This window comes from Macrotis lagotis, chromosome X (genome assembly GCF_037893015.1).
Source record: "Macrotis lagotis isolate mMagLag1 chromosome X, bilby.v1.9.chrom.fasta, whole genome shotgun sequence".
NCBI lineage: Eukaryota > Metazoa > Chordata > Mammalia > Peramelemorphia > Peramelidae > Macrotis > Macrotis lagotis.
This window is the reverse complement of record NC_133666.1, coordinates 666,280,889-666,425,067: the sequence shown is the minus strand read 5'-3', so window position 1 is coordinate 666,425,067 and position 144,179 is coordinate 666,280,889. Positions and strand designations below refer to the sequence as shown.

The 144,179-nt window shown below is 39.6% G+C and overlaps 1 protein-coding gene and 1 pseudogene across 2 annotated transcripts; both read left to right on the top strand.

Annotated features, from left to right (window-relative positions):
• The first annotated feature begins 15,954 nt into the window (after positions 1-15,954).
• On the top strand, positions 15,955-21,036 carry LOC141499566 (large ribosomal subunit protein eL22 pseudogene; annotated as a pseudogene).
• Positions 21,037-28,471: 7,435 nt separating this feature from the next.
• On the top strand, positions 28,472-116,253 carry AACS (acetoacetyl-CoA synthetase). 2 transcript variants are annotated; one of them, XM_074205374.1, is made up of 18 exons: positions 28,472-28,649; positions 32,410-32,513; positions 33,374-33,494; positions 36,888-37,001; positions 45,114-45,211; positions 57,238-57,352; positions 61,821-61,902; positions 65,318-65,465; positions 68,803-68,883; positions 71,581-71,705; positions 79,581-79,645; positions 80,298-80,420; positions 87,326-87,439; positions 90,387-90,512; positions 100,026-100,095; positions 103,032-103,090; positions 104,611-104,813; positions 109,046-116,253. In XM_074205374.1, the coding sequence occupies exons 1-18, from the start codon at positions 28,517-28,519 to the stop codon at positions 109,181-109,183; spliced, it is 2,019 nt and encodes a 672-aa protein (XP_074061475.1). In that variant the 5' UTR covers positions 28,472-28,516; the 3' UTR covers positions 109,184-116,253. The 2 variants fall into 2 exon arrangements, with proteins under 2 accessions (XP_074061475.1, XP_074061476.1); XM_074205375.1 differs by lacking the exon at positions 28,472-28,649 and adding an exon at positions 29,877-30,023.
• The last annotated feature ends 27,926 nt before the right edge of the window (positions 116,254-144,179 follow it).

The window sequence follows — 144,179 nt, the reverse complement described above, 5'->3', positions numbered from 1 at the left end:
TATGAATAAACCGTAATTTATAGTACCAATTGATAGGTACCCTTTTGTTTATAGTTCTTTGCTAAAAAAAAAAAGAGCTGTTATATTTTTGTAGGTTTTCCTCAGTCTTTGGTCTCTTGTCTTCTTTTATTCTGTAAAAGGTGCTGCCTGTTATCTCAGTTTGCTGAGACTCAGAGAAAGACCTTAATTTAGAAAAACCAAGGTCATTCACTGCAGTCTGGGCTATCACCAGTAGTTTTGACTTTTGTCTTACCACTGGACTCTGATGACTCTGGAAGAAAGAATGAGACTGATGATCTTGCATAGTTCTGTCTCACTTAAATCAAATTGATTTGGAAGCCAAGACAGCACCTTTGTGATGTCATTAGGCTTCTTTGAGAACAAAAGACCAAGGACCAAGAACAATAACAAATATCTACCTACCATAATTTAAAATGATTTTTTAAAAAGGCATATACATATAAATTTACATATACATACAACTTACAAAATGTGTTTTCATACCTTTGCCTGTCTGTGACAAATTACAGAAAATGTTTCATTCACTAGAAAATGATTCTTTTGAAAAGAACAATTGGTTGTGATGGGGCAATAATAAATCTTTTACCCAAGAACTCTTAAATATATAAGACATGAATTTTTATTTAGTTTAAAATTAAGCACAGTCTTTAGTAGAACTAAAACTCTCTTTTTTCTTCTTTGCTGTTCTACCCTAGTAGTCTTTGTTAATGTCCTATTTTAAAATATTGGAGAAAAATATTTTTGCTATAAGCAACCTACCACCAACCCTTCTTCCCCCAATCCTGTTTGAAGGGTAACTGAGGAAAGACAACTTCAGATCTATAAGAACACTAAGCCTTAGAGTTCAACAGAGAAATACATCTAAGAAGACCTTCTTCAGAACTCTGTGAAGGAAGAAAAGGACTTCCACTCATCAGGAGTTATTACCCTTTTGCTATATAAGTTCCTTTCATATACCCCACTACCATTTTATTTTTAATGTGAACCCACTCTCCATTGGGTCTTTCACTCTATGTTTCTCCAACAAATGTCTTTGCTATATCTACTTAGTAAATACATATTTTAAAAACTAGTTTAGTGTGACTGATGATAATCAAAGATGCACACCAGGGGGGGCTCATGAGCAACAGTTCTAGAAATCTCAGCAATTCTTCAGGTTATACCCTAGAAAATCCAGGGAGTAGAAGGCAACTGCCGCTAGGATTTGGCTGCCAAATTGGAGTGTCATTTGGGAAAGTAGCCTTGGAGGGGGTGCAACATTTGGGGTATATTCCTACTTCAACTCAGTCTTAGAATTTTTAACTAATTCAAAAGTACCATCTCTTCTGTTAAATCTTTTTTTTTTTTTGCAAGGCAATGGGGTTAAGTACTTGTCCAAGGTCACATAGCTATGTACTTATTAAGTGTCTGAGGTCATATTTGAACTCCTGACTCCAGGGCTAGCTGTCCCTCTTCTGTTAAATCTTCCTTGATCCTTCGCTATAGTCAAAATTGAACTCATCTGATAAAAAAATGGAGTTTGAACTTCTGGCTCTAATTTTATGATCTTGTGACTACTCTGCCCTTCTGTATCTTCTGTGAAATGAGGAGGTTGGACTATATAGTCTCTAAGGTTAGCTTTAAATCTCTGATTCTGGGCCTCAGTTTACTCTTACATAAAATGAAGAAATTGAACTATAAGGCCTCTTGGTCCTCTTCTAGTTCTAATTTAAATGATAGTGAGATTTTCTAAGGTTTCATTTTCCTTTATAAAATGAAGGGGTTAAATTGGTATGCCTCTGAGGTCCCTTCCAGTTCCAAATTTATGTTCCCAGGGTTCCCCAACTCTCCTCCCTCTGAAAAACTCCTATAGTGTAAGTTTCTTAGGGGAAAGAATTGGTTCCTTTTTGTGTTTGTTATCTCAAGGTACATAGCACACAGCTAAGTGTTTGCTTTGGATGAATGATTAAAAACCTCATCCTAGCTCTAAAGTCACAAATATAAAAGGGGAAGTATGATCAGACAATTCAATCCAATCCATGGTTTATTTATTTATTCATTTATTTATTTTGCAAGGCAAATGGAGCTAAGTGACTTGCCCAAGACCACACAGCTAGGTAATTATTAAGTGTCTGAGATGGGATTTGAACTCAGGTCCTCCTGACTCCAGGGCCGGTGCTTTATCCATTATGCCACCTAGCCGCCCCCAATCCATGGTTTATTAAGGCTCTTGGATGCCAGGTATTCAACTAGTTACAAAAGATAGAAAAAAAGCCTAATTTTTGTCCTCAAGAAACTTTCATTAATGTGAAGTGAGCATTAATGTATCAAGTTATTCAATCATTGGACAAAATTGTGTTTTCCATCTAAGTGACTAGACCTTGATATTTCAAAGAAAAGTTTAAAGCAATCTCTGCTCCAAAGAGCAACATATCCACAGGTAAGTCCAGAGCTTTAGACAGTAATTTTTGATGAAGGGGGCTGGTGTTAACATTTGAGAGGAAAAAAGAATGTCTGATGTGGGAAATAGAATCTTTTTTTTTTTTTTTAAGGATATTTTGCAAGGCAATGGGGTTAAGTGGCTTGCCCAAGGCCACACAGCTAGGTCATTATTTAAGTGTCTGAGGTCGGATTTGAACTCAGGTACTCCTGACTCTAGGGTCGGTGCTCTATCCACTGCGCCACCTAGCCACCCCAGAAGTAGAATCTTAGAAGGGAGGAGATCCAAGAAGTACAGGTGAAGAGAGAGAATATTCTAGGCATAGAGTGAATCCCCTGTAAAAGATGTGGAGATGAAGGGGCGGCTAGGTGGCATAGTGGATAAAGCACCGTCCTTCCAGTCAGGAGTACCTGGGTTCAAATCCGACCTCAGACACTTAATAATGACCTAGCTGTGTGGCCTTGGGCAAGTCACTTAACCCCATTTGCCTTGCAAAAACCTAAAAAAAAATGTGGAGATGGGAGATGAAACAAGGAACAAGGAAGTCAATTTGACTGACTCCTGGAGTGTCCGAAGTAGAGCAATGTTTAACCCACCTGGTAAGGTAGGCTTAGTGCCAGATTATGAAATGCTTTCATTGCCCAATAGATGAGTTTATAGTTAATCCTAGAAGTAACAGGAAATCACCTTATTTTATTTGGCAAAGGATTGAACCACTTAGACCTCTGATTTAAGAATCTAATTTTGGCATCTGTATGGAAGATAGATTGGAAAGGGGAGTTTTACCCTCATAAACTAGAGGGGATGAGGACCAGAACCAGATAGAGGGTCTTGTGAGTAGAGAGGGCGAATCAGATAAAGAGACAGTAAGTGAAGGGGGAAGTGGGGAGAGCCAAGAGGTGAGGATGACTCTGAGGTGGTGGCCTGGAAAGAAGATGGTGCCTTCCCTAGAAAAGCAATTCAGTTTTGGCCATTTGGGGGAAATCACAGAAGTCTTCACAAAAGTGGCACTTTTAGGGAAGCTAAGGATTCTAAGACTGAGAGGAGAAGGGGGAGGAGGGAAAGGTGCTATTTTTCCAGGTGTAACATTTGGGGGTCTCCCTATCCTTCTTTCCCCTCCTTCCCACAACTACTTTTTTTTTTCTTTTTTTAATTAATTTTTATTAAAGATATTATTTGAGTTTTACAATTCCCCCCCAATCTTACCACAACTACTTTTCGAATTTGCCTTTCCCTTCTGTAAGTTAATAACAAATGAACATTTATATAGGGTTCTTCAAATACCATCTCTCTTTTTTTTAAAAATAACAGTGAGGGCTGTTATTTCTTCCATTTTACAGATGAGGAAACTGAGGCGTTTTCTATGTATTATCTCATTTGACCCTCTCTGGGAGGCAGACGCGGCTATCATCCCATTTTACAGATGGGGAAATTGCGGCAGGTGACTCGCCCAGGGTCACAGGGCTAAAAAGCATCTGAGGACGAATGTGAACTCGGCTCTTTCTGGCACAATGTGGGCACTTCATGGAGATGGAATCGGGCTGGGGGCCAGACTCTCCGTCAGTATTTCGGGCAGCTGCCCCGCCCACAGCCCGCCTCCCCTTCCCCCAGCCAATCAGCAGGAGCTAGAGGGCCGCGCCGGCAGCGGGACTAGCTTGGGCGGCTGGGTTGTCAAGGCAACGCACCTCGACTGACTCCGCCCCTCTCCCACACCCGAACTGTTCCCATTGGGCACGCCTCCCTAGATTTCCGCGTCAGGATTGGCTGAGAGGCGCACCCCGGCTTCCCGGCCTCCAGAGTGGCGGGATCTGGGCCGATATGAGGCCAGGCGCCCGGCGGCCAATGGGAGCTCGAGACGAGGGACGGAGAGGACAGGCGCGGATCCCTCCGCCGTCTGGGACTAGACCGCTGGAGCGTGATTGGTCCCCGGAGATGGGCCGGCTCTGCCTGAGGCCCTGAACGGCGCGTGTCCCCGCCCCCTCCGCGCCCCCACGTGTGAAGGGCGCCTCGGGCTCTGCCGCCGCACCTTGCCCCTCCCCCACCCTAACCTTACCCCAACCACGTGTCAGACTTTGCGTCTTGAATTTTCAAAGTGAAATCTGTTTGTAGAAGGTAAATAATTAAATACTTGCTATATACTGAACACACTGCTAGGGAAACCTCAGTGAGTGCGACCTGATTTCAAACAGGGCCGCAGTGATTGTAATGACCTTGGGCAAGTCACTCCCCAGCCTCAGTTTCCCCATTTGTCAAATCACCATGGTAACAGCATCTACTTCCCCAGGGCCGCTGCCAGGATTAGATGAACTAATATTTGTAAACTGCTTAATGTGGTGACATTTTTTTGAAGGGGAAGGCTGCTCAATAGCCAGATGGAGTCAAGAGGGAAGCGGGCAGCCATGGCAGACCTTAGAGCTCTGTATCATTAATGCTGCAGTCAATTAAGTCAAAAAAGCACGTCTCCACTGCGTGTCTATGGGCTAGGGGCTGGGGAAGAATGAAGGGAGAAGGAATGAACGCATTCCTGCTCTTAGATACCTGAGATAACTTTTACATAAAGTTAAATACAAAATATAGCTCTTAGATAACAGCTGGATATGGCCTTTTAAGGTTTGCAAATACGTGCAGTGCATTGTTTTATTAGAGGCTCTCTCAGGAGCAGATTGAGGGTGATGCTACCATTCACCCCATTTTCCAAAGGAAGGCATTGGAGGTGTTTAGAGACTTCTTGGAAAGTTTTTTTTTGTTTTTTTTTTTAGTTTTTGCAAGGGTTAAAGTGGCTTGCCCAAGGCCACACAGCTAGGTCATTATTAAGTGTTTGAGCCTGCATTTGAACTCAGGTCCTCCTGACTCCAGAGCCGGTGCTCTAGCCACTGTGCCACTAGCTGCCCCTCTTGGGAAGTTTAAAGTAAACTGCTTGTCTGCCAGTGTTAGGAGTGAGGGTTAAGAAAAATTATTGACTAGCTAGGGACGGGGAAGGTGTAAATGAGTGATATAAAAATATTTGGGGATTCATTTGAAAGGTACTGATGTCAATCATGTTTGTTAAAATGAGATATTTAATAACTAACCCGTTTATCAGATGTTTAGAGCACAATCTTTTCCAATAACCTTTTCAACAATTTTATATGACCCAAGACAGGATGAATACAATTGATATCTTTACCAAGAGCCAAGGGGAAGGTAAAAGATCATATCAGGTAATTATATAAGTTGATCAATAAACATTAAGGAATCTGTTATGGAATTTGCAACTAGACAGGAAAGGCTCATCATGAATAAATAAAGCTGTACCAGAAATTCTTTTTATCAACCAGTTAATCACCTGGGTTACATTTTTGGAGATCTTGGCTAAATTCCACAAACCCCCCCCAAAAAAACAAAAATAAAAAACCTGGCTGGTTACATGACAGTGCAGTTTTATATTGTTAAACATTTTTGTAGTCTTTGTAGTCTCTGGGCTAAAAATAAAGGGCATTTCAAAAGTCCTAGTGTACTTGCACTATGAAATTAAGTTTATTTTTTAATTGTAACCATTTTTTATTTATGGAATAAAACAAGTATGTCCTTAGCACAGTATAATAAAAATAGATGATTACACCCTGGGTTACAAGTCTAACTTGCTATTCCTTTTAAATATATGATTTTTTTCTTTTCTCTCCTAGAGATGGTTCTCCCACTTAGAGATGGTTACCATTAGATACAAAAATGTATATTTATATATATGTGTGTGTATATAAATATTTATATGTAAAATTATTCTGTACATATGTCTCTTTACTGAAATGAAGTTGAAGCGCAAGACCCAAGACTTAATTCAAAGCTCTCCACATTCTGACTCTTCTTGACAAGTTCCACTTAATCACTTCTAATCACAAAGAAAGCTTAGTTCTGCTACCTTGATCCTGGTTCTGTCCTCCAGGGTTAAGCAGAAGGAGGCCAATCCCTTTTCCAATATCTGAACACAGCTATTGGGAGAGCTCTTTCTTCTCCTCTCCAGGCTGTTGAGCCCCAGCATCTGCAACCTATCCAGCAGATCAGATATTCCACACTTGGTCTCTAAGGGACCATTCCTTATATTGTGTCACCCAGTGCTGTTCTGACTCTCCTAGACTCCTCTCCTGATTCTTCCATCTTGGGAGAGGGTTTCTATCTCTGTAATAATGATAATGATGGTGGTAGTAGTAGAAGTAGTAGTTGTCAGAGAGTAGTGGTAGTAGTAATAGTGATAGGGTTAGGGATGGTGATAGTGGTAGTGGTAGTGGTGGTAGTAGTAGTAGTAGTAGTAGTAGTAGTAGTAGAAGAAGAAGAAGAAAGAGAAGGAGGAGAAGGAGAAGAAGGAAGAGGGAGAAGAAAGAAGAATTTTGAGATTTTTAAAATCACTTTACATTTGATCCTCACAAGTAGGGGGTTGTTATTATTTCCATCTCACAGATGAGGAAATTCAGATTGAGAGAGGTTTAGGGACTTACCCACGGTCATACAGCTAATTAATGTCTGAGACTGGATTTTTTTTTTTTAGTACTTATTCATTTAAAACAAAATTTCAATGAACAAAAATCTCTCCCTTCAACCTATTTCTCCTTCCTCGCTCCCACTGAAAAACAACCCCCTCCACCAAGTCCCCAGTACACAAATTCTGGTGTACAAAATTCTTAGCAGTGTCTCAGTCTTCAGCCTGATCTTGATCAGCAGGTGGATAATATGCTTCATTGCCCGTCCTTTGAAATCAGGGTTAATTATTGTGTTGATCAGAGTTCTTAAGTCTTTCAAAGTTGTTTGTTTTCTCAGTGTTATTGTTATAATATAGACTTCTCCATATTCTCTTCTATTGATTCTGTCTCAGTTCTCAGTTTTCTCTGAAACCATCTTTCTCATCATTTCTTAAACAGCAATATGTTCATTACATTCATATATCAGTCATTTCCAGATTTCTGATTTCAAGTATAGCTTGTAGATTCCTTTAAAAGTTTTTCCTGGGGAGCGGCTAGGTGGTGAAGTAGATAGAGCATGGGCCCTGGAGTCAGGAGTACTTGAGTTCAAATCCAAACACTTAATATTTATTTAGCTGTGTGACCTTGGGCAAAGTTACTTAACCCCATTGCTTAGCAAAAAAAAAAAAAAAAAAATTTCTCCTGTTTTGAAGGGCCAGCTCAGGTACCATTTCCTCTAGGAAGTTTTTCCTGATAGCCTCAAGTAAAAGTGAATTCTCTTCCCAGTTATTGCCATACTATGCTGCCTATACCCTGGCCATTATCCCCATCTTCAAACTCCACCCCCAAACTTGGGTTCAGGCTCTGGGATTTTGTTCTGTGATAGGTGAACTTTTTGTCTTATGCCTAGATCTAGCCCTCTATATCACTTCCTACCAAACTGCACATCATATTTTCTTCGCCTCAATCCATTTTCATTCTCCCTTCTTACGTTGTCCTCGTTCACTAGAAGGGGAAACTTCTTGAGGGCAAAAAACTGTTTTGTTTGCTTGTATTTCGCTATCATCTATCATCTATCTATCTGTCATCTATCTATCTATCTATCTATCTATCTATCTATCTATCTATCTATCTATCTATCTATTATGTCTAATTATTTGTCCATCCATCCATCTCATGCCCCCATTAGATTAGTAGCTACCTAAAGTCAAGAATTTGTATTTCTCAACTATGAATTGCCTGTGTCCTGTTTGTTCATGGTAGGTTTGTTTTTGTTGGATATATTCAAACCTAGGGAGTGGTCAGGACATGGGCACCATTACAAATGTTGAATCATTACCATGTTGATGTAGGAGGTAGAATGGATTTCTAACCCAGCCTGCCACTAAATCACTGAATGACATTGTCAGTTCCTTCCCTTCTCTGGGACTCAGTTTCTACATCTGTAAAATGAAGGGGGCTACATTAGATACTAGCTAAATTCTCTGAGACACTTGGTATCACAGGAGATATCATTCTGGACCTGGAATCCCAAAGACCTGAGCTCACATTTGACCTCAGATGTGTATTAGCTGTGTGATCCTGGGCAAGTCACTTAAACTCTGTTTGTCCCAGTTTCTTCAATTGTGAAATGGAGAAAATAATAGCACCTACCTTCCCAGGGGTTTTGAGAGAATCAAAATATGTGTAAAAACAGCTTCACACAGTGCCTAGAAAATAATAGGTGCTTAAATATTTATTAATTAATTGATTGGTATGCACTTCCTCATCTTAGTTTCTAAGAATTCCTAGTTTCCTGTAAGACACAACTCTAGTTTCACCCCCTTATGTATGTGGAACCTTCCTTGATTTCTCTCTCCCTTCTTATTAGTGCCTTCCCTCAAAATTACAATTTTATTTGTATTATTTTTACTTATGTATCTATATATTATATTTACTCATGTATCATTTCCCTCTAACAGGATATAAGTTCCTTGAAGCAGGAACTGGCTTATTTTTTGTCAACACTTCTAGAGGCTACTTACTGCACTATGCATATTTTTTTTTCTCAGATCAGAGATATGATCTCTTGATGAGAAAACTCCCTCTTCCACATCTAGAACCTTAGTGAGAATTTCTGAGAAGTCTTCTGGACTCTACCCTCTTACTTTTGTGGTCTCTTACCAGATAGGTGTATGTGAGTGTGTGCGTGTGTGTGTGCATGCGTGTGTGTGTGTGTGTGTGTGTGTGTGTGTGTGTGTGCAGTAATTTTCTACTTTTCACGACCCATTGGAGTTTCCTTGGTAAAGATGTAGAGTGGTTAGCCATTTCCTTCTCTGGAGGCACATGTCATGTTTGTTGAATGAATGATATTCATATAGTAAGTTTGCAAAATGCTAACATTCAATGATCTGTCTAGTTCATCACTGAAAAGCTGGCTACTTGATGATGAGTTTTTTTCAGTCACAACAACTCATAAAGAGTCCCCTAAACTCAGGGGTTATTGCTACCTTTATCAAGGGAGAGAGAACCCACATGGAAGGACTCCCGGATCCTTAAAGAATATCTCCTGGTTAAAGTTCAACTACCCTATGAAGAAAAGTTTGAGATATGGCACTAGTAAATTCATATTACGGAGATGAATGTGAAGGCCAGGAGAGGAAGGTGTAGGATTACAGAAGCTGAGGAAGGTCAGAGCTACACAAAGTATGGCCTGGCAGCAGAAACTGGGATGGCTTCTCTGAATTCATTTTGAGAGAAGGATCGTATCTTCTCTGTATCTAAAAATAGCTGCTTTCATTTTTATCTCAAAATGGTTTAGCATCATAATCTCATTCGATCAAATTATAATAGTATAACAATACACAGTACATTTTGCTAGGGTGCAGACCCAGAGAATTGAATTGTTATTTGTTTTTTAATGGTGAATAATTATGGAACACTCATCAAAAAAACTGAGGGTATTAAAATTTAATTAAAATTAACTTTTAAAAATAAGCTGGCAGTTAAACTTTGAAAAATAAAAGCTTTTCAAATGAGTCCCTTGTAGTTAATCCTTCTCTATCCCCTAAAATATAGAACAACCTTATCTTCTTATCTAAAAATATCTTTCCAATTAGACCCTGCTCCCTTCTCTCTGAACTTGACCATGAAAAACTGATGGTTGAATTTAGGAACTAGTGACAATTGGCATGTTCTTTTAAAATTTAAATTTTAACCTTTTTTTTTTTTGCCTTCTTTCCTAGTTCTGTCCAGATCCCTAGAGCTGTGAACTGTGAACCTGGACCATGGAAATCACAGTTGCCAGAGGAGACAAAAAGAGTTTTAGAAGTATAGTAGTTGGGGGGAGGCTAGGTGGTGTAGTGGATAAAGCACCAGCCCTGGAGTCAGGAGTACCTGGGTTCAAATCCGGTCTCAGACACTTAATAATGACCTAGCTGTGTGTCCTTGGGCAAGCCACTTAACCTCATTGCTTTGCAAAAAAAGCCTAAAAAAAAAAATACGGTTGTTTTTTCTCTGGCTGGGCTGCAGAGAGCCATCCTTCACCAAAGGAAAATGGAATCCACCAAGCAGAAATCTCCCAGAGCAGGAAAGGCAGTGCTGATAAGGTAATCTGGAGGAGGATTCTTCAGGGGCCCCATGTTGTAGAGTGATGGAATCACTGACTATGCCTCTTTTTTTTCTCTTTTAGCAAAGAAAGCTCCTTGGGGACAGCAGCACATACTTTCATGAGCAACACATCCCCTATGCATATCTAGTTCTTCAAATCACTCTAAAAAACTTTAAGTTTTTACTGGATACAAGACACTGTTGGGCTTCCAGAATACAGAGACAGGAACATACTTCAAGGAGTTTTCATTCTACTGCCAAACATGGGAGATATTTCATGGTGCAATTAAATATAATACAGAGAAGGGCAAAGGAGACTTCAAAGTGTTCTGGAAATCTTAGAGAAAGGAAAGAAACAACTGGGGCAAGAAAGCATCCAGAGGAGGTGCCCAAGCTGAGCCCTGAAGAGAGATCAAGACTTTCTGAAGGTGGAGATCAGGAAGAAGTTCATTCCAGGTGTAGGCAGAGGCCAAGCCTTGAAGACTGAAACCTTTCTGGTTTCAGTTAATTGTTTATGAGTTTGAAGATCTGTTTCTGGCCATGCATTGGCCCAGTTTGGGGAGAACTTGATGTTTTGGAATGATGCATCAGTGATCCCCTGAGCCTTCCTTTACCCCAGTGGCAAAGGACCGTAGTGTTACAGGATGTAAAGAAAGATACAGCTTTCAGGTCTAGTTTTTATACTTTGATTCTACCAAGTAGAAGACTATCTCGACTCCCCAGGAAAAAGGTTCAGCAGATAGGGGTGATATGTCCCTCTCCAGCATTGCTCCCACAATTAAGCAAGGTTATACCTGGGTAGTTGGCTACCTTTTCTGATTTTTATTTCCTCCCCTGAGTAAGTAAATCAAACATTAATTCTCAGGGAAGGGTGGACAGGTCTAGGCTTGGAGACAAGAGGTTCAGAAATACTGGGTTCCACTTTGTTGGAGAAGGCTGAAAAGGATCAAAGAACCATTGAAGATTGGGGTAATTTCTACATCAGAGAGGTTGTCCGTTGACCAATAGGATTGTCCCAAGCCAGGTCCTTTAACCAGCAGATGTATATAGGGAGCTGTCTAATTATCAGTCTTGTAAACTGCTTTATGTTCTCATGAGATTTTATTATCTGTAGATTGTTTCAGTAACTATAATGTACCAAATCCTATCTAAATTCTTTTGTTAATGTTGTAAATAACATTTTTTTTATAAATCAGTGATTCAAACATGATTCATCTTGTGTTTTGTATACATTTTTCTTTCCTTTTTTAGAAAAACCCTAAACATGATCCACAGCCCAAGCTAGAAATAAAACTTTCCCTGGGGTGCTGGGGTCAGGGTTTATTGAGCCAAAGAACAGGGAGACACGCCTTCCTTCATTAGAGGCGGAGATTCCCAGAACCAGTTATGTCCTAGTACCCCATCCCCTTTGGGACCAATGGGGTCACTCAATGGCAGATGGACACCATAAGTCTAAATTTGAGGAGGCAGGAGATAGAACATCAGATAAAAGAATAGTATAGAGGCAGTGGACAGTTCAGTAGACAGAACCCTGGTTAGTTCAAATTCAGCTTCAGATGTGTGACCCTGGTCAAGTCACTTGACCTCTGTTTGCCTAATCTACTGAAGAAGGAAATGATGAACCATTCCAGTATCTTTACCACGAAAACTTCATGAACATGACTGACTGGACAATAACAGTCTTTAGAATATATGAAGGAGAGTTATGGGCTGAGGTTGGAGAGATTGGTCTTAGCCAGATTGTGGAGAGCTTTAAACAAAAATCAGACTGAGGAACTTGATCTTAGAGTTACATAGTTAGACCCATACTTTAGAAAGATGATCTATGTGGGCAGCTTGGAGAGGGGAACTGGTAGTAGGGGAGCTGAGTTAAAGGTTATTTATTATAAGGGAGAGGTAATGAGTGGACAATGCACCCTGCAGTCAATGGGAATATTAGGGCCTTCCTGGAATAGTATTCTGCTGTTTGCTCTGTCACTGACCTCTTCCTTCTCACCCAGGATGGTTATGGGGGGTAGAAATAAGTACCAACTACGCCAGACATTCTACTAAGTATTTTATAGATATGATCTTACTTGATCCTAACAACAACCCAGGGAGGCAGGTACTGTTGCTATTATCCCCATTTTACAGTTGAGGAAATTGAGGCAGACAGAAATTAAGTGACTTGTCCAGAGTCATAGTGGCCTCAGGCACTTACAAGCTTTGTGACCTTGGGCAAGTCATTTAGCCAAGATTTTCTGGCATCCAGGGCCATCTCCAGACATTCTGAGTGATACCTGACCACTGAACCCAGATGTCTCCTGAGGAGAAAGTGATTTAGCACAACCTCCCCCCCTCATTCAAATGCAATTCACTTTCTTGTCACAGAGTCACTTCCCTGATGTTAGAGGCAAGTTGTCCCACTATGGCCGATCAGATCAATGCAAGTCCAGAATGCTTTACCACAGGTCGGACACAAATAGTCCTTGTGAACATCTAATACCCCGGTGTTCTTAGAGAACAAAGGATAAACACCATCATAGTCTGAAGCTGAATCTGAACTCAGGTTTCTCAGGTTTCCTGACTCCAGATCTGAACCACTTGAAAACAACATTCAATAGTATCAACAATAAACCAAAGATTCTTAACCTGGGATCTGTAAATTTGTCTTAAAAAATTTTTTTTTGATAAGTCTATTTCAATACTTTAGATCCTGCTCTCCAGAGGCTATGGCCAGCCTCCTATCTTGGGGAAGATAATCCATTCAGCTTTGGAATTCCACCCTGGGGTAGAACTAGTGTGAGGGATGTGTGAGTAAAAGAAAATTCACCTTAATCTGGCTGGTGGCAAACAATGTTCTTCACATCCTGAGTCTAGTCATGCACCAAAAAATCAGTGCCTACCTGGTGCCATCTTTCTGCGCCCCTCCCCAGTCAATACTGCCATTGCTACTGGAAGAGTGAGATCAGTTAGCCCTCTGGTTCTTCTTGGTTGGCTGGTTGGTTCCTTCTTGCCATTTGTTATTGAAGAAGAGCAAAATGACATCACTTTGTTGGAGGCAAGACGCAGTGAGTCCCACTGTGGTGGATAAGACCAATACGAGCTCGGAATACCTTATCACAGGTTGGGCACAAATAGTTCATGTAAACATTTGGGGTGGGCATTCTAAATGCTATTTAACATTCTTTTAACTGCTCAGACTAAGACCCCTGGCTGTCACTTATTCTACATATTATATCTCATATTAAAATGCAAGCTTCCTGAGGACAACGATTGTCTTACTTTTGTATTTGTAACCAGGAGAATCTACATCATCTCTTACACATACAGGCTGTGTGACCCTGGGTAAATTACTCATTCTTTCAGTGTCCCAGCCCTCTCTAATAATATAAGTTGCAAAACTGGTGCTCGTTTGTATTGGTAGAGGAATTCCCCAACTCTCTTGGTAACCTCAACGGAGCTAAATTAAGAGAGACTAATATGAAACCAATTAAAAAAACCAAAACAAATCAAACTTTAGCACCTGCCACAGAGCAGGCATTTAATAAATACTGAGCTATTGGAAATAAGGGAATAAATGAGAGTGATGTGATGCAGTTATAATTGATTAGACCTGGTGACTGATGAATGTGTGAGAAGGGAGATGTCCTAGGAGTGGAAGGATTCTGGATAGGAAATCAAAGGAACAGAGCGACAATCTTAGCGCTACTATTTATGAGCTTGAGGAAGTCTTCTTAGGACCTCAAACCATTCACCTATGTGTGTAGCAAAGGACCAGTTCTGAGAGCATGCATGGGATCTATCTGGGAGATGGGTGAACTAAATTTTAAGGCTTTGTTTTTTTTTTTTTTTGTAAGGCAAATGGTGTTAAGTGGCTTGCCCAAGGCCACACAGCTAGGTAATTATTAAGTGTCTGAGATCGGATTTGAACCCAGGTACTCCTGACTCCAGGCCTGGTGCTTTATCCACTACGCCATCTAGCTGCCCCTTAAGGCTTTGTTCGTGACTTGAGAACACACATGGAGTTAGTGACTTTTTCTATTTGGCTTCTGGTTGGCTGTTAATCCAGAATGGAAAGTCAATACATGAGACTCCAATGGAGAAACTTCTTTTTATTTCTTGCTGAACATTAGAGGATCAGTTGTGAGGTGGGGAAGGATCCTTTCCCTCTATTGGACCAGTCTGAGGGATGTGTTTGGAATAGAGCTGTTTCCTATTTATGTCTTCTTTCCTTTGGCACAAAGCTTTATGAGATCTGAAAGAGCCAGAAGAGCCAGTTGGAAGAGATCTTGGATAGAAACCTCCCTGAGGAGTAACCTGTGTGACTCAGCCCAGCAAGGCATCTATCTAGTATCTTGGACATCTACTGATATCTGCTTTGCCACATTTGGGAGTTACCTTGATGGGGCAAATACTTTGTAGCAACCATGTTAAACTTGAACCCCCTTCTCTTTGAAGGAGACACAGAAGGCTATTCTGTGCTTGCTATATCTTCTCAGTAAGCATCCCTTTGCAAAACCTGATGGACAAAATTGATGATAATATGACTATTACATATAAAATATAACAACATAATACAATAAATATAATATAAAATACAATTAATATAATATAACTATTAAATTGTTATTAACAAGGATATAAAAAAGATTTTAGCTTGTACTGGTGATTGATATTGTAAAGAATATACTGGAATGGAGGCTTAAGTTGATATCATTAGAAGGATTACCTCCAACCCTTCAGGGTTACCCATAGGATCCTGAGAAGGATTGCCTACAGCAATCCCCCCCCCCCAAATAGGAATTGGAATAATGACCCTCCAGAGTCTGTATGGGAAACATGTAAAATGAAGGAGTTGGACTAGATGGCCCCTCCATTTCTAAATCTATGATTTTATGAATGGAAAACCAAGTAAGGTCAAGATGGTTTACAATGGGAATGAATCTCTTTATCCTTCTGGGAGAGTAACCTAATATATTTTTAAATAAGAATGGCTTTTCCCAGGCTTGGATCACTTTCAATTATCAAGGACCTTAGTTTGAAGGTGACCTAGGTAGCCACCTGTAGACCAGGTGAAAAAAGATATGATCTCATAATAACTAGGTGGAGTGGGTATTTTTTTTACTCTAAGCCTTGCAATTATCATCTATATTATTTCTTTTACCTGGAAAGACTTATAGGAATTGATACTGATGGAAGTGAGCAAAACCAGGAGAACATCATACACGGTGACAACAACATTGTATGATGATCAACTATGATCGATTTAGTTATCTCAAAATGTAACGTAATGATCTAAGACAATTTCAAAAGACTTGTGATGAAAATGTCATTCACATTCAGAAAAAGAACTATGAAGTATGAATACAGGTTGAAGCACATTATTTTCACTTTTTCTGTTTTCTTCTTGTGTTTTTTTTCCTTTTATTCTCTTCTTTTACAACATAACTAATGTGGAAATATGTTTAACATGATTATGCATGTATATTCTATGTCAGAATCCTTGTAATCATGAGGAGAGAAGGTAAGAGACAAAAATTTGTGACTCAAAATCTTACAAATGTGAATTTTGAAAATTTTACATGTAATTATAAAAAAGGGAAATTATTAAATGCAAAAATAATAAAATGATAAAGAGAAAAATGGGAAAAAGAATAAAAATAAAAATATATTATCTCTTTGAATTCTCCCAATGAAACTGTGAGGTGGGCACTATTCTTATCCCCATTTGACAGATGAGGGAGGCCTAAGGTCACATAGCTAGCAAGGGTCTAAGGCATAATTCAAACTCAGGTATCCTTGATTCCAAGTCATCTATGGACTTCTCTATCATATTACCATGCTCTAGGAGCTTCATCAGTGGAAATTCTCGCCCTCCTGCAGGATCCTACCACCCTTGTTACTCATACCTAATCAATACCCATTGCCCCTTTGGTTTGGAGGGCAGAATTATGAAATCCAAAAACTTTCATTTTGAGAGCAAGTTGGGCACAGTAGTATCTTCATCTCCCACCTGGTTGTGGTCATTTGAATTTCTTTGGAATTTTTCATCATGCCCACACCTTCCTCCCCCCAACTCCCACCCTTTTCAGCTTCCTTTTGTGTAATGTCTCCCCCCAGTAGAAGGTAAGTTTCTTGAGGGCAGGAGCCATCTTTCTTTTTTCTGTATTTGTAATCTTCAACCCTTATCCACCATGTCACCACACATACCCACCCTGTTTTGGCAGAGGTTTTTACATTGAGGTATTCTGAAGACAGGTTGTAAGAGCCAATTGTTAATTTTTTTAGTATGAACATTTACTCCTTAGAAATCAGCATATGCTCCAAAACAGGTCTTGAATTGTTGTTTTGTTGACTGTGACTTAAGAAAGTGATGTAGACAATATTAATTATGCAGATTATATTTAAAACTGGGTTCTGGATAGTTCTTCCCAACATTTCTAGATTGACAAACATTTCATTAATGGATTGCTTAATGAGATAACATGCAAAGCTCTTTGCAAATTCATTTTTTGTCTATTTTTTTTTTACTATATATTTCCCTTCATGCTTCCCTGTTTATATTTCTCTCTATCTCCTTAAAAAGTCTATTTTTTGGAGCCAATTGGGGTTAAATTACTTGCCCAGGGTCACACAGATAGTAAGTGTCTGAGGGTGGATTTGGTCTCAGGTTCTCCTGACTACAGAGCTGGTGCTTTATCCACTGTATCACCTAGGTAGCCCTTTTGTTTCTGGCCACTGGCTTCCTTAATCTGCCTTCCCTTCTTTTTTTGTAATTAAATATTTTATTTATTTATTTTCCCAACTACCTGCAAAGGTAGTTTTCAACAATCAATTTTTGCAAGATTTTAGGTTTTATATTTTTCTTCCTCCCTCCCTCCCTTTTCCCCTCCCTGACAGAAAACAATCTAATATACATGGATACATAGATAACTATTCTGTATTCCTTTCCTTCCCCCACCTTCTCTGAATCTCTTCTCCTCCTACTTCCTTGTAGTTAAATAGATTTTTATATCCAATTGAATGTATTCCCTATTTGAACCAATTGTAATGAGAGTGAGGTTCAAGTGCTGTCTGTCATCTTTCCATCTTTTCCCCTCCAATATAAAATCTCTTCCTTCCATACTTTTTTATGTGAAATAATTTTCCGCCTTCTTTTTCCTTCTCCTAGTATATCTTTTTTTTCTCACTCCTTAAATTTATTTTATTTTTTGAAATTATCTCATTGTGTCAATTCACACCCATGTCATTTGTCTAGGTAAACTCTTCTAACTTCACTAATAATGATAAAGTTCTCAGGAATCACAAGAATTGTCTTCCTATAAAGGAATGTAAACAGTTTATTTTATTTTATTTTTAGGTTTTTGCAAGGCAAATGGGGTTAAGTGGCTTGCCCAAGGCCACACAGCTAGGTAATTATTAAATGTCTGAGACCAGATTTGAACCCAAGTACTACTGACTACAGGGCTGGTGCTTTATCCACTGCACCACCTAGCCACCCCAGAATCCCTTATAATTTTCCTTTCATGTTTATCTTTTTAACTGAGTCTTGAAAGTCAATTTTTTTCTATTCATCTCTGACTTTTTCATCAGTTATATTTGAAAGTTCTCTGTCATTAAATATCCACTTTTCTCTCTGAAAGATTAAACTCAATTTGGAAAGTAGTATTCTTGAATGTAACCCTAGCTCTTAACCCTATCATATTCTAAGCCTTATACACTTTTAATGTGGAAGTTGTTAAATCTTGCACTTTGAAAACTGCATATGACTCCACAATATTTGAATTGTTTCTTAATGGCTACTTGCAATATTTTCTCTTTGCTCTGGGAGCTCTTAGAGGTTTTCATTTTGAGATGCATTTTAGGAGATGATTGGTAGATTCTTTCCATTTCTATTTTATTTCCTAATTCTATGATATCAGAGCAGTTTTCCTTGACTAATTTTTTTTTAGGTTTTTGCAAGGCAAATGGGGTTAAGTGGCTTGCCCAAGGCCACACAGCTAGGTCATTATTAAGTGTCTGAGACTGGATTTGAACCCAGGTACTCCTGACTCTAGGGCCGGTGCTTTATCCACTACGCCACCTAGCCGCTCCTCGATTAATTTTTTAAAAAAATGATGTCTAAACATGTTTATTTCATTTTATTTTCCCCCAGGTACATGCAAAAGCAAGTTTTAACATTCGTTTTTAATAGCCTTCTTTTTTTTTTCAATCAAAGCTTTCAGGCAGTCCAATAATTCATAAATTGTCTCTCCTTGATCTATTTTCCAGGTCAGATATTTTGCCAGTAAGATATTTTACATTTTCTTCTATTTTCTTTTCTATTCTTTTGACTATGATTGTTTCCCAGTGTCTCATAGAGTCATTAGCTTCCATATGTTCAATTTTAATTTTTTTGGTAATTATTTGTGTGATTTAATATGGTTAGGCATACAAGACAGAGCAATGGACTTGGAAGCTGGAAAGATTTGAGTTCAAATTCAGTCAAAGACATTTATAAAACAGTGTGATCCTAAGCAAAGTACAACTTCTCTCATTCTGTTTCCTCATCTGTAAAATGGGCTTAGTACCTGGAGTCTTAGGTGGACCAAATAAAATTATATATACATATATATGTGTATATAAAATATTTTCCCAAATTCAAAGTACTATGTAAATGTTAGCTATTATTATTGTTGTTTTCTTTTAAAAAATTATTATTACTATTATTACAATAGTTTGTTATAAGACTAAATATAACCGCCCCCCCCCCCCCCCCGAAGATAAGAAACCTCAGGAATAGAGAAAGAGAGAAAAAGAAAATGTACTTCAGTCTGTGTTCAGATTCCTATGGCTCTGTCTCTGGGGTGAGTTGCTTTTTTTTTTTTTTTTTTTTTTTTTTTTTTAGATTTTTCAAGGCAATGGGGTTAAGTAGCTTGCCCAAGGCCACACGGCTAGGTAATTATTAAGTGAGCTGCTTTCTTTATCGTAAGTCCACCACAGAAGTTGCTTCAATATTTTCCCTATAGTTTCTATTACTAGCTGTACCTCCATTCTATTCCTCCCCACTCTCATTTATTCTATTCTCTCTCTCTCCTTTCATCCTGGCCCTGTCCAAAAGTGTGTTGTATCAATTCTAATTTTTAAGAAATTATTTTCTTCAGTGAGTTTTTCTACCTCTTTTACCATTTCTATTTTTTAAAGTGTTATTTTCTTTAGTAATTTTTTTGGGCCTCTTTTACCAGGTTGTTGACTCTCTTTTCATAATTCTTTTCCATCAATCTCATTTGTATTTCCATTTTTCAATCTTTTTGTTTATTTTTAAAATCCTTTTTGAGCTCCTCAAAAAATTCTCTTTGGATTTGCTCCAATTTCAGATTTTTCTTTGAGGCTTTTTTTATGGATATGTTCTGACATCATTGTCTTTTGCTGAGTTTGTGGTGATTTTCTCTGTCACTGTAGTAACTTTTTTGGATCAGGTTCTTTTTTTTTGTTGTTTCCTCATTTTTCCAGCCTATTTTTTAATTTTTAACTTGTGTTAAAATTGGGCTTTGTCTCAGGTCTATAGGGGATATTGTTCCAAGGTTCAGGTCTTTAGTGCTGCTATTTTTAGAGCCTGTTCTGAGGAGTCTGTACGTTTTCAGTGCTTCTAAGTGGCATAGTGGCAGAGCACTGGACTGGAGGTAAGAGGACCTGAGATCAGAAAAAGGACTCATTGTACAAAGTAGTTATCAGGTATGAGACAGCTATTTATTTACTCTGTCTCAGTTTCCACAATTGTTAAATGGGGATAATAATACCTGTTTCGGAGTGTTGGTGTGGAGGTCAAATGAGACATTTGCAAAGCACTTAGAAAATCTTAAAGCACTATATCAATTTTAGGTATTTTTATTATTATCTTATTTGAGCCTCAAACCAAAGCCTCCTATTTTAAATGCTAGTTATTGTTATTATTATATTACCTTAGTTGAGTCTTGCAAAATGCCTGTGAAATTTATCCAAGGTTTATAGATGACATTCAGAGAAATTGTGACTGGCCCATGGTCAGTCACACTGATCCTAAATGTCAGAAGCAGTATTAGAACCCAAATTTTCCTAACTCCGGGTTCAACACCGACTCACTCATTCACTTAATAAGAATTAATTGTGGCCCTTTCTGCCTGCTTGATCGCCGTGGCTCCCATGAAGAAATCTGCGGTGAAGGGTGGCAAAAAAAAGAAGCAAGTTCTCAGCTTCACGCTTGATTGTTCCCAGCCTGTGGAAGATGGGATTATGGATGCAGCTAATTTTGAGCAGTTTTTACAAGGACGAATCAAAGTGAATGGAAAGGCTGGCAACCTCGGTGGTGGGGTTGTAACCATTGAGAGAAGCAAGAGTAAGATAACCATGACATCAGAGGTGCCCTTTTCTAAAAAGTATTTGAAGTACCTGACAAAGAAATACTTAAAGAAGAACAATCTATGTGATTGGCTCCGGGTGGTGGCCAATAGCAAGGAGAGTTATGAATTACGGTACTTCCAGATCAACCAGGATGAAGAGGAGGAAGAGGAGGAAGATTAAACCCTTTTGGGTCTGGATACATTTTGTATATGATCTTGAATAAAACTTGAACCAAAAAAAAAAAAAGAATTAGTTGTGGCTACCCAGTAAGCATTGGGAATTCAAAGACAAAAATAAAGCAATGTGTCATGCAGATAAGATTTATCAGACCCCTAAAAGTGGGAGTGGATAGAAAGGAATAATGGACTTAGAAATTTATTTATTTATTTTTTTGGGGGGGCAAGGCAATGGGTGTAAGTGACCTGTCCAAGGTCATACAACTAGGTAATTATTAAGTGTCTGAGGCCATATTTGAACTCAGGTCATCCTGACTCCAGGGCTTGGTGCTCTATCCACTGTGCTACCTAGATGTTCCCCAGAAAATCTATTTTTAAAAAGCTTGGGTATAGCTCATGACTTGGTTCTCCCCCAAAAAGGGTTAACAGGATTTGTTTTAGAAAAGGTATTCATTGCACAAAGTAGATATCAAATATGGGACAGCTATTTATTTTCTTTACTTTGGAAGAACTACTTAAAATGAAAAACCATCCACTGAAAATACCTAAAGCGATAGAACAAAAATTCTCCCAGGAGAAAAATACATTCTTCCAGGAGGCAAAACTAACTTAATGGAATATTTAACCTATAATTTCTAGTGTCCTCAGATCTATTTTGTCTAAATAACTTACAAATCCAGATTCTTCTGGTCGGGCAGGTATGGCTCTCTTATCCATTTGGGTTCAGGATTATCCTATTGGTGGTCATTTCCTCTAAGAAATATCATTTTGAGAAATACTTCCTATTGAGCAACTGATACAGAAACATGAATTCTTGACCTCTTGAGATCACAGGCTAAAAATATAGTCATCTTTCTGAATCACTATTTGATGACTTGTATTCAGAGAAAGAAACATAAAGCAGAAGAAGCCACAAGGATGTTTCAGGATCTTCTAAGTAAATACAGTCATACAGTTGAGATATAGAGAAATCTCCTCCCCCTAACTAGTCCAAAGGAGATCTGGTGCTAGATCTGACCTAAAAGATGGTTATCTAAAGAGAAAGTAGGTACTTAACCTTTCTTCAATTTATAAATTACGAAAGAAAGAGATTCCTTGATAAGAACCTATCCTCTGTGATGTTTGGTGACTAGTTCTTTGTGCAACAACTCCAGTCATGGGGACAATGAAGAAAAGTCAAGAGCTGCTGCTTCATCTTTGAAATTTAGAGAATCTATTCCAAGTGTTCACATGAACTATTTGTGCCCAACTTGCAGTAGAACATTCAGAGTTTGTATGGGTCTGATCAGCCACAATCAGACACACTACAAGACTCTAACATAAGAATTTTAAACATTTTTTGGCCCAGGGAAGCTGCATCCTCTCCATTAAATGATCACTCTTCTTCTGGGATCACTGAGCTCTGTTCTAAGAAACTTTACCTGCAAAGAGATGGATCAGATTCTTTTATCTTCTTGTCTCTTTGACCCTTTAAACCCTTTATTCCAAAAGCTTTGGTGAAATTACTTTGAATTTGATTTTGGTGTATAGTGCTTCCCCGAAAAGCACAATTAAATAGGATTCAGTGTTCAATATGAGTAGAATATAGGACATCTATAAATAAAAGAAATGCTCCACAAGCATGCATTGAAAGAGACTCAAAATAAGATACAGTAATTTATAACGACTGTTATATTCCCAGGAGGTTGATACTGAAGACATCAAGATGTGAAGCAATTTGACATACTGCTTAATAGGCATTTTATATTCCTCTGTCCTAATCTGTTCAAGTCCATATCTTCCTGTTAAGTCAGGACAGAGGATGAGATCTTCCCTCTCTGGGTGGTCAGCCTTCCTGGTACAGTTTCCTGGTACAGAAACTCCAGCTGCCAGTTATCTTGGACCAAAGGACACTGAACTTCTAAAACTCACAAAGCTTTTTCTAAGATTGAATTATGCCTATTTTGGGATTGCTGTTCAGGCATCTAGGTTCCTGGAAGGAAAATGGACAAGACAGCCAGGGACCTAAGGCTCAAGTTTAGGCTTGCCTCTCAACTCACACATGTTCCTCGGCAGTTGTATGATCAAAGTTCACCATTTCTTCAATGGGTGGAGGAAAGGGTAATGCTCTTCCCCATTTTCTCTTTTAAGAGAAAGAGGTACTTGTCACAGGGAAGACTTTAAAAAGTAGCATGAACTGTTTTTCCTTTCAAAAATGACCTACCTATGCTCCTATCAGCACAGGGTTAATAAAACTACCCCATTTTCCAGGATAGCAGATGCTGTCAGTCAAAATCAGACAAGGCAATTCTGCATATGGCCCATGCAGTTATATAAAAATAGTATTGACCAAAATGACTAGGTGTGGCTCCTTGATTCAGCTATCATATGTACATAAAGCTTTAGAGTTTTGAAGACTTTTGTGTACATTATGATAGTAAGTTGTTTAAAAGATGGCATATGATCCTTGAGGCAAACCTCAAGATGGAGAGAATGACAAAGAAGGCTAAATCAGATCTAACTGTTAGGCTAAGAAACTTGCCTAGATCACACTTGTAACAAAGAATGAGCATGTACAGGCTGATAATTAGGTTAGCTATACTGTGTTTTTAGAAAGTTGTTGAGTTGATGGAATTCAATCATATGGGAGGGAAATCTTATTCGTAAGGCCAAGGACTCTCACAGCATCACCAGAAGTCCTATTTCCTGTGAAATGAAACAGTTGTGGAAAAGGCAGTGAGAGGGGTACAATATTCCTCTCACTATGATAAGCATAATGTGCCAGTCATATCATCCTTTTGATGTCATTGTCTTCTTTGATTATGAAGGACAATAACAATAGTACAGAAGGACCACTCATAATTGGGACTATGGGGAGAACTTGATTTTCCTTCCTGTTTTCCAGGTGTAAGGTTTGCTCAGACAAGTTTCCTTGGGCATTATGATAATTTCATGAGAGGTGAGGATGATTTGCTTGTCTTTTGTTCTTGAAGAGGACCATGGCATCAGGAAGATGATGCCATGACAAGCACATGAATTGGATTTCAATGAGGGGGCTGTGCTAAGTCAGCAGCCTCACTTTCTTTTCCAGGGCCATCTGGGTCCAGTGTCTAGATATGAATCAGGATGACTGGAGATAGTCCTGAATGCAAGGCAATCAGGGTGAAGTAACTTGCCCAAGGTCACACAGATAGGAAGTTTCAAGGGTCTGAGGCTGGATTCAAACTCCTATTTTCTAGGCTCCAAGGAGAGTGCTCTATCTATTGTGTCACCTAGCTGCCCTCAGGGGAGATAGCCTTTACCTGTATATACCTATATTGACATAAATAAATATATAGACACCTATATTTAGGTAAATATATACCCATATTTAATTTAAAATACAGGTTATGCAGATATATGCTAAATGAGGGGACTGAGAAACTCCCTCACTCTGTAGATAATCTTCCCCCACCTTTGAGTTGTTGCTGAAGGTGAGGGGAGTAGATATAGGAGAAATGGTGTACATAATGCATTCTTAAAAAGTGTTTTTCTATTTCTATTTTGGGATTTTGATGTAATTCAGGTTAGAAATCTCTCTCTGCTTAGCACCTTGGGCTTTCAAAGGAATACCATAGCAGAGAAGATCTGAGGAAGAAATCATTATTCTGCTGTCATCTATTCTCTACTTGGTTTTGGATTTGTCCTCTGCTTTTCTTTGACTGTTGTTCCTTCCCATCTACCATCACCAAGAAGAATGGTGATCACACAGCAAGGGATAGGCACTGATTTCTTACTATATGGAGTAGGCAATAAACAGGAGGGTGTGTATGTATAACAGAAGATAAGTTATATCAAGTTATCAAGTATTTATTAAGCATGTAGGGTGCTGGGGGGGAAAAATAGCCAAAAAAAGCCTTCCCTTTCCAGAAGTTCAAATGGGGGATGTAACATGAGATTATCTATGTCCAAAGCAGATAATAGGGAGAAAAACTTTGAGATAATCAACATAGGAAAGATACCTACTATTTAGTTGTTGCTGAGTCGTTTCAGTCATGTACAACTCTTTGTGATCTCATTTTGGGATTTTTCTCAGCAAAGACACTATCATGGTTCATCATTTCCTTCTCTGGATCATTTTTGCAGATGAGAAAACTAAGACAAGCAAGGTAAAGTGACTTGCCTAGGATCACACACAGGAAATGTCTGAGACCGGTCTTTTTGTCTCCAAGCCTGACCCTCTATTTACTGTGCCATCTCATTGCTCCTACTATCATTTGGGTGATTGGGAAAGACTTCTGGCAGTTGATACTTGAAGTCAAAGATTCCAGGAGATGGAGATTAAGATAGAGAGGAGAGAGATTTAAGCTTGGGGAACATAGGCGTAAAAGAACAGGAGTGGGGAGATGAGCATCATGTACTTTAAATACCAAGGAGGTCATAAAGACGTAAGATGATGTCGTGGTGGGTGTAAGAGGGTAAAAAGACTGAAAAGGTACGGGGTGTCGTGTGTGTGTGTGTGTGTGTGTGTGTGCACGTGTGCGCTGGCGGTAGGGGAGAATAGGTTATAAGGGTTTTTGATCCAAACAGAGAATTTTATATCTGATCTTGGATGTGACAGGAACCACTGGGTTTTGAATTGGGGGGAGTGATCTGGTCACACTTTCGATTTTGGAAGATCAGCTTTGGAAGACTGTTAAGTTGGGGAGGGGGTGATGGGTTTGAGTGGGGAAAGAGTCTGGAGGCTGGGAAACCAACCAGCTGTTGCAATACTCCAGCTGTGTAATATGAAGTCAGTACTCTCTTCGTCATTGCCCTCCTCTGCCCCTTCTGCTGCCCTTTCTCTGAACAAGTCACTCATCATAAGTATAATTCTAGGCACTGATGACTTACTCTTTCTCCATCTTCCTTCCTCAACCCTCCCCTCCACCCACTTCTGGTTCAGATTAACTCAGTGGGGTTAGAGACTTGGCTTTGCCCCCAGGAGAGTGTTTTGTACACAACAATTTGCCAGGTGTTGGCACAATTGAATTGCTGAAAAAGAAGATAAGCTTGTTTGAACTTCTGCAGTGAAAACGATAGTGATTTTGAGAGAATGATGAAATTTAGACCTGGAAGAAACCCTTTGGCTTCTAACAATTACAGGAAAATGAGAACCTGAGAGGGTGTGCTTTGCCTAAGGTCACACAGGTAGTTTAGGTAACTATGCTCTGGTTCCAACCACTTTGCCTATAATGCATTGGAGGTAGGTGCTTTTGCCTTGTGGGTTTGTTTCCTAATCTGTAAAATGGAAATATAAACTCCATCTGTAAAGTCATTCACAGCAATTTGAGGCTCCTAAACAGAGGGGGAGGGTAGTGATTTTGTAAATTCTAGGGATAGGGTCTGGATTCATAATTTCATTTGCAGAGGGAGTTCTCTTTGCCAAAACACTTTTTCTCAGAGCACAAAGAGGTTATATGAGTAATATTACTAATAGCTAGTGTTGCTAGTTGTTCATTTGGGAGTCTGACTCTTTCCTGATTCCATTTGGGGGATTTCTTGGCAAAGTTACTGAACTAACTTGACATTTCCTTCTCCAGCTCCTTTTACAGATGAGACAAACAGGGTAAAATGACTTGCCCAGAGTCACACAACTACTAAGTGTCTGGGACTGGATTTGAATTCAGGGCTTCCTGATTGCTGGCCTAGCACTCCGCAGACCATCTAACTGCCTCTAGCTAGAATTTTACATCTCTTTAAGGTTTGCAAAATGCTTGCCTTAGTTTCCTCATTTGTAAAAATGATCCAGAGAAGGAAATGATGAGCCATGATAGTGTCTTTGCTGAGAAAAATCCCAAAATGAGATTACAGACAGTTGTACATGAGTGAAACGACTCAGCAACAGTTAAATAGTGGGTATCTTTCCTATGTTGATTATCTCAAAGTTTTTCTCCCTATATCTGGTTTGGACATAGATAATTTCATGTTACATGGGAGGCAAATGGTGCTATTATTACTAGGATTAAACAAAAACCTAGCATTTCTACAGTGCTTTAAAGTATGCTACATTTTTTCCAATTACATGTAAGGACAATTTTTAGCATTTATTTAAAATTTTTTTTGATGACCAAATTTTTCTTCCTTCCTCTTCTTGAAATGGTAAGCAATTTGATTTAGGTTATATCTATATTTATAGACCATGATGCGGACATTTCCATATTAGTCATTGTGAAAGAGACCAAAAGGGGAAAAAAAATGAGAAAAATAAAGTGAAAATTGTATGCTTCCATCTTTATAGAGTCCATCTGCATTCCATCATTTAGAATTGTCTTGGATCATTGTACTGCTGAGAACAGCTAAGTGAATCATAGTTGATCATCCCACAAGGCTGCCTGCCACTGTGCATAATGATCTGGTTTGGCTTATTTCATGATCAGTTCATGAAGTCTTTTTAGGTTTTTCTGAAATCCTCCTGCTCATCATTCCTTATATAGCACAAGAGTATTCCATCACTTATATATCATCTCTTATGTATATTATATATACATGTTATGCATATATAATATATATATGTACATGTTATATATATCTTATATATTAGTCATTTATCAACATTTTTTTTTGGTAAGGCAATGGGAGTAAGTGGCCTGCCTAAGGTCTCTCTCAGCTAGGTATTAAATTATTAAGAAGAGCTCACATTTGAACTCAGGTCCTCCTGCCTCCAGGGCCGGGGCTCTACCACTGTGACCCCTGGCCGCCCCTCCCTCATTTGTGGAGAGGCCCATGACATGGGGGAGGTGAGGCCGTGGCAAGCGCGTGCGCCGGACTGCAGTGGGGGGCCGCGGCCCCCCTTGTCCTCACTCATGGGGGGCGCCCCGGTTTCCAATCCTCGGCCACACGTGGGCGCCATTGCAGCCACGTGGCCGCACCACGCGGGAGCCTGGGGCCGGGGCCCACGTGACCCGCCTGCTCCCCGCGGCCCCCCGGGGGGCTCCCGGCGCTCCCCGCATTCTCTCGCGGCGTCCCCATTTCCGACCCGCGCTCTCCGTTCCGTCAGCTGCGCCTGGCCCGAGACTCGGCCTCGGCCGCCGGGAGGGCGGGCCCCGCGGGCCGCGGAGGGGGCGGCGGGCCTCGGCGGACAGGTGGCGGAAGGTTACGGGCCCCGGGGTCTGAGGGCGGAGCGGCGGAAGGTTACGGGCCCCGGGGTCTGAGGGCGGGGCGGGGCGGGGCGGGGCGGCGGAAGGTTACGGCCCGGGGCGGGGCGGGGCGGGGCCGGGGGCGGGGAGGGGCGGGGCGGCGGAAGGTTACGGGCTCCGGGGCGGGGCCGGGGGCGGGGCGGCGCGGCTCGGAGCGGGGCGGCGGAAGGAGCCGGCTCAGTCCGCCGCGGCCGGCCCCCGCCTCAGCCGCCCGCCGCTGCCGGAGCCGCCGCCGGAGCCGCCGCCGAGACCCAGCCCGCGGGGGGGGGCCCGGCGCCGGCGCGCGCACGTCCCGGCCCCGCGCACGCGCACGCGCGCGCTCCGTCGGCGTGCCCGGGGGGCGTGCGGGAGGCGCCGAGGCGCGCGACCCCGGCCTCCGGGCCCGGCCCCGGCGCCGCAGCCATGTCCAAGGAGGCGCGGGCCGGGCGCGAGGAGATCATGGAGGCGCGGGTGATGTGGGAGCCCGACGGCAAGAGGAACGCGCAGATGGACCGCTTCCGGGCGGCGGTGCGCTGCGGCGGCGGGCCCGCGCTGGGTGAGGGGCCGGGCCGGGCCGGGGAGCGGAGGGGCGGCCCCGGGCCTCACATGGGGGCCCGGGCTGGCACTGCCGGGGGTAGATGGGGGACCCCGGGCTGGCACTGCGGGGGCACATGGGGGCCCGGGCTGTCACTGCTGGGGGTACATGGGGGACCCCGGGCTGTCACTGCTGGGGGTACATGGGGGCCCGGGCTGGCACTGCTGGGGGTAGATGGGGGACCCCGGGCTGGCACTGCGGGGGCACATGGGGGCCCGGGCTGGCACTGCCGGGGCACATGGGGGCCCGGGCTGGCACTGCCGGGGCACATGGGGGCCCGGGCTGGCACTGCCGGGGCACATGGGGGACCCCGGGCTGGCACTGCTGGGGGTACATGGGGGCCCCGGGCTGGCACTGCTGGGGGTAGATGGGGGACCCCGGGCTGTCACTGCTGGGGGTACATGAGGGCCCGGGCTGGCACTGCTGGGGGTACATGGGGGCCCCGGGCTGGCACTGCTGGGGGTACATGGGGGACCCCGGGCTGGCACTGCTGGGGGCAGATGGGGGACCCCGGGCTGGCACTGCTGGGGGTACATGGGGGACCCCGGGCTGGCACTGCGGGGGCACATGGGGGCCCGGGCTGGCACTGCGGGGGCACATGAGGGCCCGGGCTGGCACTGTGGGGGCACATGGGGGCCCCGGGCTGGCACTGCCGGGGCACATGGGGGACCCCGGGCTGGCACTGCTGGGGGTACATGGGGGACCCCGGGCTGGCACTGCTGGGGCCACATGGGGACCCCGGGCTGGCACTGCCGGGGCACATGGGGACCCGGGCTGGCACTGCTGGGGCACATGGGGACCCGGGCTGGCACTGCTGGGGGTAGATGGGGGACCCCGGGCTGGCACTGCTGGGGGCAGATGGGGGCCCCGGGCTGGCACTGCTGGGGGTACATGGGGGACCCCGGGCTGGCACTGCTGGGGCCACATGGGGACCCGGGCTGGCACTGCTGGGAGGTACTTGGGGGACCCCGGGCTGTCACTGCTGGGGGTAGATGGGGGACCCCCGGTCTGGCACTGCTGGGGGGTAGATGGGGGACTCCCGGTCTGGCACTGCTGGGGGGGTAGATGGGAGACCCCGGGCTGTCACTGCTGGGGGGTACATGGGGACCCCCTGGGCTGTCACTGCTGGGGGTACATGGGGGACCCCCTGGCCTCAGTTTACCCTGTTTCAGTGCAGGGAGGGGCTGTGTGTGTACAGATGCCACTCCATGCCCCACTTCACCCCCTGTGAGTGGGCAGGCTGTGCTGGGAAAGCCCCGGCTCCATCCATCACTTTGGTGTGAGCAGGACTGGGAGCCGGGGCAAGTGTGAACAAAGTGAGCTTGGATCTGCTGGGTGAGTGACAGGGTGGGCAGCTTCCCTCCCTCCCTCCTCTGCTCCCCTTCTTTGTCAGCACATTTAACGAAAGGGACCCTGGAAGTTGGGCTGGGGAATGGCTCTGCTTCTCAGCTTTCACCGTGGTTGGTTCCTGCCCTGCCTTATCACCCAGACCAAAATGGCATCACTGTGTTTTGAGACAAATTAGTATGTTAGAGTCTGGCTGAGCAGACCAGTAGGAGCTCGGAATGTTCTACCACAGGGTGGGCACCAGTAGTTCATGTGAACACCTGGGGTGGGTGCTCATTGGTGATGAACCAGTGAAGGAAGGGAAGGAGAAAGCACTCTGGGGATGTCACCCCGTCATGCCATTGGCCTAGTCATTCAGGCTTCCCGCTCTGTCCTGTTCATTTCTCCTTTTCAACTTTACTGTTACTGTCCAGAGCATCCCTGTCCTCCTGGTCAGTGAGCCTTAATCCTCAGTGACATCCTCAGCTCTGCACTTTCCTACCCTCCATATATCCAGTCTGTTAGCAGATCTTTTCAATTTTTCCCTTCACAGCATCTCTTATATTTATTAAGGAGAAAGTGAGACTGGTGACTTAGCCCAGGCCCTCCCTCACTCAAGTCCAATTCTCATGCTTGTCATGGCATCCCCTCCCTGATGTCATGGTCTTCTTTGAAAATGAAAGACAAACATTATTATTATTCACTGAATTCCCCTGGCTTACTGTTACCTCCAAGGATCAAATATAAAAGCCTCATTTGACATTTAAAGCTCTTTGCCTGGCCCTACCTTTCAAGTCTGTTCTTTCCTCCACACCTCTGTGATGCTCATGTACTGACTGCCTTGCTATTGTTTACATGCCCTCTCCTGACTTTGCCTTTTTCCTGGCTGTCCCCATGCCTGAAATGTTCTCCCTCCTCCTCATTGCCTCTTGGCTTCCTCCTGGACACTGTTCAAATCCTATCTTCTGCAACCATCTGAGATTACCCTTCTGTTTGCTTTATCTAGTCTGTATCATTGTAGTTCCTTTAACCCCATTAATTATCATTTTATTTGACTTACCCACTGTTCTGGCCTGTTGAGTTCTTTTAAAATCCAGTGCATTAGCAATGATTCCTAGTTTGATGTCAAAGGCAGATTTAATAAGCAAGTCATTAGAGGGGTTGGCATCTCTGCTGGTGAAGGGAGAATCTATGAAATCAAAGTAGTGAAGCAATAGTTACTTATAAATCATGTACTACTGCTTGTTTCCTAATTATTTCAGGGGTGTTCATTTTTTCCTTCCTAGTTGGATTTAAACTCTCCAGAACAGGGATACACAGTCCTGTGGGGTCCATAGGGACTGTCCAGTCCAGGAACTGAGCACAGGGTTTAGATTCCATTAGTACTGGATTGATTGAATGGACAGAGGCATTGGCCCCAGAGTTGCCCTTTCCACTTTCTCCCTTCCTTTCACTGATTGGAGACATTTTCTGGTTAAGAATGAGATTTTTTAGTGTATATTCCAGTTTGAAGTATATTGTGCTCTAGTTGGACCAAAGACACCTCAGAACTTTTAGAGTGCTTCATTTTGTCCTGAGGTCTTTGAGCTCTTTCTTCATTCTTTAAGGACAGGTCGATCTGGTTCTGTCAGACCTTTTGGCCCCGAGCACCTTGGAAGCAGATGAACTTGTCCTTCAAAGGGAAGGAGGGAGTTGTCCATATGTGTGTGTATGGTACTTTAGAGTCTTGGAAGCCTTTCATTTTTCTCTGTGACAACCTGGGAAGTGAAACAGTTTAATTAATTTTCATGGATGGGGAAACCGAAGCCCAGGGAATGGAAGAGCCTAAATTTTGTAATTGTCAGAGCCGGACCTCACTTCCAAATCTTGGGAATCTTAAGTGAAATTTGCTTTTCACTCTACCATGAACTTGGTACAGTGACTTAGTGTAGTAGCATTACCAATGACTTTCCAAGAAATTACATTGAAGCCAGCAAAAGACTTTTTCTTCCACTGCTGGTGCCTTTCATCTAGTAGACCTTGATTTTTTTGAATGGAACTGGAATTCCATTTATTTTATATTCTATTTTATTATTCCAGTTTTTTTAGTCTTAAGTTCCACCAGTTTCCTTCTCCCTACATGGAGTACTGTTATCCAAGTGCTAATCGTTGATCTCTGAAATAACAGACTACTCTTGTAGTCACTTTTGGTTAGTTTATGAATAGTAACTATACATTATGGATATTTTAATTTGGATTTTCTTCCCCCCCCCAAATTTCTGTCTTACTGAACTAGTACTTACCAAAAGTGAAATTTCATGAACCACCTCCCAATAAAAATGAAACAACTTGTTATTCTGTTGATTATTCTTTCAAAAGCTTACCTGTATAGCGATTCCAATTTCTTTATTTTTAGCCAATTATAATGAAATGTATCAGTGGTCGGTGGAGTCTTACTCAGATTTCTGGGCAGAGTTTTGGAAATTCAGTGGAATTATCTTCTCTCATATGTATGATGAGGTGAGTATATCATTTCCAGTGTAGATAATTGTTTTTTATTTATTTAAGGCAGTGGGATTAAGTGACTTGCCCAAGTTCACACAGCTAGGCCATTATTAAGTGTCTGAGGCTGAATTTGAACTCAGGTCCTCCTGATTCTATGGCCAGTGCTCTATCCACTGCAATACCTAGCTTGCCCCCCAAAGTAGATAATTTGACAAAGTTCTTACCCTGTAGAATATCAAGGGTCTTGAGGCAAGGAAGGCTGTTATATATACAGCTTATTCTGCCTGATCATTGGGCAATATTGTGAATTGGAGCCCAAAAGACCTGAATGTAAGTATTCCTTCTGACATGTATTCCACTGTGTGATGATAGGCAAGTCACTAAACCTCTGAGTCTCCCATACAACTTTCTAAGACTCTTAAGGTGGAGAAAAGTTGCTAATTTGTATCGGTGGAAGGATTTCCCACACTGAGAGTATCCTGCACCAGTAAAAAAAATCTCAGGGTCAGCTCCTGCCTTACTTCCCCATCTATTTTGGTTGGTACAGAGAAGCAATGCTGAATAGAATTTCAGTGAAAAATTGCTGTCTCTGGAATATTGTAGATCTTAACTTTTAAGCCTGTTCTCCTAGATTACCTTTGGTTTTTCACTTGAGAAGTTGGCTTGTTTCTCCAAAAAAGAAATGGAGGCAATCTAGAATGCACAGCATTAATACCTGCTTTTCAATTCAGGGCTATTTTGAAAGCTCTAACAAATTGAACCCCCTTTTAAAGAGTACTTTGGCCTGGTGAGTTGGCTAGTTTTCTAGTTGGATAGCTTAGAAAACCACTGTCATGATTTACCAGTGTCCTGATTTGCTCTGTCATTTTCTCCAGGTTGTTGATACGTCTAAGGGAATAGCTGATGTGCCTGAGTGGTTCAAAGGCAGTCGTCTAAATTATGCTGAAAATCTCCTGAAGCACAAGGAAAATGACAAGATTGCTCTGTATGCTGCAAGTGAGTCTTCACTTTTTTTCTGTGGGTGTTGGAAGTGCCTAAATTGTCAGTTCAGTACCACAAACATTTATTAAATACCCACTGTGTGCTGAGCCCTAGAGGGGACTCAGACCATCCAGGGCTGGTAGAGGTCTTGTTAACTTTTTACTAAGAAGAGGAGAATATATTTAAAATTAATTTAAATTTAAAATTAATTCAATTTTATTTTCAATTCCAAATACAGACTCTCTCTCTCTCTCTCTTCCTTCTCCTCCTCTTGCCTTCCTCTCCTTATTAAGAAGGCAAGAATTACAATACCCATTGTACATATAAAGTCACATAAAATATTTCCACATTAGTCGTGTTCTGAAAAAAAGAAATAGAATAAAAAATATACTTCAATCTAATGCTTTTAGTCCATCAACTCTCTAACTGGATGTGGTTAGTTCATCATGAGTCCTTTGGAATTGTTTTTTTTTTTTTTTTTGGAATTGTTTTTGAGTTATTAAATCTTTCACTGGTTGATCCAGTTCTGTCAGACCTTTTGGCCCCGAGCACCTTCTTACTTCACTTTGCAATTGTTCATATGTCATCCCAGGTTACTGTCCTCTTCATCTTGCCTTTTAGCTTAGTAGTATTCCATCACATTCAAGGGCCAGAGATTTTAATCCATTCCCCCTATTGATGGATCATCTCCTCAATTTCTAATTCTTGGTCATCACCAAAAGAATGCTATAATTATTCTTGTACATATGAATCCTTTTCTTTTTTCTTTGATCTCTTTGGTTTATAGATCTAGTAGTTGTATTGCTGGGATCAAGGGATAGGAACAGTTTGTTAGCCCTTTGGGCATAGTTCCAAATTGTTCTCCAGAATGATTGGACCAGTTTACCACAGTTTACCAACAAAAGGTGCAAATGTAACTATTTTCCCCTATTCCCTCCAGCATGTGTCAATTTCCTTTTCTGTCATGATAGCCTATGTGATAGATGTGAGGTAGCCTCAGGGTTGTTTTAATTTGCATTTCTCTAATTATTAGTGATTCAGAGCCAATTCAGATGACTATAGATAGCTAAGTCCTGTGTGATCCTGACTGCAGCTCCATGATATTTGAATTATGTCCTTCTGGCTGCTTGTAATGTTTTCTCTTTGACTTGGAAGTTCTGGAACTTAGCTATAATATTCCTGGTTTTTTTTTTTTGGATCTCTTTCCAGGGGAGATTAGCAGATTCTCTCTATTCCTATTTTGCCCTCTGCTTCTAGGATATCTGGGCAATTTTCATGTAGGATTTCTTTAAAATTGAAGTCAAGGGGGGTGGCTAGGTGGCCCAGTGGATAAAGCACCGGCCCTGGAGTCAGGTGTACCTGGGTTAAAATCCGGTCTCAGACACTTAATAATTACCTAGCTGTGTGGCCTTGGGCAAGCCACTTAACCCCATTTGCCTTGCAAAAACCTAAAAAAAAAATGAAGTCAAGGCTCTTTTCCTGATCGTGACTTTCAGGTATCCCAATTATCTTTCCTGAATCTGTTTTCCAGATCAGTTTTCTTTCCTTTTTTTTAGTTTTTTTTTTCTCCCAAGGCAAATGGGGCTAAGTGGCTTGCCCAAGGCCACACAGCTAGGTAATTATTTAAGTGTCTGAGGCCGGATTTGAACTCAGGTAACTCCTAACTCCAGAGCCGGTGCTCTATCCACTGCGCCACCTAGCCACCCCAATCAGTTGTTTTTTCAATGAGATGTTTTACATTTTCTTCTAATTTTCCATTCTTTTAGTGTTGAAGTATTCTGTCTTGACTTCTCATAAAGTCATCAGCTCTTTAGCTCCATTCTACATCTGAAGGATTTGTTTTCCTCAGAGAGCTTTCTTACCTCCTTTTCCATCTGGCCAATTTTGCTTTTTAAAGTATTCTTCTCCTCAGTAACTTTTTGAACTGTTTTATCCATTTGACCTAAGCTGGTTTTTAACATGTTATTTTCTTCAGCATTTTTTTGGATCTCCTTGAGTAAGCTGATGACTTCATTTTCATGTTTTTCCTGCATCTCATTTCTTTTCCCAATATTTCCTCTATCTCCCTTACTTGATTTTCAAAATCCTTTTTGAGTTCTATCATTTCCTGAGCCCAACTTCTATGTTTCTTGGAGTCTTTAGATGCAGAAGTTTATACTTTCTCATCTTCAGATTGAGTATTTTGGTCCTCCATGGGACCAAAGTTATTGTCTATGATCAGTTTCCTTTTTTTTTTCCTGTTTACTCATTTCCCCAGCCTGTGCCTGGTTTTGGGGAGCTTCCTGAGCTTCTGAGTATTGGGACCCCCCCCCCCCCCCAAGGACCTCAGTGTGTGAGGCTCTGACTGCTCTCCTGGTCTGTGAATGACCACAAACTCACCCCTCTGCCTTGGGGCGGTGAGTGGGGGGGTCCTTGCTCTATGGGGAGCCTAGACTGCGACCAGGGTCTGAATGTGGTCAAAGCCCCAGAGTCCTGTTCCAGGGACAGAAGATAGACCTCAGCAGTCTCTCTCCACTCCCTTACCTTTGGTGGGCTGAGCACTCAGGGTGCAGCTGCCTGGAGGCTCCTCCTGGGCAGCTCTATGGACCTGCTTCGGTTTCCTGGGATCTAGGCTACTGGGGCTGCCCTGAGTGCCAGGGCCATGCTGAGGGCCTGGGCTTCATGCTGCTCTGGTAGAGGTCTCCCTGCTGATCTTCGGTTATTCTTTTATTAAATTTTTTTTATTTTTGCAAAGTAATGGGGCCAAGTGATTTGCCCAAAGGTTACACAGCTAAGTAAGTATTACGTGTCTGAGGCAGGATTTGAAACCAGGTACTCCAGATTCCAAGGCTGGTGCTCTTTCCACTGCACCACTTTGCTGCCCCATGGTTACTTTTTTTTTTATGAAGTGAGCAATCATTTCCTATTTATTTATTTATTTATTTATTTATTTATTTTTCTTGTAGAGTTGGAGTTTCACATCTATTTAAATTTTATCTAATATTGTCAGGTAATATATGTTAACTGTTGGCTCCATTTTATAGGGCAGAAACTGGTCAGCTGGTCTAATTCAGATAATTCAGTCTTGTTAGGTTGGGGATTTGACTACATTTTAAATTTTCCATTTCTGGAGTAGCACGAATGGCAGTCCTAAAGCATTTATCGCTTGATTTCTCTTAAATAGTGAGCTTCCTAAGTACATATACATCTTTTGATAGATTAGCATTTTCTTGTGACTTATATGATAACAGTTTTTATTTAAAATGAGGTTGTTTTTTTCTTACTCTATTGTAGAAGAACACTGTTAGCCACCTATGAAAAGCTAGAATAGAGTGTGCTTCTCAGTACAAGATGATTATCTATCCTCTCTTTGGCAGATGCAGATTTCTCTCTGATAATTCACAAATGGTTGATCTCTTCTCTTTTCAGGGGAAGGCAAAGAGGAAATTGTGAAGGTGACTTTTGGAGAATTAAGGCAACGTGTAGCTTTGTATGCTGCAGCTATGAGAAAAATTGGAGTGAAAACAGGAGACAGGGTGGTTGGTGAGTATCCCATGTAGTAGTGGTTCAGGAGATGAAATGCACTGGACTCGGAACAAACTCTTACTAAAATGGTTTTCAGACTTTGCAGTAAGTTTATTTTTATGAACAGAGGCAGGAGACAGAAAATCTTGGGTATTGAATAGCGAGGACAGTTTGACAGAACTGTAGACAGCAGGAAGGGAAGTATAATGAGCCTCCAAAGGAAGGCTGAACGAGGTTAGAAGGGATTTTAGGGGGCAGCTAGGTGGCGAAATGGATTAGAGTACTAGCCTTGGAGTCAGGAGCACCTGAGTTCAAATGTGACCTCAGACACTTAATGATTACTTAGCTGTGTGTCCTTGGGCAAGTCACTTAACCCTGTTGCCTTGCAAAAAAACAAAAAAAAAAGGAAAAGGATTTTAAAAGTCAGAAAAATTTTTTTTATCTAATTCTAGTGGCAAGAGTTTAGTAATAAACTATTGTTTATTGAGTAGAGTAAATATGATTAGATTTACCTTTTTTAGCTATATGAAGGAAGATAGTTAAAAACAAGTTAATGTGGTATGGAGAGCATCACCCAAGCTACCTCTTAAAGGATGAGAGGAGTTTGGAGAGGTAGAGGCAAGGTGAATATGCATTGAAGTCATGTGTGGCAACCAGTGGGTAGGCACAGAGAGGGAAAATGGAGAAGAAGAAGAAGAGAGGGAAGATGTGAGGGAGAAAGAAAGCCACTAACATCCTTGAAGAGACAATGACTTAAAATGATATCATTCAGTAATAATCCTCCTTTCCCTCTCTCTTTTCTCCCTGCCTTCCTTTCTTCCTTCTTTCCCTCTCTCTTTTCTCCTCCCTCTCTTTCTTCCTCCATTCTTTCCTTCCTCTCTTCCTTCCTTCCTCCCTTTCTTATATACTTTTAACATTTTATTTATTTCTCAATAAATCTCCTTCCTTCCTCATTCCCTTTCCTTATAACAAAGGTTAAAAAAAATTCTATGTAATGTAATACATTAAGTGTATCTGACAGTATATAAAATTTTCCTTACTCATTTTCCTTCACCTCTGTAGTGAAAGGACAGAGATTTTTTTTTTCCCAACTCTTCTCTAGAGCTAGATTTGGTCATTATAATTTCATAGCATTCAGTTTCATTTTATTGTTCTTACTTATGCTATATAATTGTGTAATGTTATCATTGTATATGCTATTTTCCTCATTTGACTAACTTCAGTATACACATCAGTTCCTTTAAGTCTTCCCATTCTTCTCTAAATTCTTCATGGTTATTGGTTCTTATCAAAAATATTCTAGTTCATGCATACTTTTATAACTCATTTATAAAACTAATCCTAGTTCTATAATTGTGAATAGATAACATTACATGCAGCTACATTTTGTATTTTGATCTGTTTAATGTAATTCATTGCTATGGAAAGGTTTTATTTGTTTACGAACTGTTATATATGTTCATATATATATATATGTATATATATATAAATAAATAAAATATATATATAGTATATATGTGGAAAATATTTTTCATATTATATATATTTGGTATTGACTTGTATTTTTGCCTATAATGATTGTCTTGAATAAGAAAAATTTATTTTAGATTGATCCAATATAAAATTTGTTTATTATATCAAATATTTGATCATTTTGTTTATATGCTCTTTGCACTTCTCCTACCTAGATGACACAGTAGATAGAGTGCTGGGCTTGGAGTCAGCAATATCTGAATTCACTATTACCCTCAGACACTTACTAGCTCTGTGACTCTGGGCAAGTCACTTAACCTCTGTTTACTTGAATTTCCTCATCTGTAAAATGGTAATGATAATTGTACCTACTTTCCAGGGTTGTTGTGAGGTTCAAAGGAGACACTTAAAAAGCGTTTAGCACAGTGTCTAGCGCATTTGTGCTATGACTATAACTATTATTGTTATTATGTATTATTTTTAATTTGTCAAAAACTACAAATATTCATGGTGTGGAGAAAGATTGTAAGATACTGCCCTTGTATGTAAGCAGTTGGGTTCCTGAAAGGGGTAGAAAAATAGCTTTTGTGTAAGGAAAAAGGAAAATAAATTTGTACTCAGGTCCTCCTGACTCCAGGACTGGTACTCTATCCACTATGCCACTTAACTGCCCCCATGAAATAAATTTGTAAAGGAATGTATTTTGTTAGATAAAATGAGGAAGAATATCGAATAGAGAACTCATTGTTAGATGAATGTACAGAGATGACTTGTTTGAGGGCAGAGAAAAGACTGAGGTTCAAGGCCATGGTTTTTCAGATTATTGGCATTTGACTGTTTTTAGAATTTTCAGTGTTAAAACTGAAAAGTTATAAATCACTGTGTGGAAAATAAGATTAATTTAGGATCATTCAGCTCTTATTTAACTCACACAGCTGAATGAAAAATGGATTTCTTTTGCATAAGAGGATGCTGACCATCTTTCTCAGCTCTGCCCCTTTAGTTTTCCTGGTTTTGCTCAAAATTTAGCCAAGATCTACTCACCTCCCCAGTCCCCCCAGCTGCCAATGTCTTCCCCTCTGAGATTACGCATTATTTACCTTATGTATGACATCTACACATGTGACCCATATACATATATATTTTTTAATTTATTTATTTACATGTCTCCCCCAAATTCCTTGAGGGCAGGGACTATTTTTTCCCCTATTTCCTCAGGGCCTGGCATATTGTACTTTATAAATGCTTCTTGCCTACCAGACCACTAGGTCGTTCTGATTTAAAGCCTGGAAAGTGGAAAAACCAGCTGTGAAGAAAATAAGTCTGAAGAGGCCAGAAGGAGAGTATGGTGAAGGGAGAATCTCAGTTGCTGAGATTGGAAGAGAGACTATTGCTTTGTTGATTGGCCAAAAAAAAGGCTAGAGAAGTTGCTTAGATGCTCTTTGGAATAAAATCAGATTCCATGGGGTTTGACTTTATTGGCCTTCAGTACCCTCTGCAGCTATGGAGAGGGGAAGCCTCAGAAACTTCTCTTTCTAGTTTGAAAGGGAGATCCAGAGGGGTAAAGAGCAGATTTTGTTCTGAGAAGCTGAGAGCTGTTTGGGCTGGGCAGAGTCCTTTATGTTGAAGGGCTTGTCTTTTTTTTTTTTTAAGATTTTATTTATTTTGAGTTTTACAAATTTTCCCCCTAATCTTACTTCCCTCCCCCCCCACCCCCTACCGAAGGCAGTTTGTCAGCTGATGGGCATGTCTTGACTGCCCCCCCAGTTTTGCAGTTCTCAGGTTCTGTCATTTCAGTCACATCCAATTCCTTGTGACCTTTTTTCTCAGCAAAGATGTTGAAGTGGTTTGCCATTTCCTTCTCTGGCTCATTTTACAGAGGAGGAAACTGAGGCAAACAAGGTGAAGTGACTTGCCCAGGGTCACACAACTAGTAGGTACCTGAGGCTAAATTTGAACTCTGGCCTTCCTGACTCCAGTCCTGGTGCTCTATACATTGCACCACCTAACTACCCTGGTATAAGGGACTATATTTCTTATATATAGTGTAACTTTTTCTTATATAGCATTTATAGCACCTTACATAGCATATATAGCATAGCCTTAACATTTTTTTTTTATTTAAAGCAATGGGATTAAGTGACTTGCCCAAGGTCACACAACTGGGTAATTAAGTGTCTGAGGTAGGATTTGAACTCAGGTCTTCCTGACTCCAGGGCTGGTGCTCTATCAACTGCAACACCTAGCTGCTCCCTCTGTGCCATCTAGCTGCCCATATAGCATTTTCTCATATATAGCATGACAGTTTTGCAGCACCCTATTAAGAGTAATTGTGAATTAAAAGAACTTGATGCTTCTTAATCAGCTTGAGAGCAGAAGAGAAGTGGCTTTGCCCAGTTGGAGAGAAGTTAGGACCAGAGAGGAAGCAGCTAGTGGAGTTGTAACTGATAAAGGTCTAAATCAAATAGTTATAGGAAAAACATGGGAAGATTAATTTAGGACCATTTGGTTCTTATTTTAACTCATACAGCTAAATGAAAAATGGATTTCTTTAGTTTAATTGTATGAGAGGATGATGACCATCTTTCTCACCTCTGCCTCTTAGTTTTCCTGGTTTTGCCCAAAATTTAGCCAAGGCCCTCCTTCCCTGATAAGGCAAAAAGAAGCATAATCATAACAATGCAGTTACCCAATATAAGGCAAATGAATAATCGGTGCATCAGAATTCACTCACAAACCAGAGTTGTACTTTTCTATCTACTGATGCACCATGAGGGAGAGTGGACACATAATTATAAAACCACATAAGGGGGAAGCATATGATGGGGAAACATAATTCTTGGAGAACCTCACAATCAGACTCCATACTTTGACTTTTTTAATTCCTCCAAGAACAATCCACACAGTTAGTGGAGTGGCTTCATATTTTGGTATGGTTATTCTTCCTTTTACCTTATCATTAAGTTTCTGTTTTATATTTAAGAATTAATGGTGTCATTGGGGACTGAGTTTATGTAAATCACCAGGGAGGCCTTGGGAGCTGTATTACCAAGGAGTAGGAGTGTATTCTTTCTCTTCCCCCCTTTACCTCCACAACAGGAGTACGTCTAGGCTCCCAAGACAGTTTAAGTTGTAGAACCTACTGATATCAGGCAAGTTGGATGAACAAACCAGGCTACAGAAAGTGAGAGTAGATCCTGTGCTATGCCCTGGTACTATAATGTGGGAACTCATTTGTAATTGAAGGGTTATTTACAATGCTAGGGACTGTTTGGAGACTTGGGTATCCAGTCTGGTTTTCTTGGGTACCCACCAGTCGCAGGGATCCACTAATGAAAAATAATTTGAATTTTTTGAATAGATAATTTACAAATCAGAGTATTTTCAATATATAATTTTGATTATTTGGATATTAAATATTAATCTATTGATTTACTGTGCCTGTGACTAAATATAAGTTAATGTGAGCAATCCAGATATAATGTGCCTAGAGCACTGGTGCTTTAGCAGTACCCACCCTAAGAGCTAAAGAAAGATATTGAAGCTATTTTACATGAGGATTTGGAAAATACAAAGAGATGTGATATAACAGGTAATAGCCTATTTGTTTTCTGTAAATTACCTAAAGATAGAGGTGATAAATCATTATAATTAACTTGGAAAAAAAACTATGGAAATGCAAGAAACAGTTTATAGTATACCATAGATTATGATATATACAATATAATATAATATTACAGTGGAGCAACAGGTCGTAGTTAGGACTCTTTCAGGGAAGGAACCATGTGCCCCTGAGCAATGCCATGGGGCACTTGACATCCTATATCATCATCATTTATAAGAATGGTGACAAGTAGATGTGCATGGTTTCCACAGTTAATTGTTTTTCTTCAAGTTCCATTTCCTGCTTAGCTTTTTATAAAGTGGCATTTCTAATGGAATTATTAAATAGGCCCTTCTTGATTTTTCCCTTTCAGTTTTAGACTACAGCTATGCCCTCACAAAATTTGAGGTGGAAGAAATAAATCTTGTTTTATTGATTATTAGTTTCCAGAAGGAAAGTAGAGAATTGGGCCATTTCCCAGAGTATGTCAAATTTCTTTTTCAGGCCAAACCTCATTTTAGTTAATATTTTTTATGCTTCAGACCCTGGTTTTCATAGAGCATTGCTAAGCTAGAAGCATCTTAAAGGTGTCTTTGCACAGTGGCTGTATTTTAATTTTTTGGTGTGTCAGGGTCAGAAAAACTTAGGAAGTAAAGTGAGGAGGATTGAACTGCATGGTCAGAAGACCTTAATTTTTTTTTTTTTTTGGTTTCTGCAAGGCAGTTGGGGAGAGGGTTAAGTGACTTGCCCAAGGTCGCACAGCTAGGTAATTATTAAGTGTCTGAAACTGGATTTTCACATCCTCCTGACTCTAGGACCGGTGTTCTAACTGCTTGGGCCAGCTAGCTGTCTAAGACCTTAGGTTTTTTTTAAAAAAATTATTTATTTATTTTGAATTTTGCAATTCCACCCCCAATCTCACTCCCCCCCCCCCCCCACTCCCCATAGAAGGCAACCTGTCAGTCTCCACATTGTTTCCTTGGTATACCTTGATTTAAGTTGAATGTGATGAGAGAGATTATATCCTTAAGGAAGAAAATAATGTTCAAGAGATAGCAAAATTGCATAATAAGATGTTTTTTTTTTTTTAAATTAAAGGTAATAGTCTTTGGTCTTTTTTTTTCAAACTAAGACCTTAGTTTTAAAGCCACCTAAGCAACTGACTCACTGTGTGCAAGTCACATCACTTCTCTAGGACTCAGTTTACTTTTCCTTAAAGCACAGAAATTAGATTAGGTCATTACCAACTCTGGGATACTATGAGACTGAATTTTCCCTTAAAAAAGTAAAGAAGGAAAAAAAGAAAAATCCCTTCTTAACCTTTTTGTGGGATCTTTCTACCTTATTCATGGAGAACTCTGACATTAAGTGAAGCAGAGCCTAGCTTTACTAAATTGCCTTTGGGTGTGTTATAAATGTGATATATTAGAACTGTATGTTTTGGGGGAGGGGAGAGGTTTACAGGGAATGAATGATTCCTTGTGTTGAGAAATTTGCTTAATTTTACTCCTTCCCCAGAGCAGAGAATCAGATGATTTAACTACAAGATTCAAAGGAAGCTATTTATCATGTTTAAATAGTGATAGTAGGAAACAGTTTGGAAAAACTTGTTCCAGGTAGTGTTCCTTAGGGCAGTCATATAATATACTTTATAAGGAAGAACAGACTTCTCCCATTTTTTAATCACTAAGAAGGTAGCTCTTATAAGACCTTCCTTGGTCTGAATATTAAACAAGTGTCTTTGAATAGTGACTTCCCTCTTATGAACTAAGTAACAGTTTAGTGAACTTTCACATTGGAAAAGTGAATTTGTGGGTTGGTCCTAATTCACTTTCAACCAAAAGGTTCTTTTTTAAGGAGTAAATAGGAAGAATGTTAGCACAGTGCTTTTCCTTAAGGACATATGCAGTGAAATATGGCAAGAAAAGTATGTGCACTCCGTTGATTAGGAAATGACTTAACAAATTTACAATTATGAAGAATTCAGAGAAACATGGGGAAGGTCTATAAGGAGTTGTTAAGTGAAGTAAGCAGAACTTGGAAAATGATATTCATAATGATTACTTAATGTAAATGGAAGAACAATAAGAGAAAACTGAATACTTTATAATGACCAAACTTAGTCTCAAACTTAGTCTTTCGTGTTAGTGTGTGTGTGTGTGTGTGTGTGTGTGTGTGTGTACGTGCTAGAAGGGGCCATTGGGATGTATGTAGAAAAGAATGTTGTATAAAAACAAAAGGCATCGATAACTTTGAAAAATAGGTGATTGAAGTGACATTGGAAAATAGCCACATTTATCTCCAAGTAACACCATCATTTTATTGATTTGTATTCTCTCTGTTTCTGACTTTGGAAATAGCATCTGAAATGATTTCTTAACTCTGTTTGGCCTCAATTCCCCATCTCTGGCCACTTGGCATTCCCTGTACATTCTAAGCAGGTGCTCTTGCCCAGGGTCACACAACTAGTGTCAAGTGTCTGAGGTTGGATTTGAACTCAGGTCCTCCAGACTCCAGGACCTGTGTTCTATCTACTGCACCACCTAGCTGTCATTTAACCCTGACTGCCCTGCATCCAGGGCCATCTCCAGACTGGTGACTTTGCCTAGTACCCCCCTACCCCCTTGCCACTCAAAATTAATTCATGTGCATATCATGGCAATCACTTTTTTGATGCCATGATCTTCTTTGAGAACAAAGGACAAGCAGCACCAACAAGTGAGAATTCTAAAATAAATGTTTGTTATAAACGAGTAAATTCAGTCAAAATTTTCTTTGATGCCTGTATGTGCCTCCTCTCTCCCTTTGTTTTGCTTCTGACCTTTGTTTCCTATAGAAGGAGCAGTCCTTGTGGGTGGCCTAGCCACTTTTTAATCCATGACCCCAGTCACACCTGTGCTTCTGGGTAGATTACTGTGGATAAGAACAATTAGCTCCTTTCACCTCTGACCAGAGGAACACCTCAACCTGGATAGGAAAGCCTGGGAGGGCAGCCAGGGAGTGGTGACTAAAGTCTGTTTTGTAGTCATGTGGCCTGCATTTTTTTGTTTCAGGTTATTTACCGAACAGCGTGTATGCAGTGGAAGCCATGCTGGCTGCTGCCAGCATTGGGGCCATTTGGAGCTCGACCTCCCCGGACTTTGGAGTGAATGTAAGCCCCTCTCTTGGGTCTCTTCTGGCCAGGGCTTTGTGGCACTAGGCAGCCCTGCGTCTGCCCTGACATCTTGTGGCCGTCGAAGGGAAAACACTTAATTCATGCCATTGGGGCCAGGGCTGGGACTGGGGGGGCTCAAACCTGGGTGTAATGACTGGGCTGGGGCTGGTTTCAGAATAGCCAGAGAGAACAAGATAGGAGGATCTTTATTCTTAGTCTCTGTATTATGAGTCCTTCGACATTGTATATCTGAGAAATAAGACCCTCACCCGAAAACTTGTGTCCTACTCCCAGCTGTGTAGTTTCCCTAATGATCCCTTTTCATTGGGTCTGAGTTTGCTTTGCTTTATCTGGGGTTATGAATGCCAGCTCTACCTTTTTTTTAGTTCAGTGAAGCATAGTAGGTTCTGCTCCAGCCCTTTACCTCTGAGAATATGTTTCTGTTTCAAGTGTATCACTTGGAAACCACAAACTGTTGGATTCTGGTTTCTAATCCATTTTGAGCTCTCCTTCTGTTTTATAGGTGAACTCATCCTGTTCACATTCACAGTCATGATTACTAACTCCCTCCCCCAATTTCATTTTCTTCTGTTTTTTCTTCTCTCTCTTTTTATCTTGGTCTGCCTCAAGTCTATTTTTCTTTTAGCCTCTGCCTCCCTTAATCTGTTCTCCATTTTGTCATCCCCTCTTTTTCATTTTTTTCTCCTATTTCCTTACTCAATAAATTATATATTTATGCACAAATGAGTGTGTATTTATATTCTTCCTTCTTTGAACCAATTCTGACAAGAATGAGGTTCAAGCATTGCCCGTCACTGCCCCTTTATCCCTGGCATTGTAAAAACTTCTTCCTTGCATGCCTCTTTGATTTGAGATAATTTCCCCTTTTCTTCCTTTTCCTTCCCTCTTCTTCTGCTGCAACACTCCTTCATTTTTTTGAGATCATTTCAACATAATTTATACCTATTTCTTCTGTCTATATAAACTCCTCTAATCATGATGAAGTTCTTGTTTGTTTGTTTTCCTTCATTCTCAAAAAAGACCACAACATCAGGGAAGTGATGCCATGATGAGCATGTGAATTGGATTTTTTTTTTTTTGAGTGAGGGGCTGCTGTGCTAAGTCACCAGCTTCACTTTTTCCTCCAGAGCCATGTGAGTACAGTTATGAATCAGGATGACTGGAGATGGCCCTGGATGTGAGGCAGTCAGGGTTAAGTGACTTGCCCAAGGTCACACTGCTAGTTAGTGTTGTGTTTGAGAATGGATTTGAACTCCTGCCCTCCTGACTATAAGGCCAGTGCTGTATCCATCTAGCTGCGCCTGATAAAGTTCTTGGGAGTTGTAGCATCTTCCCATATAGGAATGTAAATAGTTTAAACTCTATTGAGATCCATATGATTACACTTTCATCTTTATCTTTTTATGTTTCTCTTGAGTTTGAAAGTAAAAATTTTCTGTTCGGTTCTGGTCTTTTCATCAGGAACGATTGAAACTCTTCTATTTCATTAAATATCCATTTTTACTCTGAAGGATTATACTTGGTTTTTCTGTATAGGTGATTCTTTGCATAATCTTAACTCCTTTGCCTTCTAGAATATCATATTCTAAGCCCTTAGTAACTTTGATGTGGAAGCTGCTAAATCTTGTGTGATCCTGACTGTGCCTTCTGGTGGCTTGCAGTATTTTTCTCCTTGACCAGGAGGTGATTGGTAGATTCTGTTTCTACTTTACCCTCTGGTTCTAGTATGACAGGGCAATATTTCTTGAAAATTGATATTTAGGCTCTTTCTTTTTGATCCTGGCTTTCAGGTATTCTAGTAATTCTTAAATTATCTCTCCTTGATCTATTTTCCAGGTCAGTTTTCTAGTGGGATATTTCACATTTTCTTCTATTTTTTGTTCTTTTGACTTTGATTGTTTCTAAATGTCTCATAGAATCATTAGCTTTCACTTGTTCACTTCTAATTTTTAAGGAATTTCTTTTAGTTTTTTTTTTTTTGCAAGGCAAATGGGGTTAAGTGGCTTGCCCAAGGCCACACAGCTAGGTAATTATTAAGTGTCTGAGACCGAATTTGAACCCAGGTACTCCTGACTCCAAGGCCGGTGCTTTATCCACTACGCCACCTAGCCGCCCCTAGGAATTTTTTTTTCATTGAGCTTTTATACTTTTTTCTTTCAGTGAATTTTTATACCCCCTTTTCATTTGGCCTAATTAGCTTTTTAAGGAGTTCTTTTCTATAATGCATTTTTTTTGCCTCATTTACTATATCAGATCAATTCTGTTTTTTTTTTTGCATAATAGGATAACTTTTTTTTTTAAATTAAAGGTAATAGACCTTGATCTTTGTTCAAACTCCATGATTCTTTCTCTGGATACAGATGGTATTCTCTATCGCAGATATCCCAAAATTGTTCCTGATTGTTGCACTGATGGAATGAGCAAGTCCATTAAGATTGCTCATCACCCCCATGTTGCTGTTAGAATGTACAATGTTTTTCTGGTTCTGCTGATCTCACTTAGCATCAGTTCATGCAAATCCTTTCATGCTTTCCTGAATTCCCATCCCTCCTGGTTTCTTTTTCTTTTTCTTTTTGCAAGGCAGTGGGGTTAAGTGGCTTGCCCAAGGCCACATGGCTAGGTAATTATTAAATGTCTGAGGGCAGATTTGGTACTCCTGACTCCAGGGCTGGTACTCTATCCACTGCACCACCTAGCCACCCCTTCCCTCCTGGTTTCTAATAACACAATAGTGTTCCATGACATACAGTTTTTTAAGCCACAGTTTATTAAGCCATTCCCCAACTGATGGACATTCACACAGTTTCCAATTCTTTGCCACCACAAACAGGGCTGCTATAAATATTTCTGTACAAGTGATGTTTTTACCCTTTTTTATTATCTTTTCAGGGTAGAGACCCAGTAGTGGTATTGCTGGATCAAAGGGTATGCACATTTTTGTTGTCCTTTGAACATATCAGTTCTGTTTTTAAGTGTTATTTTCATCAGTATGTTTTTTTGCCTCCTTTACCAAACTGTTAATTCTCTTTTTAAAATTTTCTTGTATCAGTTTCATTTCTTTTCCCAATTTTTACTCTATCATTCTTATCTCTAATTTTTTCAGGAATTCTTTTTGGGCTTTGGTTCAGTTAGCATTTTTCTTTGAGCTTTTGTGGCTGGTTTCACATTGTTGTCTTCTTCTGAGTTTATAACTTGGTCTTTCCAATCAGATTTTTTTTTGTTTTTTACTCATTTTTCCAAGCTAGATTTTGAATTTGAACTTTATAGTAAAGTTGATCTCCGTTTACTTGAAGTGGGGAGGCACTGCTTTAAGCATCAGGCTTTTTCATGCTGTTTGCATAGCTAGTTTTGGGAATCTGCAAGTTTTTGGTGCTTTCTAGATGGTGTGATCCTGAAAAAGGTATGGTCAGTACTCTCCTAGTCTGCATTTTGTATTTCAAATTCTCTTCTTCCAGCCTTTTCCCAACCCCTTGATGAAAGCAAGCAATATAATATTTATTATTCATTTGAAGCCATAAAATATATTTCTATATTAGCCATGTTACTGAAAAAGAAAAGAAAAAATAAGAAAAAAAAGAACATGAAAAAATATGCTTCATTATGCACTCAGAGTTCCATCAGTTTTCTGTGGAGATAGAACATTTTTCAGCATGAGTCCTTTGGAATTTTCATGGATCATTATATTTATCAGAGTATTTATGTCTTTCACAGTTGATCTTCATTACAGTAGTGCTATTACTGTGTATAAGATCCTCCTGGTTCTGCTCACTTTATTTTACATCAGTTCATGTGAGTCTTTACATGTTTTTCTTAACCCACTCCACTTATTATGTGGCTGAAGTTTATCACAATCATTATCACAACTTTTTCAGCCATTTCCCAATTGAAGAGCATCCCCCAGTTTCCAATTCTTTGCTACCACAAAGAGAAGCTGTAAATATTCCTTTTCCTTTTTCTTTGATCACTTTGGGATCCAGATCAAGTAGTGGGGTTGCATAGCCTTTTGGGCATGGTTCCAGATTGATGTCTGGAATGGGTAGCTCAGTTTACAACTCTGCCAACAGTGCATTAATGGTCCTGTTTTTCTACATCTCCTCCAACATTTGTTATTTTCCTTTTCTGTCATGTTAGTCAATCTTATATGTGTGTATTGATACCTTAGTTTGTTTTAATTTGCATTTCTCTAATTATTAGTGATTTAGAGCATTTTTCATTTGACTTGATAGCTTTGATTTCTTCCTCTTAAACATGACTGCTTATATATTTTTTCCATTTATCAGCAAATGAATGGAATCATGTTATTTTTTTTGTTCCCCCTTAATTTAGCTACTCTGAATCTCAAATTATATAAAAACTGGTTCTTTAAAAACATTTATACAGACCAAGTCTAAAAATGTGTGAACTCATCAAGGTTCCTTCCTGGCCTTCCTACATTATCTTCATTGGCTCTAATCCCTTGGATGTCATAGAACAGCAAGAGCTTTATGGATAGGTATGTTAGATGAGGAAACTGAGGCAAACAAATAAGTCATAGTAAACATTTGAGACCAAATTTGAGCTCAGGAAGATGAGTCTTATTCCAGGCTCAGGGCACTATTTACTCTGATGTCCCTTTCCCCCATTATTTTGTATTTATTTTTGCATGTGTTATTTTTACATAGTTTATTTCCTTTATAGAATTTAAGCTCCTTGAGCTTGTGCCTGGTACAATCAATAACTATTTGCTGTTTGCTTGATTAACAAGACAGTTGAAGCTTGAGTTACTGTGAATTGTTCTGGTCAGGTTTGATATAGGAGAAGATTCTGAGGCCCAGGCATCAACTGTTCCCCCTCAACCCTTTTTCTTGTTTATATAGATATCTACCTAGTCTGCCTATGTAAAAAAATGTTACCTAATTTCCCCCCCTGCCCAACCAAGGTCTTCCTTCTTCCCTCCCCTCTTTTCCTTCTCTTGGGATCCTCATGTCACAGCAGCTTTCCCAGACCTTGTTTGGTTGTGCGCTCTCTCTCTCTCTCTCTCTCTCTCTCTCTCTCTCTCTCTCTGTCTCTCTCGTCTGATGATGATGATAAGGGTTCACAGGGGACAGAACCTATTTCCATAATAAATGTAAACAATTTATTCTTGTTTAGCTCTTTATCATTGTTCATTCCTGTTGACCATTTTGGGTTTCTCTTCACTCCTATCTTTGAACTTCAGAGTTTGTACACCGCTCTCATCTTTTCACAGAAAATGCTGATGAAATGAGAGAGAAGTTCTCTATTTCATTAGTGATTCATTGTTTCCCTTGAAGGATTATACTCAGTTTTGTTGACTTATCTTTGACTGGAAATATATTCTTTGTCCTCTGGAATGTTGTATTCCAGACTTTTCACTACTTTATAGCAGTAGCTGCTAAATCATGAGTGTTCTTGACTACCTGGTACTTTGATATTTTTCTTTCTGGCTGCTTGCAGTATTGCTTTTTTTTCTTTTTTCATTTGAGGTTTCTTTCAGGAGGTTTCTTTTGCTCATTGGTTCTAAGAAATCTGGGCAGTTTCCTTTTAAGATTTCTTGAAATGTGATCTTTTGACCATTGCATCCAGATAATCCAATGATTCTTAATTCTTTTCTTCTTAAGTCTTTTCTTACCAGGTCAGTTATTTTTGATATATGTGAGATTTTTTTTTTGTTTTTTACTCTTTTGTCTTGATTTTAACATTTCTAATTGTCTTATGGACTCATTGACTTCAATTTGGTCCATTCTAATTTTCAGGGAGTTTGTTGCTTGAGCAAGGTTTTTTACTGTTAACTTTTCCAGTTCTTTCTTCCATGGCTCTCATTTTTTCCAATTTTTTTCTTCTAGTGCTTTAATTTTGTTTCAAAAACTGTTTTGACCTTTTTAAAAAACTCTTATTTCATATCTTTCAGGAATGCTAGTAGAATTTGCACCTAAGTTATGGTTTTCTTTGAGGCTTTCCTTGTAGATGATCTGAAGTCACTCTCTTCTGAGCTTGTATCTTTTAGCACCTCTGTCACTGTACTAGTTTGTGTTTTTGTATTGTTTGCTCATTCTCCCAGCCCCTTTCCTGTCTTGAGACTTAATGTCAGGCCAGTTTGTGGATGCAGGTTTTGAATGAAGGTCTGGTTTGATACTGGTGCTGTGGAGGGAAACACCTCCTATGTGCAGCTACAATGCTCAGCACTTTATAAATATGATCTCATTGGATCCTGACAGGAACCAGACAGGGAGGTCTGCTGTGATCGCCATTGTGCAGTTGAGGAAACCGAAGCAGATATAGCTTAAGTGACTCACCCCATCTGAGGTTGGATTTGAACTTAGATCTTTCAGACTTTCTAGGCAGCTGGGTGGTGCAGTGGATAAAGTGCTGGGTCTGAAATCAAGGAGCTCTGGAAGACCAGGGCAAACTCTTGACTGCTGTCCCCTGGCATGAGCTCGCAAATTCCTGACGTGGATGGGGGCAAGAGCAAATGATGCTTGATTCTCACTGTCAGCCAGCTGGCACATTCAGCTGGGTCTGCAGGACAGCACTGGTGGCTCCCTAGGTCTGGGATCACTGCCCTGGTTATGCCTCTGCAGGCTTCAGACCGGACTGGAAACTGGAACTGAGATACAGCTTCTTGCAGCCTTGAGCCAACAGCAGCTGCTTATGTCGGCACGTCCCCTCTAACTCAGATTCCCTTCTCTAGTCTGCCTGGATCTGTGACCTGGACCTGGGGCGTGAGTGAGAGAGCAGCAGTTGGCTTCCATACTCTTCTTGCCCTGGGGTACTGCTTTCCTCTGTTCACTGCATGCACCAACCCCAGTAGCTATAGACCTTACCCGTCTGCCAGTATCAACCTGGGTTGGAAAATGACTCACTGTGACTTTTTCTTGGTTTTCCCATAAGAATTCAATCTGACAGTTTCTAGGTCTGTCTAGAGGGAGGTGTTTTTGGAGAGGGCTGAACTTATACTGCTTCCTGTGACTGCCATCTTGGCTCTGTCCTGCACTCATCTTTAATTTAAACAAGAGCTTTGGGGAGCAGAGGTTACATTTCATAATTGCATTAAATGGCTATGTAGTTACTTTTTTCCACCTCTACTAATTTCCATTCTGTATGAATTTGGAGGACTCCCTCCACTCACTCAGTGGTTGAATATTTCCCTTTGTAGAGTCATGAGTGACAATGACCCCTGGAATTTATAGGATTCTGTCTATTTTGAAGGGAGAACCTCCATTGTGTCTGAAGATGTCAGCAGGTGCGGGCCATCGCTTTATATCGAGTCCTTGTTTGTTTCATCTCCAGTTCTTTCACTTGGCGTTCTCAGATCTTTTGGATGGGGGACTGCTCTGACTTGATGGGGCCCCTCTTTGTAAAGGTTTCTAGGCTGGACTGTTCTGGGTCTTCCTGAAGTGGGCACTAGGTGGCAGCCCAGCAGCACGCAGAGCAGTGGTGTGGACCAAGCCAGCCAGATGAAGATGTTGGAGAGCCTGCAGAGGCCAATTTGTCAAATCAGAATTTTCTCATTAGTCAGAAAATGACAGTGATGAGCACCTTCTTCCCAAGGTGATCTGCTCTTTCATCCAGGAAAAAGAACTTTCATTTTGCTCGTATGAATCTGTGTCTGTCCTTGCTTAATGATCATTATTTTTACTGTCCAGCTCTAATAACTTTTTATTTTTAACTTCTTTCTGAATTAAGTTTTACCACAGATGGTTCTTCTTGACACTCACTTTTCAAAGCCTAGGGAATTTGGGAATTCAAAACAGATTTTTTTTCAAAACAGATTTTGATAGTGTTATAGTTTCCCTTTGATTCTTTTTCTTAACTTCTAAGTCTACTGAATTATTTCAATAAATTGGGAGAAGTCATTCATTTGATTCCACAGAGAAGTGCCTGTAAATAAGGACAGGGCACCTTAAAGGTCCTCTCCATGTTGGGGTACTGAGGGCTGCAGAATGGGGTACTGAGTGCTCCTTCTCTTTCTTCTGTATGGAGGCCAGGGTTGCTCTACAGCTGGTAGGGTCCCTCCAAGCTCACCAGTGACCCCAGGAAAGCAAAGGCTGCTTCCCTTTGTGTGTCTAAGTGGGAAAAGATACACTGAAGGGATCTCTTGGGGACAAAAATGAAGCATTGGCAATTCTTTCTTCCCAGAATAGACCTGCTATACTTTGGGAAGTGGGGGGGGAGCTGTAGAATGGGAAATGGAACTGTCATTGGAGGACTGTTCGCATTCCTTTAGTTATTCGAGCTGCTTGGCACAGACTGCTTGGCATTTATTTAGTATTGACTACTCTGTCCATGTCTTGTTTTCCCCAAGAGGAGGACGAAGCTTCTGGAAGGCAGAGGCTATTTTAATTTTTTTTAATCACCTGACACAATGGCCACCATAGAGGAAGACACTCGAATAAATGTCTATAGCATTGTGTGAGGAGTCATATGTGTGACAGTCATTAGATATATAGCAAGACTGGAAGGAATGACTGGGATGCCTTAACATTAAAGTAGTTAGTGAAACATTTTGATCTGCCTTTCCTGGTTAGAGTCCAAGACAGAGTAGAACCAAGGGGAAAGACATGGAAGCTGGTGAGATGGGGTGAAGATCCTTGCATGAATTGTTGGCCAGGAAAGGGGGATCTTTTTGTTATGCCAGCCTCTTTTGGTACAAAATCTGAGAACTTTGGCGGGATAGAGTTGAGAGGAGTGTGGACTGACTGTAAGGATGAGTTGGGAACAAGAAGCTAACCGGGGTCATTGGGTGAGGAGGGGGGGAGCTGGAAGGAGAGAGGAGCTGCTGACTGCTTGGGATTCCCTCTTGGCTGTTTTCCTGACCACCTGTGCTTGGAAACATCTTATTCCTGTAGCAACTATTTGATGGCAAACTTCTGAATGTTAGGTAACTGAGGAAAAAATGCACATTTCTCTGTCTTCATCTAAAAGCATTTTAAAATAAATGTTGGTATGAGTTTCACTCAAGTCCTGCTGTCAGACCTGCTGTGGAGGGTCCCTAGTTTGAGAGGCCAGGCTTGTGCAATGTAAGGTCTGGCAGGGCCTGGACAGGCTTCCAGTAGGGATGATCTGTGCCATCCTCAAGGCCCAGCCTTCCTAGGGATGGAGGGTCTCATCTCCAGGTTGGCTCTAAGTTGATACATTTATTTTTTCTGGACTCAGCAAATCTAGGAAACTTCCTGAGCTCTGTGTGGTGGGCAGCACTCTTCCCTGATCCTCAGGATCAGGGAGGGTGTGGGCTACCAGGCCAAGTCAGTGAGATTGGATGCATAGGCAGGCACTGTTTAGATACAACCAATTGTACTAGGCACTGTTTCAGGATCTAGGGATGGTCAGCTGAAGACCAAGGGTCCTGGTTCAGGTCAGTCTAAGAAACATTTGTTAGGCCTCCTGGCAAACTGGAGGATGCTAAGTGTATTGTGAGAGGAGCAGCAGTTTGAACACAATTCTAATCATTGAGGAAAAAAGTATAGTAGCGATTTCTCCTTGTTCTGGTCCAGAAGGTTGTCTCTGCTGCTGATGTTTTAATAGCCTCCTTTCTCAGCCTTTTAGCAATGCAGGAGAGTCATTCTGTCTGCTCACATGCGGAACACAGCAAGACTCCATAAAGATGCAATCACTGTGTTGGGGAATACTGGACAAGGGGGGCAGAGAAAAGACCCAGTTTTGCAGTGAATGATGGGAGTGAGTCTTTGACTCACTGACGTGTTGCTTAGTGTTTAAGTAATTAAACTGTGGTATTAAAAGCACACTTTTAATAAACTTTTTGTTTTTCATTGTTGAATGCTTTGCTTGAATAGGACTAGAATGCATTTTGAAGAAATTTATTAAAACACAGAAAAAATTGCTTTTGAAATAGACCATCTCTGGAAACCATATTTCATCTTGTGAAAGCATCTGGCAAATGAACACTAGAGTTTGATCTCCAAAGACCCTTTACTTAGTAGCAACATATTGATTCAGCTCTCACAAAGGGGTTCCGTCTCCGTGTAAAATGAGCTCAGGGTGCAGATGATCTGGCTGTTTTGTGTCATGGTCCCTGCATACACAGTTCTGTGATCAGCATTATAGGGGACACCACCGCATGGGAGGTTGGGCCAGCGCCCTGTGCGGCTTCTCATGGATGATGGAGGAGCTCCTTTATTTCCCAGCGCCTGTGGAGCAGCCCCTGTGTTACAAACATTTACTGTCACTGCAGACCCTGGCCTTGGGCTCAGTCCAGGTCAGCAAACCTGCCACATGCTGGGTGTGCAGAGGCAAAAATGAAATGGTCCCTGCTGTCCAGGCCAGCCCTCAGGCCTTTATTAAGTGCCTGCCCTGGGCTGGACTCTGCTGGGTGCTGGGGGTGCAAGGAGAGTGGACACTAACAGCTGGAACCATTTGCTGCTCTGAGTCTAATGAGGAGCTGATTCTAGTCTGTTGGCCTCCTTCAGGGACTTGTGCCTTCCTTATAGCTCCTCTTTGGGTAGCCCTCCTCCAGAGCCTCTTGTGTGAGAAGGTGACTTCGGGTTCCTGGGGGCCAGGCCCTTGGAAATCCAGCATGGAAGGGGCCTGGAATGGGCTGGGGGCCCTTACCTGGTTCCCCTTCCTTGGCATGCAGCATCAGATGCCACTGCATCCTGCCCTCTGAGAGAAGCAGTGGCTCAGGGGTGAGGGAATTCTGAGCATCTGTGTGTGTGTGTGTGTGTGTGTGTGTGTGTGTGTAGTGTTTGTTCTTGTGAAACACTAGTCTCTGAGTGCTGAACTAATAAGTGGGCCATCCGTTTGAGTGTTGATTTAAAGGGAGCAGAGCCAGGGAGGATCAAGGGGAAATTGAGTTGTTGAGTTAGGTGCTGGAGGGACAAACACTGGGAATGAAATCATCTCTGCTCTCAAGGGGTCACTATTCTAAGGGGAATTACATATATATATATATATATATATATATATATGTGCATGTTTATTTAGTGTGTATGTATGTGTGTATAGAGTATATAATAAAAATGAACACAAATGAGGCAGGGAGACAGAGGGAGCTTAAAGAGGGTGGGCACTGACAGTTGAGGAATTAGTAAAGGTTTTATGTAGCATAGACTGAACTAGCATAGTGCCTCCAAAATAAAAAGAAATGGATGAGGAAAAGCATAGTGTTTAGTCATATCAGTCATGACCAATTCTTCATGACCCCATTTGGAGTTCTCTTGGCAAAGACTGGAATGATTGCTCCAGCTCCTCTGTTAGATGAGGAAACTGAGGCCACAGGGGTAAGTGACTTGCCCCAGGTTACTCAGTAAGTTAGTGTCTAAGACCAGATTTGAACTCAGGATGATGCTCTCTCCATTCTGGCACCTCACTACACTATAAAAGCATAAACAGCATTAAGACTTGAAGATCCCCTCCTATTTGTATTGATTGTATTGTACTGATTACATACTTATACTCTAAGAATCTGTGTAGGTATTAGACTATAAACTCTGGGGCAGCTAGGTGGCACAGTGGATAGAACACTGGTCCTGGAGTCAGGAGAATCGGAGTTCAAATCCAGCCTCAGACACTTATTACTTAGTTGTGTGACCATGGGGAAGTCGCTTAACCCCTTTGCCTTGCAAAAAACCAAACCAAAACAAAACAAAAGAATGTAATCTTTTTCAGGCAGGACTTGAACCCAGGGCTTCCTGATTCTGAGGCCAGTACTTTGTGAGTTTTGTCAATCTATCTTACAACCCGTTTTCATAATAACTCTTTTATGTTGCTCTTTAGCATTTATTTCTTATTAATTTAGTGGTTCATATGTTTTTCATCCTCAAATCTAAATAGTGCTTTGACTATAGTATCTTAGGATATATATTTTTGGTGAAGCCTCATTTCTAGCTTTAGTCATCTTATCCTAGTTCTCTTTGTATTCTGTGAATCTGCAGCCATGCTCATTGTAAGAGACCTAATTTTTCTTCTCTTAAAATCCTAAAATTAGTGACTAAGAATTTTTTTCCCTTTTGAATGATTAATGGTTTCTTTTTTCTTTTCCATCTCAGGGTGTGCTGGACAGATTTTCCCAAATTCAGCCGAAACTTATCTTCTCTGTGGAAGCTGTTGTATATAATGGCAAAGAACACAACCACATGGAAAAGCTACATCGGGTTGTTAAAGGTATCTGCTTTTCTTGGCTGTGAACTAGGAGAGTGAAGTAAATTGTGACTTCCCTCTTGTATACAGTTCACTCATTGGAAACTTGTAGTTCCTCAGAAACTTCAAATCTTTTCCAGACTACTGTTTAGCCTACTCTTTTCAACTGTTCTTATTAAATCCCTTTGTTGAACCCAAGTGTCAGACTTTAGGTTTTTCCCTTTTATAAGCCATCTGACTGGATCTATCCTAGAGTCCTAGCTTGGGATTACCTGTGGGATCCTGACATAACCATCCTTCTCTTATATCCCTTTAAGCTTAGGGTCAACTGTATATTCAGCACAATTGTCAATGACACTTTTGTCTAGGTTATTGATACAAATATTAAATAGCCCAAGTTTGAGCAAGATCCAGGGGACACTTGGAAACTGCCTTCCAAACTGACCCAGAACCATTCATGATGACTCACTAGGTCTAGCCATCCGGCTGGTTCTGAATCCAACTTCTCTTGTCTAGGTTATATCTGGTTTACCATGGAATAGTAGGAGAGACTGTGAAGTCCTGAAGTGTAGGTAAACTACAGAGGCAACATTTTCCTGATCTTTTCTTGGGCTTAGTAACTTTATCAGAAAGGAGATGGGAATGGGTTGTGACCTGTTCTTCATGAAGTCAACTTGGCACTTGGTAATGACTTATCTTTGTAGCTCCTTCCTAACTACCTCTTAGAATGTTTTCTAGAATTTTTCCAGTCTAGCCTATAGTTTGTAACTTCCATTCTCTTTACCATTTAAAAAAATTATATAACTTTGTTCCTTTCCATTCCTTTAGTGTCTTTCTTATTCTTGATTTTTCATGTTACTGCCAGTAGTTCAGCTGTCACACTTGACAGTACTTTCATTATCTGGGGATATGGTTCATCTGAGCAATTGACTTAAATTCAACAATCGTAGTTGGGTAAGCCTTATTTATCTCCTTACTTATATTGTTTATCAGCTTTCTTATTATCCCTTTTTATTCTCTCTGTTCAGGTCTAGAAGTTCATTCCTGTTGATGAAAAAGCAGACTATGAATTTAGCAGTTTTATTTTCTTTCTTGAGTCTTAGTCATCTCAGGCAGTGGTCCTTATTCTTTCTTTGATGCACCTCTTTTCTCCAATATAGCTTTATTTATTGATTTTTAAAATTTTTATTTTATTTTTTCCAATTGCATGTAATAACAATTTTTACATTCATTTAAAAAATTTTGACTTTCAAATTCCCTCCCTTAATTCCCCTCCCGCACCTTTGAGAAGGCAAGCAGTTTGATACGGATTATACATATAAGGTCATGCAAAGCATCTTTGAATATTAACCATGTTGTAAAAGAAAAGAAACCCACAAAACCCCAAGAAAAATAAAGTAAAAGAAATATATTTCAATTTACATTCAGACTCCATCAGTTCTTTCTCTCGAAGTGGATAGCATTTTTCAACATATGTCTTTTGGAATTGTCTTGGATCATTGTATTGCTGAGAATAACTAAGTCATTCACAGTTGATCATCATACAATATCCAATATAGCTTTAAACCCTTTTTCTTTCTCATCAAATGTAGCTTTTGTTCCTGATAGTATTCTTATAGAACTCTGCTATGTTTTTGTTGTTGTTGTCTTTTTTTTTTTTTTTTTTTTTTAGGATTTTGCAAGGCAGTAGGGTTAAGTGGCTTGTGCAAGGCCACACAGCCAGGTAATTATTAAGTGTCTGAGGCCGAATTTGAACTCAGGTACTCCTGACTCCAGAGCTTGTGGGTGCTCTATCCACTGCACCACCTAGCCGCCCCTTGTCTTCTTCTAATACCTGTTCTGGCTTCCATCTTCTTTTAAAAACCTAACTTGGTGAGTAGCTTTCCTGTTACTTTCGACAAATCCCCCTTTTCCTTCACATCAGGGTTTTTTCTCTTTGGGCCTTCAGCATTTCATCTTTTGGTTCCAGTCTTCCCATCCCTCTTGAACTAGATTTTTTTTAAATTAATTTTTATTAAAGATATTATTTGAGTTTTACAATTTTCCCCCCAATCTTACCCCCCCCCCCCCACGGAAAGCAATCTCTCAGTCTTTACTTTGTTTCCATGTTGTACCTTGATCCAGATTGGGTGTGATGAGAGAGAAATCATATCCTTAGAGAGGAGACAAGAAGTCTAAAGAGGTAACAAGATCAGACAATAAGCTATCTGTTTTTTTCTAAATTAAAGGGAATAGTCCTTGAACTTTTTTCAAAGTCCACAGCTCCTTATCTGGATACAGATGGCACTCTCCTTTGCAGACAGCCCAAACTTGTTCCCAGTTGTTGCACTGATGGAATGAGCGAGTTCTTCAAGTTTGAACATCACTCCCATGTTGCTGTTAGGGTGTACAGTGCTTTTCTGGTTCTGCTCATCTCACTCAGCATCAGTTCATGCAAATCCCTCTAGGCTTCCCTGAATTCCCGTCCCTCCTGGTTTCTAATAGAACAATAGTGTTCCATTGAACTAGATTTTCTTGTGTAATTTTAATCTCTGGAATCCTATCAGTCTTTTCTCAGGACCCTTTGAGATCTGTTCTCCCCAAATCTAGGATGTGTGTTACACTATGCTTGACTGTTTTCTTTTACTGGCACAAATTGTAAGAGAAAATTAACTTCTCCCCTCTTTGGAAAGTATAGGTTCTGACCATTTCTACCAGAACTAATTTTTCCAATAGATGAGTCAGATCCAGAATATCATTTTCATTTCTTGGTTCTTTTTTTATAAGGAGGAAATTATGTTAAAACAAATCAGTTAATGATTAGCTAGTCTGCTTTTGGTAGAGCTAGAACTTTAAGAGATAACCAGATCATTTAAATTCCCAACCACTACTCACTCATGTTTGGATGTCTGTGTCTAGAAGGCTTCTGTATCCTCCTTCAGGCTGGTGGTCTCTCTGTACAAGATACCCTGACTATCAGTCCCCTCTTCTTGTCACTGTCTTGATCTTCACCCTAGTGAGCCCTCCTCGATTCTCCTCCTCTAGTGGGGTCTTGGCCTCCTCTTTACCAGCTCTCTCTTTCTGGAGTAAGCCACCCCTTGTGCAGTCACATTCACCTCATGGTTATTGTCCCTAATCTTGGTGGTCTTGGGGGGGGAGGTCCAGCTTTGGTGCTGCCCTTTGTTCCCTCGGGTACCAGATGCCTTTCTTAGACTTGTATCTTGTGGACTTGTGAATGTCTTACCTAATGTTCTTTTATACTCTGTGGTGTTGCACTTGGCCAGTGCACATGTACCTTCTTCTTTTCATTCTCAAGTCTGTTGGAAGTTCTGTTTCATCCTTGTCCTGTTGAGAACATTTTCCAGTCAGGGCTTTTTCATTCCTGAGTTTTAGGCCATGGACCAGAAATCCAGATCCTATCCTCAGGCAACTTAGTCAGCTCTTCATGGGACAGATCTGCTTTTTGCTTCTACATCCCTTGCCTCGCATTGGCAGCAATGAAGAAAACATGGGTGACCCTAAGTGTATTATGTCCCCCCCCCCCCCGATTTTGTAATTCCTGGCACTCTTTTCCCTCTGGTAATATCATTTGGTCTCTTTACTTGACTCACCCAAAGTGGGAAACTGCTACACATTTTGATAAGACATGTGGAATTCTCTGTTGCATTTTGTTTGTTTGTTTTTTTTTTGCAAGGTAATGGGGTTGAGTGACTTGCCCAAGGTCACACAGCTAGATAATTATTAAGTGTCTGAGGTCATATTTGAACTCAGGTCCTCCTGACTCCAGAGCCAGTGCTCTATGTACTGCACCATGTAGCTGCCCTTCTTTGTTGCATTTTGGATGCAGGGTCCAGCAGGAATATTGCCTGCTTTTGTTGATACAGAAGTGCCCCTCACCAGGGAGCTACCATAATCCTTCCTTCTTCCCCAGACTTGATGTCTCACCTACTAACTAGTACTTTTGAGTCTACTTTCCTGCACCTTTGAGGACAGGCAGCTTGACTTCTCTTATAAACATTCACTTTCCTCATCTTTAGAAAGAACCTCAGTTTATGTTTTTTAGTCCTTATTTTTCAAACTACTTGGCCACTTGTCTCATCAGCACCTTGTTAATATGGTTTTGAGAGAATATCTTCAACTTCTTTCAGTAGCAGGACCTCTAAATCCAACATCTTTTTGCTTGTGTCAATAAACTCTTACCCATTCTACCATTTGACATTTCCTTTTTTTTCCTTCTATACCAACTATCTTCTGTTTCTTTGGTTTCTCTTCTTCTTCTTTAGAGACTTCTCTTAGCTTTTTTCTCCTTCAGGTTGAGTAGTTTTCCTTCAACTTGTCATGTTCTCCTCAGTTTTTCCTTCACCAGATTCACACTCTGGTATTCTTTATAATTTCAAAGCTCTCCAAATCGTCTTCAGTTTCCTCTCCAGCCCTTTTCACTGTGCAGTCTTCTTCTGAAACCTGAATCAGAGGAGAACGTATCATATTTTTCTGTTTTTCCCACTTTTCTCAGGGCTTCCTGACTTGAAAAAAGTGGTGGTGATACCATATGTGGGCTCCAGTGAGAAGATTGACATCTCAAAGATTCCTCATAGGTATGTTGATTTAATGCTTTGAACCACCCCATACAGTAGAATATGTATTTGCTCTTATTGGAAAAATAACTCTCTTTGAAAATAGAAGCTGATGAAGCTATGGAAGTCAGGTATAAATGAGACTTTGAGGCCTGGGCTTCTTAACTAGGATCCTTGTGTAGATAGATTTTAGTGAACCCATGACCTGGGAGAGGGAAAAATTATATCTTTTACTAACTTCTCATTGAAATTTGGTGAGTCCTTCAAATATTAAATAAATTCTATTTAAAAACTATTCTGAGAAGGGGTTCACAGGTTTCATAGACTGCTAAAGGGTTCCATGATAAAAAGTCAAGTTATTAGCCATTTATTAAGAGCTAATTTTGTGCCAGAAACTGCCAAGTTATGGCAATACAAATATAAGCAAAAAGAAAGATGGCCTTGTCCTCAAGGAGCTTGCATTCTAATGGAGGAAGACCATTTGTAAAAGAGAGTTGAAAAGGCTCCAGAGGGTAGGACCAAAGAGGAAGGACCACAAGGCTGCCCCTAGAGAGGCAACAGGCTAGGGTGGGAGGGCTGCTGGGGAAAGGGTGGAGTGTGAAGTCCATCCAGCAGGAGTGGGACCAGAGAGGAGGGAGGGAGGGAGAGAGAGAGAGGGAGGCCTAGAGGAGGAAAGCCCATGGTTGGGATGTGGCAGAGCTGGAATTGGAACCCGGGTTCTTTGACCTCAAACCCAATACTCTCTTCTTTGCCCTCTGTAAGCCATCTTGCATAATTATGAATCATTTCAGGGCCCACAGTGAGGGCCCCAGGGGTTATATTGCTTCTGTCACTCAAGCAGGAGGTGGATCATGGTTCAGGAGGGCTCCATGGAGGAGGGAGAGGGCCTAGACAGCGACAGCTGAGTTCTGGTAAGGGTTTGTTGAGAACCTACAAAGGAAGATATCTTGGAGCAGAAGGGAGAAGGGTGGGCATGAGTGATTCCTGTGGTGATGGATGTAGTGAGGGTCAGCAGAAGTGCAGTGGAGAGTCCATGGACAAGTGACCTCACCTGAAAATGGGAGTCAGCTGGAGGGTTCTATTGCTGAGACTTTTTCCTCTTTTTTGTTTTTTTAAATTGGTAGATTGAAGCAGAGACAGTGTTGGTGTCCTGGTAGAATGGGGTGTGAGGATCTTGGGATCCTGGTCTTGGCTCTGTTGCAGATTCATCATATCTGTGAATTGGCTGTGAGGGACTGGAAGTTGGCATGTCAGTGTCGGAAGTCATCTCCTCTCTGGTTCTTCCATAAGTCTGAAGTTTCCTGACTCTGACTTGCTATTCTGAGTAGCTCCAGGCAGGGAATTAGAATGGGTGGTGTGGTTCTACCTTGTAGAAGCCCCTCAGAGGATACAACTTTTGAAAGGTTTGACCCAGAGTTGGGCATCTCTTGCATTCAGAATGTGTTTATCAGTAATGGAGACCATTGGAATAGCTGTATTATCCACTTCATTTAGTTTTGAATAATACAAGTAGCTTCCCTCATTCAACCCTTGCAGTTCACTTGCCAATGCTATTCATCTTTGGGTTTCTGGATGCCTCAGATAAACTAAAAACATATCTGTGTACATATAGACCAACTAGGCCAGGGCAAAAAAATCCTCTGAGCCTTCCAGTTTTAGCAAAGCAACACAAGTTGTGGCAGTTTAGCTTGATTTATCACTCATTTGAAGAAAAGGCTGGATTAATGTGTTTTAGAGCAGTGGAATTCCTGTGGGAGTGGAGGCACAGTCTTTGCTTGGCTATTGATGTCAGCAGTGAATAAGGTGATTGACACTTGTATGTGGTGGGTGGTCAGCCTCCATGTCCTTAAGGACCCCCCCCCCCCCCAGTATCAGAAAGCAAGATACTGCCAAGGCCTAGGGCCTGGCCCAGAGGAAATACTGGAGAAAGGCTTGGTGCTTTTATCCCAATATCCTTTAGGCTGAAATTCTCATTTTCCTTTCCAGTGACAGGTAGAAAATTCCATTTGCTAAACAGAACAATTGATTTGTATGATCAGAAGGTAGGGGCTGGGAGTCAGGCCTTGTGGGAGTTCTTTGGGGGCACCTGAGAGCCTGGAGGCATTGCCTCATGTGATTCGTTTTTTACAGTTTCTTCCAGTTTGAGCCCCTGGCCCCTGATTCCCTACTCCTACTCTCAGGTGGAAAAGGCACTTCTGGGACAATCTGACCTTTCTCCATAATGGCCTGTCAGTGGCCTGAGGCAGAAGGCTTGCCGGGTGGCGCCTGCAAACCTCCAGGAGCTTGTGCCCTCCAGCCTTTCAATTTTGGGAAGCCACAGCACAAGCTCCTCATGGGGTGAAGGTCATTGACAAGTGGCTGTTCAGGCAGGCTGGCCTACTGGCTGCTCAGGCAGACTGGCCTAGAGGATGGGGGAGGAGGGCCGTGACCTTGAGCCTGGCACTGGCTGGGCAGGCCCCTGGGCAAGTCTCTGAACCTGGTGCTGGGGAGAGCGCTTTTCAACTCTTTGAGGGGGAGGAGGAGGAGGAGTTTGAAAATAATACTAACAAAAAATTAGGGTGGTACTCAGTCGGTGACAAGCATCAGGCTAAACTCTTTATGATGATTCTCTCATCTTATCCTCATAACCTGGGGAAGTAGGTGCTGCCTTTTGCCCCAGTTTACCCATAAGGACATTGAGGTGAATGGATTAAGTGACTGGCCAGAGTCACCCAGATAATGAGGGTCAGGGGTCTTGGTTGAACTCAGATCTCCCAGACTCCAGACCCTTTCCTCTATTCACTCTACTACCTATCTGCCCACATCAGATAATTAGTGAAAAAATGGGGGAGGGGTAGCCTTTTTAAGAATGAAAGTTAGCACACTTATTTGAAGAGCCCCATTAAATGTGATGGCCTAAAAATAAATGTGATAATTACAAATTATTTTTATTTGCTGAGTTTATTAAAGCATTTCTAAAATTCTCTAACCTTTCCTGAGGTCCAACTTGAGGCTTTTGGAGCTCTGGGAAGGCCTTCCCTGGCACCAGAAGGTCTTCAGGGGCAAGAGCAGCAGCTGACTTCACCTGGCTAAGTGCAAGAAGACTCTTAACTAGGAAAGTGGTCACCAGGTGATAGATTTGTTGGGTTAGATTAACAACACTATTGAAATAGAGTGAGCTTGGCTAAAGAATCTTGGCCTAATGACTGGTAAAGTGAATGGCTCTGAAATGAAAAGCTGTTATTAATTTAAATAACTTTTCTTAATTAGGATAAAATTAATGATGTTTAACTGCTTTTTTTCCAGTATACAGCACCTAGTGCTGTTTTGTTCTTCTAGAAAGATAGGGTCCCATTGTGAACAAAAACTATTTCTCAGATGCCTTTGGGGTTACAGACCACATTTCAGAAAACCCTGAATGATCTTGAACCACTTTGTTTCCTGTGTTTACCTACAGCGTGTTTCTGGATGACTTCCTTGGAGCTGGGAAAGGAGATCAGGCCCCCCAGCTGGAGTTTGAGCAACTGCCTTTCAGTCACCCCCTCTTTATTATGTTTTCCTCTGGTACCACTGGAGCTCCAAAGTGCATGGTGCATTCTGCTGGGGTAGGTCCTCTTTCCATTAGTCAGAGCAGAGATTGGTCACAGTTTCTATTATTGTCAAAAGTGGTAAAAATGCTCACTTTACAAATGAAGAGCTGAGGATGACAGTTTGGCAGCTGCCAGTGTTACAAACATGAGTCTTGGGCATCATTTGCATCAGGAGAAATAACATTGGTGGAAAAATCAAGTGGTTTTTAGAAACGCAAATTACCCTGCTACCAAAACTCAATTAGAATATGCTACCTGTTCAGTTTATACTTTTAGTGAGCTACACTTTTTTCTTGCATATACATGGACCTAACAGTAGCTTCAGGGGCCCAGAAATAATTTTTACCTAATATAAAGTAGCTCACTCCTCATTGTTTCCCTTTGAAGCGTTGTCTTCCTGAAGAAGTAGGGAAAAAGGCATTTGCCAGTCTTCATCACCATCATGAGAGCTGATATTTCTTTAGTGCCTCACAGTTTTCAAAGTGTTTCATGGACATAAGCTTCCTTAGTCCTTGAGTGGGAGATTATTATCCTTATTTTACAGCTGAGGAACCCAAGAATCATCAAGGTTCAGCGGCTTACCTGTCAGAGATAGGAATCCAGTTGTAGGTCTTTCTTACTCTCACTATTACTATACTGTATTGCTTCTGCATTCTCTAAAATTTAGAACACACATAGGAAATGAAAATTTGGGAGCAAATGGAAATAAATACATTAACGCACTAGCATCGTCTGTGGTTCTCAAGTCATTTTATTAGTTTAGGAGTATGAAACTTATATATATATATATATATATATATATATATATATATGATTGAATTTGATAGTAAAATGACTAGGTCTTGGCATATTTGAACAAAAAATAATCAGGAGTTAATTTTTTAAAAAATAGAAACTTTCAAATTTCTAGGCAAGATGGTACCAGTTGACCCTTTCTAAAGAGTAACCATTTAAATTAGTTGAAAAATCAGCAGCAGAAGTATATTCCATTGGCCAAGTTTTTGGCTTTAATTTCCCCTGGCTTATGGAGTGTAGTGGTTATTGAAGTCTCCCTTGGCATTACTTTATCTCTGAAAGATCCTAGAAATCTACTTTGTTTTTCCTGTTTAAAACCAAATTTGAATATCTGCCTGAAACCCACAAAAACCAAAGATCTTGTGCCACCTCACTGTGACAAGGGCATTTGAATGGAGAGAGAGAGAGAGAGAGAGAGAAATCTTAGTCTTTTATTTGAAATACTAAGTTTAAAACAGAGAAACAGAATCCTCTTGGATTAGCTTGTTTTCTTTACTAGATATCATGACCATTTTGTGATAATGGAGAGAGAGAGCTTGAGTTTACATGTGTATCCTCCTTTAAGCAAATCTGACAGAAGAAAATCCTTACAGAGAAAAGAAATTAAGGGTGATTTTTTTTTTTAGCACATGTTGTGCTACAGTGCTCACTTAAGTAATGCTCTAAAATCAGATTTGTTTTATAAAAGTTAAATTTCTTTAGAAATTTATGTGTATTGTGTTCCACTAATTTCCTATAATTTCCACTTTTCCCCAAATTATAATCTGCCCTCTTTGAATAAAACAGCTCTTATCCTTGGGCTTTGCTCTCTTTTAAAACTTCTTCCCTGGGGCGGCTAGGTGGCGCAGTGGATAGAGCACCGGCCCTGGAGTCAGGAGCACCTGGGTTCAAATCCTGTCTCAAACACTTATAATTACCTAGCTGTGTGGCCTTGGGCAAGCCACTTAACCCCATTTGCCTTACAAAAAAAAAACCAAAAAAACTTCTTCCCTGAACTGAAGCTGTTCAAGTCCAGGGAGTAGGGAAAAGGAAAGAGGGAGGGGATCATCCAGTACTTCATCCTCCCAGACCACTTCTAAACTATTACTTGAATGTTAGTTTTTAATAGCAAGTTAAACAGAGAGAAGGAATGGTTACAGTCATTTTCCTCTTTGCCTGTATTGGTGTTTGGATTATGTTAGTCAGATAACAATGGACTAATCAATGTTTGTTTGATTTTTGTATTTTGTAAAGAAATCTTTCTCTTTATTCTTTTGTCCCTCCCTTCCTCCTTCCCTCTTTGCTGTGAGGTTCCTGAGGCCTTTTGGAGAATTCTGAAGCATTGGATTTAGTAATGAAGGGGAGGGATGAAGCCCCCTGTAGGTAGCTGAGCTTTGGGTCCCGGCCATATTTCTGCAGACCAGACTGACCAAGTTGTTCTGGACAATCTCTGCTCTGCCCTCTCTCTGCTTCTCCTAGGGGAGACCATGGCGCATGGTGGGAGGAACAGAGATCTGGCCTTGGACCTAGCTACTGGCCCACTGACTGTGAGCCAGGCGGTCAACCCCTGGGAGCCTGGTTTTCCTCACTGGTAGAGGGAGGTTGATACACCTTAGGAACAGCTGCCTCCTAGGCAGCCCTTGTGAAGATCTGAGGGGAGCATGGCCCAGGTGCCTGCACTCCTGTTCCTTCTTGTGCGACAGGGGTGGGCGCCATCCACATGCCTCTCCTCAGTCTGTGCCTCCTCTGCAGGGGGCCCCAGAGGACAAAGAGCTCTGGAGAGGCCCCTGGTAGCCCTGCTTGATTACCTAGTTTTATAAAACCTCTGAGCCAAGGAATGAATGTTATTTGTAGAAGAGCAATCCCCGTTAGCCCTTTAGAGTCTCTTCTGCTTGTGTTAATCATGAAGCATTTATTAAGCGCCTCTTGCATGCCAGATGCTGTTCTGGGTGTTGCGTTTACCGAGTCAAAGAGTGAACCAATCCCTGCTCACACATAGTTAGAGTCCCTAGGAAGCAAGATCTCTCTGTTGTAGAAAGGAGAGTTGTGGCCGGCCTTGGCTTATTTGTTTATTTTAGGCTCTTGGCTGGGGGTCCTGCATTCTACCTGCTGCTTGGCTAAGCCTCCAGCTGCCTCATGGGGCACATTGATGGCGTGAGCAGAGCCAGGCCAGCTCCTCTTGTGGGAAAGCTGCACTCACTGTCTGTGTCCACAGCAGAAGCTGTTCACCTTGGGGGCCCATCATTTTTCTTTTTTAGCCTACAGTTGGCAGGTTCCACTGAAGACCATTAGTCTATTCAGCACCAGGAAACATGGAGAATTGTAAAGCACCTTGGCATTTTCCTGTCCAGTTCATTAGCATTTCCCAGGTATCATATTCCCAGGTGGCAGCAGGATGACCTGATGAAATTACTCATCCCTTCACAAGGGCTTGGAAATCAAGTTTCTTAGAATGGGTAAAAGATTTGTATTTTTTGAGAAATGTGCTTGAGTTACATGAATACATTTTGTAGTAAGATGTCTTGTCTTTAAAAGAAAATAGCTCCATTGATTGTGTTTTTATTCCCCATTTCTGTAGGGCACCCTAATCCAACATCTCAAGGAACACATGCTTCATGGAGACACAACCAGCAGTGACATCATTATGTACTATACCACAGTAAGTATTTTGGTTTTAGTTCCAGAGGCTAGATAAGATTGTGTGTGTGCCTAAATAAAACTCTCCCCTCCTTTTTCTCTTCCCTTCATCTGTGACTTGGAAATACTTTCAGTAGTTCAGCATGTTGTTTTCCCTTACTTCTCTTTCTTTTCTCTACAACCGTGCACATTATTAGAATCTCCAGGGTAGTGTATAAAAAAAATCAGACCATTTTGTATCATTAGTCTATGAGGAGGATTCTTCATCTAATCCCAATGTGCTTATGTGTCATTATTGTCATTGGGTCTTTTTTGCAGTTGGCCAAATACCACCCTGTTCTTGCTGCCCTTGTGATTTCAGTATATGCAGATCTTGGGATATGGGAGTCTGAGAAAGGATTGTTTACCTGAGTAATAGAATAGAAAGACTGTCTTGGGAGCATCTGGTAAAGTCTAGGTCTCTCCAGTCTGAAAGGATTAGGATTGATGGGGGTTTGGTTGAGATTTTTAATTTGTGGAGACGGACATATAGAGCAAATGAGATTATTCCCCACTGAATTCCAGACATTAGGACCACCCTGGCCTGCCCTTGTTGAAGCCTGAGAAAAGTAAGCTTAAGGACAAATAAAAGAGAATGCTACTCTGTATTCAGAGTAGTAATCATAAGGAACTTTTTTCCTTGAAGAGTAATACATGATGAAAATATGAATAGATTTAGAAATACAGTCACAAATGTTCTAGCAGAATATAAGACTTTTGAGGGAGTACTGTTTTACTTTTGTATCCCCAGAGAGTGCCATAGACAGAGTCTCTTAATACTTTATTTAATTGAAAGAGAAGAGACTCTAGAAAGCATTTTGTGCAGTTGTCTTGTTTACAAATGGGAAAACTGAGTCTCAGAGACATACTTAGGCCAAGAAGTTAGTTAATGGTGAAGTGAGAACTAAGACACAAAAATCTTGACTTTTTGTCCAGTATCTTTTCCACTCTCACCATATTGTCTCTGGGAGTGAAAAAGATAAATTACTAGATAACAAACCAAAATGATTTATTTGAAATTTCATGTGTGAATGGCATGTCTCCCACTGCTGTCTGACATTGGTCTCTATTAGAGGATAACATTTTGGCTGAAGGATCTGCATGGTTTATTCTGGGCTGGAATGGGGATGGGGGGAGAGAAGTAGTTCTCTCTCAGACTAGGTTTGGGTTATGTGGTGGTAAGAAGGTGGGAGAGTAGAGATAGTAGCTGATATCCACTTGGTAATCTGTGTTGCTCAAACATGTGGATCCAAGGAGTATCTATACCTTTGAGGAGAGCTGACATTTGGCATCTGCCCCTGGACCAGGTTTAGAGTAAGCATTGGATGCCATTATTCATTTAGATTTCTTAAGACTGTATTCAATAAATCAACATTTTATGGCCTTGAGGTTTTGAATTTTAAAAAGCACCCATTCTCTAAAGGGAACAGACAGTTCATCTGTCGTATTTGGGGTTTGATGACTTAAAACAGTAGGACCTTTCATTGTTGATAGATTGTGGATCTGGAATGTTTTTTCAGAGGGTAAATTTAAATTGAGGATATGCTGCCTCTTAGGGTTTGAAATGATTTCATCTTCATGCAGACTATTTGCATCATAACCTGTTTAGCAAATGAGATAATGGATTCCAAAGTGCCTTAAACTCAAAAGGGCTATACACTTGTGAAAGGTGATGACTGTCTGTAGCATCACATAGTAATCATTATCAAGTGGCTACATCTACACGTGCCAAGTGCCAACTGTACTAGGTCAGTGCCGACTCCTCTTTCATGTCCTTTTGCTGTCACGTTGGTTGTGAGTTGAGGGTGAGCAGTGCTCTTTAGGGCTCCTAGATACTGCTCTTTTCTTTGTTGTAGTGTTATCAAGCTGGAGAGTGGGTTGATTTTTTTTTTTTTTTGGTAAAATGAATTTTGTGGTCTTAAAAAAATTAACAGTGTTTAAATGAGAGTTGCAAGCTAAACTTAGTTTTCTTTTGTTCTTTCTGTAATACTGAATGAGAAAGTTTATCTTGGCTTTCTTTGGAAAATTGGGTTTTGTTATTGTTGGCTAATGCCAAAGATGGAGGAATTAAGGGACCTTGCAGTGTGGAATGCTTTGGTGATTTGTGGTTTTGTGATTTTCATAGTGCTCACCTATGTAGTGAATTATCTAGGCAAACAGTTTAATAGATTTATAGCTTGAATTTCTTCTATTCTTTTTTCCTTTGCATTTTTCAGGTATGATTACATCAGGGCACTGATTTTCCTTGTTAAACTTTATCATTTTACCCTTAATTGAGGAATTATACCCCAGAGAATACAGTATTTCATTTCCTTATTTAGAGGATTCCTAGAACTAAATGAGGGGGAGAGTGGTTCTCTAGTTTTTTATTTACTGCCAAGTGAGCTATAGTGTCTAGAGTTGGTCTCTCTTATGTATGGACATAAGATCTGCTCTTTTCCCTGCCTGACTTGACTCTTGCTTGCCCCATTGCCTTTTCAAATTTCTTTGACTTAGCTATGGTATTGTTCATATGCCCTACACATCCTTTCATGCTGCACTGAATGTATAAAATGTCTAATTGTGGGTGGGAACAGGCCTTCTTAACCCATCATAGATGGCTGCCATCCAAGTAAATAAAATACTGAGTGAATGGAGAGATGTCTCTTGGTGTAAACATTGGCCCTTTTGTCTCTTCCAGATTGGCTGGATGATGTGGAATTGGCTGGTATCTGTGCTTGCAACAGGAGCTTCGGTGGTTTTGTATGATGGTTCTCCCTTGGTCCCAACTGCTAATGTGCTGTGGGATTTGGTGGATCGACTAGGGTAGGTAAATAAGATGCTAACACCTGTTGGTTATCACTGAAGAAAAAGATTTGGAAAGTAATGACAACTATTTTCAACATGTGCCTTAAGGCAGCTAATTCGGAGTTTGACTGGGAAGGGTATTTAGAACAAAACTGAAAATACTCTCTTTTTGCCCTGGTACAAAATTGGGATGATTGTCCTTGGAATATTGTATGCAGTTCTGGTCCTAGGAAAGACAGCTTAAATGATTGAGGTGGAAGCAGCTTGAGAATAGACTAAAATGATGACCCAAACCCTCTTTGGTCTGGGAAAATGAAGACTCAGAGAGAGGAGGGGGAGGGAGATGACTGACGTCTGAACAGTCATGAAGGATTGCAACAGGATGAATGTAGATTTACTCATCAAGCCCTGGATATTAATGGGTTTTAGAGGATCCCTCTTAGAGCTCAGCTGTAGAAATTATGGACCATAGAATGCAAACACTCTTAAACAAGAGGACAATCCAAGTGAAAGAACCAAAAGGAAGTCTCCAATGGGTTGAGTGAATCCTCTGTGCAGATTTTAGGGAAAAAATTGACAAGATTATAGCCATTGAGAACATGTGGAGGGGATTTGGGGCACAAGTATAGGGTAGGCCCTTGGCAGTGAGATGAGATATAAATTGATTGACACCTAAGATAATGGATGATAGGGTTGTAATGTATGATTAAAGTAGGTCATTTAGGGCTATTTGGGTCACGTTGGGAGGTTGGTCAATCTACACTCAGCAGTTTGCCACCAAAGCATGATACCAGATTATTAAGAACACTCCTGCTTCCTTAAAAATGACCAGTTGGTTCTCATTAGAAGAAGAAGAATCTTGTGTTGGTTCAGTCATTGGAACTGATTCAGTGTGATAGTTCTTAGCTTCTTTTATTAAAGAAACACTATTCTTTGAGCCAGCCCCAGCTTTCTTCCTGGATTTAATGACAAAATATTAGGATTTTAGGGAATTACACAAACCAGTATAAACTGAGATACTGGCCATTTCTTTTGTGCATGTGGATTCTAGGAAGCATGGTGGGGGTGATAATGAAGTGGACCCAATATTTACCTTCCCAAAAGACGTCAAAAAGATGCTTTTTAAGAGAATCGTATTTTGCTAGGTAACTTCCCCAAAGGATTTATTTTGGTTAATATATTTTAGCAATGTTGCTTCTTTTCTCTTTGGCTGTTTGGATGGTTTTTTAGTTTATAAAGAGTCTAGATACCTTCCTGAGACTGGGAGTAAAACCCCAACCTGAAATGTAATTACTCCTAAGCTTTGAACTATATTCATGGTAGAACTAGAAGGAGGATTGATTGTTTTTAAACTTTTGTCCATTCATCATTTAAATATAATTTTGTTTGGCTGGTGTAATATTTAAATCCTGACATTTGGTTCATATTATTAGACTATTTCCTAATGAGGTTATTTCTTGAGAAAGGTTAATAAAATCCCTTGGAACTTGGATTGAAGGAAGGTCTTCACTCTTTATATATCCACCAGGCTGCAGATAGAGAAATTCTGTTGGTGTGTTTAGAGGAAAATGTTTCTCCTCATTATGTTAGTACAAAACTGAGGACAAGGTCCCAAGGGAATTTAAATTGTTATATTTATGTTTATTAATGAAAGCGAGGGACTAACTGGCAAGGAAGCAAAGTGAAATAGGATGACCATTTCGTCAATAACTGAAGGCAAATTTTGAAGGGAAGGGAAATGACAGACTCTGTTTTAACTTTATCTCCCTCTTTCTAAGAGAAGCTTGACAATGAATTTAATGCACTCTTTAAAACTATTGTTTCCTCCTTAGATTAGTTATTGTTCAGAATTTGTGGAGTTTGAAGCAGAGCCCTTGAAGCTCCAGTGATGTTTTAACTAATATAGGCAAATTGGTCACTGAAGATTTTTCTTTTAAATTTATCACACACAGGAATTTTGAAGTAATTAACAAGAGTTCTTTTGTTTAAAAAAATAGCTGTTCTTTTGTTTTTTTTTATTGGGGAACTATCTAGGACACATTGTGTGAGGTAATTCGGATGAATGGTTTGTGTTGAGGACAGATCTCTGGGCCCTGCTGGGTTTTGCTAGAGACTGGACTTGCTTACTTTTGCTTATCTGTGACTGAGCATTGTCATCATCCTGTGGTAAGAGATGGCTGGATCAGCTATTCTCTTAGTGAAAGGTTTTGGGAGTTACTCAGGGCTCATCCAATAGATGATGACTTTGGGAACTGCCTGGAGTCTGAATAGTGCCTTGAAGCCCCCACCTGCTGAGGGCTGCCCTCCTGGCCTGAAAGAACCAGAGAACCCACCCTGTCCTGGGCGGGGCTGCCAAAGACCTTGTTAGTGGTGACACCAGTTGGGCCATGAATTTAGTGGCATCTTTGCAGTTCCTCTTAGAAGTACTCTGGGTATACATGTCCATAGTACTCCAAGCCATTCTTCTCATTGACCTCTTCTAAATTTGGCAGAATTCTGTGGCTGGTCTCCTGCCTTCTGGGGAGTGGGGAAGAGGCACCTCTTTCTAGAGCTCAGGTAGATGCTACTCACTCTGACTTCTACCTGTCAACTGACTGATCTAGGCCACCCTTAGGGAAGGGAACTCCCCTCCCTGGTCCCCTCTCCCAAGCTGCTTAAAACCTAGAGAGAACACCTTCCTGAGGCCAAACTCTTAGGGTCTTGTAAGACTGGATGAGATAATGGATGTAAAATCAACCTTAAATCCTGCTAATCTTTTTTTTTTTGTGGGGGTGGGGTTTGCAAAGCAGTGGGGTTAAGTGACTTGCCCAAGGTCAGACAGCTAAGTAAGTATTAAGTATCTGAGGCTGGATTTAAATTCAGGTCCTCCTGACTCCAAGGTCAGTGCTCTATCCTGCCACCTTGTTGCCCCCAAATCCTTTTATTCTTGCTTCTAGCCTCAGTCATCAGGCCTCCAGTCTGATGATGATGACTTTCTTCTCTATCAGCTGCCTTTGGGCCCAGGCAGTTTATATTGGAGTCACATAGAGGAGTGAGTGAGTGGCTAAATGTTTAACAACGAGGCTCCCAGGAAAAAAAAAAAAAACGTGTGTAACACACATTTAAGTTTAATCTGTGTTATTAACTTAGAGACATTCTTGAATCTAGATGATCAAAAAAAGCAAAAGATTGCTCTGAATTGTAGCAGTTTTGAGGTATGAATGGTTATACTGAAAATTTAATAATCTTTTAGCAAACCAGTTAGTGCTGGTTCCACCAAATCTTTGTGATAATCTACCTGAACTCATTCTTCAGTAATTAACAAACTCCTTTCTGGTCACATCCTTCACATCTAAATGATTCTGAACTCTTGGTTGTTGTCATTCAAACCTGTTCTCTTTCCTCTACTGCCTGCTCCCCTATTTCCATTTCCTAAACACCCTTCATCAAATGTCCCACTCTAAAGCTGCCCACTCCTTCTACTGTGTGTGGAACACATGCTTTATATTGGTAGCAATCTTACTCTCATCTTAAATGACTTCCTTTCTCATTTCTTCCATCTTCTGGCTCTCTCTGAACCCTGGCTCCCTCCTGAACCTCTCTGGTCTCCCTTTCTAGCCCTGGCTGCCCCTCTGCTCATCCCTTACCTGTTAGAATACTCCGAGCTCCCCAGTGCTACTTCTAGGTTCTCTCTCATCCCTTGTCACCTCTTTTTTGAGGTTCATTCCATCAATATATACCACTCAATCAGAATTCTAGGAAGCTAGGGTCCACTGACCTCCAGTAGTTTTCTGGACATTCTTACGATCTCTCTCTCTGTCCTCAACTGTTGCCCTCATACTTCAACATTCATATTGATAACCTCCTCAAAAACCTTAATCTCCCATTTCCTCAGTTTACTCATTTCCTATGACTCAGTCCTTCACCTCATCTCAGCTATCCCCAGAGAAGTGGTTATACTCTTGGTCTGCCATCCCTCACTGAAATTTCCTTATCCAATCAAAATCTGTCATTCCCCAACTCCAAACTTCTGTTCTCTGGCCTCAGTGTGATCTCCAAACTCTGTCCTTTTCTCTCCCAGATCACCACTCCTTTCCTGGCTACACTCTTATCCTTTTCTGTCTTGATTTCTTAGAGTACTGGTTCAACTCTACAATGACCTCTTCTGTTGAATCCTTAGTGTCCCTTATCCTGACAAAGATCTGGTCCTGGCAAGCTTCAGTTTAGGATAACTCCCACCTGCTTTTGCTCCTACTCATCCTGCTGAATCTCAGTTCTACTCAATTAAATTGAATCCGTGGGAAATGTTAATGGAAGTTACATGAAATATTCCAAAGTATCTACTTGCATGAATGGTACTTAGCAGACTCCTAGGACTTGGCTTTAATTCTGAAGACAGCTTCCAAAGTATATTGGACTTTATAGTTACTAAAGGTTTAAAATATTTCCTGCCCCATGGGATACATTAGAAGTCTTCCCAATAAGATCGAGTGACACAAGCTTGTTCATTTTCACTAATATTATTCAGTTTTGTATTAGAAATGCTAGCAATAGCAATAAGAGAAGAAAAATTAAAGGAATCAGAATGGGGGCAGTGTTTCTTTCTTTCTTTCTTTTTTCTTTTTTTTTTTTTTTTTAGGTTTTTGCAAGGCAAATGGGGTTAAGTGGCTTGCCCAGGGCCACATAGCTAGGTAATTATTAAGTGTCTGAGGCCAGATTTGAACTCAGGGACTCCTGACTCCAGGGTCGGTGCTCTATCTACTGCACCACCTAGCCGCTTCAGTGTTTCTTTTCTTGTACATGATATGTTCTACTTGCAAAATCCTAGAGATTAAACTAAAAAGCTAGTGGAAATAATTAATAATTTTAACAAAGTAGAAGGATATAAATTAAACTCATATAAATCATCAGAATTTCTCTATATTACCAACAAAATCCTGCAAAAAAAGAGATGGTAAGAGATATGCCACTTAAAATAACTGTAGACAACATAAAATACTTGGGAGTATACCTGCTCAGACAAACCTAAGGACTACATGAGCATAATTATACAACTTTTTTATACAAATAAAGTAGGATCTGAACAATAGGAGAAATAGATTCTTCATAGATGTACAGAGCCAATATAATAAAAATGGCAATTCTACTTATTTAATACCTTTCCAATTCTCAAAAACTTATTTTATTGAGCCGAAAAAAATAACAAAATTTATTTGAAAGAAGACCAAGAATATCAAAGGAATTACTGAAAAAGTATAAAGCAAAGTTGTTTAGCAGGATCAGATCTTAAATACTAATTATCAAAACTATCTAGTATTGGCCAAGAAATAGAAAGGTAGAACAGAATAGAGAGGAACAGAATAATAAATGATTATGGTAGCCTTGTGTTTGCCAAATGTAAAGATTTTAGATTATGCGATAAGAATTCACTATTTGGTAAAAATTGTTGACAAAACTGGAAAGTAATCTGGCAGAGATTGGGTATAGATCAGTATTTTACATCACTTACCAAGATAATGTCAAAAGGGATACATAATCTAGACAGGGAGATATAAGTAACTTAGAAGGCCTTGGAACATTATCTATCATATTTATGGAGAGGAGAAGAATTTATAAATAACCAAGAAATATAGAGCATTGTGATCATTTTTATTACATTAAATTAAAAGGTTTTTGTACAAATAAAAGGTAGTCAAGATTAGAAGGAAAGAAGAAAATTGGAACTTATAAAGATGTGAGTTATTCCCCAATTGAAAAATGTTCAAAGGATATGAATAAACAGAAGAAATCAAAGCTATATGTAATTAAATGGAAAAATACTCTAAATCATTGTTAATTAGAGAAATGTAAATTAAAACAACTTTGGAGATATCTTATACCTAACAGACTGGCTAAAATGTTAAGAGAAAATGATAAATGTTGAAGAGAATATGGAAAACTTATAACATTAACACATTGTTGGTGGAACTATGAATTGATCTGTTTTGGGGAGCCATCTGGAATTATGCCCAAAGAGTTACAAAACTATGAATGTATATACCCTTTCACCCAACAATGCCATTATTAGATATTTCCCAAGGTGATCAGAGAGAGAAAAAAGAAAAGAGCCCATATCTTCTAAACTACAGTAGCTCTCTCAATGGTGACAAAGAACTGGAAATTTAAGGGATACCTGTCAGTTGGGACATGTTAAACAAGTTGCATGCAGTATATGTTTATGATTAATACTACTGTGTTGTGAGAAATGAGGAGCAGGTTTGTTTTAGAAAAGCATGGACAGAATTGCATAAAATAATGTTGACTGAAATGAGCAGAACCAAGAAAATGTTGTATATGGTCATAGTAGTATCGTTCAAAGAATAACTGTGAATGACTAAGTTACTCTCTGTATTATAAATACAAAAACTACAAAAGACCCATGTCAAATAGTGGCCTTCTCTAGTGTGGGGTGGGAAGAGAGGTAGGGAGACAGTTCAGAGCTTAAAAATGTAACCCTTCTCAACACTCTATTCCCTGAAATAAAGATTGACAATTTACAGTCTTAGGGAGTTGGCTAGAATACTAAAAAGGCAGTTGTTTTAGCCAAAGTCATATGCCAACATTGCCATAAGTAATACTTGATTGCAAGGCTTTCTTTCTGTACACTTTTCTATACATACCATACTTCCTTTCAATAAAACAAAATCAAATTAAAAAAAATTCTTAAGACAAATTTCTATTACTTGCTTTGCATAGAGTCCCAGAGGAAAGATCAATAATCATAATCGAAAGGAAAGATGGATTTGAGAGTCCTGAGGAGAGTCCTAGACTCAGTTTGGAGCATTGGGCTCAAGGAAGCTGAATAGAGTAGAGCCATTCTGTTTGTTTTTGGCAGAGCTTTGGGGTTAAGTGACTTGCCCCTGGGACTGAATTTGAATTAGGGAGTCCTAACTACACCTATCTTCTCTAAGCAGAGCCATTCTGGCTAGTGGCATTTTGTTCCTGGTTTGGTTGGGAAAAGACTTCTCCATGTGTACTTTCATTTGTTCCACCACTTTCCAACATTGGTGTGAATAATGGAGAATGCACTGTATGAACCATATTATACACACACTGGGGTTATTGCTTATGTGATAGGGAAAAAAAGTGATCTCAATGTCCATGTTTCCCCTGATTCTTCCTTTGATGTGGGTAAGGTATTAGAAAAAGGTGAAAGGATACTGATTTACTTCTCTTTGTTGCAGTTAAATAAAAATATTTTTCACAATAATACATGTTTGTCAGTAGCATTAGGTAATAATCATTGAGTGTGAATATTTTTGGAAGGTTAGGATCTTGATCATCTGGGGAAAAATAAAAATGATCAAAGTGATTTGATTCATGGCAAAAACATGAATTTGTGTATAATATTTTTTGAGAAAATTGCTGTGTTTTATCAGTTTTATTAGTGAAAATAGCTATGTAATTACAGGCAAGTAGACTTCCCTTCCATTTACTGTAGAACTTAGAACTCTGGAAGTGAAGGCATATAACCCTTAACCCATTCACTAAAAGAGGAAATATTTACATTAGTAATCAAGTAATCAAGGACATTTGATTTTATAGTTTTTTCTTTTAAAACAGAATATTTAGGATCATGTAAAGTTATGTATACTTAAAGCCTATTTAAGTGTAGATGATGGGTTTGGGTAAAACTAATTGCTATAGGTTTGAAGATAACAGATTCTGAATGTGAAATGAACAACATGTTTCCTAGGATGAGGAAAGATTTCATAAGTTAATATTAATCATTCATACAACTCTGGAAAGTAATATTTTTTGATTTAGGAAAGTTCAGTTGAAAGTAAACTTGTCAAAGTTAGAAAGTTTTAATATTTGACATATTTTTTTTAAAATTTGTTTTCTTTCCATAACCATGCCTTTTCTTGCTCTTAGAATCACAATTCTTGGAACTGGGGCCAAGTGGCTGTCAGTCCTTGAAGAGAGAAATTTGAAACCAGGTAAGAAGACTTTTTTTTAAAATATCATATCTTAATTTTTAATTAAAGATTTTATTTATTTTGAGTTTTACAATTTTTTCCCCCAATCTTACTTCCCCCCCCCACAGAAAGCAATTTGTCAATCTTTACTTTTTTTCCATGTTGTACATTGATCCAAGTTGAGTGTGATGAGAGAGAAATCATATCCTTAAGGAAGAAACGAAAAGTATAAGAGATAACAAGATCAGTCAATAAGATATCTTTTTTTCCCCCCTAAATTAAAGGGAATAGCCTTTGAACTTTGTTCAAACTCCAAGGCTCTTTATGTGGATACAGATGGTATTCTCCATTGCAGACAGCACAAAATTGTCCCTGATTGTTGCACTGATGGAACGAGCAAGTCCATCAAGGTTGATCATTGCCCCTATGTTGCTGTTAGAATATACAGTGTTTTTCAGGTTCTGCTCATCTCACTCAGCATCCATTCATGCAAATCCCTCTACGCTTCCCTGAATTCCTGTCCCTCCTGGTTAAGAAGACTTTCTAAAGCTTTTGTGACACTCATTTCTGCCAAAGAAATAGACTATATTTAATTCTGTATTTCCTCTGTGTAAGTGACACTTTTTTTAAAAATTGATTTTAACTGTAACCTTTTAATTGTCCTTTATTTTAGTGGAAACTCACAATCTTCAGACTCTTCACACTATCCTCTCTACAGGATCCCCTTTAAAAGCCCAAAGCTATGAGTATGTTTACAAATATATAAAGAAAAGTGTCCTCCTTGGATCTATCTCAGGTAATGCTCAGGGTGCTGAGGGAGGGGGTGTAAAGAACAGAGGTGGGAGGTTATGAGTGCATCAAGGGAATATTTGGCTTTCAGTTGGTATCATCTTTGTCCATCCCTCAAATACTCTTAAGACCAAACCAAAAGTCTCCTTAATGGTTGATTTAAAGCTGAAAATATCTCTGTTGTTAACTCTAGACTATTTTTTCTAGTCATTTATATGTCCTTGGTTGAGTTAAATTTCCCTAATTACCCTTTATATTAGTGCTTCTCATTTTTAAAAATTTATTGATATATTTGGTTTGATCACAATAGTTAACTCCCCCAAAATAACCAAATATACCTCTTTATACAGTTCATTAATGGAGAAAAAAACTTAATAACAAAAAGGTAGAATATGTCCATTTACTAATACTGAATGTTTTCTTTGACTAAAATGTTTTCTTTCCTTGTTTATTTTCCTTATAACATTATAATCACTATATTTATATATTCCTTTGACTTCTTCACTCTACCTCACTTCTTGTATTTCTCTGAATTCTTCATTTTTTCTCTGAATTCTTTCTCTGAATTTTCTCTGAATTCTTTTTTTTGGTTGGTTGGTTGGTTCTTATCCTTCAGTATGGAAGAAGACCAAAATGACATCACTATGTTTGAGACAAATGACAGCGTGTCCAACTGTGGCTGATCAGTATCTTTTTTAACAGTGCTAGTAAAGACAAAGAATCCTAGTTTTTATGGTGCTAATTAGCATTCATTTGACAGATGGTACTCTAAACGTGAACTCCTTATCCAGTGACCCCAGAGTAGATATATTGACAGAGGAACAGAATCATATCAATTGACATTATCTCTATAAGAGAAATTAAAGATAGAAGGAAATTATAGCTGAGTAGAATGATGATTCATAGCTACTCCTTAGACAATCAAAGAAAGGAGGTTTTATTATATGGCCAGAGGCATATAAATATTATAAATAAATATTATTTCCTGACATTTGAGCATCACATATCACAGAGCTAAAGATAAATAATTACAAAGAGACATTCATGATAATAATTACAACTTATTGACCAGTGTCGGGTACTGAAGATGAGGAGAAGAATTCTATAAAGAACTTGATTAAGAATGTTAAAAATAGGGGCGGCTAGGTGGCTCAGTGGATAGAGTACCGGCCTTGGAGTCAGGAGTACCTGGGTTCAAATCTGGTCTCAGACACTTAATAATTACCTAGCTGTGTGGCCTTGGGCAAGCCACTTAACCCCATTGCCTTGCAGAAACCTTAAAAAAAAAAAAAGAATGTTAAAAATTGTGTACATGTAGCTGTGGAAAAAATAAAATACTATTTAAAACAATTTGTTTAGGGGTGGCTAGGTGGCATAGTGGATAAAGCACCAGCCCTGGAGTCAGGGGTACCTGGGTTCAAATCTGGTCTCAGACACTTAATAATTACCCAGCTGTGTGGCCTTGGGCAAGCCACTTAACCCCATTTGCCTTGCAAAACCTAAAAAAAAAAATTTTGTTTAAGGCTCTCCAAATCAGCTACTGTTTTGACATTTGGTGATATCAATACAAAGAAAAAGGTGAAGATGGGAAAAAATACATGGATAAGGAAGGAAAAAGGAATGAATGAAAGAAGCTGAACACTTCTACATTACAGAGAAACCTCATGCCTCTGTGTTATCATGAGCATTTAAATAAAAAGAATTTCAGGGTATTGACTGACCATGGTGAGCATCAAACATAATGATTGCAGAAGACTTATTTATTGATGGGAGAGTTACCCTTGAATCAGTTGTCTCTGTCAGTCAGACCACTGACTTATCAGAATTAAAGTCAAAATTTGTTTTTAAAAAAAGGTAAGAAGAAAGAATAATAATGAGAAGAATATATGCAATTAAAAAGATTTAACCTTGGAGTATTTAAAAAAATAATTGAAAATTTACAATTTACAAAATGAAAACTGGGCAATAGAAATGACCATAGAACATTTATAGTTTAGCCACTATAAATTAATTACTATAACAAAGAGACCAAAGAAAATACCAAAAGTGCCTTATTCAGTAAATATTTATTTGCCAAATGATGAGAGAGGTGGTTGCCAAAAGACAATGCCAGTTAGTCAATAAACACTTTTAAAGCATTTTCTGTGATCCTAGTACTGTGCCTGGGGATAAAAAGAAAGGTAAATATGGTCCTTGCTCTCAGGGAGCTTATATCATAATGGGAGCAGCAACATGTACTTAGAGAGGTCCATGCAAGGAGTTCACCTTCCAATTCCATCAGCTTAGAGTACAAAGTTGTTTGTAAAATCTTAAGAAGAGGATGATGAGCAGTTCTAAGTAGTGTCATCTCATAAAGCAGATAGAATCAGTTAAAAGAAACTTGACAAAACATCCAACTAGGAAAAACTTATCCTGAGGACCTTCAAGGATGAAAGTGAAATGAAAACTACAAGCAATATGTAGTATCCGTTCTTACAGAGGATGTGTGAATCACATTAACAAGGATAAAGACAGAGTCATGAGACTGGACTGAACATATGTATGTAAATATATGTATTTAGATAGATAGAGAAGGTATAGTTATGTAGATAAAAAAGGGCAGAGAGTAAAGATATGAAAAGAATCTCAGAATTCATTAATAGAGAAAGACGGTGACCATGAGGATAGCAGTAACTACAGAATGAGAATGCCCATTCTACAGTTTGTTACAAACTTGTAATAGTTCTCTGTAATGAATTACCTGATAGCCAGTGCGGCTTCAGAAAGGGTAGAGGAACAGTTGATATGGAGTTTGCTACCAGACAACTCTAGGAAAAATGCCAGGAATAGAGCAGAGGTCTGATTACAACATTTGTAGATCTGACCAAGGCCTTTGATAACATCAGTCGCAGGTGTTATGGAAAATTATGTCAAAACCTGGTTGCCTGGAGAAGTTCATCAATATTGTACATCAGTTCCATGATGGCATGTCTAGGTTTGGGATAGGGAACGATGCTTTCAAGATTTCCTATCACTAATGGAGTGAAATAAGCATGTATCCTTGCTCCCATATTTTTTGGCACAATGTTTTCAGCCACATTATCAGACGCCTGCACTGAAGATGAGTATGGCCTTCAGGTCAGGTAGTGCATTGAGGGTAAATTTTTCAGCTTGAAAAGACTACAAACCAAGACCGAAATGGAGGGAGTGTTGGTGCAGGATCTTCTGTTTGCAGATGGTTGTGTACTCAATGCAGTCTCTGAAGCTGAGATGCAACAAAGTATGGATCGTTTCTCTACTGCTTGTGCTAATATTGGTCTAACAATGAATACCCAGAAAACCCAGGTGCTCCATCAGCCAGCACCTTACCTTCCATATTACATCGATTACAGCAAATGGAGAAATTTTGAGTATTGTGGACAAGTTCACTTGCCTTGGCAGTGTCCTTTCCAAGTAGGAATACATTGACAATGAGATTGACACACACATAGCCGGAGCTAGTATTTGAGAGGCTCTGAAAGAGTGGGAGAGAAGAAGTATTAGACTACCAAACTGAAGGTCTACAGAGCCATTGGCTGACCTTATTACTCTATTCCTGTGAAACCTGGACAGTCTAACAGTGACATGCCAGATGGCTTCCATTTAAATTGTTTTAGGAAAATTCTGAAGATTACCTGGCAGGAGAAGATATCAGACAGTGAGGTCCTTTCTCGAGTTAAACTGCCTAGCATTCCAACATTACTACAGAGATGCAACTACTATGGGCTGAGCACCATGTTAGAATGCCTGATGTATGCTTGCCAAACAACTATTTTATAAAGGACTCACACAGGGCAAATGCTCACGGGGGGGGGGGGGGTGTCAGAAAAATCAAAACAAGAACACTCTCACGGCCTTTCTTAAGCATGGGAGACTGGCACAGGACTGTCTAGCATGGTATGCCCACATCAGGGAGGGTGCTGTACATTATGAACAAGGCAGAGCTGAAGCAGCTCAAAGGAAATGTAAGTTTAGTGTAACCCTTCCAGGGGTTCACCTGGACCATTTGTACCTGACTTAAGGTGGAGCATTCCAAGACTAACCCAGCCTGACACTGTAACTTGTCTCTAGCATAGTGATTTTGTTTTTGATCCTCTTCAATAGCAAAGGATAGCAACCACCAAACCACTAGCAGGAACAAGCAGACTGTCAGAAACAGTATTCAGCCCTGGATTACATTGTCAGCATTTCACAATTAACTAAAAGTTTCAGGGAGCTTAAGATCTCATTGTTTATTGATTACTGAAAGCATTTGATTCAGGAGAACATCTTACACAACAATTTTTTATGGCCAAGTGTCTCTTATTCTTGCATAAAGATCATTCAAGCTTCCATGGAAGAAATAACAATAGAAATAACTGTGTTCATTGACCTTCCAATAATAATGAGGAGTAAAACAGAAAATGTATGCTTATCAAAGGTCTCTGCCACAGTGTCATTGAGAGCCAGAGTAGACTCCAGGTAAAAAGAGGGATTCCCTGTGGATGGTGAGATCCTCTAGTTTAGCAGATGCCTTTTTATTTATCAAGCCTAAGACATCATAACCTCCTGGAAGAGATCTGAACTCAAAGTATTTCAATTTGTTTTCCCACACAGAAAAGAGGAAGTAATGGAGGATGGGCCATTGCCCAGGGTTCAGTCTGCTTTTGAATGGCCCCTTATGGAACTTGTCCAACATTATGAAAAATGTAGACAGACAGTATAGATGGACTACATTTGGGATTGCTGGACTGAAGCTCCCTGAGAAGAGGGATAGTTTCCTTCTTTGTATTTGTATCCCTAGCTCTCAGGGCCATTCTTGTTGCAAAGTAGGCGCAAAATCAAAGTTTGCCAATGGATTTGATTTCAGGAAACCCCAAGGGTCTTTTCTGAAGGCTCAACTTTTCCATACTAACATTTTCCTGGTGTCGATAATGATGGGAGGCATGGTTCATCACTGCTTCTAGGAACTAAAAATGAGTATCATGCAGATAGGAGTGGAGAGGTGCCTGGTGAACATGAGGAGGAGGGCCAAAGAATAGGAGGAAAGGAAGAGAAAATTGGACGAGTAGTTGTGCAGGAGGAAGAAAAGTGGCCAAAGTGCGGGAGGATGAGAGGAAGCCTTCTGCAGATTGGGTGGATGCCCTTTGGTAGATGTGTGGGAGGAGATGGACAAGAATGGCATAAAGTGGGTAGACATGGAGAGAGTTGGAGGGAACACCCAAATCCTTGAGATCTTGGGTTCATTTGAATGCTGAGTATGATGCAGTAATTCTGTTAGGTTTATATACCACATTTTTTCTAGCCATTTTCCAAATTGTTGGTTACCTATTTTATCTCTACTTATTGGTTATCAGAAATAATATCGCCATGAATGTTCAGACTCCCCTCCCCCCTTTCCCCCAGGAACCACTTTGAGATACAGTCTTAGCAGTGGGGTCTCTGGCTCAAACAATATTAAAAAGTTAGGTTACCCCAGATGATGTTCATGGCTCCACCAGCAGTAAATGACTTTGCCTCTTCCCACAGTGCACCTCACAAAGGGTTTTCCCATCAGTCAGTGAACCCAGGTCCTCTGCTGGGCTCCTGGCATACAGAGACAAAAATAGCACTTCCTAGAAGGGAGAGCTGACTTAGGGGGCCACCCACTTACCCATCTAGAATGTCCTAAAAGTCTTTGTGTGGTTATCAATCTATGCTAAGTCCTTAGAGAATTTGTACCATATCAATTGGGAGGAGGCAGTGGCTATTGGGAATAACAAGAAAGCCCTTAGGGAGCAGGAAACTTTTAGACTGGGCTTGGAAAGGAAGAGTCAGATGTGAGGAGGGGAGCATGTTCCTGGCCCAGGGACTGGGGTGGGCAGAACTGTGGAGGGAGGGTGGGGTAAATGTGTGTGAAGTAGTAAGATGAGGGAATGTACTGAGGGCCTCACAGGAATTGGGAGGGGATGGAGAGATTTAAAGGCTCCTTTTTGAGTCCCAGGTCATGTGGAATCATTGGAGTTTCTCAACCAGAGGAGTGACATGGACAAAACTTGGGTTTGAGGAAAGTGACTTTGGTCCTTGTGTAGCAGACAATTGTCCAGGGCAGAGAAGAGGCAGGAAGACACTCATAGGGCAGGAATCTGAGCAGGAAAGGAGGAGGCAGTGCCTGGGAATGCTAGTGGGTGAGACTAAGGAGCTAATTCTCAGGGATCTGGACTGAGTTGGCCATGGCCCAGACAAAGGCACCCTGAGCGCTGGCTTCCAACCTTTACCATTAGTTGGCTCGTTAACTTCTGGGACAATCACTTGACTGCGCTCTCTGGAACTCATTTCCTTTGTAGAATATTAGGATTTTTAGGATTTTTTTTTTTTTTGCAAGGTGGTGGGGTTAAGTGGCTTGCCCAAGGTCACACAGCTAGATGATTATTAAGTGTCTGAGGTCATATTTGAACTCAGGTACTCCTGACTCCAAGGCTGGTACTCTATCCACTGCACCACCTAGCTGCCCCCAGATATAGTTTTAAGGAGAGGCTTTGGATGGTTTTTTTCCTGGAAACCTCATCAGGTTGGAAGCCTCTCACTAAGTCAGAGGCAGAGTAGTGGACTTCAACTCATGTCTTCTGGTCCTGGTGACCAGTATGGAGGAGTGGATGAGAAGATGCCTCAAAGGCAGGAATAATCTTGGCTCTCGCCTTTTTGTCAGTCTGATTTTGTGACCCTCCCTCTCCATAGGACACTGCTTCCTCTCTTTGAAGCACCCCTGACATTCCTGAAAAGGAAATGTCACAGTGATTCTTAGCATCTAAACCTATCCTAAGAGAAATGATATTTGTCATCCTTTGGGTTCTTGGCCTGGGTGCTAGTTCAGACAAAATAACAGCTTTCTTCAGTTGTTTGAATTGTGAATCTTCTTTTTCCTTCTCATTGCAGGTGGTACTGACATAATTTCCTGTTTTATGGGTCAAAATGTTACAATTCCAGTTTACAAAGGAGAAATTCAGGCCAGGAATCTGGGCATGGCAGTGGAAGCATGGAGTGAGGAAGGTAAGTTACCTGCCCCATATCTTTCTTTAAATAGAATCTCATAATTTTTGAATGAAGTAGGTACCTTTAGAGGTCATCTGACTCAACTCTTTGTTGATTAAAAAGCCTGCCTCATACCCAGCAAAGAGACTTCCAGATTTTTCTTTGAGATCTCACCTTTTCAGCAGAATAATCAATTGATTATGAGAAAGTTTTTTCTTATAATGAATCTGCACTTAAACCTTTGTACTGTTTACCTATTGTTCCTAGTTATGCTCTTGGGGGACAAGTAGAATAAATTTAATCCCATTTTCATGTGGCAGCCCATCAAATAGGGGAAGCAAGCATTTATTAAGGCATGACAGTGCTTTCACGAACATTCATTTGATACTTACAAACCTAGAAGATAGCTGCTATTATGATCCTCACAAGGAAACTGAGGCAAACAAAGTTAAGTGACTTGCCCATGGTCCCATAACTGGTAAATGTCTTAGGCCAGATTTGAACTTTAGTCTTTTTTTTTTTTAAAGGTTTTTTTTCAAGGCAAATGGGGGTTAAGTGGCTTGCCCAAGGCCACACAGCTAGGTAATTATTAAGTGTCTGAGACCAGATTTGAACCCAGGTACTCCTGACTCCAGGGCCAGTGCTCTATCCACTGCGCCACCTAGCTGCCCCTATATCTTGTAATCTTGGTTCTATCTTCTGGAGTCTGCATCCATTCTCATGTTTCTCTGAATTTTTTTTTTGCAAGGCAAATGGGGTTAAGTGGCTTGCCCAAGGGCACACAGCTAGGTAATTATTAAGTGTCTGAGGTCAGATTTGAACTCAGGTCCTCCTGACTCCAGGGCCAGTGCTCTATCCACTGCCCCACCTAGCCACCCCCACAACTAGGCAATTATTAAGTGTTTGAGGCTGGATTTATACTCATGTCCTCCCAACTCTAGGGCCAGTGCTGTATTCACTATGCCACCTAGCTGCCCCATGAATTCTCTGTAATTGTCTCTTTCCTTGAATATGACATTATTGCATTTCTTTCACATACCATGCTTTGATCAGTCATCCCAGTGGATGAGAATTATATGTCTTTCATTTTTTAACTATTCTTAGATTCGTGAATATTCTTATTTCTATGGGACCTCTCTTTTTTCTTTTTGAGTTCCTTGGAATATATCCCAGGGATATCATTGATTAGAGAGCTCAGTAATTTTTTGAGCATAATTCCTCTTGATTACTGGAATAATTGGTCTAAACCACAACTTCATCACCAGTGGATTAGACATTCTGACTTCTAAGAGTCCTCCGGCTTCTCCAGACTATATACTTCTAGGTCTTTCACCTCTTCTACACGTGACTTGAACTTAAGGCCCTTAAAAGAACTTTCATTTAAAAAAAAAAGAATTCTGTAATTCAGAATCAACACCACTTATTTTGACAAGCATTTCTCCAAGCAGCTTCAAATGAAGACTTGCCTTTCTTTGTACAGTCAAGCTTTTCAGTATCCGTCCTAAAATTTGCTGTGTCTACATGGACATAAAATTCCAAATATGTATTGATCAGGGCTGAGTCATGGGACTTTCATTTCCTTACCTAGCATCAAGTGCCTTTGTTTTCTTTTAAATGATTGGGTCAGAACAGTTGTCTAGAAGTGTTAGGTACTCTTTGGTCTTAGGCTTCCATTTTTCTCTGTAAAATGAAGGTAATAAAACCCTAAATCCTTTTGAAATTGAGTAGGTCTCTCTTTCAACTTGCAGAGCATTTTCCCCTCTTGACATCCCTTCCACAGCATAGTTTAATGTACACTCTGCTTTTTGGGAACTAATTCTGGTTCTTCTTGTTTGAGTCTTTGTTATCCTTGTTTGAGTCCTTGTTCTGTGATTGATTGATTGATTGCAAAGTAAGTACAGTGGGAGCAGCACTCAGACTTTGTTTGCTTATGACTCTTAACAGTCCAGGGAGGGACTATCAGATGGCATCTGCCATCAAACATTATTAAGTGTTTACCATGTGCCAATGGGTTGAAAAGTTCTGGAGATGAAATAAAGGTGAAAGGATGTGTTCCTGTCCTCGGGGGGAACTACACAAGGATAACCTGGTGCATACAAGGAGGAAAACATCAACACCTCAGTGCCTCTGATTTTCCAATATTACCAGCATATCTTGGTCAGAGCAGAGGAAAGCAAATTGTTGCTTCCCTTCTTTGAACTCTTAATATTTTAAATTCAGCCCAGGATGAGATGATCTTTTTTGGCTGATTTCTCCCCTGTTGATTCACCTAGAGTTTGTAGGCTGCCAAAACTGCCAGACCTTTTCCACTGGAACTTTGTTTATATTTGTGAAGCTGATTTTTGGAGTAGGGATTTTAGGCAGCTTGGAGGGTAGTAAAGAAGACACTAGATATCCTGAGCTATGACCTTTGACTTCATCTTTTCTGGGTGCTAATTTTCTCCTGTGTAAAATGAGGGAGTTGAACTCATTAATCCCAAAGTACCTTCCCAAATTTAAGCTTGTGATCTGATTAATTCAGGTGTAGAACTTTATGTTTATTCCTGATATATTCCATCTTAGGAATTTTGGCCTATTGTTCTAACCTGGCAAGATCTTCTGGAATTTATGCTGTCATCTATGCTAGCTGCCCAGGGCTTCATGTCATCTGCAGATTTGATAAGCAACCCATCTCTGAAAGCACTTGGAGAAGTTAGTTAAATGTTAGATGGTGTGTTATTCCTTTCAGTATTCAGTAAGGGCTCAATAAATATGTGGTAACAATCTTAGTACTATAAGTAGAAGTCAAGAGCTTGTTGACCTCAAAAATCTTACTGGAAGAATAAAATTGTTCCCTATTACTAGATTGGCCTTTAGGCTTTTGATTTGTTAAGAAAATAGAAATTAAGGAGATTTCAGAAAATGTGAATTTTTGTGGGTTTACATATGTAATTCTTTTTTTTCTTTCTTTTTCCTTCACATCCAGGAAAGGCAGTGTGGGGTGAGAGTGGTGAACTGGTTTGCACCAAACCAGTACCCTGCCAACCTACATACTTCTGGAATGATAAGAATGGTATCAAATACAGGAAGGCTTATTTCTCTAAGTTTCCAGGTAAGTCTGAATGACCAGAAACCTGACTTGGTTGACTACTCTGTGAGCCTGAATTAAATTTTCCTATCATTATTCCCTTCCCCAATAGATTAGTATTGCCTAAATGAGCAGATGGACTTTTCATTCTGTCAATGGTATGTGATAAATTTTTCATAACTATCTTAACATCTTATGCTTGAAAACTTGCTAGTAATTGTAATCTGGGCTTAGTTCGATACCACTCCCAACCCATCCAGAGTCTGTTCTTTCCCCGAACCACTGTGGTTGAGCAGGGACAGCCTCAACAGATGATCAGCATGAGCATCTTGGGGACAGCTTGCTCAGTCATGGTGTGTACTTATCTTGGGAGAAATGAGATATGAGAAAAGTTATTTAGTTATTTTTTTTTAGATTATCAGCTAAACTATTATCCAGCCATTATAGAGAAGCAAGTAAGAAGTGCGTTTTGGATCAGAACATTGCTCAGACTCAGAGACATCCTAGCTCTTGATTTTTGAGAAGTAGTGCCTTTTCCTGAAGTGGAGGGGGGAGCCCCCTCTTATTTAAAACTCAGCTTCCTAGGTCTTCCTTAGTTTAGTTTATAACCAATGTCAAGTTATCACTGCTATTTAACTCATTGAGACAACCATCTGTTCTGGAGTTATTTATATTAAGTGCTTAGTCTCCAGAAAGATAATTTAGAGTCATCAGAGTCATATTTTGAGAATTGAAAAGTTTCAAGTGACTTTGGATGGGGAGATGTGCTTCAGCTTTTATTTCTCCTCACTCTCTAAACCCTCTGCTGTGCTACATATGATCATATGAACCCATCATATGTAGAAGTCCGTTAACTAGCAGCAACCTTGGTAGTTGCTGCAAAATAGGTGTTTAGTAAATAATTGAATGAGCTAGGTTGCAAATTACATCTAATTTCTCATTACTGAAGAAAAATAATTTGATTGAATTAGTTTGACAGGTGATAACAGGGGTGCTAGACAGACCTTTTCTCTTTGGTCTCACCATGAGTTTTGATTTGCTGTCAAAAAACTTCATTGATTTGAAACTATTTGAAGAAATGCTCATCTAAATTAGTTATGACTGAATTTTAGAATACTTTTAAGAAATGCAGTTTTCTTTCTTTCAAGTACATGCTGCTAACAGAGTATTTCTGAAGATTCAGGAGGACCTGCATTAGTGAATGGATGAGTTCATATAATTAGCAGAGCCCCTTACATGCAACCAGATGGCACAATGGACAGAGAATTGGCCTTGGAATTAGGAAGACCCGAGTTCAAATTTGATCTCAGACACTTACTTTTTGCCTCAGTTTCCTTCTCTGTAAAATGAACTGGAGAAGGAAGTGGTAAATCACTGAAAAACGACTGAATAACAAAACTGTAGGCAGTTTCAAAAAATTAGAACTTTCTCCTCTCCCATTCATCCACTCCATCTTTTTTATGTGCTTCTTTTTTTCCTAGCAGACCCTTTCTTTTTAAATGTTTGTTATTCATTTGTGTCCCCACTCTTCCTGACCCCATTTGGAGTTTTCTTGGCTAAAATAGTGGAGTGATTTGCCTTTTCCTTCGCTAGCTCATTTTCCAGATAAGGGTAATGAGGCAAAAGATCTAGGTGATTTGCCTAAAGTCACATGGCTAATAAGTGACTGAGTCTGGATTTAAGTTCAGTTCTCCCTGACTTCAGACCTGGCACTCAATCCACTGTGCCACCCAACTGCTCCTTTTAAAATGATATAGAGGCTCCAGGTTGAATTTTCACAAGTTCAGAATGAGTAGATTGCAGCAGTTTTACCATACTGGTTTAGTTTGGGTCAGAAAAACTATGTATCTCATTTAGCACACTTTGAAATGAAGACCTTTCAGTATTTTCTATCACTGAGTGAAGGGAGTCATGGCTGTAATAGAGTTGGAGCACATGGGGGGATTGATTAAATTTGACTGGTACCTGAGATCTGTCTGTGGATACCTTTTGGCCTTGCTGATGAAGACATGAAAGCATGTTGGGCAGGGAAGCTTTGCAATATCAGAGACTGGCCCTAGGACTGGGGACTCTGTTGTTTGTGTATCTAAAAAGATAAAGATTTTAGGATAGACAAAGTTTGAGAAGGGGGTGGGGGGCTCATTGTCCATTGACTCATGAAAGAGATGACTAGATAGGCCTCGGGATAGCTGCCTGTCTGTTTGTCTGGACATATATGGACTTGTTTCAAATCCTAAAAGCAGATGTGTTAAAGTAAGCATGTTTCGAATCCCAATTGTTAAGTAAGCATACTTTTGACATACTCATCATTGCTTATAAAGACAGAGATTAAAAACAAAGGCCTAGACTTGACATAGTTGGGATTAATTTAGGGAACTCATTCTCCTGGAAGATTATAGTGAATGTCAACAGAAATAGGCTACAAGAAGAATTTCCATAATTTTGATTCTTCAGGATTGAGATTTCTGTTCTAGATGGTAGTTCTGGATATAGCAATCAGAAAATTTATCAGCCTGACATTGGGGAGAACCAAATAGCCATGCCTTCTCCCACATTGTCACTTGTTTCACCTTCCACAGACACAACCCTTTTTTTTTTTTAAGGTTTTTGCAAGGCAAATGGGGTTAAATGGCTTGCCCAAGGCCACACAGCTAGGTAATTATTAAGCGTTTGAGGCTGGATTTGAACCCAGATACTCCTGACTCCAGGGCCAGTGCTCCATCCACTGTGCCACATAGCCGCCCCAACAGAACCCTCTTCTAAAGGGATCATGTAGTGATTGATATTAGGGAAAACTGAGGCACAAAGTTCTGAGTATATTAGGTCTTTTCAGCTTTTCAGTAAGCCAGAAGACCACAAAGTGAGACTTGCTAACTTCATATAGTTTTGGGAAGTACAAGAGAACAAAGAACAGAAAGTATCACAGATGGAAAACAATATGATTGGATGGATGTGTGGGATGCTTTCCATAGCAACAAGCTCCTTTCATCTTGTTGCTATGGAAAGTTCATTGATGCTGTCTACCTGAGTGGCTAGCTAGGTAGAGTCACAGTGATAACAGTGATAGACAGACTTTCTTGGAGGATAGCCAGTGTTGCAGAGATAATACGTTAGACTTCCTGACATCCACCTGCACCCTTCAAAGAAATTTCTTCTAATTGTACAAGGGTAGTTAGTGGTAAAGAGATAACAGTTTTTTTTCCAGTTAAAGTTATTTATAGGGAATAAACTTAACTCAGAGAGGAAAGCTGAATTTCAAGACTCATGAACTTCTGAACTCATTTGCTGCTGTTCAGTTTTTTTCAGTCATGTCTGACTCTTTGTGACCCCATTTGGGATTTTCTTGGCAGAGATAGTGGAATGGTTTGCCATTTCTTGTCCAACTCATTTTCCAGAGGAGGAAATTGAGGCAAACTGGGAAGTGACTTACCGTAGTCACAAAGTTCATAAATGTCTGAGGCTGGATTTGAATCTAGATCTTCCTGATTCCAAGACCAGTGCTCTATCCATCATGCTATCTATCTGAACTAACTTGAGAGACAAAGAAATAAGGCTCAGATGATTACAGAACAAAATCAGTTTCAGAATGGAATCAAATATAAAATTCTAAATCAGTATTTGATTTTCTTACCCTTATTTGGCAGTTCAGTTTCATTGTTTTTATATTCTATCCTCAGTTGATCATCTCTTCTTTGAGGGTAGGGACATGTGTCTTTGTATCTTCTTTGCCCAACTCATAGCAGCCCCTAAATGCTTATTAAATTGAATTAGATTACTTTCTTGTATAATTGTGTGAAGTTGCAGGAACCCTTGGAGCTGCCCTTCAAATAGCTGACCTGGCTTCTAGAAACTCTGGAGCTTTGTTTTCTTGTGTCCTCTTTCTTTCCTGTCACATTGTTCCAGAAAATTCCTGTGGCCTTCCTCCTAATGAGACAGGGTCCTTGGAATGAATAACCACATCCATGGGTTAGGTTTTTCTTGTGTCCATGAGGAGAGGGAGAGTACAAGTACAGCCAACATAGGTAGGCTGATGAAGAAGGGCCAGTTTAATCCCTGCTGTCACTTTCAAGGCCCTTTCTTTCCTTTGTTGACAAGGTGGCCTAGAGATGAGGCCAGAAGCAACTCCATGCTAAACTGCTTCTAACTGGCCCATCATTGTTATTTTGTAGGTGCTAATACTGCATGGAGGGATATTTTCACAAGTGACAAGTTCTTCAGGACAGAATTGTAGTTACTTTTTTTTTGTTTGTTTTTAGATTTTTCAAGGCAATGGGATTAAGTGGCTTGCCCAAGGCTGTGTGGCTAGGTAATTATTAAGTGTCTGAGGTCGGATTTGAACCCAGGTACTCCTGACTCCAAGGCTGGTGCTCTATTCACTGTGCCACCTAGCCACCCTGAGTTGTAGTTATTTTTCACATTTCTAATGCCCTTGTACTTGGAGTTGATGCTATCTTGTGAACAGCACGGAAATAGACAAGTTTTCTCATGAAACAGCATTAAAAACTGACTACACAAGACCTGGAATATCAATGTGTAATCTTAGCCCAAATTATTTTTTTACATGTATTATTTTTCCTTTTTTTAAGCTTAAATTTAATTTTTTTCCAGTTACATGTAAAGATAGTTTTCAACAATTTTTTGGTAAGATTTCACATTTTTTTCCTTCCTCCTCATGACAATGAGTGATCTGATTTAGTTTAACATTTTTTCATATTAGTAATGTTGTGAAAGAAGAATCAGAGCAAAAGGGAAAAAAAATCATGAGAAAGGAAAAATATACAACAAATTTGATGATATTTGTCCTTTGTTCTCAAAGAAGACCATAACATCAGGGAAGCAATGCCATAACAAGCACATGAAATAGATTTGGGGGGGGGACACTGTGCTGAGTCCCCAGACTCATTTACTCTTCTAGAGTTATCTGGGTCCAGAGGCCAGATATAAATCAGAACAACTGGAGATGGCCCTGGTTACGAGGTAGTCAGGGTTAAGTGATTTGTCCAAGGTCACACAGCTAAGAAATGTCAAGTGTCTGAGGCTGAATTTGAACTTCCTCCTGACTCCAAGGCCAGTGAAAATAGCATGCTTTGGTCTACATTAAGGATCTGTAGTTATTTTTCTGGATGTAAATCTTAGTCCAATTCTTTAAATGAAAATGAATTCTTAAAAATACTCAGTCCTGTGGTAGTAGCTCTCAATCTCTCAGGATTTCCTTTTAAAAACTGAATTTTTTTTCTGAGTTATTTTACTGATTTACTTCAGGCTATATATATATATATATATATATATATATATATATATATATACTTGGCCTATAACTTGTCAGTCTGGGAACGAATTTGATTTTTTACTTGTGTATGTGTGTAAATATTTTAGTTTAGTGTCAGATAAGAATGAAATAGTTTTACATGCCCATAGGGCAACAAAAATGTGCATACCCTTTGATCCAGCAATACCACTTCTGGGTCTGTACCCTGAAGAGATGATGAAAAAGGGTAAAAACATCACTTGTACAAGAATATTCATAGCAGCCTTGTTTGTGGTGGCAAAGAATTGGAAATCAAGTAAATGTCCTTCAGTTGGGGAATGGCTTAGAGAACTGTGGTATATGTATGTCATGGAACACTATTATTCTATTAGAAACCAGGAGGGATGAGAATTCAGGGAAGCCTGGAGGGATTTGCATGAACTGATGCTGAGTGAGATGAGCAGAACCAGAAAAGCACTGTATACACTAACAGCAATATGGGGGCGATGATCAACTTTGATGGACTCGCTCATTCCATCAGTGCAACAATCAGGGACAATTTGGGGCTGTCTGCAATGGAGAATACCATCTGTATTCAGAGAAAGAACTGTGGAGTTTGAACAAAGACCAGGGACTATTACCTTTAATTTAGGAAAAAAACAGATATCTTATTGTCTGATCTTGTTATCTCTTGTACTTTTTGTTTCTTCCTTAAGGATATGATTTCTCTCTCATCACACTCAGTTTGGATCAATGTATATACCATGATGTAAAGACTGACAGATTGCCTTCTGTGGGGGGTGGGGGAGGGAAGTAAGATTAGGGGGAAAAACTGTAAAACTCAAAATAAATAAAATCTTTTTTTATATAAATATTTTTTGTTTCCCATTTAAATACAATAGTAGTTTCTACCAATCATTTTTTGCAAGGTTTTGAATTTTACAATTTTCCCCTCTCCCTTTCCTCCCCCTCCCCCTAACAGAAGGCAGTCTGATTCTTTATATTTGTTTCCATGGTATTCATATATCAAAATTGAATGTGTTCAGACAAAAAAAAATCTTTAAGGAAGAAAGACAATATTAGATATAGCAAAATTATATAATACGTAAAATGACTTTTTAAAAAATTGAAGATAATAATCTTTGGATTTTTGTTTAAACTCCACAATTCCTTCTCTAGATACAGATGATATTCTCCATCATAGATCCCCTAAAATTGTCCCTGATCATTACACTGATGGAATGAGCAAATCCATCAAGGTTGATCACCCCATGTTGTTGTTAAAGTGTACAATGATCTTCTGGTTCTGTTCACTTCACTCTGCATCAGTTCATATAAGTTTTCCCAGGCTTCTCTGAAATCCCATCTCTCCTGATTTCTAATAGAACAATAGTGTTCCGTTACATCTGTAGGCCACAATTTGTTCAACTGTTCCCCAATTGATGGGCATCCCCTCGATTTCCATTTCTTTGCCACGACAAACAGAGCTATGAATATTTTTGTACAAATGAAGCCCCCCCCCCTTTTTTTTTTCCCCAGACATAAAACTCAGTTTTATTTAGAGGATTCAACAGTTGAGTTTCTTTTTTAAAAATCAGCCTGGGAATTCCAGGTACTACAGATCTAGGATAAAGTAGGAGACTTGTAATTGCATGCTAGGAATGCTAGACTTTAAAATCAATTCAGACCTCAGTCATACTTCTGCTCTTAATCTTTTTTTTTATTAAAGATATTTGAGTTTTACAATTTCCCCCCCATCTTACTTCCCTCCCCACCCCCCACAGAAAGCAATCTGTCAGTCTTTAAATTGTTTCCATGTTGTACATTGATTCAAATTAAGTGTGATGAGAGAGAAATCATATTCTTAAGGAAGAGACAGAAAGTCTAAGAGATAACAAGATCAGATGATAAGATATGTTTTTTTCCCCTAAATTAAAGGGAACTTCGAACTTTGTTCAAACTCCACAGCTCTTTATCTGGATACAGATGGCACTCTCCCTTGCAGACAGCCCAAAAGTATTCCCAATTGTTGCACTGATGGAATGAGCGAGTCCTTCAAGGTTGACCATCACCCCCTTGTTGCTGTTAGGGTGTACAGTGTTTTTCTGCTCATCTCACTCAGCATCAGTTCATGCAAATCCCTCCAGGCTTCCCTGAATTTCCATCCCTCCTGGTTTCTAATAGAACAATAGTGTTGCATCACATACATATACCGCAGTTTGTTAAGCCATTCCCCCAATTGAAGGACATTTACTTGATTTCTAATTCTTTGCCACCACAAACAGGGCTGCTATAAATATTTTTGTACAAATGATGTTTTTACCCTTTTTCATCATCTCTTCAGGGTATAGACCCAGTACTGGTATTGCTGGGTCAAAGCGTATGCTCATTTTTGTTGCCCTTTGGGTGTAGTTCCAAATTTCTCTTCATAAATGTTGGATGAGTTCACAGCTCCACCAACAATGTAATAGTGTCCCAGATTTCCCACAACCCTTCCAACAATGATCATTATCCTTTCTGGTCATATTAGCCAGTCTGGGAGGTGTGAGGTGGTACCTCAAGAGAAGCTTTAAAAATAAATAAAATCTTAAAAACAAAAAGAAGGGAACATCCACAAGTAGAGCTAGTAGAGCACTGTTGGAACTTCTTACTGAAACTAGATATGTACTTTTAAAAAGGCCAGCTACACATAGTAGAGATTGACTATTTCCTATGCAGTCCTTTGTTCTTTTCATGCAGTAATGTTCATTCTTAATGTCTGTCAAATTTATACAAGTAAAAAAGTTTTTTTTTAAATGGCTATAGTTTTTAGCCATGACAACTGGGAAAATAGTGTTGCCATGAATAAACTTAAAAGTACAGAATGGACAAAGGAATTTAAAGAAGCCAAAGATTTTCTTAGGTAAAAAGTAAAAGTTTCTGTTATGGCAATGTAATTTTTTCCTCCAAAGTCAACAATATTGTTTATATCCTTAAAACAAAAGAATGAAGTAGTTTTATTTTTTTAACTTGGGCAAGAAGACAAAAGCAAATTGAGATTGCTTTGGGAGGATACCACTTTGAATTATTATAGCTATGGGGGGGCAGCTTGGGGAAGCGGATAGTGCCCTGGACTTTGGAGGGAGGAAGATATCAATTCCAGTCTTACCTCAAGACTGTTAACTTTGGGGTCCAGAAAAGTTCCCCGGGCCTCAAACCCCTCATTTGCAAAATGGAAGCTCACTCCTTTCTCACCAAATGAGACAAAGTATGGAAAGCACTTGGCAAATATTGAAGCTCTCTACATTGAACATTGTTATGCTCATCATTGGGACTGATTTTTCTGATGTCTCCTGAATCCTGAGGTCCTAGTTCTCTGGAAGCTCATTAAACGTCCAGATCAGAAGCACTTTTCTCTAGAGGAGAATAACACTAACCGCAGTGTGATTTTGTTTGAATTTGGGAAGGGAGGTGACTTTTTACCATCATTCTACCTAAGACCATAAGATTTGGAACTGGAAGAAGGGAACCCTAGAGATGCTCCAGTCCAGGCTTCTCATTTTTTATAGATGTGGGAACCAGCTCTTGGGAAGTCAAGGGACTTGCCTAGGGTCATACCCAGAGTGGTGGAGGTGGACTTTGAATTGGTGTTCTTCCCATTATATCAGGTTGCCTTGAGAGTAATTCTGAAATGGCTATTATTAGAATTTGCTTTTCTGAGTCTATAATGATTCCCTGAGCCTTTTTCTCAGTGTTGCTAGAATTTACGTAAAACATTCTAGATTTTGGATAATTTGTACACTAGTCTGACTTCTATTAGTTTGGATAACTGATTGTTAAACATTTCACCCAAGGCTCTGATCAAGGATTAACTTTTCTCTGGTAATTTCCTATCAGGGACTGGACTTTTTTTTAAGGCTTTTTTGGGAAGTGTGCCCCCTACCCATATTTTGATAGCATTTAGGTTCTCAGTGGGCTAGAATGCCATGCTAGTGAAGGCATTTTTCATGAGTCCTTATTTGGACATTTTTTTCTTACCATGGTCCAATACCCATTCCCAGTCCAATCCAGCCATCTTTCCTGTATGTAGCACTGTTCTGCATGGCATCCATGGGGGAGATTCTGACAGGTTTTCAGGAAAACATCTCAACACATGTTCTAGAGAGACTGGTGGACCAGGAGCATCTTGTATATAAATAGTGGAGTATTCTCATTGTAATACCAGCCTTAGGAATCTACATAGGCTGTTCTGTCTGGGGAACTTCTTCACCAGAGAACTGACCTTTTTTCTGCCTTTTGTCTATGTGAAGGTATTTGGGCCCATGGTGACTACTGTAAAATAAATCCCAAGACTGGAGGAATCATTATGCTAGGTCGAAGGTAAGGTGATGTTTTCTTGTTTTAAAGCTATCCTCCAGCTGAAATCCAGGTTTTCCATTTTATTTTAACAGAGGGAGGATAGAAGAAAATGCATGGGATTTAGAGGTGATGAGGCAAGGCTGTTGTGAAGGGTATGGGCAGGTGGTACGAGAAGCACAGGTAGTCATGCTAACTCCCAGTACTTCCTCAGGATCATCCTTAATTGCTATGTTAGGAGGAATCTGGCTACTCCTTGGTATTCTATTACTTCTCAAATCCGAAGCCTGACATAGGGGCCTTTAGAGCCGAGCAGAGTGGAGTGGCTACAGCTTGCCAACTTTCATCTCCATTACTTAAGAGTCTTGGGACTATGAGTAAGTCTCTTAACTTTTCTGAGTCTGAGAATGAGATGATGAAAACACTTTGTGGACCTTAAAGGTGTGTCCCAGTTTAAAGTTTGAATAACTTCAGAATTATTAACTGCTACAAACTTAGAAGAATAACATTTTAAAGGTTCATTATTAACTTTTTACAAATTGATGTTTGTTATGAAAAGGTATACATTGCTGAAGACTATTTCTGAATAAGTTTGTAAAAACTCTCATCAGCTCCTATTTAGTGCCTGAAAAGATTACATTTCTAATTCTTGCCTAAAGAGCCAGAGGATGAGATTTTAGTACCTACAAGACAGTGTTGATGTGACTCATGAAAAACAGTCTAGGGGCAGTAGGTGGCGCAGTGGATAGAGCACCATCCCTGGAGGTGGTGAGGAGGACCTGAGTTAAAATTTGACCTCCGACATCTATTAATTAACTAGCTGTGTGACCTTGGGAAAGTCACTTGACGCCATTGCTTTGCAAAAACCAAAAAAAAAAGTAATCAGTTGACCAAGGTGACCCTTTAGGAACTGGAGGCTCCTCTGTCTTGTTAAAATTGCAATTAAAAATCTCTTATCCAAAATTCACAGAACTATATTATTATTATTATTATTATTATTATTATTATTATTATTATTATTGTTGTTGTTGTTGTTGTTGTTATTTTAGTTTTTGCAAGGCAAATGGGGTTAAGTGACTTGCCCAAGGCCACACAGCTAGGTCATTATTAAGTGTCTGAGACTGGATTTGAACCCAGGTACTCCTGACTCCAGGGCCGGTGCTTTATCCACTGCGCCACCTAGCCGCCCCCACTAAATTATTTTTTAAATAAGTATTTCAAAACTAGAGATTTTAAAATTTAAGTTTGTAGTGTTTAGACATTTGAAGTTATTAAAAGTTACAAATGTCCCAAGATTTTTGGAATACTTTATGTATCATATCTTCTTATAGACTCCCTGAACCATTTGGGCCTAGACTGATGTCAGCCTTATATTCTGTCACACTCCTCTCTAATTCACTTTGTTGACCCCTGAAAAAGTCATATGTATTCCTGCCCCTTTTCCCTTGTGTTTCTGTTTGCAGTGCTCCTCAGATGTCTCCTTAACTGGGTCTTCCCCAGCTTTCAGGAACCTGACCTTCTGTGAATGCTCCCTCCCTTAAATGTGTCCCTATCATGGAGCTGACCCTTAGCAGACTCCCCAGTACTGTTCTTGATCTCGTTACAGATTCATTCGCTCTCCTTTACTCTATTGACCCCTCAAAGGCAGGAGCTTTGTCTTTTAGTCAGTCAGACCTGAGTTCAAATTCAGCATAGACAACCCTGGGCAAGTCATTTAATCTCTTTCAATTTCTTCATCTATAAAATGGATGTAATCACAGTACCTGCTTCTCAGGATTGTTGTAGGGATTAAATGAGTTAATTTGGGTAAAGTGCTTTGTAAACCTTAAAGTGTATTATTATTCTGGTTTAGAACTTTGTTACTTTTTACCTACTGTTGCAGAAGTCTAACGATTGGTTTCATCCTGAAGCACAGATCTCCCTTAGAGCTTCTTGTTGCTTAGAGAATAAAACAACAACATTTCTCTTCAGTATTTAAGGCCTTTTCCAGTCTGGCTCCAGCGCACTTTGCCTGATCTTTTGACACCTACCTCCCCCTTCCCCACTCTATGTTCTAGCCAGACTGATCCTGGGCTCACATTCTATCCCCCCCCCTTCCCTCTTCTCTCTCTCTCTCTCCCTCTCCCCCCCCCCCCATCTCCTGCCTCCATCTTTGTCCAGGATGACTTCTCTGCCTGGAGCACAGTCCTTTCCACCTCCTCCTCCTCCTCTTAAGAGTCTCTGGCTTCTCTCAAGGCTCAGATTAGGCTGCCTCCTCCTCCTCCTGTCCTGCTTCCTTACCTCCTCAGCATCTTCTGGTCCTCAACACTATCTGGGTTGTATCCTCTTCAGGGGCAGGCTTTTTTTGAGTAATAATTGTTTGTTGAATTGAATTTTTATTTCTTTCAACATGCATCATAAAGCCTGGCTCACATACACATTCTTGGAGGTGTTTTGCTAAGGACATGTGGGGGAATGTGGCTATCAGTTCAAAACAGCCTCTTCCTGTCCTTCTGGGGAAGGAGCAATTGGAGTGAGAACTCCTGAGGAGATAGAATAGGAGGGTAATGGCCCAGTTATCTAACATGTCATGCTTGCATTGTTTCCCATACTCTGATGTTATTTGGCCCTCACAACAACCCTGGATGATCTAGATATTAGCAGACATCGTTAACTCTGTTTTAGAGATGAAATGGCTGAGACCTAGGCAGGTTAACGTTCCCTGCCGTGGTCCCTTGGCTTTTCCATGTTGGAGGCAGACTTTTCAAGCCCAGTTCTCTTCCTGACTCGCCAGGAATGATTTGAATAATTATTGAATAATTGAATTGAATAATTTCTGCCCGAAGATGGAGAGGTCTTGATATTTGACTCTGAGTGTGACTTTGAACCTTGCATATGGTTATAAATGATTAGGAGAAGTAGCTCATCCCCACTGCCTCTCTGAGGAGCAGCTTGGATAATGTCTTTGTATTTATTTTCAGTGATGGGACACTCAACCCGAATGGAGTCCGCTTTGGCAGCTCTGAAATTTATAACATTGGTATGAATTCCTTTTCATTTTTTACTTGGCCTCTACTAGCAAAGAGAAATATTTGGGGGGGAGGTTTGTGGTCCAGAATTCAGAATTTCCAAGTCCCTAGTTTTTATGTCTTAGCAAGTTGCTAATTCATTGTTCCCATGTTTGAGACTTTTTCCCCATTTTTTTTGCTTTCCAAAGTGCTTTTAAGAATTACCTAGTTTTAGCCTAATAATACTTTTTTTTTTTTTTGGCAAGGCAATGGGGTTAAGTGGCTTGCCCAAGGCCACACAGCTAGGTAATTATTAAGTGTCTGAGACTGGATTTGAACTCAGGTACTCCTGACTCCAAGGCCAGTGCTTTATCCACTACACCACCTAGCTGCCCCCTAGCCTAATAATACTTTAAAGGAATAATTTGCATCATTTCCAAGTAAAAGAGAACACACCATTTAGTGTTAAAACAAAGATGAGAGCCCAGATCTCCTGACTCAGCAAATTGTGCACTCAGTCCAAACAGTTGAGGCTTAGGCAGAGGTGTAGATTTATGGAGCTGGAGTGGCCATTAGTGATTATCAAGGTCAAATCCCTTGTTTTATAAATGCAACTCAGGTCCCTGATGAGTGGCACAGTTGGAGCAAGAGCTTAAGTTTCAGGCCTGCCAGACCCTCTTGTCTCCTGCTTCTTTAAAGAAAATTTTTAAATGACCATTTTGTTGGAAATGGATTTTATGCTTAAATTTCAGCCTGTATCTTGGAAATTTATATACCTGGCCATTATTTTTACTTAAATATGCATACTATTTAGTTAACAGTTTTAATTTGTTTTAGCTCCTGTTATGTTTAAGGCTTCTTTTGTGTGTCTCTGCCCCATCTTATTCAGTTGTCATTCTCCCTTAGCTAAATTCCTATGTAGCAACCAACAACTGGAAAGATACAGCAGACTAAGTTTGGTTAACAGTGACTATGATGTGAACTTTCCTCTTTTAACAATAGAGCATATAATACCATTAAAGAGGTCTGTGTTATGCACTGTTAACTAGGCTAATCTTAGTTTTACAAAGCATATTTTCATATATATATATATATATATATATATTCTCCTTCTGAATATCTCAAAATAAAATCACTCCCATTCCTCTCCCCCAACTCTCAGTGATTTGTTGGGAGCAGAGAGAATTTCAGGTCTGTTGCAGTCATGATGTTCCAAATAGGTTACTATTTAAACCTTAAGGCCAAAGTAATAACAAACATGTTTCCTGGTATACATTGTAGAGCCTTGGTTCTTTTCTGTTTATACAATTGGATATTCTCCTCAGTTCCATACACCTAAGATCTTCTGGGTCTCATAAGTCACAGGGAGAAGCAGGGTTGGGGGTCCTGGAGGTTTTCCTTTGGAATTGTTGAGCATGTCTGGATAGGAAATGAAATGGGAGGGGAAAGGGAAAAAAAATTATCCTTGGTGTCATTTGGAGAGATTTAGATTGGGGTCACGCCCAAAGCTGGAGAGTTGACAAGATTTGGGGATTGTTTTTGTATTTCACAGTCGAAGCCTTTGAGGAAGTCATGGACAGCTTGTGTATCCCACAGTACAATAAGGATGGGGAAGAGAGAGTGATTCTGTTCCTGAAGATGGTTCCTGAGCACTCTTTCAGTCAGGACCTGGTGAAGAGCATTAAGGATGCCATTCGCCTTGGCTTGTCAGCCAGGCATGTACCCAGCCTCATCTTGGAGACCAAAGACATCCCGGTATGTTGGGAAGCCCTCTCCCAGAAGGCATCTTTTCTATCACTTTTGGAATGACCTTTAGGTGGTTGTCAGCTCCCTTGGAGTAGACCTGCGGGAAGTCCCTGCTGCTAAGGGATATGCTCACCTTTTCTGCAGAGCTTCTTTGCAGAAATGCCTTGTGTCTTGTCTTCTTTTACTTTTCTGCCTTCTACTTTCCAGAGACTTCATTTAAAACAATGGGCATGTATGCCCAATGGATGTGTATACCTCTTTTTCAGAAATATGTTTTTGTGCCTTCTTGGAGCTATTATTTAGAAGATGAATTGTGACTTTTAGAATTACCTAAAACTAGATGATTCTTAAAAGCACTTTAGAAAGCAGAAAATGGGAAACAATTGCAAATATGGAGGTGAATAAATATATGACATACTTAGAAATAACTCAGACTACCAAGGTAGTCTTTCTCCTTGAGGTTTGCTATTAAACTGTGAGGAAGAAGAAAAGTATAGATTGAGGTACCCTAGGAACTTAACTGAAGAAAGCTGGCTTCCCCTTTTTGGTTTCCATCTGCTGCGATTTTTGTTTGAGGCAAGAGTAGGAATTCTCCCAGATTGGAGAGCAGCTTTAACTCTCATTTGCTTATAAAATGAAAGCCTTCTGTAAACCTAAAATACAAACTGCTAAGCATGTGTGTGTATATATGCCTGTGTGTACAAACAGTGTTGTGTATTTTAAGCTTACAGAATCTATGTCTCTCAAGGAAAGGGCACAAGAAAACACCACCTGGTTAACATATTTTTGAAATGAAGTTGATCTAGTATGAGAAAAACAAAACAAAATGTGGCCCAGAAAGTGCAAATGTGTGAGACAGGATCAAAAACATTATTTAGGCATGGAAGTGCATTATTAGGAAATATTGACCACTAAAGTTCCATTAAATTTTTCAGATCACTAGAACTACTTTTTCTGACAAACCAGAGTTTCTTAATTTTGATTAAAAAATAAAGTATCTTGACCTGTTAGTATTTCTTTTTAGTCATGTGTCAGGAAACCTGATAGTTACTATGGGTTAGGAATAGAAAGATGTGTGGGACAGTTGATTTGAAAAATCCAGAAATCCACAAACCAGAGGTATATCAAGTGTGTGAAATTGGAATGGGAGCATCAGGCCTGGACCCTTGGCCTTTCTTTGATGGGTAACTTTGAGCAGGATATTTTCTCTCTTCAGGGCTTAATAACCTATTGTTTGATCTCACTTTATCTTGCAGATGTATCCTTCATTTCCCTCATCCAGTAAGTCTTTCTTTAATAAAAGAAAAAAAAACACTTTAGCAGAAAAATTCACATGTCCATTGTGTCTGATGGCATCTTGGGGTCTCCTCTGATGAAGGGAGGAAATTGGGGCATCCTCTAAGCTCTTCTTCTGGACAGACCCTATTCATTGTAATTATACAGCAGTCAGTTTCTAGATTGCTTTTTTGTTTACATTGTAGGAATTTTATTTATTGTTTTCTTAGTTTTGCTTAGTTTGCTTTCCATCAGTTTATTCATGTTTCTTTGAATTCTTTTTACTTATCAAAATGCAATAATGATCTATTGATCTTTCAGTAAAGATTTCTCAGAAACCTGCATTGAGCTCATTCTCTTTTGAAAGAAGCATTTATAGAGATTTAAATATGTACAAAGCAAATACAAAGTAATTTGGGGGGGGGAGGCACTTCAGTTGCAGGGCCCCTACTTTTTATCTAGTTTTTTATCAAGAGTTGAGTTCTTTCTTTTTCTCTCTTTGATTTTCTTGGAGCTATTGTCTGGTGGTGGGATTTCTGAGTCAAATAGTGTAGATATTTTAGAATTTTTTTTCCAAATTATTTTCTAAGATGTCTGGATAGCTTCCTTAAGATATTATGATTGTCTCCTTGAGGTGGGACTGAGTCTGTCAGGTGAGGGGCTGGACTAAGATGATTTCTAAGGTCTCTTCCAACTCTAATGTATTTCTGAGTCCTTTTTGGATGATGCCTTCTCATTTCTACCTCTTTGGTCTTTCTAGAATGCACTCTTGCCTGTTCATTTCTCAAAACCTGTCCATCCCTCATGATTGGGTTTAAAGTCTTTCTTTTCCATAGAGCCTTCTCTAATAATGCCAGCCCACACTTAGCTTGTTCTGATTTAATGTCCTGAAGTCATGATTTATTTTATCATTAGTCCTATCTTATCTTCTTTTTGAATCTTTCTTGATCCCTAGCCACACACAATACTTTGTAAAACAGTGTTGGGCTCATTGTAGTTTCACATTAAATACTTATAAAATTGGATTGAATTTATTTAGAGATGGAGAAAACAATCCTGGCATGACATGTAGGAACAAGAGGCCCCAAAGAACCAAAAAAAACCTCTCTTCCCATAGAACCCAGTGGACTAGGGAGAACTGGACTTAATTTTTCAGTTTCTTCAAGTCCTCCCACCATATGCAGATAGTTGAATTAGGTCATCTGGCACCATTAGTGACCAATCCAAAAATCAAGTGAGGCTGAGACTTGTGATTTTTCCAATCAAGGCAAAAGCAGCCCACTTTATCCTTAAATGAGAATCTGTTTGTTTTCCTGACTGGAGAGTCATATTTTTGGTTCCTTGGCCTTTTTGTATGGAACTTATAAGCATATACAGCAAGGAGACACCGACTTTAAAAGAGAGGAATAAGATGTTGGCAGTGAGAGGTAGATGACAGACAGACCCTGGGGCATCATTGCTCAGATTAATTAGTTTACACATTGATGGACTTTTTCAAATGACTGAATTTTAATTACACTTCAGGTAAAACTATGTCCTTTGTAAAGTGGCCTTGCTGTTACCATACTAAATTATGTATTTGATGGGTTTTCTCTGAAAAAAAAGTTTCCTAACCCATCCACATTTGTTAGTTACTTAAATCCACTTTTGATGGGAAATGGGGGTGGGGTGGGTAAAGCTTATATGTGACACATTTCTAGAGAGAACATAATACAATTTAAGAACTTCAGAAAGAATTTTCCTACTAGAATTGGCAAAAGGAAGGTAATTGAAGAATTACCTTGAAATTCATTGATCATGTTTAATTCATTTGCTGATCCCTAGGCTCCTTTGGAGCCTTATTTCTACAAAGTTCATTGACATCTCTTTTTAAGTCCTTCCCAGCCTTTCTACTCTTTGAAACTTAGTTCTTCCAGGAAGGTTTCTTTGATTTTATAGGAATTGGGAATCTCACTTTGACAAAACACATTTGTTTTACTCTCCAGTCTCTGAGTCTGAGCCCTGAGGAATAACTAAGAAGAAAGAACAACTCTGGTATTTTCTGTACTATATTTGACTATTAAACTTTCTGAAACCAAAGTTTCTGCTGTGATCTGAGTTCATCCCCACATGTTATTGATACTGAACAGAGAATCTTGAACCCTATACAGTAATGGAGACTGAATTCACTTGTAATAGTAGAGTAATGGGCTTGATCAGATTGATTTTTGATGTCCTAACAGTTGGTGCTTTTATTTCCGTGAGGAGAGGAATCAGGTTATTAAAGAATATACTCGCTTTTCACCCCCACCTTTTGAATGTCTTCTCTTCATTTAGGTTCAATTCAGATATCACTTTCAAAACTATGTAGTTTTCCACAATCCCTCTGATTTTAGTGAAAGAAAGATAATTTCTAGAGTAGTTTACCTCTTTTCCACTCTTCCCTCCCTCTTGTTTTTTTTTAAGTGGTTTTTTTTTTTTTTTGCAAGGCAAATGGGGTTAAGTGCTTGCCCAAGGCCACACAGCTAGGTAATTATTAAGTGTCTGAGACTGGATTTGAACCCAGGTACTCCTGACTCCAGGGCCAGTGCTCTATCCACTGCGCCACCTAGCCGCCCCTTCCCTCTTGTTTTTTGTTTCGCTCTCTGTCCTATCCTCCAATTGAGAGAGTGTGGAGGCTATTAAAAAAATTGTGTCTTCAGCATATAGTTCAGGGTCTTGTCCTTAATAGGTGCTGTATTAATTCAGGTTCTAGACAGTAGAGGAAGTTTTTGGAGGAGTCTACATTTTTCCTAATGAAGGATCCTTCCGTTAAGGTTATGGTCTTAGACAGATGAAGGCGTGTGACACATGTTTACACACAGAGCTCCTTGTCTGAACAGGGCAGGGGATTTTCTTCAGTAGCTTTTGTACTTGTGTTGGGGAGGATTATTTTTTTTTATTTCAGGAGTATGCCTTAAAGTTTTCCCTTTTCTCTTACTTTGCAGTATACAATTAATGGGAAGAAAGTGGAAGTTGCAGTGAAACAAGTCATTGCTGGGAAGTCGGTGGAGCAGCGTGGCTCCTTCTCCAACCCTGAGTCCCTGGACTTATACCAGAATATTCCTGAGCTTCAGAATTTTTAATGTGACTGAATTGTGCATCTCCCTGAACACATATATTATGTATATAGGACTCTACTATCTTCAGAAATTATTTAAATACTGAGGATTCTTTCAAAAAGGAAACACACAAAAGTGCTTTATAAAAATAGTGGGGGTAAAGGATTTTCTTCTTTAGCAATTCAGTAGATCTTGTATCCTGCATCTTTGACAACTTGGAGGATTATCCTGGTTTTTAGAGAGAAAGGTAGCTTTGGGGGGTCAGGTTATTTATCTATATGTATATCTAGTTAAAGAGAGATTTTGAATGTGTGTATATGACTACACACGCAAACACACAAACACACATAAACTGTATATAGGAGTGTACGTGTCTTTGTTGTGACCATTGTTCAGGGTGATGTCCAGGAGGAAGTTGAGGACCTGGCTAATGGTCCAGGAAAACTGAAGCACTATCACATAGTTCTTTATCCTGAGGAGTGACAGAGATTTTAGATTTCCAGTGAGAACTGTCTAGTAGATCTGTTCCATGACCTAGTTCTCTCCTTCAGGACAAGGTGAACCTCAGGACCTAAAAAATGTAATTTGTTTTACTCTGCACCTTGGACAATTCCTCAGGAGATGCTGATCTCTCGGGAAGCATCAGCAGTCCCTTAGATAGGAAGAGGTGTAGCTCTAGTCCTAGAGCTGAGTTGCCTGGTTAAGACTTGTGTTATATGTACTTGTGCTGGGATGTCACAGCTCATTGAACCAGATTTGTGAAAACCTTGCATTTTTTCATTGACAAATGGACTTTTAATATTTCATAGGACTTTCCTATTGAATGAATTTTTAATTTTTAGTAGTTTAAAAAATTTTTAACGTGATTGTGAAGTGTTAGGTTCGTGTGTTTTGTTGATAGACATTTGTACCATTGTGTGATGTTTCCTTTTCTGGAAGTACAAATGGATAAAGTGTTTAGCCTTGGTGATGAGGTACATCCTTCTAGCATTGGGGCTGGCCCTAGATTCTGGGAGAGATGGAGATGAAGATGCCCAGTAACAAGACTGAGCCTTTGTGCCCTCAGGAAAACACTCCTTCTGTTTCTGATATTATTGTACTTTTCTGGATATGTTGATTTCTTTAGTTTCATGTTGAAATTTCATTATTAGAGCTTCCCATGTTACACCAACTATTTATTTTGGTGAACTTTATTTTATCATATTATGAATTTTACAAGCTTTGGTATTTGTTTTTGTATTTTTTTTCAACAGAGCACAATGTTTCAAATGAAATTAATCTTTTAAGTTCTTTTTTTTTTCTTCCAGGTTATAATACAAAAGGGGGGGGAAGTGCTGTTAGGAATATGGTGCAACAAATAAATGAATATATCTGTATATTATGCACATGTATAAATGCTTGTCATTTTTAAAAGTAAGAATGTTTTACTATCCATTGATTTATTGTTATATTGATACCCATTTCTCCTCATCAGCAAGTTTTTCATTTGTATCATTTTTCTAATAAGAGTGATTAGTTGTTTTGACTCATTATGGATCCTGACCAGAATTTCCTGTATCCTCCACGGGACTTGGAACTCAGAGTTTAGATTGTGTTAGGAAACAAAATTTTTCATTGTGTCACACTCATAGTCCAATATGAATTGTATTCAGGCCTTTGAAAAAGGCAGAAACTTGTGGGCTTATAGATATTATTTGCTATGTCATTGCAGGAATGTAGAGGACATAGAGGTGTGTTTGAAATCTTAGTTGTAGTTGATATCCTTGTAGTTGAGTATTCAACTCTGATTAATAATCAGCATGATGTCACTTCTTATATTCACACACAGTATTGTGGGTTTAAAACTTGGAAGGACCGTAGAGACCAGTTAGTCAATTTACAGATTGGAAAAATGAGGCTCTGAAAGGAGAGGTGAGGTGGTCACCTAGGTGATGAATTAAAACCCACTCCTCTGTTTTCAAATCTAGTGTTCTTTCCACATTACCAGGCTGCCTTCCAGGGTACTATGAGGGAATGAACGCAAGAGAATTACCAGACCCAGTCCTTGTTCTCCAAGAGTTCACTTACAGTCTTATTTGGGGAGAACAAACATATGGAACAACTTGATAAATAACAGAAGGCAATACATAATTAAATGCTAAGGTGGAAGATATGAGAAATAGGTACAGAGTGCATTCTGAGGATGGAGATGTGAAATGAGCCTTGAAGAATGTGGAGAGTATTTAGTTAGATGGAGAGGAAGGGAGGAGATACTCCAGATGGAGGAACAATATAATCCAAGATTTAGAATTGGGAAGTTAACTCTTGGGTTTGAATATCCCTCCTGCTACAAAAGGCCTAGGTATACTTGGGGAAGCCTCTTTTCTGCTTTATTTCCTCACCTGATGAATTAGGAATTTTATTATTTACCCCCTGCCCTCTTTTAAGAATAAATACCTGCTCTTCTTACCAAGAATCAAAGGTTGAGTAGTTTTCTCTTTTTCAGGGTAATGGAATCAGGACTTGAATCTGAGCTTGTTAAACATATGTTGGTACCAAAGCATCCTTTCCTTGCTCAGTAACCAATTTAGTCTCCGTGCACTATTTTAGTTATGCCCCCAGTGAGTACAGGGAGAGGGCTCTGGAAATTTACTCCATGAGAATCAGTGTTTCAGCTATGAAACTTCTCTGTGCAGCATTGCTTGGTCCTGACTATTTCCCTCTGCTTCCCACCTACAATATCTAACATTACAGGCACTGTCTTGCTCCATGTAACTTCTACCTCTACACAGGACTTACACCTCTTTTTTTTTTAAGAAACTTTTTTTTTTTTTTTAGGTTTTTGTAAGGCAAATGGGGTTAAGTGGCTTGCCCAAGGCCACACAGCTAGGTGATTATTAAGTGTCTGAGACCGGATTTGAACCCAGGTACTCCTGACTCCAGGGCTGGTGCTTTATCCACTGCGCCACCTAGCTGCTCCCAAGAAACGTTTTATTAATATCTTTTATCCCTACATTTTTTGCCCCCCAGAGAGCCATCCTATCTAATGAGTTAGTCAACAAGTATTCATTAAGGGCCTACTATATGTCAAGCAATTACCAATTCCTGGGGATACAAAGGAAGGCAAAAAGTAGTTTCTGCTCTCTCTCTGTTTAATGGAGAGAATATGCAAACAACTATATTCAAATAATATGTATTTGAGATAAATTGGAGACAATAGAGGGAGACACCCTGAAAGGGGCTTGAGAAAAGCTACTTGTAGAATGTGGGAGTTCCTGCAATGTGAAGAAAACCAGGGAAGGCAGGAGGCAGAGATGAAGAGAGAAGAGTATTCCAGATATGAAGGACAGGGGGCAGCTAGGTGGCGCAGTGAATAGAGCACTGGCCCTGGAGTCAGGAGTACCAGAGTTCAAATCTGTCCTCAGACACTTAATAATCACCTAGCTGTGTGGTCTTGGCCAAGCCACTTAACCCCATTTGCCTTGCAAAAACCTAAAAAAACAAAAACAAAAAACAGAGATGAGGGACAGTCAGTGAGAATGCCCACAGTTGAGGGATGGAGTCTCTGGTTTGTGAATCAGCCTGGGGCAGGTGTCAATGAATCTCAGAGTACTTGGGAGAAGTGGGCTAGGTGAAAACTAAGATATAAGAAAACTGGAGAGACAGGAATAAACCAGGTGGACTTTAAAAACCAAATAAAGGATTTTATATCTGGTCTTGGTGAGAATTAGGAACCCCTGGAGTTGATTAAATTATGAACATGTCATAGAGATGACAAGTGTGACATGGTCATGTCTTTGCTTTTGGAAGATCAATATGGCACCTAAATAGACTGGAAGGGGGAAGAGACTTGTGGTAGGAAGACTAACCAGTAGGCTTTTGCAGTAGCCTGGGGTGAAGCAATAAGGGTTTAACTAGGATAGCAACAGGGTCAGAAAAGGGAAAGGGTATGGCACAGATGACAGATGGTGAAGGTAGCAAAGAGGACTTGGCCACCATTGTTGTGGAGGATTGGAGGCTGGCAGTGTGGGAGAGTGAGGAGTGGAGGCTGACACCTAGGTGTCACCTAGGTGACTGGGAGGAGGGAGCTTCCACAAGAAATAGGAACGTTAGAAAGAGGAAAGGGCATTTTTTGGGGAAGGATAATGAACTCAGTTTTAGATATGTTAAATTTGAGATGTTTGAGATTCAGTTTGAAATATTCAGTGGACAGCTGCAACTGTGATGCTGGAGGTCAGGAGCAAGGTAAAATGAATAAATCAGAATCAGAAATCAAATAAATCTGAAAATCATTTTCATAGCAGAAAGAGGAAACAGGAATTTATTAAGGGTCTGATGTGTGCTATGCACTTTACAAATATCTCATTTAGGGGCAGCTAGGTGGCACAGTGGTTAGAGCACCAGCCCTGAAGTCAGGAGGACCTGAGTTCAAATGCAACTTCAGACACTTATTGATTACCTAGCTGTGTAACCTTGGGCAATCACTTAACTCCATTGCCTTGCAAAAACAAAAGCAAATATATATCTCATTTAATCCCCCAATAACCCAGGGAGTTGGGTGTCATTAACTTCCCCATTTTATAGTTGAGAAACTGAGGCAGACAAAGTTTGAATGACTTCTCCAAACTCATATAGTTTCAGAGATTGAATTTGAACTCAGGTCTTCTTGATTGTAGACCCAAATCTATCCAGTTTGCCATCATAGTAATGTGGAATCCATGGGAATAGTTGAGCTGACCAAGGGATATAAAGAACAAGCAGGTCCTCAAAGAAGAGATATGAGGAGATATTGCCATACCTATCTTTTTTCCAGAGGTGGCAAGTCCAGTTCATTTGTTTCAGTCATATCTGACTCTTTGTGACCCCATTTGGGGTTTCCTTGACAAAGATAATGGAGTGATTTTCCAAATCCTTTTCCAGTTCATTTTATAGAGGAGGAAGCTCAGCCTAGCAGGGTTAAGTGACTTTCCCAGGGTCATACAACTAGGAAGTGTCTGAAGCCAGATTTGAACTCATGAAGATGAGTCTTCCTGACTCCAGGCCCAAAGCTCTTTTGTAGGCTTGCGAGATAGATGTGAGTCCTAATTCCAGGAGCAAATATGTCCCACTCCTTTGGAATGGGTGTAGATATTACTTTTTGGTCTTGGATTTATTTATTGTCTCTCTTGGTGAACTGATCAGCTATTATCTCTGTAAATCTTTATGTACTCTATTCTTGTCCTGCATCACCAACTGCTTATTGGACATCTTCAGTTGGATGTCTTAGAATCATCTCAAATACAAGTCCAAAAGAGAACTCACTATCTTTCCCCAAACTCTCTCCCTTCCTTACTTCTTTTTTTTTTTAAGGTTTTTTTTTTTTTTGCAAAGCAATGGGGTTAAGTGGATTGCCCAAGGCCACACAGCTAGGTCATTATTAAGTGTCTGAGGTCAGATTTGAATTTGGGTCTTCCTGACTCCAGGGCTGGTGCTCTATCCACTGTGCTACCTAGCTGCCCCTCCATTTGATTTTTAGAGCTCTTCATACTCTGATTTTATTTCTACAGAAAACCAATCCTTATTTCCCCAGTTATACTCTTCTCTCCTGAACATACTTGATATCTATTTTTAATTTACTTCTCTGTATAATTCATTATTTCCTCTAATAAGATGTAAACTTCTCAAGTCTAGGAAATGTTACATTTTTGTCTTTAAATAGTCCCTAATATAATGCTTAGTATATATATACTAGATGCTTAATAACTACTTGCTGAAAGATGATTGAATGTCTCATCTCCTCTGGTTTATGTCTCCTTGATCTTGGAGGAGAATGGAGGCAAACAGAAATTAAGGTATTTGCCCAGTAAGTTCCTGAAGTTGGACATAAACTCCAGTCCTGGCTCTATATATACTGCACCACCAACTGCTTCTGCCATATGACTTTCAAATCATTGGCAAGGAAATAGAAATGAATCTTAAATAGGTTGACAAGAAAAAGGAGAGGGCTAAACTTGGGAGTTGAGGCCCAGATTCAAGTTTCAGTTTCAGAATTTACTAGCTATCTATCCTCTATCATTCTCAGGAATTTCATCTATTGAAAGGAGGTAATATTCCATGAACTACTTCAAAGATTATTGCCAAGAAAAATACTTTGTTCTTTTGTTCCTAATTAAAGTAGGAATGTAAATTGTTCTTAATTTCACTGATGGGTCTGTCATTCATAGATTTGTCAGTCCTTTTAAGATTCATTTCTATTTTCTCACCAGTGATTTAGAAGTCATATGGCAGAGGTGAATGGTGGTGCAGTAAATATAGGAATTTAAATCCAGTGTTAGGCACTTATTAGTTCTGTGTCCTTGGGCAAATCACTTTATCTCTGTTTCCTCACCTGTAAAATAAGAATAATAATCACATTCATGCTATGGAGTTGTGAGGCTCAAATGAGATAATATTTGTAAAAAACATTTAGCATATAGTAGCTACCAAACAAATTCTTATTACCTTCTACTTTGTTCCCTTCCCCATGGACCTTTCTGATGTACTAACTGGATGAAAGGTTCTCTTTTTCTGGGTTCTAGGGACTTAAATTTGAAAGCGGGAAGATACTTAATCTATCCTGGTCTTCACATTTTAGTAGAAAATATTTTCTATTGCATAATGCATAATATTTGTTTCACTAGGCTCTTTCATGGAGACTATGAATATTGTTACTTTCTCTTTAAGAACTAAATGGAATATTGTGGAAAAGGCAATTTGGCTTTAGTTTGGAGAGTTTGTAATTTTCATTCTGTAAGATGTTTTGCCCTTTGGGGTTAAAGGGAGAGAGGTAATTTTGATCTGTGAGAAATGATGGAGAAGAGAGAGAAAAAAAGGAAGAAACATTTTTCCTGTTAAAATTGGCAACTTATTTTATGAATAAACAAAATTTTATGAAGAGTAAGCCTGGAGAGATTAAAAGTAAGAGCTTGAAAGAAGATAGCCTTTTTTTTTTAAACAACTGGAGAGAGACTAGAGGAAAAAAAAGAGGATGGGGAGGCTTTCTTAATGTAATTGTTTTAATCTTTATCTTGCAAAGAGATGAAAAGAATGCTCATTAAGATACATTTGTTATTGTGAATAAACTGGATGGAATTATGTTCTCAGAAGTGAAATCATCTACTTTTAAACTGAGGGTTTGAGAAAATTTTGGTTGTAATCATTCCCATAGCTAAAATATTGTAAATAATTATATGTCTTATTATGTTAGCATATTATTATATAATTAGTTTGTTAATACATTATCTATTCAGTAGCATATTTAATCTGGAGATTAAGGGAAGTTAATATGTAGAGAGCTGTAGTGTATTCCATATTTGATGAATTGGTGGGGGTGATGAACTTGGTTAATGAGACATATGATATATAATTTCATTAATTAATAAATAAGAAATTGTACAACTAAACTCTGGATACATAGTTAAGGACAATACAATTAAATATGGGAACCTATCAAGTAGCATGCTGTGGAGTGACCTACAAGTGAGCATAATTAACTCAAATTCTGTGTTTGCCTCATGTTACACATTTTCATGCCTTTCCTAAACTTTTTTCTTTTTTTTCTTCCTAAACTTGATAGAAGTTATATTGAAACTATATCATCATTCTTGAGAAATAACAAGAAACCCATGAACAAAATTTATGTATTTAGCAAAATATATTGAAGGGGATAAGTTACAGTCATCCTCAACTGAAATGAAGAATTAAGAACAAGATATTGTACTTTTCTCCTAGGTAATTCAGGAGAGCCATAAGGCTTTGTCTTGGTCTATGGACAAAGTTTCAGACCAACTCTCAATACCACATAAAACACTACCAAACCCAGATTAATTTAGAGGATACGGAAGTACAAAAGGAGGGAGGCTTCCTCCATAGAATCGTATCTAGAACTATCTAGAACTGGGCGGGACTCAGAGGCCATCTATTCCAACTCCTAATCTTACAATTGAGGAAACTGAGGCCCAGAGAGGTTAGATGTCTTGCAAGGTCATACAGGTAGCAAACTTAAAATGTATTTACATGTGGGATCCTTCCTATCTTAGGGGTGTGTTGGTGATATGCAATAAAGTTTCCCCACTTCTTGATCTTGCTTCAAACAAATTCTTGGCAACATGATCCATGTAAATTTCTTCTAAGCTGTATGGAATCATTAACACTTCTATCCATTGGGAACTAATTCTTGTGGAGTGTCCCTGGCATATTTAGAGTACCCATACTTATTAATAAGTGATGCTGGGATATTTCTTTAATGGATGACAGATGGTTTGGAACAAGAGACAGTTGAAGACACACAGAGTAGGGACTTCCCTTGACGTGACTTGGCCCAAATATGGTAAAAACTCAATAAAGAGAGAAGGAAAATATAGCCACTCCTGAGCATTTTTAGTGTTTGATATGGCTATAAGGTACCTAGGTAGGCTGCCTTTAGTCTTTCTCTAAATCCTTTTCCTTCTCTAATTTCCCAGGAAACCCTGTTAGCAAACATCAGTATAGTGATGCTCTGGGTGTACTTTCTCAACCCATTTATTCATAAGCAGGTTGGGTTCCTTCTGAGATTCTAGGGGCTACAACTAGGAAGGAGAGGGTTTCTTATAATGCTATCAGCTTGAGGCCCCATTCCAATGTGTTGCCCCCATAGGAATTGTCTCCTGTATCATTGGTTGACCCAGTAATTAGTTCTCCAAGATCAATTTGACCACTTAGCTTTCTACAAACAGATATTTACCGAGAAGATAACTCTCCATTTTGAATCAGCTTTACTTGGTTTTAACTCATTGGACAATCATGTCTTTTCCGGGCTAAGCGGAGCATCTGAAATCTCATCATCAATCAGATTGATTCAGTTTCTGATACTTAATAGAGTTGAGTGTCAGACACCCTCAGTTGCCTCTCCTCTCTGGAGAGTGGAGCAATAGAATCCTCCCAAAGGCTTCTTTAATAGAGGACTCTGAACTTTCAGTACATGCCAGGTAACTCCATTTTTCCATCATTAGCTCAGCTTGGTTTTGAATCAGCAGCCTGATTTTTTTGCTGGGCATCCACAGGTGACTCCCCTTCCCCAACACTTTCAGTTTTCTTCTGTGTTTTATCTTCCCCCCCTCCCCTAGATTGTAAGCTCCCTAGGGACAGACATTGTCTTCCTTTTTTTTGTACCCTCAACACAGCATAGTACTTGATACACAATAGGTCCTTAATAAATGTTCATTGAATTGAATTGAATTCATCCCTACCCTACTCCTATTCCAGGAGAATTTTCTTGGTATACTTCAAAATATATAAAATATATTTATTATATATCAATGTGTCAAATATTGTAATAGATGAAAAGAAAAAATTTAAATACAAATAATCAACTTGAACTATATCTGACAATATATGAAATATTTCACACCCCTTGTTCCCTACCTCAACTTAGCAATAAAAATAGCTAGCTAGCATTTTCAAAAACCTCTGTCAACATGGTATCTCATTTAATCCAATGGAAGGAGAGAGGTACATTTTCTCAACTTTCATCCCAGGACAATCATTATAATTAGACTCCATATTTTATTTATTTTTGATCTTCTCATTTTCATAGCATAGCCATTATATATCTTGTTTCCTTGGTTCCACTGACTTCAATTTGCACTTAGTTCATATAAATCTATTCATATTTTTTGAATCCTTCAGATATATTATTTCTTATAACTTTGTAATGTTCCATTACATTCATTTATTACAATTTCAAGGGACAGGTAAATGGCACCATGGTACATAGAGTGTCCATCTTAGACTCAGGAAGACGCATATTGCCGGCTTCAAATCTGGCTTCAAACACGTTAACTGGGTGATGCTGGGCAAGTCACTTTACTCTGTTTGCCTCAGTTCCTTCATCTGTAAAATGAGCTGGAGAAGGAAATGGTGAACTGCTCCAGGATCTGTCCAAAAAACTCCAAATGGGGTCACAAAGAGTTGGACAGGCCTGGAAAAAGACTGATTAAAATTTGCATTCCTTAGTTGCTGGAGTCCTACTTTGGTTCCAGTTCTTTGCTTCTGTGGTGACATTCATGATGGACAGAATTTCTCCAATTGTTTGGTAGTTGAGCTCTTGGAGAACTCAGTTGTTACCATTTCAGAAGGAGAGAGATAGGAAGAGAAGAGTATTAAAATTATGTCTGACAGTGTGAGAAGTGAGTCAACAGATGGAGGGATGAGCCCCCAAGAGGACCCCTAGTTCTCTCAAGTAAATAAATATTGAGGAATTTCTGCCCTCCAATATCCAGTTATATTGGTGTGATTTTTCCTTAATGAACCTATATTGATTCTTTTTTTTTTAGTTTTTTTCAAGGCAGTGGGGTTAAGTGGCTTGCCCAAGGCCACACAGCTAGGTAATTATTAAGTGTCTGAGGTCGTATTTGAACTCAGGTCCTCCTGACTCCAGGGCCGGTGCTTTATCCACTGTGCCACCTAGCTGCCCCACCTATATTGATTCTTAACGATTAAATCTCCCTTTTCCAAGTACTCCTAAGTTAGCACTTTAGGAATATGCCTAAGATTTTTGTTAGGCATAAATGCTGAGTTCATTGACCCATAGTTTAAAGGAACTATCTTTCACCTTTTTGAAGATCAGGACAGTGTTTGTATACATACTGTGGTGCATCTCATCTCCTCTTCAAAGTTTTTCATTTCTGGTCCTTATTTTTATATCATGACCGTCCTGATTGAGGTATGTCTCAGTAATTCTGAGTCAGGTTGCCAAGAAATGTGTTGGGGTTTATTTGGATGTAGGAGCATGCTTCTTCTTGGAGCCTAGTAATTACTTTCCTAAGGAGAGTGAATGGGGAACAGAACCTCAAAGTTGAAAGTGACCTCAGGGGTCTTTTAATGGATTTGTATAAACATCCCTCTTAAACATCCCAGACCCAGGTCATAAAGTCTTTATCTGAAGACCTCTAGTAGCAAGGAAATGTTACATCCTGAGGCAACCAATTCTACTCCTAGAGGGTGCTTATTTTTAGGTTTTGCTTCCATCCATCCACCTTCCCTTTGTCACTAAGAGTTCTACCCTATGGGCCAAACCGGACAGACTGAATCCCTATTCCACATTACAACTATTTCTATATTTGAAAAGATCTTTCCAGGCTTCTCTAATTTCTTCTTCAGGCTAGGCATCCTTAATAGATCCAAGAGATTATCAGGTACTTGTTCTAGGTTAGGCATTGTGCTAAGCCCTGGAGATGCAAAGAAAGTAAGGTTTCAAGTCCTCTTATTTTGCTGTAAACATCTTTTTGAATATTCACCGACTTGTCAGGGTCTTTCCTGAAATAATGCCAATCCCAGAGTTCTGGCTAAGAAAGATTACAAAATTAGGTTGGATGCATGCTCTATTTCTCTCATGCGGATCTACAGGGAAAACTGAGCTCATTTTGGGGGTGAGGCTGCACAAAGTATAAAGACAAAAACTGCAAAGTTGGGTGGGAATGGTCATATTGTTGCCCAATTAGGTATAGCCTTTGGTTTGGTTTCTCATTTCCCTCCAAAGAGATCCATTCATAGAAGGGACAAGATGGACACTCCAGGATGCACAGGACAAGGGAGAGGATCAGAATGGAAAGTCCCTAGAATTCTGTTGTGGTGGATGGATCTTGAATATAAGTCACAGGATACTTCTTGGGGTTGTAGGGTTTGGGTTTGGCCTAAAGTATTGTTAGGGAAAAGAATGTTTAAAGGGGCAGAACTTGGCTCTTCCTCAGAGTGAAAAGGGGGAGTTTGAGTAACCCTTGCTTTGCTGACCGGTTTTCACAATGATGATGATGATGATGATGATGATGGCAAATAGCACTTTTTGGTTTACAAATAGTATGGGAGGTGCATGGTATTATTATCCCCATTTTACAAATATAAAACTGAAGTTGGGAGATGAAATGATTTTCCCAGTATCATACAGCTAGCAAATGACAGAGGCAGGATTCAAACTCTGTTTTTCCTAACTCGATATCCAACACTCTCTCCACTATTGTATCACTAAGTGCCTCCTAAAATGTGGTGCCCAAAACAGAGCGCAAGACTCTAGATGAACCTGGTGAGGGCAGTGTTCAACAGGATGGCCATGTCTTGTATGCAGGCAAAAAATTTCTTAATACAGTCTAAGATCAAATTAGCTTTTTGTACTGGTCATGTTACATTGCTTACTCATATTGAGTTTGTAGTAAAATACCCAGGTGTTTTTTCCCAATTCAATTCAATAAGCATTTGTTAAATGTCTGTTGTGTGTCAGGCACTATCATGAGACGTTTGGGACAACACAAAGCCCAAAACAAAATAACCCTTGACCTCAGGGAGTTTATGTTCTTCTGAATCAAATAAACAGAAAGAAAATTAAATGAAAGATATATGCAAAGTAAATCCAAAATAATTTGGGGAGGACTAAGGACTAACAATTAGGAGAATAGGGAAAAGGATGCCAACAACATCAGAGTCTTGAAGGGAGCTCAAGAACCCTAGAGGATGAGGTGAAGATGGACAATCTAAGCAGAATGGTTTGTGCAAGAATGCAAGAATGCCTTGGAGAAGGAAGATTAGATGTCTTGTAATGGGAACATCAAATGGACTGATCTGACTGAATCAGAGAAAACATATATTTGAGAGAGAGTAATGTGAGTTTGATCTAGAAAGGGACTGGAGCCAGAAGAGCTTTCAGAAACATAGGAAACTGCTGAAACTTTTTGAGTAGCCAATCGACAATCAAACCTGTCCTCTAGGAATATTATTTTGACATCTGCCATGTGAAGGATGAGATAGGAAAGGACAAGACCAATAATAGAGGTTCCTGTTAAATCAATTAAGCACTACATCTCTAGCTACACAGATGAAAATGAATTGTTCTACTTCAATCCAGCAAACTGGCAAAGCTGACAAAATATGGGAGTGGTCAATGGCAGAGAGGTTGTATGGAAGGTGGAGAATATTGGTGGAGAAGTGAATTGGTTCAAGCATTCTGAAGGAAAACTTGTGAAAATGTCCTTTTTTGTCTCAGAGATTCTGTTTGTAGGCATATATTCCAAAGAGGTCAAAGAAAAAAAGAAAAGACCTCATAAACATCAAAATATTTATAGCAGCCCTTTTTATGTTATCTATTTATTGTAACCAAAATAGATGCCCATTGATTGGAGAATGAGCAAAAGAAGTTGTGGTACCTGAACCTAATGGAATAATACTATAATATAAGAGACAATGGAGGCAGCTATGTAGCTCAATCGATAGAGCACTAGGCCCGGACTCAGGAAAACCTGAGTTTAAATTTGGTCTCAGACATTTATTAGCTTTATGACCCTGCACAAGTCATTTAACCTATGTTTGCCTTAATCCACTGGAGAAAGAAATGATAAATCATTCTAGTAGAAAATATCAAAGACAGTATGGTTCAAGGGGTCAGGGAAAGTCAGACATGACTGAATGACTGAACAATGACATAAGAAAAAATAAATAGGATGAATACAAAGAAACTTGGGAAAACTTATATGGACCAGTGAAAATGAAGTCAACAGAACCTGGGAAACAATATACACAATGACTACAACAATGCAAATGGTAACTACAAAAACTAAAACCAAGTAACTGAATGGGATGCAGTAGCACTCTTTATTTATTTATTTTTTCAGCAGCACTCTTAAGGAAGAGATATGAGAAAGCATCTCCTTCCTTTCTTTGCAGAGGTGGAAGATTGTGGTACATAATGTTAAATGTTTCCCAATATTCTCTGAACTTAATTGGGTCTTTCTTCTTTCTCCTTTTATTTCTTTCTAAAAGTTTGTCTCTCTGGGAGGGGTTTGGGGGAAGGCTACATTGAGAAACAGGTGATAACAGAATATATCAATAAAAATGTATTGGAAAAAAAGATTGAAACAGTACCTGACCTCAAGGAGCTTCCTTACCTTCTCCTTGGGGAGACAACATGTACACATTTAAACACATGCAAAAATATGTAAAACAAACAGGAGATAATTATTGAAAAGAAGCACTACCAGGAAGGGAGAGGGGAATTGGGAAGGAATTGGAGCTGCACTTTGAAATAAACTTGGTATTCTACAAAACAAAGATGAGGAGAGGGTATTTCAGGTAGGGGGGGACAGCCTGGGCAAAAGCATGGAGATAGGAAGAGCAAAAAGGTCAATTTGGTTATATTGTATGGTACATGAATGAAATGGAATTAGCATTTATACAAAGTGCTTTAAAATTATTCTCTCATTTGATCCTCACAATAACCCCGTGAGGCAGATTACTATTATGCCCATTTTGTAGCTGAGGAAGTTGAAGTAGACAGGTTAAGTGACTTGCCCAGGGTCACACAGCTAGGAAATGTCTGACACCAGATTTGAACTCATATCTGACTCCAGGTTCAGTTTGCTATTTATTTCATTACCTAGCTGTCTCCAAAGAGAGTAGTATATAATTAGATTGGAAAGGTAAGTTGGCACCAGGTTTTATATACCAAATAGAGGAATCTGTATTTGATCTTAGAGGGAATGGGAGTGGGAGATCACTGGAATTTGATAAGGAGGAGAGTGACATGGTCAGACTAAACTCTAATGAGTTTGGACTTCTGAGTTATGGACTTATGAGGCAGTATGGCATAGTGAGAAGGATCTTGGACTTTGAGCCTATAAGACCTGCTCAAGATATGAGTATATGACCCTGGGCTATTAACCTTTTTGTCCCTCAGTTGTTTTTTTTTTAAAGATTTTTCAAGGTGATGGGGTTAAGTGGCTTGCCCAAGGCCACACGGCTAGGTAATTATTAAGTGTCTAAGGTCGGATTTGAACCCAGGTACTCCTGACTCCAAGGCCGGTGCTCTATCCGCAGCGCCACCTAGCCACCCTTGTCCCTCAGCTTTAACATATTAAATGAGGGGATTGGACTCTGACCTTCTAGGTCCTTTCCAGCTCTAAATCTTTATTTTGATTCTGAGTTCTTCAATGGGGCCATTCCTTCTCATGATGCAGATTGTACCACATCTATGTCTACTTGTTCCTTGGGAAGCTTGATTCTTTTCTATTGCTAGAAGGGGTCCATCTGACTGGAAGCCAGGAATCCTCCCTCCTTTCTTCTGAAATATTAAGGGGACCAGTGAGGCACTCTGGCTATCCATCTATCATCCCTTGTCCTTGCCATGTGAACAGGCCATTTCCCCATCTATCTTATAATTCCTTGATGATGTATTTTGCTTCTGTTATTTTTCAAAGTTCAACATTGGTTAGATGCTACAGCCTGTTCATACTGTATAATATTCATTTCTAATTCTTGGAGAGTAGTGTATTGCATACAGATTTTGTTGCAATACAGCAGTCCTGGCAATTAAAGAACCTTGGAATTTCTCTAAGGTAACACTCTTCTTTCTCCTCTTGTTCTATCATGGGTGCAAGTTATATAGGTTCAATCTATATAGGTCAATCTGTGCTTTGGAAAATCCCTTTGACAGCTTTGTGGAAGATGGGTAGGAGGTGAAGAGACAATTAAGGAAGGAATAGCAGTTCAGAGAATATTATATTAGTCCAGGAGAGAAGAGATGATGTAAGAAAGGTGGAAGGTGGATTTGAGAGATGGAGAGGAGACTGAAATGACAAGATTTGGTAGCTAATGGATAGGGGGATGATGGAGATGGAGGAGTAATCGAGGATCACATCATGGTTTCTAAAATGGGGGTTAGAAGAATGCTCTTGCATACCAAAGGACCCCTGAGTGAATCAATAGTCAATCAGTGAATCAATAGTTCTCTTCTAGTCTCTTGGACCAAGGCTCTGGTTTGATTCTCCTTGTATGAGTGATTGAGCCACCTCCCAGGTAGCAGGTAGTCCACTTTCTGATTAGTAATCCGATCCAGTCTAACCCCAAATCAGAATGCTTGTGCTCATTGATGGTTTGGTGGGTCAGACTTGGGTCCATTAGTGAAACCACCTTTCGGATGATCAAGCAAATAGGTGCTGAGTGCACAAGAAAACTACCTTCTGGGGTCCTACAATTAAGGCTTTGAAAGCCTCAACAACTATTTTGATGGACTGTGGCTTTTTTCTAAGTCATTATTACCTTTCACTTCATAGAAAGGATTTCTAATAGCATCTTGCTTTTTGCTCACAAAACCTTCAAAACTGTCATAAGCTAATGGGCAAAAGGCCTGTTAGGAGGATATTTAAAATCCATTACTAGCTAAATGTTGTCTCTTTTGTCATAGTTTATCATGTCGGAGCTCCTGGCTACTGTTGTAGTAAATGGATTATCTCATATTTTCATTAGTGCTTTCTGAGAGACAGTTTCCAAGGGAGAGAAACAGTTGTTAGTCATTTCATTATCTTTGATAGCAGTTTTCAAACTTGTTCATCTCATAACTCCCTCATTCTCTTCTACTCCCTCCCAAATAAAACCACCCACAAACATCTTCAAAGATTTGTTGGGTCCATCCAGTGGAGAAGAGATTGTGATGGTTTTTGACATGTTTATTGAGGATTTCATTAAGGAGTTTAATGGAAAATGGGGACAATGGTTCAGAGCCCACTAGAACCTGGATGTTGTCCTACCTTCTATGCTCCCAAGAGAGTTGAGAGCATAGCTTTGGCTATATTGATGTTCCTTCCTCTCCCAGAGCAGTGTGATTTTGTTGGCACATACTTGTCACATTGCTCCCTGGGCCCAGCTGACTAAGTTTGGTTCCGAAGGCTGAAAACTGGCAAAGATCTTAGAGGGCATCTAGTTCAAACTCCTCATTTTACAGGTGAGGAAACATAGAAGGGATAGTGATTTTACCCAAGATTATAAGGGAGAGGTGGTATTCAATTCCAGTTTTCTTACTCCAAATCCAATACTATCTTTCCTCTCTTCTCATTTGCTTTCTCACCTCTATAATGGACCTCCAAAGCACAGTAGTCCAACTTGCATTTCCCAGAGAATGGATTCCTTGCAACAAACCCAACAATTGGTCATCTACCCTCTGTTTATAGACTTCCAAAGTAAGAAGGGGACTTCACTATCACCAGAGACAGTGGTCCATGCCACTTTATATAGTTCTAATTAGGAGTTTTTTTCCTTATGTCTAAAAGTTCACTATTTTGCAAATTTCCTAGTTCTGTCATTCAATATTTCTTCTCTGACCTCAATATCTCCTATTCTTTCAACTGGTCTTAATGCAGCATCTTGTTGGTTAGACCATCCTAGATGACCAATCAGTGAATAATCACTCATTAAGCACCTCCTATGGGGTAGCTAGGTGACACCATAAGGTATGCAGTGCCAGGCTTATGAGTTATAAAATGTTAAGATCTTCATGAGTTCAAATCTAGCCTCAGACCTTTCCTAGCTATGTGACTCTAGGCAACTCACTTCACCCTATTTGTCTCAGTTTCCTCTTCTGTAAAATGAGCTGGAGAAGGAAATGACAAGCCACTCTAGGATCTTTGCCAAAAAAGCCCCAAATGGGACCATGAAGAGTTGGACATGACTGAAAACAACTAAACAACAACAAACTAGGCCAGTCACTGTGTTAAGCCCTGAAAATGCAAAACAAAAATGGCAGAAGACATTGCTTACACTTGAGGAACTCAGAATCTAATAGAGGAGGTGATATGCAAATACAATGTACAAACAAGCTAAATAGGAAATAAGAAATGGAAAGAAGTAGAAATAAGAGGAATGAGGAAAAACTTCCTGTGGAAGGTAGGATTTTAGCTGGGACTTGAAGGAAGCTGGGAAGCAAAGAGGAAGAGAAGGGGAGGAGACCTCCAGACATTTTCCAAGTTTTCAATGTTCTTTCTCAAATATGGTACCCTAAAGATTTTCAGAGCTTTAGGATTTGACCAGGCTTTCATTCCCTTTTAAAAAGGGAGCTAGAAGGGGTGGCTAGGTGGTGTAGTGGATAAAGCACCAGTCCTGGAGTCAGGAGTACCTGGGTTCAAATCTGGTCTCAGACACTTAATAATTACCTAGCTGTGTGGCCTTGGGCAAGCCACTTAACCCCATTTGCCTTGCAAAAAAAGAAAACCTAAAAAAAAAAAAGGGAGCTAGTGATAACCTAGTCTAGGGTTAGAGGAATCTTTTACCTTCCCCACAGAACAAGCTCTTTTCTAGAGTCCTGCTTCTTTTTTCTCTGTGGCAGGATTTTTTTTTCCATATTCTGATTGGTTTTTATCTAATTTTGCCTTAGAATATAATTTTATATTCTGTCAAGTGGGAGGGGAGTCTTGAAGAGCATTTAGTGATGTCATTTCATGACAGAGGAGTGATTAGAGACTTACTGAAAGTTATATAAACCAATTAATGACAGAATCAAGATTTGAGGCTTATCCTTTCACTCTCAGCTTGGGTTCTTTATTCTCCATCTTCCACTGAGAAAACTGGCTCTTGACTTGGGCTCTTCTCCACTCTATTTTGGCTCATCCTCTATGAAGAGGATGAGTAAACCAATTTTCCTAACAAACCTTAGGTGCTTTGGGGTACCTAACCTTTGGAGTCCAAAATATTTGAACCAACAGTAAATGCTAGTTCATTTGACTATATATTTCCATTGCCTAGTCTTGGCATGGATGGCTCTAGACTGAGTGTAGGAGATGGGATGGGAGAAGGGAAAACAAGTATAGTTTCTCCATATAAGATCAAACCTGTATTGAATGAAATTCTTTTAATGTCCTTCAGTGGGTGGGGTATTGGGTGGGTCACCGGGAGGACATGTTTAGGATGAAAACTTTGCTATTCTTTCCTGTTTCCTGGAGAGGGAATCAATTTCTCAATCATTCAGCAAAAATTTATAAAATACTTATGAGTACAGAGCATTGGTTTACAAAGATGAAATAGTTCCTATTCTTTTTTTTGAAGTTTTGAATGTTATTTTATTTTTTCAATTACATGAAAAGATAGTTTTCAGCATTCATATTTTTGTAATCTTGTGGGTTCTACATTTTTCTACCTCCCTCCCATACAGAGTCTTAAGAAACTTATGTTCTTTTGGGAGTGAGTAGAGCTAGGGCAGGTATACAGATAGGGGAATGGCTTAACAAATTGTGGTAATAGTGCATGATACATGATTGCTGTCCTATAAGAAATGATAAATGTGATGAATTCTGAGAAGCAAGGAAAGATCAGCATGAACTGATGCAGAGTAAAATAAATAGAACCAAGAAAACAATATGCACCAGAATACTAATCCATAAACATTTATTAAGTGCCTACTATTTGTCAGATACTGTGTGGGTGCTGGGAATACAAAAAGAGACAAGACAGTCTCTGCCCTCAAGGAACTTAGAGCCTACTGTGGGAGACAACATTTAAACAATATATAAAATTAAGTTATATACAGAATAAAAAGGAAAGAATTAAAAGAGAGAAGTTACTGGAATTGAGAAAGGTTAAGAGATACTCCCTGATGCCACAGTCACCCCAGCTTTCAGCAGCCCTCAACACTGAGTCAGGACCCCCCAGCAGCAAAGAAAGTTTAGACTCAATGAAGGTTTAGATGATAGGAGAGAAACTGGATAGTTTCTCATTCTTTGAGTTCATTGATAAAGGGGATTGTCTGATAAGGAAGGATGATATCAGATTTCGGTCTATGTTCTATGGGCCTTCACAACTCAGACTTTCTAAGAGCCTCTTATTTGTTGGATCCTTCTGTAATTCTTTCCTTGTTTGACAGATTGTGCTGCTTAGTGGAATCTTGTGGATTGCCTCCATTGGGACTTGGACCTCTTTGCCTGGGAACCTGGGCTCTGAGAAGTGAGTGTTTGACTTCCCTTGCCTGAATGAGGTCACCCTGCTGCTTGCTGACTATCTCCAAATCATGCTGCTGCCCCCCCCCCCCCCAATCTGGTTTCCAAGTCTAGTTCTTTGTGCTGTCTTCTCTTGTTAGAATATAAGTTTCTTGAGGGCAGGGATTGTCTATCTTAGTATTTGGCAAATAGTCAACTCTTAATAAGTGTTTTGCCCTTCCTTCCTTCCTTCCTTCCTTCCTTCCTTCCTTCCTTCCTTCCTTCCTTCCTTCCTTCCTTCCTCCCTCCCTCCCTCCCTCCTTCCTTCCTTCTTTTTTCTTTCCATCCTTCCTTCTTTTTCTCTGTCATAGTCTGGTTATGAATGTAGCCCTAATGGAAATAAAGCAGCTCATATTCCTAGAATGCTTTAAGGGTAATATTTTCCTCACAATAGTTCTAAGAGGTAGGTAGCAGACCAGTATTAAAATCCCTGTTTTGTAAATGAGGAAACAGAAATTCAGAAAGAGGGCATTGTGTAATAGCTATAGAATTGTAAGGGTGATAGGAGTCCACCTATTTCTACCCCCTTCCTTTACAAATAAGGAAACTGAGGCACAGAATTAGAGTGAAGCAGGAGGTCATCTAATCCAACTCTTTCACTTGACAGACGTGGATACTGAGACAAGTAAGTAATTTGGTCCAGACTGCATGATAAATCCAGAATTCTTTTTACGATCAAGTTACTTGCCTGAGCTTTTACAGTTAGTCAGGGTCATCTATTGTCATAGTCAAGTGTCATCTGACACTTGAATTCAGGCCTTCCTGACTCCAAGTTAATGTTTTTTCCCTTGGATCAGGCTACAGATTCATCCTGGGTCTTCAGAGGCTGATGGTGGTGGTGGTGGTGGGGAGAGGTATCAATTTCAGGCAAATTGTTGGATATGATTTATAGATTTAGAATGGACTTTGCAGAGCCTTGGCTTTAATTTAGGCTGCTGTGGGTGCCTTTGGGTTAGGGAAAGGTGAGATGATTTAACTTGTCTTGTTTAGGTCCCTCTGATTTTGCTTGCAGGGCAATGCCAACTGGTTGGGTTTAGTACAGTGCCTTATACATTTTTGTTGTTATTTGGCTGTTTCACACGTGTATGAGATCCTTGTGATCCTGTTCTGGGTTTTCTTGGCAGAGAGAGATACTGGAGTGATTTGTCATTTCCTTCCCCAGCTCATTTTATAGATCAGGAAATGGAGGCAAGCAGGGATAAGTGACTTGTCCAGGGTCAAACAGCTAGTAAATGTCTGAGGCTAAATTTGAATTCAGGTCTTCCTGACCCTAGTCCTATCCAATGTGCCATCTAATTGCTCTGCCTAACACATTGCAGTTGCTTAATAAATATGAATGGATTTCCACCCTATTTTATCAATAGTTAATCTGCTGAGCCTCATGAATGGAGAAGGACTGATCAAAACAGAGGACTTTCCACCTGGTCAGTCATTAAATGTGCTTAGGAATACTTGGAGCTGATTTGCTAATGATTTACATTTACTTCCAGGACTGGTAAGCTTCTTGAAGGCAGGGGCTTTTTATTCCTCTCCAGCACCTAGCCCAGGGATTGATTGATTGATCGAGAGATGGGTACTTAATAAATGTTTGTCTTTTGATTTGAAAGATACCAATGCTTTCTGGCTACTTGCCAGTTACCTATACCAGTGTTAAATGCCACACCTTTTACTGGTAAACAGACTTGGGATCAATCAATCAATTAATGATTACATATTACATTTATTTATATTATATAATTTACATTATATGTAATACTTATATTTATATTAAAATTTGTACTTATATTGCTAAGCATCTAGCAATATGCTAAGTATCAGAGATCTAAAGAAAAAGGCAAGTCAGTTCTTGCCCTCAAGGTGCCAGTTTCTTTCCCTATAAAATAAGTTCAAGAAGGGTTTGGATTAAATGATTGGCAGGCCTCTATCCTCCTGGAGCTACTATGATTCAATGAGGAAGAGGAGGGGGAGGATGGGGTGTGTGTGTGTGTGTGTGTGATGTCATGACCTTCAGACCAGTGCTAGTGTTTTGGAGAAAGTCATTATGATGGTGTAAACTAGTGCCTAATGTTACAGGGGGCGAATAAAAGGGATTTTTTTGGCTCCCAGTGTACACTCTCTGGACTAGTGGGACTTTACTTTTTCATTTAGCTTCACACAGAAGTAAGTAAAAGTTTTGCAGGTAGGATTCTGAGAAGGAAGCCTCCCTCAAAGTGTGGGAATAAGCCTGTCTTCAATACACTGGGAAAAGGCAAGTTAATCCCAGAAAAATCCTGTTTTTTTTTCCTTTGAACCCAAGACCCAGTGGGTGAGAAATCATCTCAATGCATATTCCCCCATGTTGGAACAGCCTGCAGGGTACAGGCTGGCCCCTCTGTACAAGCCCTGTTCCTGGGGAACAAGAGGAGGTTATTTTCTTGGCAGGGAGAGGGTGTATGATGGTGGGGGCAGCTCTGTTTTTTTTTTTTTATTGCAATTCTGCAGTGACAAATCGATTTTTAAAAACTGTGCCCTGGTGAGATCTATCGATTGCCATACACAGTTTCAGAAATGATATTGACTCAGCTGCAATCTCTCGCATACACTAAACTTATAATTAGATTTGGAAGAAGAGTCAATTCATATGTCAAAATTTAAAAAGATGGCATTTCGGGAACGGGATTTTCCATTATTCTGGCTTGATTGAAATGGTGAGATTTTTAAAAATGCTATTTATACTCTTCCCTTTGCTAAAACCCCTCAGTCCTGGTGTGGAGGTGACCCTGGATTTCCCAAGTCAGTAGGAGTGCAGCAGAGTGCAAACTCTGTCCAATTCAATTCAATTCAACTCATCCTAATAAGCTTTAATTAAGCACCTAATGTGTGTGAACTATTGTGGCAGGTGCTAGGGAAGCAAAGGTAAACAAATAACCCTTGACCCTCAAAAACTTCATATTCTTCTGGGTGGATACAACAAGTATAAGGTGCAGTCAAGTATGTAAAAAAGGCCTTTTTGTCACAGGAGCTTAAGAACTTGGGAGATCAGGAGCTGGCGCTTGAAGATAATTTTTTTTAAGTTTTTGCAAGGCAAATGGGGTTAAGTGGCTTGCCCAAGGCCACACAGCTAGGTAATTATTAAGTGTCTGAGACCGGATTTGAACCCAGGTACTCCTGACTCCAGGGCCAGTGCTCCATCCACTGTGCCACCTAGCCATCCCATTTTAAGATAATTTTTTTTTTAGGTTTTTGCAAGGCAATGGGGTTAAGTGGCTTGCCCAAGGCCACACAGCTAGGTAATTATTAAGTGTCTGAGACCGGATTTGAACCCAGGTACTCCTGACTCCAGGGCCGGTGCTTTATCCACTGCACCACCTAGCTGCCCATTTTAAGATAATCTTGAAGGGCACTAGGGATTTCAAGAAGTGGAAGTGATGAGGAAGGAGAGCATCCCAAGCAAAGCGGATCACCTATTTCAAGTACAGTCACTGTACCTATTCCAGGTACATTTCCTGTGCCTATTACTTACCAAGGTGGCTAGTCCTCTTGACTTTTATCTTGCCACTGGACTCTAATGACTTTGGAGGGGAGAGAGGCTGATGCAGCTCTGCCTCACTTAAATCCAAGGAACTCAAAAGTCGACAACACCTTTGTAACATCTTTGGTTTTCTTCATGAACGAAGGATAAACATCTACTAAACCAGAAAGGAGTTGCTCTCAGCCCCAGGAGAGGGAGTGGCTACAGAATGATATCAGTATTTTAGAAGTATTGACATAGAATAAGACTAAGGCTTTTCCCATTAAAAAGAAGTCTCCTGCAGTACTAAATGACTTAAGATGTAAAATGCCATCCACATCCAGAGAAAAAGCTATGGTGGTCTGAATATAGACCAAAGCAGACTATTTTCACTTTTAAAAATTGATTTTGTTTTTTCTTTCTCTTGGTTCTTTCCCCCTTTTGTTTGATTCTAGTTTCACAATATGACTAATAAGAAAATGTGTTAAACATGACTGTGCATGTATAACCTTTATCAGATTACTCACTGCTATGGGGAGAGGAGAGGGAAGGGAAGTGGGCAGAAGAATGTGGAACTCAAAATCTTATCGAAAAATCAATGTTGAAAAATATCTTTATATGTAGTTGGAAAAATAAAATAAAAAAAGAATGTTTCCTGACTTTTATGTGTCATCAGTATATCATTATTTCTGGGGAAGTGGAAATTTCCACATAATTAGCAAGCTTTTGTGATAAGCACTATGTTGAGCTAATTTATGTAATATAAAATAAAAAATGAAACGGCCTCTAGTCCTCGAATTGTTTACCAGTTCTTTTCAATTATGATGAATTGTATCTTTTTTCTGACTTGGAAAGTCTCCTCCCTTAGAGGCATCTCAAATTCTGACCAATACATAGCTGTTTCATATTTATTTTCATGTATAAACTTGGTGATAATATTTTAGAAACCATTGGAGACTCCAATGTAATAACTCTTCCAGGCTTGGGGTCTTTGAATAGCCAACCTGGCCAATTGGCTTTAAGTATTTCTATCTCATTGTTTCACAGGAAGGCGAAGTATTTGGGAAGGGTTTGTTTAACCCTGAGAGAGTGAATTTAATTTGAGAAAGCCTTCTGGAAGTCCCATGGTGGGTTCCTTTTTTTATTAGCTCAGCAGGCAAATGGTCTATGGGAAGATGATGGATATTTATCAGTTCAACTAATATTTATTAATAATTAATACTAAGAGAGTTGCAGATTAAGACAGTTCTGAAGTTACCTATCACACACACCCAAATGTAAAGAAATCCAAAGGTGAAAATGTTGAATTCTGGAGGCTCTGTGACAAGATGAACATGCTAATAAATTGTTGCTAGAGTTATGAATTGGTGCAGCCATTCTGGACAATAATTCGTAATTATACTCAAAAAGTCAATAAACTTTACATACCTTTTTACTTAATGATATTACAAGACATATATATATATATATATATATATATATATATATATATATATATATACCAAAGAGAGACAAAGGGAAAGGAATATACAAAAATATTAATAATAACTCCTTTAAAATAGTTGTTGTTTAGTCATATCTAATTTTTTATGACCTCATTTGAGGTTTTCTTGGTAAAGATACTAGCTCATTTTGCAGATAGTGACTTGCCCAAGGTCACCTACCTGTTAAGTATCTGAGGTCAGATTTGAACTGAGGTCTTCCCGACATCAGACTCCCTCTATTCACTGAATCATGTAGCTGCCTCCTTTCTAATAGTAAAATCACCCACTTCCCAGGTCATTGCCAGTCAATGATTTTAGTCTTGTCACTGGATTTTGATTACTCAAGAGTGAAGTTGATGACTTTGCACAGAAATGCCTCATTTAAATCAAATTCACACACAAGTCAAGATATCACTCTCAGGATTGTCTTCTTCATAAACAAAGGACAAACAACAACAGTAAAGACTAGAAACAAAGTGGGTGCCCAATGGGTGCCCATGAATATTGTAGAATATTATTTGTGCTGTAAGAAATGATGATTGAAAAATTCAGAAACTTGGAAAGACTTGTATAAATGGATGTAGAGTGAAGAATTTAATATCAGGAGAACATGTTAAAACAGATGTTTCTTGGGTCATGGACCACTTGGGCAGTTTGATGAAGCTGGGGACCCCTTCTCAGAAAAAATAGTTTTTTTTAATTAAGAGAATAAAACACATAGGCTTATTGAAGAAAGCAAGATATTGAATATCAAAATATTAAGAAAAAATAAGTTTATGGAACTTATATTTAAAAAAACCCTCTAGGGGGTGGCTAAGTGGTGCAGTGGATAAAGCACCGGCCCTGGAGTCAGGAGTACCTGGGTTCAAATCCGGTCTCAGACATTTAATAATGACCTAGCTGTGTAGCCTAGGGCAAGTCACTTAACCCCATTTGCCTTGCAAAAAATACCTAAAAAAACCCCCTTCTAAATTAGGTGACCATAATGATGTCAAGGAAGACAACAGTAAAGAGATTAGAACTCTGAATGATGACTTCAGAACACTGATGGTAAAACATTTTTCATACCCTTTGGCAGAGAGGTGATTAATTAGAGGCATGGCAAGAAGAGAAGATTTTTAGACATGACTAAGGTGTTGATTTATTTTGACTCTATTTCTTTGTCACAAAGGAAGTGGGGATGCTGGAAGGGAATAACATGCCCAGAGTCAAAACCAAACCAAAACTATTACAATGGCCTTCTAATGGGTAATTGCTCTTCTAATTCATTCTCCATTCAGCTACCAAGTTGACATTCCTCCAGTATATTATCATATGACTGAACTAAAAGCTACTTTTTCTTGTCTTTCAGATAAAATAAAATAACTTCTGTTTGACTTATAAATACACTCACAATATGGCCACAGTTTGCCTTTCCAGGCTTATTGAACATTACTGTCCTTCATTCTATGATCCATCCAAAATGGTGGTCAACCTGTTCTGGTTGCTATTTGCATTCTTTTGCACAGGCTTTCTTTTCCCTAGCCTGAACTGCTTCCTTTCATTTCTCCCTTATCGAATCCCTAACTTCCTTCAAAGCTCAGGTCCCTCCTTAGGGGAAGCCTATTCTGGTCTCTCCAGTTATCCTAGAGCCCTGACTCCCCCAAATGATTTTATCTGTATAGATGCTTTGTATTTAATTTTCTTTAGTTTCTATGTGCTCATTCACCACCGTCCCCACTCTCTTATCTAGTAATAAATTAGTTTTGTGAAGGCTGGGATTCTTGTCATGCGGTATTACCAGAGCCTAGCACAGTGCCTGCTTCATAGGCTATCCTTAATAAATGTGTACTAACTTGAATTGAAAAGAGCAACAGTAAAACAGAAAAAAAGAGCAACTTCCCTTTATTGCACATCATCTTGATACCTGGGGAAATTATTTAACCTCATAATGTCTGAATCACTCTTCAAGACTGTACAATATCCTGAATCACTCTCTAAGACTAAAGAAGTTTCCTTACCAGGAGCTGGGTAATAGAAACTATAGCAGGCAACGTACTAGGTGTGTGGGGATAGGTACAAAGACAAAAACATTCCTGCCTTCAAGGAGCTTACCATGTTCTGGTGTCATATTGTTTAGATACAGAATAAACTCTACATCTGGGGAAACTAGCTGGTACAGTGAAAAGATAGAGTACTAGACCCAGAGTCGGGAAGATTCATGAGTTCATATCTGATCTCAGACATTATGTGACCTTGAGCAAGACACTTAACCCTGTTTGCCTCAGTTTCTTAATCTGCAAAATAAACTGGAGAAGGAAATGGCAATCACTCTCATATCTTTGCCAAGAAAACCCCAAATGGACTTATGAAAAATTAGACATTACTGAAAAATACCTGACCAACAACAAAATTTTCATATCTATATCTATATCATTGATATTATTATCTTTATGTATCTTTCTATATATATGCATTCTTGGCAAAAATATATATTTTCTTGGTAAAGATACTGGAGTGCCATTTCCTTCTCTAACTCATTTTACAAATGAAAAAAACTGAGGCAAACAGGGTTAAGTGACTTGCCCAGGGTCACACAGCCATTTAAGTGCCTGAGGCCTTATTTGAACTCATGAATCTTCCTGATTCCAAACCTCAGTGCTCTATCCACTGTGCCTGCTAATTGTCAGATATAGATATGATAATGATGTTTGTCATTTATTCTATTTTTTTTGGTTTTTTTTTTTTGCAAGGCATTGGAGTTAAGTGACTTGCTTAAAGTCATACAACTAAGTATTAAGTGTCAGAGGCCAGATTTGAACTCAGGTCCTCCTGACTCCAGGACTGGTGCTCTGTCCACTGAGCCACTTAGCTACTCCTTGTCCTTCATTCTCTAAGAAGACCAAGGTGATACCAAGGCATGCATGTGAATTGGACTTATGTAAGGGAGGCTGTGCTAAGTCACCAGTCTCACTTTCCCTTCTAGGGTCCAGGGTCCAGGACAAATGGAGAAGCCTTGGATGAGAGGCAATCTGTGTTAGGTGACTTGCCCAAGGTCATACAGCTAGGAAGAGTCAAATGTCTGAGACCTTTGTTGAATTCCTATCTTCCTGATTCTAAGGCCAGTGCTTTATTCACTGCACCACCTAGTTGCCTTTAGATATAGATATAGTTTAAAAATGGATATACATGAGATATATTTAAAATATATTTAAATGACATTGATATGCTCAAGATGACTGAACAAACATATCCAGGTCTCTATTATCTATGTCTATATTTGTTTCTCAGTTTCTATATCATCTATATAATTATGCATACAAATATTTGTGCATACAAAATAATTGGTGTACACAAAATAAGTTCAAAATAATTTGGGGTTCAGGGGAGTGCAGTAGCAACTGCAGGGGAATAGATTCCCGTCTACCTTTTACTAACTACTCTGTCAAGACATTGAGTTTATTTATTGCTCATCTTCAGATCCTTGGTTCAGTTGTAGGTCAGTAGAGATCTTGGCTCACAGTGTAGACAGTGAAAATTTCCCTTTGGAAATTAAACAAGTTAGGGGCAGGATCTGGTTTTCTTCTTGGATCCTGGTCTTCCATGTATGCTGATTATATTGAATAGAATAAAACAGAATGTTGTTTTTTTTCCCCCAGCAGCATATAAGCTCCTTGAGGGGAGAGGACTTTCTTTTTTTTACATATTTTCCTATTTTTCATACCAAGTGCTTGTTGAATTGAATGATGTTGAACTTGGTCGACTCTGATTAACTTCTGAATGTAGAAGGGTCAGACAATTCCACAAATGTTTATTGATCCCACTGTGATCCCAGCCCTGGATTTGACTCATTTGGAATCAGAAAGAACCTATAAAAAATCTAGTTCAATCCTCTCATTTTAGAGGAGGAAATTGATTTGAAAGGAAAGGGATGGGACTTGAGATGAAAATTCCACATTTGATGCTGTTTGTATGACCTTAGACTAGTTTCTATTAATTTTTTTCATCTATAAAGTGGGGATAATAATACCTCTCAAACCTATTTCACAGGGTTGTGAGGCTCACAAGAGACAATCATTGTAAGGTGCTTTGCAGACTTTAAAGGGCTGCATCAATATTTATCATCATAACCACCACCACCATCAGTAGCAGCCACCAAGGTAATAACAGAGCCAGAATTTGAACCCAGGTCCTTTGAGACCAAATCCTGTGCTCTTTCCACTATATTGTACAGAGAGAGAAACAAGGTAGACAAGGCTAGATGATGATACACATGCAAAGCCATTAGCAAGTAGCCAGATGAGGTTATATTCAGTCTATTGCTAGCTATTGTGGCCAGTATAAGGCATTTCAAATACTAAGCGTTCAACAAATGTTGGATGAATTAAAAGCACCCATAGGTGACCAAAAATGGAGTGGATAGTTGGGGAAGTGAAATTTGAGATGAGGACCCTTGATGCTTGTTGTGACCCCATCGGGATTTTCTCAAGAAAGATACTGGAGTGGTTAGCCATTTTATTCTCCAGCTCATTTTATAGATGAGCAAACTGAGGCAAACAGGATGAAATGACTTACCCAGGGTCACACATCTAGCTAAGTGTCTGATCCCAGATTTGAATAAAGAAAGATAAGTTTTCCAGACTCAAGGCTTGAGCTTCTGTGCACTATGGCACTACCCAACTGTCCTGAAGGTAGGTTTGGATTCTTAGTAGTAGTAATGGCAGAGTATGGGTGATGAGCAAAGGCCTGGAAGTAGGAATTTGGTCTGCAGGAGACACAAAGAGAAGATTAGCTTGGCTGGAAGAGGACATTGCCTATTAGGGAAAGGTGGGAGATAAGCTGAGACTAGAAAAAGAGGAAGGGGGAAGGCAGTTGGATGTGAGTTGACTTACCTTATGAGGTAAGGTTCTTGAGGGCAAGGCCTATATTTTATTTTTATCTCTGTTGATGAATGGACAAGTTCTCAATTAACTTACCTGTAGAATAAGGATAGTAAATTCCATAGAAATACTTCTATCATCTGTTTTCTGTGAGACTCAGATGAAATAATAGATATAAAGTGCTCTGTAAATCTTACAGGGGTACAGAAATGTCCAACTGTTACTCTGGCCAGGCAAGTAGGTGCAGTGAATTAAATGAATGACTTGGAGTCATCAAGACCTGAGTTTAGATTCCTTCCTTGGACATTTACTAGCTGAGTGATCTTGAATAAGTCTCTTGTGGTCTCCGAGACTCAATTTTCCCCATCTGGAGAGTGGAAATAATAATAACAGCCCAGGGTTTTTGTGAAGTTCAAATGCAATAATTTAAGTCAAAGTGGTTCACAAACTTTAAAGTATTATATAAATGTCAGTTATTATTAGGAGGCATGGTTAACCTTAGGGATGGAGCTGGGAAGAAGAAATCCTTTTAGATGAGTCAGGTTGAAACTAAGTCATTACTTTAAAAAATTATTGATTTTTTTGTTTTTACATTGCCTCTTGCAGAGAGCTATCCCTTATTAAAAAAAGTGGATGAAGAAAAAATTCAACAAAACCAATAACCATATCCACAAAATCAGACATTATAATTCAGCAGTTCACACCTGGATTTTCTTATTTTTGCTAAGAAGCAGCGGGAAGTACCTTCTTTTGTATGTTTTGGCAGCTAAACTTGGTTATTATAATTCTACTACCTTCATCTTCAGTTCTCTTGTTCTTTCCACTTGTCCTCTTGTAGTTATTGCATCTATTGTTTTCCTGGTTCTTCCGTGTTTATCCCATTTATCATTTTTATAGCATAGTAATATCATATCACACTCATTTATCACTATTTGTTTAGCCTTTCTCAATCAATGAGCTTGTTTCCAGTTCTTTGCTGTTTCAAAAAGTGATGCTATAAATATTTTAGTCTATATAGGGCTTTTCTTTTTGTTATGGACCTCTTTTGAGTATATGCATAGCAGAAGAATCTTTGGGTCAAAGGGAATGGACATTTTAATCATTCTCTTGGAAAATTCCATATTATTTTGGTGGCTAACTCCACCAACAATGCATCAGTGTGTGCATCTTCCTTTGATCCCTTCAACATTGGTAATTCCCAATACTGGTCACCTGTGCCAATTTGTTAGGTGTGGGGTAAAACCACAGAGGTTTTTTTTTATTTGTATTTCTCTTTTTATTAGTTTATTATTTTTTTATATGGTTATTATGAGTTTGTAGTTCTTTTGACCACATAGAATAATAGTCATACAGTGCCCTCAAAAATCTACCAAACCTGCCCTCTCTGAACAATTATATTTGAGCTATTTTCTCTATCAGGGTTCTTAAGAATCCAATTATAAATCTCATTCTGATTATTCATTAGTTTTATTTTGTTCAATTAGCTTAACAAATGGAACCCGAAGATGGCAATTAGCTTGCTCTATGTAATTGGAAAAGGCCACTCAAATTGGGTCACAGAATATGTTTGTTGAGAACACTGGCTCAATCAGGAAGTGATTAGGTAAATGTGGATAGCCTCCCAAAAAACCTCTCATACACTGAGAAGGAACAAAATAGGTTGGGGCCTGACAAGTGGATTTTAATGCCTTAACATCTGCTCATCCAATCCGGTTTCATTTGTTCCTTCAACAAGTATTTTGAAAATTTAAGAGTTGGAGCTACACAATCAAAAATGAAAAAAGCAATTTCTGTCCTCAAGAAGCTTAGTTCTACTGGGAAGCGGGGGTATGGCAATGGATATGTAGATAAGTAAATGGAAAGTATATATAAATATATGTACACATATGTATAGATGGTGGGAAGTCTTTCTCATCCCATTCCTGGCATGCTTAATTGCCATTCTTGGTTCTAGGAGACCCCATGGAAGCCATGTGTGACTCATCTCTTGTGGGCTGGCAATGGATATGACACAGTCCTCTATCTAGCTGCTGAGATGAAAAAACGAATGAATCAGTGGATCTTTGAAAGGAAGAGAATGCTTCGTACTGGGCCCTCTGTGCAAGGGCCCTTTAGGTGGTATCATTTGACTCCATTGAAAGCTCTACCGCAGTATCATGACTATTCTGCCTCTGCTCTCTACATGGAGGGTGGATGGGATTGGACTTGTACTTGGGGGCCCTAGCTGCCTTTCCCTCTTTTGTGTTTATTCTTTCATGATCTTAGGTGAGCAAGTGCTATGAGGGGCATGTACCCACAGGAACCATTAGAGATTCCATTGGCAGACAGTTGCATGGCGGCAGGGGAAGTGGTCCTGAGAATGGCAGATGCAAGCTTTTGGCAAGGAAAGCTTCTAGCAAGATCGAACTTGGCTCTTTGACCAAACAGTACTAAACCAAGGTAAAATGTAAAATGGCTAATTAGCAGTCTTTCAAACTGTTTTATGTTCTGATGAGGCTTAAATATTAGCTTCCCAACTGATTGTCACTGTAGTTACAAGTCAGTGAGTCTTATTTAAATGGTTCTATTAATGAACAACGTGATTCTTTCTATGTTAGTACTTCCCTCAGGATAGGAATGAATTACCTTTGCCATATCCAATTCATGTTTTACTATAATTAGCACCATTCTCCAATTGCCCAGGTAGTTTGTGTATGTGTATATGTGTGTATGTGTGTGTGTGTGTGTATGTTCACATATTTTTCTTCTCTTCATTTCTATGTATTTTCTTTTTTCAATTAATAAACATTGAGAAAAAATATCCCTTTAACTGTTTCCTCATTGAGCAAATAAAAACAAAACTTGAAAAATAAATCCCTCAATGCTTGACTGTATAGTCCCACAAAACAAATTGCCATATTAGTTACGTTTAAACTTAAGTGTCTTTCTGCATTTTCAGTTTATCAGGAGGTGAACCTAAGTGGAGGTGAGTGGTGTGTATTTTTGATCTTTGTTTGAATATGAGGCTTATCATTGCCACAAACAGAGTTTTAAAGTCTTTTAAAGTTGACTCTCTATGAGATTGCTTGTTGTTGTTCAGTCATGTCTGACTCTCTGTGACCCCCATTTGGGGTTTTCTTGGCAGAGAAACTGAGTGGTTTGACATTACTTTCTCCAACTCATTTTACAGATGAGGCAAACGGGGTGAAGAGACTTATAAGGATCACACAGCTGTAAGGGTCTGAGGTCAGATTTGAACGTGAAAGATGAGTCTTTCTAACTTCACACTATCTATTACACTACTTAGCTGTCCATTGATTTTCACTCTTACAAATGCAACAGCGGAGATGTCTTTGTCTTATGCCTTTTGAACTCAGGTTCTCCTGACTCCAGGTCTGATAACTCTATCTACTGCAGCACCCAGCTGCCCCAGTATCTTATGACTTTGGATGAGCAATGTATGTGAGATGTAAAATGGAGTTTGTCCCAAGGAGACCCACTGGGCAAAGTTTAAAGAAAGGAGGGATTTTTTGCAGTGGTCAGCGTCTTTCAAATGTTCCCATTTCTTAGAGTCATTGTGGGGATTGCATTTGTGTAGACTGCATATAATCCTAGAAGACTACATGCCACCTTATACTGAGATATATGATCACTTAAAATTAAATTTGGCTTAAGTATCTATCCAGAAAAACCCAAGGAGCCAAAGAATACATGTTGTTCTGATTCCCTGTACTCTTTCTTAATGATCCTATATATCTCTGCATTTTTGGCCTTCACTCTTGTGTCATCATTTTATTATGGGATTCCCAGAGGTTACATTCTGGCTATCTCCATTCTAATTGAATGGTTGGTTCATTGGTTTGGTCTTTTGGGGTATCTCTCAGACTGACACTGAGCATGAACATTGAACTGGGCCCAGAATTGAATAGGAGAAAGAGAACCACCCAGGGGAAGCTCCTTTATTTGGAATTTAAAGGCCTTTGCTACTTGCTCCAGTCTATCTTTCCAACCTTATTCTCTGTCATTCTACTTCATAAGCCCTTTGCTCTTTGGTTTAGCCAACCTGACCTTGTTGATTGGGATAAAATCTGATATTTCTTCAGGAGAATACTATAGATTAGAATGAGCTGAGTTATGGGCTATATCTCTCCTGCCCCTTCTCCCTGATAAAACAACTCCTGGATGTTGCAATGACCAGAATGTAAAGAGAAAACTGACTTTTCTCCCTATCTATTCAGTTAGATGCCCAAACATTCCTCAGAGCAGGAGGAAAATCATGTCTTTGTTTGAGTTATGTACTTTTCTTTAAAAATTAGCTTATGGGGTGGCTAGGTGGCCTAGTGGATAAAGCACCGGCCCTGGAGTCAGGAGTACCTGGGTTCAAATCCGGTCTCAGACACTCAATAATTATCTAGCTGTGTGGCCTTGGGCAAGCCACTTAACCCCATTTGCCCTGCAAAAAAAAACCCCTAAAATTAGCTTATGCGCTTAGATTGTAAAGACCACATTCTTAGCGAATAAAGATGGGCCAGTGGGGGGCACATTAGGAATCATATATATTGTTTCTGCTGCTTGTACCTATTGCCTCCCTCCATCATATGCATGGTGGAGTTGATGGCTACTTCCCATGGGAATCGAATAAAAACGTTTCTCTTCATATCTTGAGGGATCTCTGAAATTTATTGGGTGGGGTCCATACACACACACACACACACACACACACACTCACACATCATGTCTCTCTCTATGCCTTTGAACAGATTGTTCCCCATTCTTGGAAGGTCTTCCCTTTCATCTCCATCTCTTGGCATCCTTATCAAGCCTTAGCTTAAGTGTAAACTTTACCTGAGGCCTTTCCTGATCAGCTCTAGCTGCTTGTACTTCTACTCCCTCCAAAATTACTTAGTAACAATCTATATTCAATTTGTAAATAATTGTTTTTACTAATGTATGTATATACTTTCTATCTATATAAATATATAAATCATGTAGTTATATAATATAATAGATATTGTACAGAGAACATAGATTCTAGAGATAAATTTTGTATATTATTATAAAAGGTATATATCACAAGAGATATTGTATATAGACTATATATTATCCCTGCATAGAAATTATATAATAGATAATATATCAAATATATATTTTTCTCTACATAGAAACTGTATTTAATATTAGATTATATTCATTTTATATTAGAATAGACATTGTACATAATATATATTCTCTCTAGATGGAAATGACATTTTTATATATTATAATAGATACTGTATTTAGGATACATATTCTTTTTTTTTGTTTGTTTTTTTGCAAGGCAAATGGGGTTAAGTGGCTTGCCCAAGGCCACACAGCTAGGTAATTATTGTCTGAGGTCGGATTTGAACTTAGGTACTCCTGACGCCAAGGCCAGTGCTCTATAGAATATATATTCTTTTTTTTAATTTAAAT

What these genes read in the sequence shown, in the direction of transcription:
- AACS (XM_074205374.1), top strand. Translation starts at nt 28,517, where the DNA reads ATGTCCAAGGAGGCGCGGGCCGGGCGCGAGGAGATCATGGAGGCGCGG. An exon ending in GATTGCTCTGTATGCTGCAA is followed by an intron (nt 33,495 to 36,887) that starts GTGAGTCTTCAC and finishes TTCTCTTTTCAG; the next exon opens with GGGAAGGCAAAGAGGAAATT. An exon ending in AGAGAGAAATTTGAAACCAG is followed by an intron (nt 79,646 to 80,297) that starts GTAAGAAGACTT and finishes CCTTTATTTTAG; the next exon opens with TGGAAACTCACAATCTTCAG.